The sequence below is a fragment of the Staurois parvus genome, unplaced genomic scaffold (genome assembly GCF_062004578.1).
Source record: "Staurois parvus isolate SC_StPar_1 unplaced genomic scaffold, SC_StPar_1.0 ptg001257l, whole genome shotgun sequence".
In the NCBI taxonomy this organism is placed as follows: Eukaryota; Metazoa; Chordata; class Amphibia; order Anura; family Ranidae; genus Staurois; species Staurois parvus.
The window spans coordinates 210,442-330,738 of record NW_028319053.1 but is presented as its reverse complement, the minus strand read 5'-3'; the positions used below and the strand labels follow the sequence as shown (position 1 = coordinate 330,738).

The 120,297-nt window shown below is 47.0% G+C and overlaps 1 protein-coding gene across 1 annotated transcript; it reads right to left on the bottom strand.

The window, feature by feature from the left end:
- Positions 1-10,521: 10,521 nt before the first annotated feature.
- On the bottom strand, positions 10,522-119,556 carry LOC149437762 (uncharacterized). The gene is made up of 19 exons (XM_089660652.1): positions 119,451-119,556; positions 117,605-117,693; positions 110,586-110,743; positions 109,275-109,516; positions 103,056-103,190; positions 101,090-101,147; positions 94,273-94,441; positions 91,851-92,011; positions 89,806-89,851; positions 86,689-86,822; positions 83,683-83,803; positions 77,849-77,985; positions 75,122-75,273; positions 72,417-72,579; positions 61,944-62,021; positions 54,943-55,819; positions 20,942-21,125; positions 15,580-15,743; positions 10,522-10,810 (listed from the first exon to the last, which is right to left on the bottom strand). The coding sequence occupies exons 1-19, from the start codon at positions 119,554-119,556 to the stop codon at positions 10,646-10,648; spliced, it is 3,339 nt and encodes a 1,112-aa protein (XP_089516778.1). The 3' UTR covers positions 10,522-10,645.
- Positions 119,557-120,297: the final 741 nt, after the last annotated feature.

Sequence of the window (120,297 nt, the reverse complement as noted above, 5' to 3'; positions counted from 1 at the left end):
ACATTTGGATTTTTCGTTCGTGTTTTATGAAGATTCCTTGGACATAAACATCCGAGTCATCTCCTGTTTCCGCTCATGTGTGATAGCGCTTGATAGATTTTTTTCGTACGACCGTCATACCATCGCAGAGAAAATCGGTCGTTCGTATGCATTTTTCACTGTTGTTCAAATGGATTTTTTCGTTCACAATATCGTTATCGGTTAAAACATCCTGCTAATCAATGAAGAGAAAATCGTTCGATCAGCGGTTCTACAAACTTTTTCGGACGATTTTCTTATCGTGTGTACGGGATATTACTCTCTCCCTCTGCCTACACCCCCCCCTTCCCCCCACCCACCCACAAACACACACACCTTCTCTTCCTATGCTTCCCACTAATGCCCCGTACACACGATAAGAAAATTGTAAAAAAAATTTTGTGGAACCGTTGTTCCTGACCCGCCACTAGTGTGGACCCTGTCTTAGTGTATATGACCAGTACCTGACAAATATACAACCAGCATATGACCAGTACAAGACTAGTATAATACCGGTATATGGCCATTATATTACCTGTATACAACCAGTACATTGACCAGTATACAACCAGTACATTGACCATTATACAACCAGTACATTGACCATTATACAACCAGTACATTGACCAGTATACAACCAGTACATTGACCATTATACAACCAGTACATTGACCATTATACAACCAGCATATGACCAGTACAAGACTAGTATAATACCGGTATATGGCCATTATATTACCTGTATACAACCAGTACATTGACCAGTATACAACCAGTACATTGACCAGTATACAACCAGTACATTGACCAGTATACAACCAGTACATTGACCAGTATACAACCAGTACAATATAGGTATACGGCCATTATATTACCTGTATACAACCAGTACATTGACCAGTCTATCATTGGGTGAATGAGCTGAGGGAGGGGCTATGGTTGTCAGTCTGATATACTAAACTAGCTGACATTTTATTAGTGCATGTTATTGGGTGAATAGGAAGGGGGCGGAGCTATGGTTGTCAGTCTGATGTATTATTTATTGGTTATTTATTACAGCTACTTATATAGCGTCGTCAATTTACGCAGCGCTTTACATATATATTGTACATTCACATCAGTCCCTACCCCTCAAGGGGTGTACAATCTAAGGTCCCTAACTCACATTCATACATACACATACTAGGGACAATTTAGACAGGATCCTATTAACCTACCAGCATGTCTTTGGAGTGTGGGAGGAAACCCACACAGGCACAGGAAGAACATGCAAACTCCAGGCAGGTAGTGCCATGGTTAGGATTCAAACCAGTGACCCTAGTACTGCCAGGCGGAAGTGCTAACCATTTAGCTGCCCACGTAACAAAGATGTAACTTTGTTGACATTATACTAGTGCGGGTGTCGGCAACCCGCGGCTCCAGAGCCGCATGCGGCTCTTTTTCATCTTTGCTGCGGCTCCGGAGCACACTGCCCACCAGGTGACAGGCAATAGGGTTTCAGTGGTCGGCAAGCCGCGGATCGCAAGCCACATGCGGCTCTTCTGTGTGCCGGGCGCCCGCTCCCCTCCCTCCTCTCGGGCGGCCGCCTCAAAAGTCAGGACTCTTTTAATCTGGCCCGCGGAGCGTGGAACATTAGCTGTCAGGATGTAGGCGGGGCAGCCAGGATGTAGGCGGGGCAGCGTGACGAACTCCTCTCACAGTCCGCCCTGAAGACCGGAACACAGCGCGGGAACACAGCGAGAGGAACGAGCGGAGCAAAGGTAAGTGAATTGAGACAATATGGGGAATTAATTACTATAGGGGGGATGAATTACTATGGGGGATGAATTATTATATGGAGGATTAATTACTATGGGGGATGAATTACTATGGAGGATGAATTACTATATGGGGGATGAATTACTATGGAGGATGAATTACTATATGGGGGATGAATTACTATGGAGGATGAATTACTATATGGAGGATGAATTACTATGGGGGATGAATTACTATGGAGGATGAATTACTATATGGGGGATGAATTACTATATGGGGGATGAATTACTATGGGGGATGAATTACTATGGGGGATGAATTACTATGGGGGATGAATTACTATGGGGGATGAATTACTATATGGGGGATGAATTACTATGGGGGATGAATTACTATAGGGGGGATGAATTACTATATGGGGGATGAATTACTATATGGAGGATGAATTACTATAGGGGGGATGAATTACTATGGGGGATGAATTACTATAGGGGGGATGAATTACTATATGGGGGATGAATTACTATGGGGGATGAATTACTATATGGGGGATGAAGCTAACTGCACGATCCTGTATATAGCATTAAGGTAAGAAACAATATATGCAGTGTCGGATTTGTTTTAAATGTTGCAATGGTTTTGCGGCTCCCAGTCTTTTTTTTCCCTTCGGAAACGGGTCCAAGTGGCTCTTTATGTCTTAAAAGTTGCAGACCCCTGTACTAGTGTATGGAACTGGGTGGATGGGAAGGGGCGGGGCTATAGTTGTCAGTCTGATGTAACAAAGAAGTAACTTTGTTGACATTATTCCAGTGTATGGCATTGGGTAGATAGGAAGGGGGTGGGGCTATGGTTGTCAGTCTGATGTAACAAATAAGTAACTTTGTTGACATTGTATTAGTGGATGTCATTGGGTGAATGGGAAGGGGGGGGGGGCTATGGTTGTCAGTCTGATGTAACAAAGAAGTAACTTTGTTGATATTATTCCAGTGTATGGCATTGGGTAGATGGGAAGGGGGAGGGGCTATGGTTGTCAGTCTGATGTAACAGAGTAGTAACGTTGCTGACATTGGATCAATGTGACTCATAGCAATCTTCTCCCATCACCGAGCACAACAATAAAAACAGAGAGGATCCTGTGTACTTATAAAACTGTCTCCATTATTACTCATCGGCCGGCTTATAGCTACAGATAAATAAGGGGGTATTTGTAAAAAAATTCCCTCTTGCTCAGCTATAATTAGAAATGAGGCTGGCCTTCTACAGCAGTTATTCCATAGTGACAGTGTGGTCAAAGTACGATCAGTGTATAGAGAAAAGATTAGCTCTATAGGTTGCCATACACCCTACAGTCTGATTGCACAATCCTTCTACAATCTCATTTACATTTACCGAAATTATGGAATATGAAGAAAAATCTATACTTCCCAATTACTTTCTATCCAGCTGTACAGTTGCTTAAGTAAGGGGTGCAGAGGAAGAAGAGAGTAAGGGGGGTGAAGAGGGAGGGAGAGTAAGGATGAGGTGAAGAGGGCAGGAGAGTAAGGATGGGGTGTGCAGAGGGAAGAATGGGGGGTGCAGAGGGAGAGATAGTAAGGATGGGGTGTGCAGAGGGAGAGATAGTAAGGATGGGGTGTGCAGAGGGAGGGAGAGTAAGGATTAGGTATGCAGAGGGTGGGAGAGTAAGGATGGGGTGTGCAGAGGGCAGGAGAGTAAGGATGGGGTGTGCAGAGGGAAGAATGAGGGGTGCAGGGGGAGGAAGAGTAAGGATGGGGCGTGCAGAGGGGAAAAATGAGTGGTACAGAGGGAGGGAGAGTAAGGATGGGGTGTGCAGAGGGCAGGAGAGTAAGGATGGGGTGTGCAAAGGGAAGAATGAGGGGTGCGGAGGGAGAAAGAGTAAGGATGGGGGGTGCAGAGGGAGGAAGAGTAAGGATTGGTGTGCAGAGGGAAAAAGAGTAAGGATGGGGTGTGCAGAGGGAAGAATGAGGGGTGCAGTGGGGGGGAGAGTAAGAATGGGGTGTGCAGAGGGAGGAAGAGTAAGGATGGGGTGTGCAGAGGGAAGAATGAGGGGTGCAGTGGGGGGGAGAGCAAGAATGGAGTGTGCAGAGGGAGGAAGAGTAAGGATGGGGTGTGCAGAGGGAGGGAGAGTAAGGATGGGGTGTGCAGAGGGAGGAAGAGTAAGGATGGGGTGTGCAGAGGGAGGGAGAGTAAGGATGGGGTGTGCAGAGGGAAGAATGAGGAAGAATGAGGGGTGCAGAGGGAGGTAGAGTAAGGATGGGGTGTGCAGAGGGAGGAAGAGTAAGGATGGGGTGTGCAGAGGGAGGGAGAGTAAGGATGGGGTGTGCAGAGGGAGGGAGAGTAAGGATGGGGGGTGCAGAGGGAGGAAGAGTAAGGATGGGGTGTGCAGAGGGAGGGAGAGTAAGGATGGGGTGTGCAGAGGGAAGAATGAGGGGTGCAGTGGGGGGGAGAGTAAGGGGAGCAGAAGGACAAATGTAGAGAGAGTAAAAGTGCCCATAAACATAAAGAATCTAACAGATCCCTCTGTCCATGCTATACAGTGCAGAGAGCTGAATCTCCAGCTCTCTGCACAACAGCGGCTGCATTTGATTGGACAATTTTCCGCCCAGCTCCTTTGACTTTTCAATCAAAATCAGGAGGGATGGTGGCGACAATGCTATCCACTGGTCAAATTTTGGCTGGTTCATCAGGAACTGTCCACAATTCATATAGTGCATAGCCACCATAAAGGGGGCATAGATAAAGTAAGGAGAGGCGGAGAGGAAGAGTAAAAGGGGGGGGGGGGGCTGGGGGGCAGAGGGAGTGAGAGTAAAAGGGATGGGCAGACGGAGGGACACAGGGATAGATGGCATAGATAGTTAGAGCTTCTGGACTCTTCATGGAAATCATTCTACTTTGCTAAACAAAGTTAGACTGCGCATGCAAAATGTAACACAAATGAAAAGCTAGAGTCTCCATAAACCTAGGACACCTCCCCTCCCACATCTGTATATGAGACCATTTTTTTCTTTAAAGAGGCCCTGTCACCGACCTAAACAATTGCTGACAAAATCATGAAAAAATCAAGTATTTAAAATGTTAACTTGCAGTGCTTTTATGATTTTTTTTTTTTAATGTGTAATTACTGTCTGTGCTGGTCTAGCTCCTCCACCCCTCCCCTCACCTCTACATGTAACCTTTTATGTAGCTACCAGGGGAGGGGTGAATGAGAATACTATAGTGAGACTGAGCCCTGAGTCTGCTGGGGCTGCTGACATCATGTCCAAGTCCTTTAAAATCTTTGAAATAAAGTCTGCATATCACCATTTCTGTCCACAGTTGGGAATTTGTCCGAAAGAACTCTAGAGATTTGTTCTTCCTTAGAATCCACAAAACCAGCAAACCCGTTCTGCTGAAGCTGCAGTTTAGCTGGCTCCAACTATTGCCAGAGATCAGCTCGCTCTTATTTGACACTCCGCTTCTGCCTGTCCTCCTGCCTCCTCCTGCATCTGCCCATCTTCCATTCATAGTCCATGTACAGTTGTGTTCAAAATAATAGCAGTCAGACATCACTAACCGGATCAATCACTGTTTTTGGTAGAAATGATATTTCTACATGGCAAATAATTTCCTAGCAGGTGTAGTAGAGTAATAGAAATCCAACAGACCCAACAGTCATGACATGCATGCTGCTGATTCTGTGTCATTGAATCACTCATTGAAAGGGGCGTGTTCAAAATAATAGCAGTGTGGAGTTCTATTAGTGAGGTCAGTCATTCTTTGAAAAACAGGTGGCAATTATTGCCCTTATTTAAGGAAGGAAGGCAGCAAATGTTGTACATGCCGGTTACAGTGCATTTCTCTCGTTCCAGACATTGTTCAGAAGAACAGCGTACCTTGATTAAAAAGTTGATTGGAGAGGGGAAAACATATAAAGAAGTGCAGAAAATGATCGGCTGCTCAGCTAAAATGATGGCAAATGCTTTAAAATGGCAACCAAAACCTGAAAGACGTGGAAGAAAGCGAAAAACTACCATTGGAATGGATAGAAGAATAGCCAAAATGGCGCGGACTCAGCCAACAATCAGCTCCAGGAAGATGAAAGAAGGTGTGACGTTCCCTGTGAGGACTGTTACAATTAGAAGACGCCGATGTGAAGCCAAGCTATCTGCAAGAAGCCCCCGCAAAGTCCCACTGTTGGAAAAAGACATGTGCTGAAGAGGTTACAATCTGCCAAAGAGCACATTGACCGGCCTAAAAAGAAATGGCGCAACATTTTGTGGACTGATGAAAGTAAGATTGTTCTTTTTGGGTCTAGTGGGCGGAGACAGTTTGTCAGACGACCCCCAAACACTGAATTCAAGCCACAGTACACTGTGAAGACAGTGAAGCATGGTGGTGCAAGCATCATGATATGGGGATGTTTCTCATACTACGGTGTTGGGCCTATTTATCGCATACCAGGGATCATGGAATACATCAGAATACTTGAAGAGGTCATGCTGCCTTATGCTGAAGAGGAAATGCCCTTGAAATGGGTGTTCCAACAAGACAACGACCCCAAACACACCAGTAAACGTGCAACATCTTGGTTCCAGACCAACAAGATGGACGTTATGGAGTGGCCAGCCCAATCCCCGGATCTTCATCCAATAGAAAACTTGTGGGGTGACATCAAAAATGCCGTTTCTGAGGCAAAACCAAGAAATAGAGAAGAACTGTGGAATGTGGTCCAATCATCCTGGGCTGGAATACCTGATCACAGGGGCCAGAAGTTGGGGGACTCCATGCAACACAGATGTACAGCAGTTCTCAGAAACAGTGCGACTACAACCAAATATTCATGAAGTCATTCAAAGGAAAGCAAAATCTTCAAACATTTCTCAGTTTATATAGTGAATGTTTGAGTTTGTAAAGAAGAATACAAACGCTGCGATTTTTTTGAACCGTCTAATATTCACTTTTCTTCCATTTTTTTAGAGGAACAACACAAATTTGATGTATTTTTCTTCATGTTGTGATTTGGAATAGAATGTGTCGTGTTCCCAATGCATTTGTGTGGATGGAAATAAAAGCTATTAGAAGGATTTTCAGCTTTATTCACTTTTTTCAACACACTGCTATTATTTTGAACACAACTGTATGTAGGGAAGATACAGTATAGTACAGCTTCTGTGAGTGGAGGAGTGGGGCAGAAAAGGGCGGGTATAGTAGGCACATATGACGGGTCCCGTCATATCGCCGCTGTACTGTGGCTGGAGTAGGGGGGAATTGGTGGACAAAAGATTTCAACTAAAGCAGCATCCAGCAGCACAAGGGACACATCACATTGACTGTAAGTAATGTCCCTAGTGCTGATTTTTTTTTCTCACCTAAACTTAAGCTTTACACCGCGGTCACACCAAACCCGACTTTGAAATCGTGTGACTTACAGTACAGTCGCACAATTTCAAAGTCAGGTGACACGCCTATTTCAGACGTGTAGGCAAAGCGCACCAAAAGTAGTGCGTGTACAAATTTATTTCCAGAGCCATAGGGTCACCCCCCCCCGTCCGATTTGGGCTGTTTTTACACTGTCTGCCCTTTTGCTTAGTAAATGTAAGTTATTGGGGCTTTTTCCCCCCTTCATGACCAGGACATTTTTTTGCTATACAGCATGTGCTGCTTGTCATGTTTCACATGACTGTCATATTGACTGTCATATTCCTTTAAGTGTTTCTATATTTTGTCTCTGCTCCTCCCTTTACTTTGGTTTAGTTAATGCTGTATAGATAGCCCTCCCCCGTCCCAGTAATGCATTTCAGCAAGCCTCATGTCTCATGAAGCAGAGCACATTATGATCTTTTGACCTATCAGATGTTCATTGTTGTAAGATTCAATCAGTTTATGGAATAAACTTCACAAGCTCTACAAGATTTCATCTAGATTGAGTCACTCACTGTGGTATCCAACTGAGATTGGAGTTATCGCTATCTCATCACAACTGTAAGTTACAGAGATCATACAATTTGCCCTGTCAGCGAAACGGGAAGCAACATGTTATGTCGCTGTTTTGACTGTGATTTATGACTGTACATGCTATAAATACTTTGTTTTTTGTCTTTTCTTATAAAAATAAAGTATTTTTGGAAAAAAAATTACAGAGATCACACATTCAATGCTTACATTGGAGAGACAGAACACTGCTTTAACTGGCAATTGCTCAGTCATGCAACATTGTACCCAAATGAAACTCATATACCTCTTTTCATGGAAATAGAGCTTTCATCTGGTGGTATTTCATCACCACTGGGTTTTTAAATCTTTATTATATAAATGAAAGAAATTATATTTTTACCTTTGTTATAAAACATATCTGATAAAAAAATTGAAAAAATCGAATTTATTCATAAATTTAGGCCAAAATGTTTTCCGCTACATGTCTTTGGGTCTAAAAAATCCCACTAAGTGTATAAAATTATTGGTTGGTGTGAAAATTATAGCATCTACAAAAGATGGTATAAATACTGGAATTTACGCAGCTATAGACACTATACTTGTAATGGTGGTGATCAGCGACTTATAGTGTGACTGTGAAAGTGTGGCGGACAATCTGGTGCTAACAGACAATGGGGTTGATTTACTAAAGGTAAACTGCAAGTGCAGTTGCTTTAGATCCGAGAAGGAGCTCTGAAATGATTAGGGTTAGCTGTGTGCCTAGCAAGTGTAATGTGTGGTGCTTTTACTCTAAGATCTGGCTGCTTTTTCTCCCTGCTTTTCAGGGGGAAGAACCGTCCAAATTGCTCTTATGTTTACACAGAACTCTGGGTTGTGATTTGACACAACTGATCAGTATGTTTCACACAAAATCATTGGCTGAAATCTGCTGACAAACTCGTGCTCTGTCCAATCACGCATGCGCATCCAAAACCCGGAAGCCAGGGCGCAACATATGTGATGGTTGCCTAGCCTGGCTGTATACCTGAGTAACTCAGCGACTTATAGTGTGACTGTGAAAGTGTGGCGGCCAATCTGGTGCTAACAGACAATGGGGTTGATTTATTAAAGGTAAATATACTGTGCACTGCAAGTGCAGTTGCTTTAGATCCGAGAAGGAGCTCTGAAATGATTAGGGTTAGCTGTGTGCCTAGCAAGTGTAATGTGTGGTGCTTTTACTCAAAGATCTGGCTGCTTTTTCTCCCTGCTTTTCAGGGGGGAAGAACCGTCCAAATTGCTCTTATGTTTACACAGAACTCTGGGTTGTGATTTGACACAACTGATCAGTATGTTTCACACAAAATCATTGGCTGAAATCTGCTGACAAACTCGTGCTCTGTCCAATCACGCATGCGCATCCAAAACCCGGAAGCCAGGGCGCAACATACGGGATGGTTGCCTAGCCTGGCTGTATACCTGAGTAACTCTTGCACCTCCAACAACAATGTCCACACGTCTTAAAGTTATACTGCATGAAATATGGAAGTCAATAAAAATGACACAACTAAATAACAATGTGATGGCCGCCAGGGGCATATTTACCACAAGGCAAACAAGGCATTTGCCTAGGGCGGCATTTTTAGGGGGGCAGCACTGACCCCTGGAAGAAGGGACATATGCAGCATGGGGACCAGATGGGATCCGAGAGAGGCTGTGGTCTGCTTGATGGTATATGCGACTGTCATTCCTGGGGATGTCCAGAGCTGTGAAGGTGAGTGTCTTTCTCTCTGACCCCCTCTGGAGGTGGGGGTGGGTGGGTGTTAGTGGAAGGCTCTTTCGGGTCCCTGGGGGGGGGGGCTGGGGCAGGAGTGTTGTTGGTCACTGTCAGGCTCTCTCCAAGGGGGAGGGGGGGATTGTCTGGTGTTAGTCGGTGTCAGGCTCTCTCTCTGCCAGGGAGGGGGGGGGGGCATCCGATTTTTGTGTTGCCTAGGGCAGCACAAAACCTAAATACACCTCTGATGGCCGCAGCAAACACTGACTTGTGTTCCCACAACAGCTATTATAGAAATGTGATATTAAGCGCTGCACTGCCTCAAATATTGGTGTCATCTCTTAAATAAAAATGTAACATCTATATTAACTTCAATGCTTAAAAAGTAAAATGCAAAATCGTCAATATAAATATGTCACTGGTGATCCTAGGTGAAAACACCATCTTCCCATTCTCCACTGTGCTGACTAAACGCTCACCCAGGGGCGGACTGACCATTTGGATACTTGGGCACTGCCTGAGGGCCCGGGGTCAGTAGGGGGCCCCATGAGATGCCCCTGGTACATTTTTCATAGGCTTTTTTTAGTTTGGGCAAGGACACAGGGGCCCCATGATCCCCTATTGCCCGGGGGCCCCATGAGTTGTCAGTCCGCCCCTGTGCTCACCTTAATGATTTGACCTGCAATACATGTAGTGTCATGTATGTGTCATTCTGCCATGTGCGATGCCTCCTCTGTGTTTCTAGCAAGATCTCATACTCCTCCTGTGCATTAGGGTGCTTGTTTCATCCTGGGTGCTCTCTTAGTCTAAAAGGGACTTGTACCCAATTATCCTGTTACATGCCCATTCTTTCATATAGGTTTACGCCACTTGCAATTAAAAACCGCAACTTCCGGTCCGCGATCCCACAAGGCACCCCCCTACACGTTGCGTCATTGGTCACGTGACTTCATCAGGGAAAAAACATTTGCGCTCAGAACCTTTTTCCCTGATGAAGTCACGTGATCTATGCCTAGCCTGGCAAGCAGTTAATACCCCCCAATTATTCCCTCAGGCACAAAATATTCTGTATTAAAAATTTGATTCATTTATTGATCTTGTTCTATTTTTTTTTAAATACTTTATTTTGAAAAATTTTCCAAAGTTATTTACAATCTTACAACCAAGAGTATACGCAGTTAACATAGATCATTGACCAGCCATCATTTCCGGTATGGCTGTGGTTTCGCTGGTGTTAGGTTGGGTCTGGTCCGGTGAAGTTCGGTTTATTGGTGGTAATACAGCGATCTGGGACATTCTCCTGCTGGCCGGTGGGGTGGGGGTCTGCGACTCTCCGCTCTCCTCACTCCTCCCCTGCAGAGCAAACATGAGTGTTTATCACTGTCTGGAGCATGGGCTGTGCATTGATATACCAACATATACCAAAGTGCTGTACAAGGAACACTGAACCATTCACATCAGTCTCTGCACCGAAGGAGCTTACACTCCCCTCCACAGTCACACACTGTTATTAATATTATACAGTTACATAGCTCTGACATATTCCATAGTGCTGTACAGAGGATATTAAGCCAATTACATCAGTCTCTGCACCAGAGGAGCTTACACTCCAATGTCCCCTCCCCCACAGTCACACACTATTATTATTATACATTTATATACTGTAGCTCTGACATATACCGCAGCGCTGTACAGAGAACACTGAGCCAGTCACATCAGTCTTTGCACCAGAGGAGCTTACACTCTAATGTCCCCTCCCCCACAGTCACATCAGTCTCTGCACCAGAGGAGCTTACACTCTAATGTCCCCTCCCCCACAGTCACATCAGTCTCTGTACCAGAGGAGCTTACACTCTAATGTCCCCTCCACAGTTACACACTATTATTGTTATATATATACAGTAGCTCCCAGAAGTGAGTCCACCCCTCCCCCACCTATATATATACAGTATCTCTCAGAAGTGAGTACACCCCTCCCCCACATATATATATATATATATATATATATATATATATGTAGCACTGCCCCTTGGGACAAGCTGGAATATATTATGGGTCCTGCGCTCAATAGATCCAACCCTAAGCAAACCCAATCCCTCTGGCACAACTGGTAATGAATAGCAAATACCCCGCCAAGAAATTTGCTGACACAGGGTTAAATGAAACAAGAACAATTTTATGGAGAATGAAATGCAGTGCAGAGGGGTGGGGTTCCCCTTTCAACTTCAAAACTTACTTTTCTTCTTTTATGCAATGCAGTCAAATTTGGTCTGCCACTAGAGGGCTTCACAGCCAAGAGTCTCCGGATGGCAGAGTTGCACTTTAAGCAGAATACAACTGATATCAAACAAATAAACTTACTTATACTCTATCAATGAAATGTATTACCCACACCGGTGTATGATTCTGCTTCTGAGGGGCGTTAGCCAAAAATCACCTCAGAGTCAGAACAGAATGCAATAAAGAGGTACCTCTAATAAGGCTACTAAGCCAGATTCCCCCACTCTAGTCCTTGTAACGGTGGAGCTCTAGTTGGTGCACGTTTAGTCCTTACAATGAAGTAAATAGCAGCTGAAGGCTTCTTTGGAGTTTCAGCTGGTGTGGGTTACATCCAATTTTACTAGGTTTCTGGGCTGAGAGGGTCCAACCTCAGTGTCTAAACGCAACACAAAGCACCCCAAGACCAAGGGGCAGTCGCAGAATGCAATCTCCCAGTATGTGTCAGTCCCCGGGGCAGACAGTCTCAATTACACTGGTGGTGAGGGGCAAAGCAGGCAGGAGGATCTGTGGCTTGCACAGGGCCCCGGATGGGTGAGATCCCAGCAGTGGGGTGCGGATGTCCCAGTCTATATGCAAAGTGTAAATGGTGTGTCTTACTCTCTCCAGGGGGACAGCTCACCAGACTCTGAACACAAAGCAGGGTCCCTCTATCCGCGCTGGGTGCTGTAGTGCCTCCTCCTCTGCTTGGACGGGCTCCACATGTCCCTGTCTTTTCTCCAGCCTCGTGTCTCTCTGTTCTCCCCTTCACTTCCTGCTTCCTCCCCCTCCCAGCGTTCTTTGCTGTGTAGTGGATGAGTCATGAACTTGGCAGAATGCCCAGGTTTCACAAATAGGAGAGAGAGAGAGAGAAAGGACTGACTGCTGAACATGTGATTCCTTCTGAATCCTCTTGTACAAGGAGCCTGCTACATATATATATACAGTATCTCTCAGAAGTGAGTACACCCCTCCCCCACATATATATATACAGTATCTCCCAGAAGTGAGTACACCCCTTCCCCTACCTATATATATATACAGTATCTCCCAGAAGTGAGTACACCCCTCCCCCATATATATATATATATATATATACAGTATCTTTCGGAAGTGAGTACACCCCTCCCCCACCTATATATATACAGTATCTCCCAGAAGTGAGTACACCCCTTCCCCTACCTATATATATATACAGTGGGGATCGAAAGTTTGGGCACCCCAGCTAAAAAATTGTATTAATGTGCATAAAGAAGCCAAGGAAAGATGGAAAAATCTCCAAAGGCATCAAATTACAGATTAGACATTCTTATAATATGTCAACAAAAGTTAGATTTTATTTCCATCATTTACACTTTCAAAATAACAGAAAACAAAAAAATGGGGTCTGCAAAAGTTTGGGCACCGTGCAGAATTTATAGCATGCACTGCCCCCTTTGCCAAGCTGAGACCTGCCAGTGTCATGGATTGTTCTCAATCATCGTCTGGGAAGACCAGGTGATGTCAATCTCAAAGGTTTTAAATGCCCAGACTCATCTGACCTTGCCCCAACAATCAGCACCATGGGTTCTTCTAAGCAGTTGTCTAGAAAACTGAAACTGAAAATAGTTGACGCTCACAAAGCTAGAGAAGGCTATAAGAAGATAGCAAAGCGTTTTCAGATGTCAATATCCTCTGTTTGGAATGTAATTAAGAAATGACAGTCATCAGGAACAGTGGCAGTTAAAGCAAGATCTGGAAGACCAAGAAAAATATCAGACAGAACAGCTTGCAGGATTGTGAGAAAAACAATTCAAAACCCACGTTTGACTGCACGATCCCTCCAGAAAGATCTGGCAGACACTGGAGTTGTGGTCACTATTCCACTATAAAGAGATACTTGTACAAATATGGTCTTCATGGAAGAGTCATCAGAAGAAAACCTCTTCTACGTCCTCACCACAAAAATCATCGTTTGAACTTTGCAAATTAACATATAGACAAGCCTGATGCATTTTGGAAACAAGTTCTGTGGACTGATGAGGTTAAAATTGAACTTTTTGGCCGGAATGAGCAAAGGTAAGTTTAGAGAAGAAGGGGCACAGAATTTAATGAAAAGAACCTCTGTCCAACTGTTAAGCATGGGGTTGGATCAATCATGCTTTGGGGTTGTGTTGCAGCCAGTGGCACAGGGAACATCTCATGAGTAGAAGGAAAAATGGATTCAATAAAATTTCAGCAAATTTTGGATGGTAACTTGATGCCATCTGTGAAAAAGCTGAAGTTAAAGAGAGGATGGCTTCTACAAATGGATAATGATCCTAAACACACCTCGAAATCCACGGGGGATTACATCAAGAGGTGTAAACTGAAGGTTTTGCCATGGCCTTCACAATCTCCTGACCTCAACATAATTGAAAATCTATGGATAGACCTTAAAAGAGCAGTGCGTGACAGACAGCCCAGAAATCTCAAAGAACTGGAAGACTTTTGTAAGGAAGAATGGGCAAAGATACCTCAAACAAGAACTGAAAGACTCTTGGCTGGCTACAAAAAGTGTTTACAAGCTGTGATACTTGCCAAAGGGGGCAGTACAAGATATTAACTCTGCAGGGGCAAAAACTTTTGCAGACGCCATTTTTTTGTTTTCTGTTATTTTGAAAGTGTAAATGATGGAAATAAAATCTAACTTTTGTTGACATATTATAAGAATGTCTAATCTGTAATTTGATGCCTTTTGGAGATTTTTCCATCTTTCCTTGGCTTCTTTATGCACATTAATACAAATTTTTGGCTGGGGTGCCCAAACTTTCCATCCCCACTGTATACATATCTCTCAGAAGTGAGTACACCCCTCCCCTACCTATATATATATATACAGTATCTCCCAGAAGTTAGTCCACCCCTCACATTTGTGTAAATATTTGATTCTATCTTTTCATGTGACAACACTGAAGAAATGACACTTTGGTACAATGTGACGTAGTCAGTGTACAGATTGTATAACGTGGAAATTTTCTGTCCCCTCAAAATAACTCAACACACCGCCATTAATGTCTAAACCGCTGGCAACAAACGTGAGTCCACCCCTGAGTGACAAGGTCCAAATTGGGCCCAAAGTGTCAATATTTTGTATGGCCGCCATTATTTTCCAGCACTGCCTTAACCCTCTAGGGCATGGAGGTCACCAGAGCTTCACAGGTTGTCACTGGAGTCCTCTTCCACTCCTCCATGACGACATCACGGAGCTGGTGGATGTTAGAGACCTTGCGCTCCTCCACCTTCCGTCTGAGGATGCCCCACAGATGCTCAATAGGATTTAGGTCTGGAGACATGCTTGGCCAGTCCATCACCTTCACCCTCAGCTTCTTTAGCCAGGCAGTGGTGGTCTTGGAGGTGTTTGGGGTCGTTATGTTGGAATACTGCTCTGCGGCCCAGTCTCCGAAGGGAGGGGATCATGCTCTGCTTCAGTATGTCACAGTACATGTTGGCATTCATGGTTCCCTCAATAAACTGTAGCCCCCCAGTGCCGGCAGCACTCATGCAGCCCCAGACCATGACACCCCCCACCACCATGCTTGACTGTAGGCAAGATACACTTGTCTTTGTACTCCTCCCCTGGTTGCCGCCACACACACTTGACACCATCTGAACCCAATCAGTTGATCTTGGTGTCATCAGACCACAGGACATGGTTCCAGTAATCCATGTCCTTAGTCTGCTTGTCTTCAGCAAACTGTTTGCAGACTTTCTTGGTCATCATCTTTAGAAGAGGAGGAGATACTGTATATAGCTCTGACATATTCTGTAGTGCTGTACAGAGAATCATCTACCATGGGCACACCATTATTCCCATCATACTACACACGGGCTCAGATATCTCATACCTTTACAGTGATGCCGTGAGTGATGCTGAAGCTGAAGGTCAGTACAGATGGAGGTCTTTTCTCTGGGGGGTGCTGGACGGGGGGAAGGTGGAAGGTTCTCAGTGGCATCTCCTCTACCTCGAACAATGCCAAACGTTTCCGGAGCATCTGCTGCACGCGCAGCACTGGGGACAGAGACAGTTCAATATGGTGATGCAAAGATGCAAAGACAATTTTCATTGCAGTGATACTGAAAGTTTTTTTTTTCTTTAAAAGAGCTAAAATGAAATACAAACGTGCATTGGGATTAGTGGGTCAATAAATTATTTGTTGGTATTCATATTAAAATGGACCTAGCAGTAACTTTACCCATTTTTTTTCATAAACCTCCAACGTTTATCATTCATGAGCCATCCTTGAGCTCAATTCTGTGGCTTTGCCCAGGCTGAGATGATGTCATTTCACTATATCCGCTCTCCCAGGACCCTGCATTCACTATATCTGGTCTCCCAGGACCCTGCATTCACTATATCTGGTCTCCCAGGACCCTGCATTCTCTATATCTGGTCTCCCCGGACCCTGCATTCTCTATATCTGGTCTCCCTGGACCCTGCATTCACTATATCTGGTCTCCCCGGACCCTGCATTCACTATATCTGGTCTCCCAGGACCCTGCATTCACTATATCTGGTCTCCCAGGACCCTGCATTCTCTATATCTGGTCTCCCCGGACCCTGCATTCTCTATATCTGGTCTCCCTGGACCCTGCATTCACTATATCTGGTCTCCCTGGACCCTGCATTCACTATATCCGCTCTCCCCGGACCCTGCATTCACTATATCCGCTCTCCCCGGACCCTGCATTCACTATATCTGGTCTCCGGGACCCCGCATTCACTATATCCGCTATCCCCAGACCCTGCATTCACTATATCCGCTCTCCCCGGACCCTGCATTCACTATATCTGCTCTCCCCGGACCCTGCATTCACTATATCCGCTATCCCCAGACCCTGCATTCACTATATCCGCTCTCCCAGGACCCTGCATTCACTATATCCGCTCTCCCCGGACCCTGCATTCACTATATCCGGTCTCCCCGGACCCTGCATTCACTATATCCGCTCTCCCCCGACCCTACATTCACTATATCCGGTCTCCCCCGACCCCGCATTCACTATATCCGCTCTCCCCGGACCCTGCATTCACTATATCTGGTCTCCGGGACCCCGCATTCACTATATCCGCTATCCCCAGACCCTGCATTCACTATATCCGCTCTCCCCGGACCCTGCATTCACTATATCTGCTCTCCCCGGACCCTGCATTCACTATATCCGCTATCCCCAGACCCTGCATTCACTATATCCGCTCTCCCAGGACCCTGCATTCACTATATCCGCTCTCCCCGGACCCTGCATTCACTATATCCGGTCTCCCCGGACCCTGCATTCACTATATCCGCTCTCCCCCGACCCTACATTCACTATATCCGGTCTCCCCCGACCCTGCATTCACTATATCCGGTCTCCCCGGACCCTGCATTCACTATATCTGGTCTCCCCCGACCCTGCATTTACAAAAAAACTAAAAGTTTTTTTTTCTTTAAAAGAGCTAAAATGAAATACAAACGTGCATTGGGATTAGTGGGTCAATAAATTATTTGTTGATATTCATATTAAAATGGACCTAGCAGTAACTTTACCCATTTTTTTTCATAAACCTCCAACTTTTATCATTCAGAAGCCATCCTTGAGCTCAATTCAGTGGCTTTGCCCAGGCTGAGATGATGTCATCAGCTGCAGCCAGGTGAAAGCATTTCCTTCCCCCCCCCAGTGATCAAACTGCAACATTTGTAGTAAGTCACAAGGTGAGAGGATGCAGCAGGGGCTGATCTGTGTCAGACATTTGTGAACGCAGCCAAGAACTGCACAGGCATCTGGGTTTAAATGATTGTCTGATCTCTGAGCCAGCAGCATCGGTAGATGCAGAACCTAGATGATGACTGAACAAAGATGGTGCTGTCCTTCTAGAAAGAAAAGCAGGTGAAGGCATTGTCAGAGGGAGCATTGATCTCTATGAGAAGCCACAAATACCTGAGAGTGCTACACTGACACAATGCTTAGTAGACTGCACCTAACAGGAAGAATGGTGACAGGTCCACTTTTACGTAACTTTCCCTTATTCATACTTTGTATATGTGTCATATTGGTTGAAGATTGATGAAGACTCTGCCCTTTCTGTGTTTTGTGGTGATTGTACTTCTCCAGCACTGTTCCTTGTATCTCTGTGCAGGTCTATGGACAAACCATTTATAATAAGCCATGTGGATGTTAAAAGTGTTACTAAACCCCAGACCCTGCATTCCCTCTATTCGGTCTCCCTGGGCCCTGCATTCCTTCTATCCGGTCTCCCTGGACCCTGCATTCACTATATCCGGTCTCCCTGGGCCCTGCATTCCCTCTATCCGGTCTCCCTGGACCCTGCATTCCCTCTATCCAGTCTCCCTGGACCCTGCATTCACTATATCCACTCTCCCCGGACCCCGCATTCACTATATCCGCTCTCCCTGGACCCTGCATTCACTATATCCGCTCTCCCCGGACCCTGCATTCACTATATCCGCTCTCCTCAGACCCGGCATTCACTATATCCGCTCTCCCCGGACCCTGCATTCACTATATCCGCTCTCCCCGGACCCTGCATTCCCTCTATCCGGTCTCCCTGGACCCTGCATTCACTATATCCACTCTCCCCGGACCCCGCATTCACTATATCCGCTCTCCTCGGACCCTGCATTCACTATATCCGCTCTCCCCGGACCCCGCATTCACTATATCCGCTCTCCCCAGACCCCGCATTCACTATATCCGCTCTCCCCGGACCCCGCATTCACTATATCCGCTCTCCCCAGACCCCGCATTCACTATATCCGGTCTCCTCGGACCCTACATTCACTATATCCGCTCTCCGTAGATCCCGCATTCACTATATCCGCTCTCCCCAGACCCCGCATTCACTATATCCGCTCTCCCCAGACCCCGCATTCACTATATCCGGTCTCCTCGGACCCCGCATTCACTATATCCGCTCTCCCCGGACCCCGCATTCACTATATCTGCTCTCCCCAGACCCCGCATTCACTATATCCGGTCTCCTCGGACCCCGCATTCACTATATCCGCTCTCCCCAGACCCCGCATTCACTATATCCGGTCTCCCCGGACCCTGCATTCACTATATCCGCTCTCCCCAGACCCCGCATTCACTATATCCGGTCTCCTCGGACCCTGCATTCACTATATCCGCTCTCCCCGGACCCCGCATTCACTATATCCGGTCTCCCCAGACCCCGCATTCACAATATCCGCTCTCCCCAGACCCCGCATTCATTATATCTGCTCTCCCCGGACCCTGCATTCACTATATCTGCTCTCCCGGGACCCTGCATTCACTATATCTGCTCTCCCCGGACCCCGCATTCACTATATCCGCTCTCCCCAGACCCCGCATTCACTATATCCGGTCTCCTCGGACCCTGCATTCACTATATCCGCTCTCCCCGGACCCCGCATTCACTATATCCGGTCTCCCCAGACCCCGCATTCACAATATCCGCTCTCCCCAGACCCCGCATTCATTATATCTGCTCTCCCCGGACCCTGCATTCACTATATCTGCTCTCCCGGGACCCTGCATTCACTATATCTGCTCTCCCCGGACCCTGCATTCACTATATCCGCTCTCCCTGGACCCTGCATTCACTATATCTGGTCTCCCCAGACCCTGCATTCACTATATCCGCTCTCCCCGGACCCTGCATTCACTATATCCGCTCTCCCTGGACCCTGCATTCACTATATCTGGTCTCCCCAGACCCTGCATTCACTATATCCGCTCTCCCTGGACCCTGCATTCACTATATCTGGTCTCCCCAGACCCTGCATTCACTATATCTGCTCTCCCTGGACCCTGCATTCACTATATCTGCTCTCCCTGGACCCTGCATTCACTATATCTGCTCTCCCTGGACCCTGCATTCACTATATCTGGTCTCCCCAGACCCTGCATTCACTATATCTGCTCTCCCCGGACCCTGCATTCACTATATCTGCTCTCCCACAGTACACAGAACATAGAAATGTTATTATTTTAGTAAATATAATCTGCTAAATACCTTTTCCCATCAGCAGTATATAGCAGAATTGTGACTTCTATAAGTAATCAGGAAAGCACTGATTAATCTTGTAGGAGGAGATTTTATTCTCCTCTGACCGTCCTAAGAGGTGGCATGACCCCTTACCCTCTGTCTGGGCAGCGCTGATTGGCCCTGTGCCCCCTCCAAAACAAAATTTAAAAAAAAACCCCTAACAACACCAAACTGAGCAAGTGCGGACTTGCCACTGCTGCTCTGTACCATGGCAGATGGACTGGGGACAGTAGAAGAAGGGGAGGATCAGAGAAGACAGGATCAAACAACCTTTTTACACAATTCAGAGGATTAACCCCTTAGGCTCCACAGTGAGTATAACAAGCATGCTTTACTGCATCTACAGACTGATTGTACTGTTGTGGGTTTAGTAACACTTTAAAGCTGATCTTCAGGCAGATATAAATGATAAAACACATTCATTCAGATCTTTTCAGTTTCTTTACAATCTCTCATACAGCAGAGTTCAAACTGGAAGAGGGAGAAGCAGGACTGGGAGCCAATCAGGTGTGCGTCATACAAATATGCTGCAAAGAACATGTTGACAGGAAGAGAGAGAAGAGTGAGCAGAGCAATGACCTTACAAGTCTGCTTTTGCTTCTCTCAGTGACCAGTTACCAAGCTGGGGGTGGAGGAAGGACCACCCCTGTCATGGATCGGGGTATAGAAGGTACAAGAACTAGGTACGCCAAGCTATCCACAGGTATTGTTGTCTGTTATGCCTCCTTGGAAATTGATCAGCATGCTGGCAATTTATCACAAGAACCCAAAGTTCCCTAATCTGGACACAACTGAAAACAGCACATATATCCCACCATTCCCAGTAGAATCCAACAGTCCATGCCTACAGTACAATCCTTGTTTGGGGGAGGAGAGATGAGGCAGGAGATAGAAAAAAGCTGTGAAAAAAGTGATCACAATCTGCAATACCACCAGCTGTCACTAGAGGGAGAAGAGCAGACAGAAGAATGAGCAGAGAGATAACCTTATCAATCTGCTTTTACTCTTTCACTGTCCAATTACTAGGCTAGGGGAGGAGAGAGGACCACCCCTGTCATGTCGCTATCGCGGTCCATGTGATTGGAAACTGACCAGCATGCTGGCAATTTATCACAGGAACCCAAGGTTCCTCAATCTGGATACAACTGAAAACAACACACACATGCTAAACTTACTCGGCACTTTCTTTGCGCTCTCCGATGAGCGGATCAGCCATGTTTTTCGGAATCCGGCCCAGAATGGCAGCAAGGAGTCACACAGCGAGTCGCGGAGCTGGTCGAAAATGGAGACAGTGGGCAGGTCAGCGTGAACAGCAGCCTCTGTGTTTTTCAGCGCCACCTCCAGGATTTCGGGGGGAACCTAGACAAATGAAGGAAATTCTGTCTCTGTTTTGCAGAAAAGCATTGCAGAATGAAAATGATCTAAAAAAATAGTTTTTTAAGGTTTAATTAAAAGATAAAACTTTTTTTTTTGCGTTTTTATGGAGTGGAGAGGGATTAGAACACCTTTCAGCTTTTTATTGTTGTCTCTGACCCGGATAGGGAAATTCGCCACCTATTAGTCCTCTTTGCCGTTACCGTTGAGAGTGAAAGTGAAAGAAAATCCCCAAATATCTGGTTGTCTCCAGAATAGGAATAGAGGGGAAACCATCCAATGGGGACACTAGTTCTGGTGACAACCAGGGATTCCCTCACTTTGTGGAGGGATTTCTACTTTGGTGTCAGTGGGAGGAATGGTGCCCCATCATTGGTGTCAGTGGGAGGAATAGTACCTACATTTTTGGTATCAGTGGGAGAAATGGTGCCCCATTGTTGGTGTCAGTGGAAGGAATTATGTCCCACCATTGGTATCTGTGGAAGGAGCAGTGCCAAATGTTGATATCAGGGCAAGAAATTGTGCCTTATCATTGGTGTCCATTGGAGGAATGGTGCCCCATTGTTGGTGTCAGTGGAAGGAATTAGGTCCCATCATTGGTGTCTGTGGGAGGAGCAGTGCCAAATGTTGATATCAGGGCAAGAAATTGTGCCTTATCCCCAAATATCTGGTTGTCCCCAGAATAGGAATAGAGGGGAAACCATCCAATGGGGACACTAGTTCTGGTGACAACCAGGGATTCCCTCACTTTTTGGGGGGATTTCCACTTTGGTGTCAGTGGGAGGAATGGTGCCCCATTGTTGGTGTCAGTGGAAGGAATTATGTCCCACCATTGGTATCTGTGGAAGGAGCAGTGCCAAATGTTGATATCAGGGCAAGAAATTGTGCCTTATCATTGGTGTTCATTGGAGGAATGATGCCCCATTGTTGGTGTCAGTGGAAGGAATTATGTTCCATCATTGGTGTCTGTGGGAGAAACAGTGCCAATTGTTGATATCAGAGGAAGAAATTGTGCCTTATCATTGGTGTTTGTTGGAGGAATGGTGCCCCATTGTTGGTGTCAATGGAAGGAATTAGGTCCCATCATTGGTGTCTGTGGGAGGAACAGTGCCAAATGTTGATATCAGGGCAAGAAATTGTGCCTTATCCCCAAATATCTGGTTGTCCCCAGAATTGGAATAGAGGGGAAACCGTCCAATGGGGATACTAGTTCTGGTGATAACCAGGGATTCCCTCACTTTTTGGAGGGATTTCCACTTTGGTGTCAGTGGGAGGAATGGTGCCCCATCATTGTTGTCAGCAGGAGGAATAGTACCTACATTTTTGGTATCAGTGGGAGGAATGGTGCCCCATTGTTGGTGTCAGTGGAAGGAATTATGTTCCGTCATTGGTGTCTGTGGGAGGAACAGTGCCAAATGTTGATATCAGGGCAAGAAATTGTGCCTTATCATTGGTGTCCATTGGAGGAATGGTGCCTCATTGGTGTCAGTGGAAGGAATTATGTCCCACCATTGGTGTCTGTGGAAGGAGCAGTGCCAAATGTTGATATCAGGGCAAGAAATTGTGCCTTATCATTGGTGTCCATTGGAGGAATGGTGCCTCATTGGTGTCAGTGGAAGGAATTATGTCCCACCATTGGTGTCTGTGGAAGGAGCAGTGCCAAATGTTGATATCAGGGCAAGAAATTGTGCCTTATCATTGGTGTCCATTGGAGGAATGGTGACCCATTGTTGGTGTCAGTGGAAGGAATTATGCTCCATCATTGGTGTCTGTGGGAGAAACAGTGCCAATTGTTGATATCGGGTGAAGAAATTGTGCCTTATCATTGGTGTCCATTGGAGGAATGGTGCCCCATTGTTGGTGTCAATGGAAGGAAGTAGGTCCCATCATTGGTGTCTCTGGGAGGAGCAGTGCCAATTGTTGATATCGGGGGAAGAAATTGTGCCTTATCCCCAAATATCTGGTTGTCCCCAGAATAAGAATAGAGGGTAAACCGTCCAATGGGGACACTAGTTCTGGTGACAACCAGGGATTCCCTTACTTTTTGGAGGGATTTCCACTTTGGTGTCAGTGGGAGGAATGGTGCCCCATCATTGTTGTCAGCAGGAGGAATAGTACCTACATTTTTGGTATCAGTGGGAGGAATGGTGCCCCATTGTTGGTGTCAGTGGAAGGAATTATGTTCCGTCATTGGTGTCTGTGGGAGGAACAGTGCCAAATGTTGATATCAGGGCAAGAAATTGTGCCTTATCATTGGTGTCTATTGGAGGAATGGTGCCCATTTGTTGGTGTCAGTGGAAGGAATTATGTTCCATCATTGGTGTCTGTGGGAGGAACAGTGCCAATTGTTGATATCAGGGCAAGAAATTGTGCCTTATCATTGGTGTCCATTGGAGGAATGGTGCCCCATTGTTGGTGTCAGTGGAAGGAATTAGGTCCCATCATTGGTGTCTGTGGGAGGAGCAGTGCCAATTGTTGATATCGGGGGAAGAAATTGTGCCTTATCATTGGTGTCCATTGGAGGAATGGTGCCCCATTGTTGGTGTCAATGGAAGGAAGTAGGTCCCATCATTGGTGTCTGTGGGAGGAACAGTGCCAATTGTTGATATCAGGGCAAGAAATTATGCCTTATCCCCAAATATCTGGTTGTCCCCAGAATAGGAATAGAGGGGAAACCGTCCAATGGGGACACTAGTTCTGGTAATAACCAGGGATTCCCTCACTTTTTGGAGGGATTTCCACTTTGGTGTCAGTTGGAGGAATGGTGCCCCATCATTGTTATCAGCAGGAGGAATAGTACCTACATTTTTGGTATCAGTGGGAGGAATGGTGCTCCATTGTTGGTGTCAGTGGAAGGAATTATGTTCCGTCATTGGTGTCTGTGGGAGGAACAGTGCCAATTGTTGATATCAGGGGTAGAAATTGTGCCTTATCATTGGTGTCCATTGGAGGAATGGTGCCCCTTTGTTGGTGTCAGTGGAAGGAATTATGTTCCATCATTGGTGTCTGTGGAAGGAGCAGTGCCAAATGTTGATAGGGGAAGAAATTGTGCCTTATTATTGTTGTCCATTGGAGGAATGATGCCCCATTGTTGGTGTCAGTGGAAGGAATTATGTTCCATCATTGGTGTCTGTGGGAGGAACAGTGCCAATTGTTGATATCAGGGGTAGAAATTGTGCCTTATCATTGGTGTCCATTGGAGGAATGGTGCCTCATTGGTGTTAGTGGAAGGAATTATGTCCCACCATTGGTGTCTGTGGAAGGAGCAGTGCCAAATGTTGATATCGGGGGAAGAAATTGTGCCTTATCATTGGTGTCCGTTGGAGGAATGGTGCTCCATTGTTGGTGTCAATGGAAGGAAGTAGGTCCCATCATTGGTGTCTGTGGGAGGAACAATGCCAAATGTTGATATCAGGGCAAGAAATTGTGCCTTATCCCCAAATATCTGGTTGTCCCCAGAATAGGAATAGAGAGGAAACCGTCCAATGGGGACACTAGTTCTGGTGACAACCAGGGATTCCCTCACTTTTTGGAGGGATTTCCACTTTGGTGTCAGTGGGAGGAATGGTGCCCCATCATTGTTGTCAGCAGGAGGAATAGTTCCTACATTTTTGGTATCAGTGGGAGGAATGGCGCCCCATTGTTGGTGTCAGTGGAAGGAATTATGTCCCACCATTGGTGTCTGTGGGAGGAGCAGTGCCAATTGTTGATATCAGGGGAAGTAATTGTGCCTTATCATTGGTGTCCATGGGGGGAATGGTACCCATTTGTTGGTGTCAGTGGAAGGAATTAGGTCCCATCATTGGTGTCTGTGGGAGGAACAATGCCAAATGTTGATATCAGGGCAAGAAATTGTGCCTTATCCCCAAATATCTGGTTGTCCCCAGAATAGGAATAGAGAGGAAACCGTCCAATGGGGACACTAGTTCTGGTGACAACCAGGGATTCCCTCACTTTTTGGAGGGATTTCCACTTTGGTGTCAGTGGGAGGAATGGTGCCCCATCATTGTTGTCAGCAGGAGGAATAGTTCCTACATTTTTGGTATCAGTGGGAGGAATGGCGCCCCATTGTTGGTGTCAGTGGAAGGAATTATGTCCCACCATTGGTGTCTGTGGGAGGAGCAGTGCCAATTGTTGATATCAGCGGAAGTAATTGTGCCTTATCATTGGTGTCCATGGGGGGAATGGTACCCATTTGTTGGTGTCAGTGGAAGGAATTAGGTCCCATCATTGGTGTCTGTGGGAGGAACAGTGCCAATTGTTGATGTCAGGTGAAAAAATTGTGCCTCATCATTGGTGTCCGTGGGAGGAATGGTGCCCCATTGTTGGTGTCAGTCTGAGAATAGTGCCTTGTTTTGGGGGTGCAATAGTGCCCCAAGGGCCGGATAAAAACAAGCAATTCAGAGACCACTGCTTTAGAGGCCACAGTCAGGTTTAAGTATCTGTTATTCTCCTAGTAACGCACAGATTGTGTCTTAGACCTCATGCACACTGGACGTTATAAAAAGCCAGTAGCGCTACCTGCAGAATGCCGCGGTAAAAAGAGTGACTTTTGTTGCAGTTTTTAGCATCAAAGCATTAGCATATTTCAGCGTTTAGCGTTTTTAAGCAAAACTATACTCCCACAAAAGCTTGAGGCTCAAAAACGCTCATATACGCCGGATAGCCGCATTTTGCAGCATTAGAGTGTACAGCTGGGAAACTCCTCTTCATAACCAGTAGTTCTGGGGGGGGGGGGTTTTCCAGCCTGAAAAAAAATGCTGATAAAAGCCTATGGGGTTTAGTTACTAAAACTAGCGAGTGTAAAATAATCAGCAAAATAATCAGTTTTCAATCTTCATTGCCAAAGCTTAATTGAACATCCTGAGGTTAAATGCTGATTTGCTACCATCAGGGGCGTATCTGCCACGAGGCAAACAAGGCATTTGCCTAGGGCGGCAGTTAACAGGGGGCGGCACGCCCCCAGGCAGAAGGGACACTGTGTGTGTTAGCGGCAGGGTGAGGGTACAGCCAAGCCGACACACAAGGAGGGTCACCCGGGCCAAGGGACCAGCTACAGAGGAGAGCGGAGTGGTGGGCGCTCGGAGCGTGTGAGGGCTAAGGCCCTCTGTCAGTGTGTGCGGGATGTGCAGGATGGCCAGAAGAAGAAGAGGATGAGGTCAGGGTGGAGTAGCCCCCCGCTCTTTTGGAGATGGGACACAGGTGCCCCTCCTGGAGTGATCCTGACACAATCTGGAGGAGCCCCTGCTGGACAGGTAAGAGCTTGGAGGACTGGTGCTTCCCCACTCCTGTCTCACTGTTCCCCCGACACACTGCCCCCCACCTGTCCCACTTCCCTCCCCCGTCCCATTGCCCACCATCTGTCACACTGCCTCCTGTCACACTGCCCCCACCTCTCACCCTGCCCCATACCTGTTCCACTTCCCCCCCCACATTGTCCCACTACCCCCCATCTTTCCCCACTGCCCCTCACCTGTCCCTCTGCGCTCCTCCTGTCCCGCTGCCCCGATCCTGTCCCGTGCCCCCTTTCACGCTGCTCCCAACCTGTCCCTCTGCCTCCCCACCCATCACGCTGCCCCCCATCATGCTGCTCTCCCCCCCACCTGTCCCGATGGCCTACTCCTGTCCTGATATCCCCCGTCATGCTGCCCCCCTCCTGTCCCGCTGCCCCCTTCCTGTTCTGCGGCCCCCCATCACGCTGCCTCCCTCCTGTCCTGCAACCCCCCCATGTCACACTTCCCTCCATCATGCTCCTGTCCTGAAAGGTAGATCTTAAAAGCAATGGGGGGGGGGACAAATTTAGCTTGGGGGGTCCCCAATTTTAGTCTTGCCTAGGGCAGCACAAAACCAAAATACACTACTGGCTACCAGATTCTGAGTGAATCAAACGTAGTAAATCTCCCTCTATGTGTGCATATGGACACATAGGATAACATGATGGGGAGTTTGCTGGCTGTATTAAAAAAAATGCCTGACGCCCAAAACAGCAGCTGCAAAAATGCCCAGTTTGCATGGGGCCTTAAAGTAGGACTATAGGCAAAATTTTTTTTTTTTTCATTTTGGATAGAGTAAGGGAAGGTTATAATTCTTGTCATATTTTTTTTTTTCGTCATCTGTGTCCCAATGTGAAGATTTACCTTCACTTCCTGTCCCAAGGCCAAGCAGAAATCCCTACAAATTAAGGGAATTCCTTGGGGATCACCAGAACTAGTGCTCCCATTGGAAGATTTCCCCTCTATTACTTTTCTGGGGACAACTCAAAATTTGAGATTTTCTTTTACTTTCACTTTCAATGATAACGGTAATCAGGAATCTCCCTAACGGGACACAGACAGCAATAAAAACCTGACAGGGGATCTAATCCCTCTCTGCTCTGTCCCAAAAAAAAAAAAAGTTTTGCCTTTAGTTATACATTAACCACTTGCCCTCCTGAAGATTTCCCCTCCTTCCTGACCAGGCCTTTTTTTGCATTACCGTGCTGCTTTACTTTACTGACAATTGCGCGGTCATGCAACGCTGCACCCAAATGAAATTTACATCCTTTTTTCCCCCACGAATTGAGCTTTCTTTTGGTGGTATTTGATCGCCTGGGTGTTTTGTTTTTTTTGCACTAGAATAAAAAAAGTTTGATAATTTTGAGAAAAAAACAATATTTTTGACTTTTTGCTATTAAACACATCCAGTAAAAAAAATTTTAAAAATCAAATTTCAGCATAAATTTAGGCCAAAAAGTTATTCTGCTCCGTGTCTTTGCTAAAAAAAAATCCCAATATGTGTAAATTATTTGGTTTACGTGAAAGTTATAGCGTTTACAAATGGCGGTATAGATACTGGGATTTTTTTTTCTACTAGTAATGGCGGCGATCAGCGACCTATAGCGGGACTGCGGCGGGCATTCTGACACTGGGGGGGACTGACTTAGTGTCCCTGACATCCCCAGTGACACCAATACAGTGATCAGTGATAAAAAAAAGCACTGACACTGTACTAATGGCACTGGGCAGGAAGGGGTTAACATGAGGGGCGATCAAAGGGTTAACTGTGTGCTGGGAGTGTTTTACTAGGGGGCGGTGTCTGTGTGCTTCACTGTAAGCACACTGCTTTGGATGGCTGAGTTGTGCATAGCCATCCAAAGCAGTGTGCCCAAGCGGTTAGTAAACAAAACAGTTCTCCTCCCCATCAGAGATCCTCGGTAATCACTGGGTGCTGCTGACTGACAGTTGCAGCTCATGTGCGCCCCCTACCCGGAAATGCAAAATCACACATATATATACACATGATTTTGCACACCCATGCCTCCCTGCAGCAGTATTTCTGCTGTAGGGCAGTCGGGAAGCAGTTAAAGAGATTCTAAAGGCTTAATTAAAAAAAACAAACAACCATATCTATACTTATCTGCTCTGTGTAATGGTTTTGCACAGAGCAGCCCAGATCCTCCTCTTCTCAGGTCCCCCGCAGGTACTCCCGGCTCCTCCCTCCTGTTGGGTGCCCCCAGAGCAAGAAGCTTCCTATGGGGGCACCCGCTGCTCCGTGTGTCCATTCACACAAGGAGCTACGGCTCAGCCCCACCCTATTTGTCTTCTCATTGGCTCACATGCATTGTTTGACAGCAGCAGGAGTCAATGGCTCACGCTGCTGTCTCAACCAATGAGAAGAGGGAGTCTTGGGATAGCCGAGACTCCAGTGCACATCGCTGGATCAAGAGGGGGCTTATGTGAGTATGGGGGGGCTGGGGTTTGTACTGCACACCAAGTTTTTTACCTTCCTGCATAGAATGCAGGAAGGTAAAATACCTTCAGCCTTTACAACCACTTTAAGATTACCCTGTCAGGAGCGCTAACCCTGGGGGCATGCCATGCTTCGGGGAATGTTAGCTGCCTGGCTTTTAGGGTGACCCTCTATAGCTTCCATATTTTCTGAATCACTGACCAATTGTAATTATTTAGATGAGGAAAGACAGAAGTCCTTATCTGTCTTCTTGTTCCAGGTCAGCTACTCAAAGTACTTAAGCCAGAGTGTCAGAATAACAGCCAGGAATATAGCATTTTCAGAAATGGCAGCCTCTGCATCTCCTTACCTTCCATAGGATTTACCCCCCTTCCTGGCCAGACCATATTTTGCGATACGGCGCTGTATTACCTTAACTGACCATTGCGCGGTCATGCAACGCTGTGCATTAATAACATTTGTGTCATTTTTCCCCACTAATAGAACTTTCTTTCAGTGGTATTTGATCACTTGTGCGATTTTTTTTATTTTTTTGCGCTATAAACAAAAAAAGACCGACAATTTTGAAAAAATATATATTTTTGACTTTTTTCTATAAAAAATATCTAATAAAAAATTTTAAAAATCAAATTTCTTCATAAATGTAGGTCAAAATGTATTCTGCTCCATGTCTTTGCTAAAAAAAATCCCAATACGTGTAAATTAATGGGTTTACGTGAAAGTTATAGTGTTTACAAATGGCGGTATAGATACTGGGATTTTTTTTTAATTTTTACTACTAATGGTGGCGATCAGCGACTTATAGCAGGACTGCGGCGGACATTCTGACACTGGGGGGAACTGACTTGGTGTCACTGACATCCCTCACTATAATCACACTGTTTTTGGTGACTGTGCTGTGCATAGCTTGCTCTGCTGTCCCATCCACCTGCTGTCAGCCTGCCTGCTATCAACCTTCTCTGCTGTCCCATCCACCTGCTTCCAGCTTGCTCTGATGTTCCATCCACCTGCTGCCAGCCTGCCTGCTGCCAGCCTGCTCTGATGTTCCATCCACCTGCTGCCAGCCTGCCTGCTGCCAGCCTGCTCTGATGTTCCATCCACCTGCTGCCAGCTTGCTCTGATGTTCCATCCACTTGCTGCCAGCCTGCCTGCTGCCAGCCTGCTCTGGTGTTCCATCCACCTGCTGCCAGCCTGCCTGCTACCAGCCTGCTCTGATGTTCCATTCACGTGCTGCCAGCCTGCCTGCTGCCAGCCTGCTCTGAGGTTCCATCCACCTGCTGCCAGCCTGCTCTGATGTTCCATCCACCTGCTGCCAGCCTGCTCTGATGTTCCATCCACTTGCTGCCAGCCTGCCTGCTACCAGTCTGCTCTGATGTTCCATCCACCTGCTGCCAGCCTGCCTGCTACCAGCCTGCTCTGATGTTCCATCCACTTGCTGCCAGCCTGCCTGCTACCAGTCTGCTCTGATGTTCCATCCACCTGCTGCCAGCCTGCCTGCTACCAGCCTGCTCTGCCGTGACATCTACCTACAGCCAGCTGCTCTATTCCTGTTGTCCATCCAGCAAGGCGTCAGCTACTTCCACCCAGACTACAGCACTGGTCAGGCACTCATACGCCACCATGCTCTCGTGGTTGTTGTTCCACGTTCAGTGGCCCCTGAGCTGGAGCGGTACGAGAGGCCTTCATCTGCACGTCAGGTTCACCAACGAGGTACGTGACAAGTAGTATCACTTTAGGTACTCACTATTTGCCATGGTACCACTCACCAGACTACTACTGTTAGCCCCCCACCTTGCGGGCGCTCACTCCTCCAGGGTCTGTTCCTCCCATACATTCTAACATATATGGCATGAAGCTGCACACCACTTCTGTTAAGTTCAAATCAAATTTTTTTTCGTTCCAGCACACTTCCAGACACTCTGTCCTCCTCAGTCTGACGTGTTTCGCCCTCTACTGGGCATAATCATAGAGCCCCTGCAGTTGTCTTAGTAGGGGGCGAAATGCGTCGGAGAGGACTGAGTTTCTGGAAATGTTTTGGAACAAAAAAATGTGATTTTAGCTTTACAGAAGTGGAGAAAAGGTGTGCAGATTTACATTATATACGTTGGAGTATATGGGAGGAAGAGCCCTGGAGGAGTGAGCACCTGTATGCTGGGACGGTAACAGTGGCAGTCTTGTGAGCAGTACCATGGCAAATAGTAAGTACCTAAAGTGATACTGCTTCTCCAAAAAAGGCAACACAAGTGTTTTATAGCCCCAAAATCTTTTCATGGGCTACCCAACCGTAGACATGACCAAAGGAGAGTGCTGGACTTCTTCATCTTGGAACTCCTGCTTGGTGATCCTGCCATCTACCAACCAATGAGATCACCTCCTGAGATTGTGGATGGAAGAAGTAGATGGGGCGAATGTCAGGTTTACAAAAATCAAGACCCCTGCTCAGTGTGGATCTGGGATCCAGGGCCCCTCTGGGTGCACAAGAGAGGGCTTTTCAAAGTGACCAAGATGGTGTCAGGCATGCTAGGTGCTCACTGACTGATTGGCTTTATCAAGGCAAGGCTTTCTGGGACCTAATGCAAAATGTTCAAATGTTCTCATTTCTGCATTAAGCTGAGACAGGCCACATGACCACAAGATGGGAAGATTTATCACTGAGGCTAAGGGGCTTTGAGATGTTTGCTAATCTTCAGATTGGGGAGGCCATTTCTAGACCTGCTACAGTGATCTTGAAAACGCCCGGTGGGAGTGGCGAAACGCGTCGACGCACTTCCGGTCCAGTATCTGAACGTCCTGCGCAACGTCTGGTGAGTGGAGCGCACGCCGAGTGGTGCGTTCCAGCGGCCATATTGGGATCTGTATTATACACTGTCATCCTCTGCAAAGTTGAGCTGTGAGGTCTCTGAAATCTATTGGTGGAAATTTAAGGTCTTTTCCCTTTTGATGGAGGATAATAAAACATGCTTTTATTCTATTTGGAAAATCTGAGTGGTTTGATATACATTTCTAAGGGTTGGTGATAGTTTGGCAATATTACACTATATGATATTTGTTCTTTGACACAATGCTGGAGCTGGTTTGAAGGTCCTGATTGAGAGGGGAGTGGAAGGATAACGCTGGCTCTGTACGGTGAAATGTTGGTCCGGAGGTTATAGAGGGGGTGTAGGATCCCTGAAATTCCAAAAAAGGCTTACTACTCACCATTATCTGGTGAGTGCGGTTTACTCTCCCCTCCTTTAGGCGCACCCTGAAAACCCATCTCTTCAGGGAAGCCTACCCCACCCCCTGCTAACTTGCCGACCTCCTCCACTCTTCCTACCACTCCATCCCCCACAGCTATCTCCTCCTGTACCACCATCCCCTCCCTCCTAGATTGTAAGCTCCAAAGAGCAGGGCCCTCAATCCCCTCATGTTTTGCATTGTATTGGTATTGTTCTGTCACATGTTCTGTCCCCCTTTGTAATGTACAGCGCTGAGCCAACTATTGGCGCTTTATAAATACTGTATAATAATAATGTTGGTTTGCACTGGTGGAAGGTGGAAGCATATCTGCACAGAAGATTTTTTTCTCTTTTTTGTCTTTTTTTCTTTTTTCTATACACTGTGAAGGCTGGGAAAAGGATTTGTGGACTTTTTAAATTCCTTTATATATAATTTTTATGCACTAAAGTGCTTTTGGCACATTCACATTTTGTTATTATCATTGTATATACATTTTTAAAGAGTGTCACACGTATGGGTCATTTTCCTCACATTTATGTATTTAGTGTGATTTAAGTGATTGGTATAGGTATTATTTGCGCTGGTTAATTTTGTTTTTGACAGTTTTCTTTGAGACTTGCTATCCTCTGGTGGTAAAAATCAGCACATGCAAAATAAGTTTCATTCTGGTTGGAAAATCTAAGGGGCAGGGGTGGACTGACCATTTGGAAACTCGGGCACTGCCCGAGGGCCCAGGGTCAGTAGGGGGCCCCATGAGATGCCCCTGGTACCTTTTTCATAGGTTTTTTTAAGTTTGGGCAAGGACACAGGGGCCCCATGATCCCCTATTGCCCGGGGGCCCCATGAGTTGTCAGTCCGCCCCTGCTAAGGGGATATATAGAAATATTGTTGTACGAATGTCACAAGCATTTGTCCAGCCCTCGTGAATCCTCGCTGTATTTTGCTTAAAAGAGAATTATGGGAATATTTTTTATTTTAAAATCATACGAACCAGGGCCATCATAATAATATCATGGGCCCCTGGGCAAAGTAATGCACCGGGGGCCCCTACCAACCTGCCCTAATTTACACACCTACTCTCAAGAATTAAAGTATAAGTATTTGATAGATTTAAACATACTGTGTATTTATTAGTACTTTCAATAAAATTGATTTTAAACAATAGGAAAACATGCCATACCTCAAAGACTAATCAACACAGTAACAACAGTATGGGGAAGGGGGTGGAAGAAGGGCATAGTGCATAGGACGGGCAGCACAGGGGCTAAATGGTTAGCACTTCCACCTGCCAGTACTAGGGTCATTGGTTCAAATCCCAATCATGGCACCACCTGCCTGGAGTTTGCATGTTCTCCCTGTGCCTGTGTGGGTTTCCTCTGGGTACTCTGGTTTCACTCCAAAGACAAGCTGTGAGGTTAATTGGTTCCTCTCTAAATTTGTCTCTAGTATGTGTATGTATGAATGTGATTTAGGGACCTTAGAGTGTACACCCCTTGAGGGTTAGGGACTGATGTGAATATACAATATATATGTAAAGCACTGCGTAAAATTGATGGCGCTATATAAGGTTGTCGGTTCAAATCCCAACCACAGCACCACCTGCCTGGAATTTGCATGTTCTCCCTGTGCCTGTGTGGGTTTCCTCTGGGTACTCTGGTTTCCTCCCACACTCCAAAGACATGCTGGGAAGTTAACTGGTTCCTCTCTATACTGACTAGAGATGAGCGAAGAAATGAAAAATTCGATTCGACTGATTCGGCGAATTCGTGGACAATATTCGATTCGAGTCGAATAAATTCGCTGTGAATTTAACTTAAAAAAGGGTGTTTCTAGGCTTCAGAGAGACTTAATATTAGTGCAGAACACTGTACCTTTAATTTAAATGCCCTTGGAGTCTGCTGGGGAAGAGAAATAATACTGTCAGTCAGTATGACATGCAGATGAGTGCCGTCGATCTTAGAATCACCGCACACTTCACTCATTTGGGCAGTCACGGGGCCAAAACCAGAGTGTGGAGCCACAGTGTGGCGGTGGAGGCAGCAGCAATGGGAGGCCATACAGCACCCTATGACAAAAATGGAAACCACCAGCAGTGTGAGGAGACCTGAAAGTGGCACATGGCAGAGTGTGGCGATAGAGACAGCAGCAATGGGAGGCCGTACAGGGACCCATGACACACTCTGGACCTGGCAGCAGCATGAGGAGGCGGTACAGGGGCCCATGACAGATTACGGGCCTGGCAGCAGCATGAGGAGTCGGTACAGGGGCCCATGGCAGATTACGGGCCTGGCAGCAGCAATGGGAGGCCGTACAGGGACCCATGACACACTCTGGACCTGGCAGCAGCATGGGGAGGCGGTACAGGGGCCCATGACAGATTACGGGCCTGGCAGCAGCATGAGGAGTCGGTACGGGGGCCCATGACACACTCTGGACCTGGCAGCAGCATGAGGAGGCGGTACAGGGGCGCATGACAGATTACGAGCCTGGCAGCAGCAACTTGGACAGGAGGACGTTCAGCTTCTGCACCGTCGGGTGCGTGCTCGCAAACTGTTGTCTCTTGGAAACGGATTCCAAGAAAGACTGCTGACGGAATCCGTGAAGAGGAGTAGCAGGAGAAGGAGCATCTGAACGAGCGGAATATGCCAACAAGCGACAACAGTGGCCCATGACAGATTACGGGCCTGGCAGCAGCATGAGGAGTCGGTACGGGGGCCCATGGCAGATTACGGGCCTGGCAGCAGCTATGGGAGGCCCGTAATCTGCCAGCACCCTATGACAAAAAATGGAACCCACCAGCAGTGTGAGGAGACCTGAAAGTGGCACATGGCAGAGTGTGGCGATGGAGACAGCAGCAATGGGAGGCCGTACAGGGACCCATGAGAGACTCTGGACCTGGCAGCAGCATGAGGAGGCGGTATAGGGGCCCATGGCAGATTAGGGGCCTGGCAGCAGCTATGGGAGGCCCGTAATCTGCCAGCACCCTATGACAAAAAATGGAACACACCAGCAGTGTGAGGAGACCTGAAAGTGGCACATGGCAGAGTGTGGCGATGGAGGCAGCAGCAATGGGAGGCCGTACAGGGACCCATGAGAGACTCTGGACTTGGCAGCAGCATGAGGAGGCGGTATAGGGGCCCATGGCAGATTAGGGGCCTGGCAGCAGCTATGGGAGGCCCGTAATCTGCCAGCACCCTATGACAAAAAATGGAACACACCAGCAGTGTGAGGAGACCTGAAAGTGGCACATGTTTGGGGCATGATTCATGGCGGATTTAGTCAGTTGTGTCAGGAACTGGTGGTTTGAAATCCAGACTAATCCACGCCTGATTCATTTTCACAAACGTCAGTCTCTCCACACTTTGGGTGGACAGTCGTGTCCTCCGCGGAGTTGCAATACCTCCTGCCGCACTAAACACGCGCTCCGATGCCACGCTACTGGCCGGGCATGACAGCCTTTCAAGGGCAAATTCAGCTAGTTGGGGCCAAAGGTCAAGTTTCGTTGCCCAGTAGTCAAGGGGATTGTCTACCTCGGTTGGCAGGGTGCTGTCCAAGTAGGCCTAAGCCTGTTGTTTGAGGTCCTGCTCCAGGTCCACCTGATGCTGCTGCTGCTGCTGCGGCTGGTTAGTAGTTTCCTCACTGCGCTGGTGAAGAAAGCTACTCATCATCGACTGCAGACTGAGGCAGCCGCTGCTGGTGGAGCTGCCACTGCTCCTACCACCCCACCCCTCCCCTGCTGCCATGGCAGCGGAACACGAGCGCACAGGGCCCACAGTGTCTGAGGATGGACGTTGGCGCAGACAGGCAGAGACCAGCTGACTACATAGGTGTTTTTTATAGTACGTTATTTTGGCCTCCCTCTCAGCAGGTGTGAAAAAGGCCACCATTTTTGAACGGTAGCGAGGGTCCAACAAGGTGGACAGCCAAAAGTCATCCCTCTGTCTGATGGTTATTATTCGGCTGTCGCTACGCAAGCAACCGAGCATGCTATGGGCCATTTGTGCCAAGGAATGCGAGGGACTCCCTGCCTCCATCTCCACAGCATACTGCCACGGTGCGTCTAGGTCCTCTGTCTCCTCTTCCTCCTCCTCTACCAGATGCTCCTGCTCCTCCACTCCTGTCCGCTGAGTGGAAAAACCACCCATTTCACTCAATAATTCCTGAGCACCAATGTCCTCCTCTACCTCCTCCTCTTCTTCCAGTCCTGCCCCCACAGGGGCCATGTGGCGTTGAGATCTGTGCGCCACGTCTACCGCACCCTGACCAGCCATTGTTAACAGCATTTGTTCCAGGACGTGCAACAGAGGAATGACGTCGTTCATCCCATAGTCCTGCCGACTCACGAATAGCGTGGCCTCCTCAAAGGGCCTGAGCAAGCGCAGGTGTCACGCATGAGCTGCCAATGGCTGACATCTAAGTTACACAGGGAGTACCTTTATCTGCTTTTAACATCAGGAAATCTGTGATGGCCTTTTGCTGTTCGTAAAGGCGGTCTAACATATGTAGGGTTGAATTCCACCTTGTTGCAACGTCACAGCATGAGGAGTCGGTATAGGGGCCCATGGCAGATTAGGGGCCTGGCAGCAGTTATGGGAGGCCCATAATCTGCCAGCACCCTATGACAAAAAATGGAACACACCAGCAGTGTGAGGAGACCTGAAAGTGGCACATGGCAGAGTGTGGCGATGGAGACAGCAGCAATGGGAGGCCGTACAGGGACCCATGAGAGACTCTGGACCTGGCAGCAGCATGAGGAGGCGGTATATAGGGGCCTACGGCAGATTAGGGGCCTGGCAGCAGCTATAGGAGGCCCGTAATCTGCCAGCACCCTATGTCAAAAAATTCAACACACCAGCAGTGTGTGAGGAGACCTGAAAGTGGCACATGGCAGAGTGTGGCGATGGAGACAGCAGCAATGGGAGGCCGTACAGGGACCCATGACAGACTCTGGACTTGGCAGCAGCATGAGGAGGCGGTATATAGGGGCTTATGGCAGATTAGGGGCCTGGCAGCAGCTATAGGAGGCCCGTAATCTGCCAGCACCCTATGTCAAAAAATTCAACACACCAGCAGTGTGAGGAGACCTGAAAGTGGCACATGGCAGAGTGTGGCGATGGAGACAGCAGCAATGGGAGGCCGTACAGGGACCCATGACAGACTCTGAACTTGGCAGCAGCATGAGGAGGCGTTATATAGGGGCCCATGGCAGATTAGGGGCCTGGCAGCAGCTATGTGAGGCCCGTAATCTGCCTGCACCCTATGTCAAAAAATTTAACACACCAGCAGTGTGAAGAGACCTGAAAGTGGCACATGGCAGCAGAGTGTGGCGATGGAGACAGCAGCAATGGGAGGCCGTACAGGGACCATGACAGACTCTGGACTTGGCAGCAGCATGAGGAGGCGGTATATAGGGGCCCATGGCAGATTAGGGGCCTGGCAGCAGCTATGTGAGGCCCGTTATCTTGCAGCACCCTATGTCAAAAAATTTAACACACCAGCAGTGTGAAGAGACCTGAAAGTGGCACATGGCAGCAGAGTGTGGCGATGGAGACAGCAGCAATGGGAGGCCGTACAGGGACCCATGAGAGACTCTGGACCTGGCAGCAGCAGGAGGAGGCGGTATATAGGGGCCCATGGCAGATTAGGGGCCTGGCAGCAGCTATGTGAGGCCCGTAATCTGCCTGCACCCTATGTCAAAAAATTTAACACACCAGCAGTGTGAAGAGACCTGAAAGTGGCACATGGCAGCAGAGTGTGGCGATGGAGACAGCAGCAATGGGAGGCCGTACAGGGACCCATGACAGACTCTGAACTTGGCAGCAGCATGAGGAGGCGGTATATAGGGGCCCATGGCAGATTAGGGGCCTGGCAGCAGCTATAGGAGGCCCGTAATCTGCCAGCACCCTATGTCAAAAAATTTAACACACCAGCAGTGTGAAGAGACCTGAAAGTGGCACATGGCAGCAGAGTGTGGCGATGGAGACAGCAGCAATGGGAGGCCGTACAGGGACCATGACAGACTCTGGACTTGGCAGCAGCATGAGGAGGCGGTATATAGGGGCCCATGGCAGATTAGGGGCCTGGCAGCAGCTATGTGAGGCCCGTTATCTTGCAGCACCCTATGTCAAAAAATTTAACACACCAGCAGTGTGAAGAGACCTGAAAGTGGCACATGGCAGCAGAGTGTGGCGATGGAGACAGCAGCAATGGGAGGCCGTACAGGGACCCATGAGAGACTCTGGACCTGGCAGCAGCAGGAGGAGGCGGTATATAGGGGCCCATGGCAGATTAGGGGCCTGGCAGCAGCTATGTGAGGCCCGTAATCTGCCTGCACCCTATGTCAAAAAATTTAACACACCAGCAGTGTGAAGAGACCTGAAAGTGGCACATGGCAGCAGAGTGTGGCGATGGAGACAGCAGCAATGGGAGGCCGTACAGGGACCATGACAGACTCTGGACTTGGCAGCAGCATGAGGAGGCGGTATATAGGGGCCCATGGCAGATTAGGGGCCTGGCAGCAGCTATGTGAGGCCCGTTATCTTGCAGCACCCTATGTCAAAAAATTTAACACACCAGCAGTGTGAAGAGACCTGAAAGTGGCACATGGCAGCAGAGTGTGGCGATGGAGACAGCAGCAATGGGAGGCCGTACAGGGACCCATGAGAGACTCTGGACCTGGCAGCAGCATGAGGAGGCGGTATATTGGGGCCCATGGCAGATTAGGGGCCTGGCAGCAGCTATGTGAGGCCCGTTATCTTGCAGCACCCTATGTCAAAAAATTTTACACACCAGCAGTGTGAAGAGACCTGAAAGTGGCACATGGCAGCAGAGTGTGGCGATGGAGACAGCAGCAATGGGAGGCCGTACAGGGACCCATGAGAGACTCTGGACCTGGCAGCAGCAGGAGGAGGTGGTATATAGGGGCCCATGGCAGATTAGGGGCCTGGCAGCAGCTATGTGAGGCCCGTTATCTTGCAGCACCCTATGTCAAAAAATTTAACACACCAGCAGTGTGAAGAGACCTGAAAGTGGCACATGGCAGCAGAGTGTGGCGATGGAGACAGCAGCAATGGGAGGCCGTACAGGGACCCATGACAGACTCTGAACTTGGCAGCAGCATGAGGAGGCGTTATATAGGGGCCCATGGCAGATTAGGGGCCTGGCAGCAGCTATGTGAGGCCCGTAATCTGCCTGCACCCTATGTCAAAAAATTTAACACACCAGCAGTGTGAAGAGACCTGAAAGTGGCACATGGCAGCAGAGTGTGGCGATGGAGACAGCAGCAATGGGAGGCCGTACAGGGACCATGACAGACTCTGGACTTGGCAGCAGCATGAGGAGGCGGTATATAGGGGCCCATGGCAGATTAGGGGCCTGGCAGCAGCTATGTGAGGCCCGTTATCTTGCAGCACCCTATGTCAAAAAATTTAACACACCAGCAGTGTGAAGAGACCTGAAAGTGGCACATGGCAGCAGAGTGTGGCGATGGAGACAGCAGCAATGGGAGGCCGTACAGGGACCCATGAGAGACTCTGGACCTGGCAGCAGCAGGAGGAGGCGGTATATAGGGGCCCATGGCAGATTAGGGGCCTGGCAGCAGCTATGTGAGGCCCGTAATCTGCCTGCACCCTATGTCAAAAAATTTAACACACCAGCAGTGTGAAGAGACCTGAAAGTGGCACATGGCAGCAGAGTGTGGCGATGGAGACAGCAGCAATGGGAGGCCGTACAGGGACCCATGAGAGACTCTGGACCTGGCAGCAGCAGGAGGAGGCGGTATATAGGGGCCCATGGCAGATTAGGGGCCTGGCAGCAGCTATGTGAGGCCCGTAATCTGCCTGCACCCTATGTCAAAAAATTTAACACACCAGCAGTGTGAAGAGACCTGAAAGTGGCACATGGCAGCAGAGTGTGGCGATGGAGACAGCAGCAATGGGAGGCCGTACAGGGACCATGACAGACTCTGGACTTGGCAGCAGCATGAGGAGGCGGTATATAGGGGCCCATGGCAGATTAGGGGCCTGGCAGCAGCTATGTGAGGCCCGTTATCTTGCAGCACCCTATGTCAAAAAATTTAACACACCAGCAGTGTGAAGAGACCTGAAAGTGGCACATGGCAGCAGAGTGTGGCGATGGAGACAGCAGCAATGGGAGGCCGTACAGGGACCCATGACAGACTCTGAACTTGGCAGCAGCATGAGGAGGCGTTATATAGGGGCCCATGGCAGATTAGGGGCCTGGCAGCAGCTATGTGAGGCCCGTAATCTGCCTGCACCCTATGTCAAAAAATTTAACACACCAGCAGTGTGAAGAGACCTGAAAGTGGCACATGGCAGCAGAGTGTGGCGATGGAGACAGCAGCAATGGGAGGCCGTACAGGGACCATGACAGACTCTGGACTTGGCAGCAGCATGAGGAGGCGGTATATAGGGGCCCATGGCAGATTAGGGGCCTGGCAGCAGCTATGTGAGGCCCGTTATCTTGCAGCACCCTATGTCAAAAAATTTAACACACCAGCAGTGTGAAGAGACCTGAAAGTGGCACATGGCAGCAGAGTGTGGCGATGGAGACAGCAGCAATGGGAGGCCGTACAGGGACCCATGAGAGACTCTGGACCTGGCAGCAGCAGGAGGAGGTGGTATATAGGGGCCCATGGCAGATTAGGGGCCTGGCAGCAGCTATGTGAGGCCCGTAATCTGCCTGCACCCTATGTCAAAAAATTTTAACACACCAGCAGTGTGAAGAGGACCTGAAAGTGGCACATGGCAGCAGAGTGTGGCGATGGAGACAGCAGCAATGGGAGGCCGTACAGGGACCCATGAGAGGACTCTGGACCTGGCAGCAGCAGGAGGAGGCGGTATATAGGGGCCCATGGCAGATTAGGGGGCCTGGCAGCAGCTATGTGAGGCCCGTAATCTGCCTGCACCCTATGTCAAAAAATTTAACACACCAGCAGTGTGAAGAGACCTGAAAGTGGCACATGGCAGCAGAGTGTGGCGATGGAGACAGCAGCAATGGGAGGCCGTACAGGGACCCATGAGAGACTCTGGACCTGGCAGCAGCAGGAGGAGGCGGTATATAGGGGCCCATGGCAGATTAGGGGCCTGGCAGCAGCTATGTGAGGCCCGTTATCTTGCAGCACCCTATGTCAAAAAATTTAACACACCAGCAGTGTGAAGAGACCTGAAAGTGGCACATGGCAGCAGAGTGTGGCGATGGAGACAGCAGCAATGGGAGGCCGTACAGGGACCCATGAAGAGACTCTGGACCTGGCAGCAGCATGAGGAGGCGGTATATTGGGGCCCATGGCAGATTAGGGGCCTGGCAGCAGCTATGTGAGGCCCGTTATCTTGCAGCACCCTATGTCAAAAAATTTTACACACCAGCAGTGTGAAGAGACCTGAAAGTGGCACATGGCAGCAGAGTGTGGCGATGGAGACAGCAGCAATGGGAGGCCGTACAGGGACCCATGAGAGACTCTGGACCTGGCAGCAGCAGGAGGAGGTGGTATATAGGGGGCCCATGGCAGATTAGGGGCCTGGCAGCAGCTATGTGAGGCCCGTTATCTTGCAGCACCCTATGTCAAAAAATTTAACACACCAGCAGTGTGAAGAGACCTGAAAGTGGCACATGGCAGCAGAGTGTGGCGATGGAGACAGCAGCAATGGGAGGCCGTACAGGGACCCATGACAGACTCTGAACTTGGCAGCAGCATGAGGAGGCGTTATATAGGGGCCCATGGCAGATTAGGGGCCTGGCAGCAGCTATGTGAGGCCCGTAATCTGCCTGCACCCTATGTCAAAAAATTTAACACACCAGCAGTGTGAAGAGACCTGAAAGTGGCACATGGCAGCAGAGTGTGGCGATGGAGACAGCAGCAATGGGAGGCCGTACAGGGACCATGACAGACTCTGGACTTGGCAGCAGCATGAGGAGGCGGTATATAGGGGCCCATGGCAGATTAGGGGCCTGGCAGCAGCTATGTGAGGCCCGTTATCTTGCAGCACCCTATGTCAAAAAATTTAACACACCAGCAGTGTGAAGAGACCTGAAAGTGGCACATGGCAGCAGAGTGTGGCGATGGAGACAGCAGCAATGGGAGGCCGTACAGGGACCCATGAGAGACTCTGGACCTGGCAGCAGCAGGAGGAGGCGGTATATAGGGGCCCATGGCAGATTAGGGGCCTGGCAGCAGCTATGTGAGGCCCGTAATCTGCCTGCACCCTATGTCAAAAAATTTAACACACCAGCAGTGTGAAGAGACCTGAAAGTGGCACATGGCAGCAGAGTGTGGCGATGGAGACAGCAGCAATGGGAGGCCGTACAGGGACCCATGAGAGACTCTGGACCTGGCAGCAGCAGGAGGAGGCGGTATATAGGGGCCCATGGCAGATTAGGGGCCTGGCAGCAGCTATGTGAGGCCCGTAATCTGCCTGCACCCTATGTCAAAAAATTTAACACACCAGCAGTGTGAAGAGACCTGAAAGTGGCACATGGCAGCAGAGTGTGGCGATGGAGACAGCAGCAATGGGAGGCCGTACAGGACCATGACAGACTCTGGACTTGGCAGCAGCATGAGGAGGCGGTATATAGGGGCCCATGGCAGATTAGGGGCCCTGGCAGCAGCTATGTGAGGCCCGTTATCTTGCAGCACCCTATGTCAAAAAATTTAACACACCAGCAGTGTGAAGAGACCTGAAAGTGGCACATGGCAGCAGAGTGTGGCGATGGAGACAGCAGCAATGGGAGGCCGTACAGGGACCCATGACAGACTCTGAACTTGGCAGCAGCATGAGGAGGCGTTATATAGGGGCCCATGGCAGATTAGGGGCCTGGCAGCAGCTATGTGAGGCCCGTAATCTGCCTGCACCCTATGTCAAAAAATTTAACACACCAGCAGTGTGAAGAGACTGAAAGTGGCACATGGCAGCAGAGTGTGGCGATGGAGACAGCAGCAATGGGAGGCCGTACAGGGACCATGACAGACTCTGGACTTGGCAGCAGCATGAGGAGGCGGTTATAGGGGCCCATGGCAGGATTAGGGGCCTGGCAGCAGCTATGTGAGGCCCGTTATCTTGCAGCACCCTATGTCAAAAAATTTAACACACCAGCAGTGTGAAGAGACCTGAAAGTGGCACATGGCAGCAGAGTGTGGCGATGGAGACAGCAGCAATGGAGGCCGTACAGGGACCCATGAGAGACTCTGGACCTGGCAGCAGCAGGAGGAGGCGGTATATAGGGCCATGGCAGATTAGGGGCCTGGCAGCAGCTATGTGAAGGCCCGTAATCTGCCTGCACCCTATGTCAAAAAAATTTAACACACCAGCAGTGTGAAGAGACCTGAAAGTGGCACATGGCAGCAGAGTGTGGCGATGGAGACAGCAGCAATGGGAGGCCGTACAGGGACCCATGAGAGACTCTGGACCTGGCAGCAGCAGGAGGAGGTGGTATATAGGGGGCCCATGGCAGATTAGGGGGCCTGGCAGCAGCTATGTGAGGCCCGTAATCTGCCTGCACCCTATGTCAAAAAATTTAACACACCAGCAGTGTGAAGAGACCTGAAAGTGGCACATGGCAGCAGAGTGTGGCGATGGAGACAGCAGCAATGGGAGGCCGTACAGGGACCCATGAGAGACTCTGGACCCTGGCAGCAGCAGGAGGAGGCGGTATATAGGGGCCTATGGCAGATTAGGGGCCTGGCAGCAGCTATAGGAGGCCCGTAATCTGCCAGCACCCTATGTCAAAAAATTCAACACACCAGCAGTGTGAGGAGACCTGAAAGTGGCACATGTTTGAGGCATGATTCATGGCGGATTTAGTCAGTTGTGTCAGGAACTGGTGGTTTGAAATCCAGACTAATCCACGCCTGATTCATTTTCACAAACGTGAGTCTCTCCACACCTTTGGGTGGACAGTCGTGTCCTCCGCGGAGTTACAATACCTCCTGCCGCACTAAACACGCGCTCCGATGCCACGCTACTGGCCGGGCATGACAGCCTTTCAAGGGCAAATTCAGCTAGTTGGGGCCAAAGGTCAAGTTTCGTTGCCCAGTAGTCAAGGGGAATTGTCTACCTCGGTTGGCAGGGTGCTGTCCAAGTAGGCCCAAGCCTGTTGTTTGAGCTCCTGCTCCAGGTCCACCTGATGCTGCTGCTGCTGCTGCGGCTGGTTAGTAGTTTCCTCACTGCGCTGGTGAAGAAAGCTACTCATCATCGACTGCAGACTGAGGCAGCCGCTGCTGGTGGAGCTGCCACTGCTCCTACCACCCCACCCCTCCCCTGCTGCCATGCCAGCGGAACGCGAGCGCACAGGGCCCACAGTGTCTGAGGATGGACGTTGGCGCACAAAGGCAGAGACCAACTGACTACATAGGTGGTTTTTATAGTACGTAATTTTGGCCTCCCTCTCAGCAGGTGTGAAAAAGGCCACCATTTTGGACCGGTAGCGAGGGTCCAACAAGGTGGACAGCCAAAAGTCATCCCTCTGTCTGATGGTTATTATTCGGCTGTCGCTACGCAAGCAACCGAGCAGCTATGGGCCATTTGTGCCAAGGAATGCGAGGGACTCCCTGCCTCCATCTCCACAGCATACTGCCACGGTGCGTCTGGGTCCTCTGTCTCCTCCTCCTCCTCCTCCTCTACCAGATGCTCCTGCTCCTCCACTCCTGTCCGCTGAGTGGAAAAACCACCCATTTCACTCAATAATTCCTGAGCACAAATGTCCTCCTCTACCTCCTCCTCTTCTTCCTGTCCTGCCCCCACAGGGGTCATGTGGCGTTGAGATCTGTGCGCCACGTCTACCGCACCCTGACCAGCCATTGTTAACAGCATTTGTTCCAGGACGTGCAACAGAGGAATGACGTCGTTCATCCCATAGTCCTGCCGACTCACGAATAGCGTGGCCTCCTCAAAGGGCCTGAGCAAGCGGCAGGTGTCACGCATGAGCTGCCAATGGCTGACATCTAAGTTACACAGGGGAGTACCTTTATCCGCTTGTAACATCAGGAAATCGGTGATGGCCTTTCGCTGCTCGTAAAGGCGGTCTAACATGTGTAGGGTTGAATTCCACCTTGTTGCAACGTCGCAGATCAGGCGATGCTGTGGAATTCCGTTCTGCCGCTGCAGCTCAATGAGGGTGTTCTTTGCGGTGTAGGAATGGCTGAAATGCATGCACAGTTTACGTGACATTTTAAGGATGTCTTGCAGTGGGATGGTGGATTTTAGGAACCGCTTGACAACCAGATTGAACACGTGAGCCATGCATGGCGCATGGCACAACCTTCCTTGACGCAGAGCAGACACCATGTTCTTTCCGTTGTCAGTCAACATGGTTCCGATTTTTAGTTTGCGCGGAGACAGCCATCTGTCGATTTCTCTGTTCATTACACTCAGCAGTTCCTCCCCTGTGTGACTACGTTCGCCAAGGCATACCAGGTGCAGCACAGCGTGACACCGTTGCGCCCTGCACATGTGATATGCCGGTCGGGTAATGGGACTTGGCACGGGGGTGGCGGCTGAGGACACGGCGGAAAAGAGGTGGTAGAGGCGGACATGCTTGCTGACCAAGGACGTGCAAACGTGGAGGCAAAAGCGTCGTGACCTGTCCAAGTTGCTGGTGCGGCTGTGCCGGCACCACGTTCACCCAGTGGGCCGTAAATGACATGTACTGTCCCTGACCGTAGTTACAGCTCCACACGTCGGCGCTGCCGTGCACTTTGGCAGAGACCGACATGCTCAAAGACTGGCCCACCATCTCTTCTACATGTGAATGCAGGGCTGGCACTGCCTTTTGGGCAAAGAAATGACGGCTTGGCACTCTCCACCGCGGCGCGGCACAAGCCATCATTTCTCGGAAAGGTGCTGAGTCCACCAGTTGGAAAGGGAGGGACTGCAGCACCAGCAACTTGGACAGGAGGACGTTCAGCTTTTGCACCGTCGGGTGCGTGCTCGCAAACTGTTGTCTCTTGGATACGGATTCCAAGAAAGACTGTTGACGGAATCCGAGAAGAGGAGTAGCAGGAGAAGGAGCATCTGAACGAGCGGAAGATGCCAATGAGCGACAACTCCCCTCAGCAGAGGTGTTGGAGCCTTGACTGGCTGATAGAGGGCGATTGACGACGTCGGGTGACGGAGCAAGTAACGGAGCGGGTGATGGAGCGGGGCTGGGGCAGGCAGAACCGCCGTATGTTTATCACGGTTTTCCCAGGCCACCGAATGGTGACGCTGCATATGCTGACGCAACGCTGTAGTCCCAACATGGCCCCCTGGCCACGCTTGCATTTCTGGCCACATAGTCGACATACGGCTACGTTTACTTCCTCGGGCGGCTTGAGGAAAAATTGCCACACCACCGAGTAGGAAACTTTGCCCCCGCTACTCTTCACTGGCTGACTGCTACTTCCTCCGTGCGCACCGGCACCACTACTGGCCGTGGTGGTAGGCTGCAGTGGAGCTGGTGCTCTACTCCGTGGACGTTTGGCTCCACTGACACTGATGCGACCCTGCTGCTGTCTCCTGGGCAACCCACCGACTGTTTTGCTCGCTGCCAAGCTGCCACCCTCTTCTCCTGATGATGCGGAAGAAATTGCCTGATGACGACGAGGCTGCCAAGTGCGATCAACCTCCTCATCATCAAGTAGGGTCTCCGCCTCACTACTAGCCCCCTCGGCTGCGTCTGGGTCAGGAGACAGACCTGTCTCTAGACCGGCTACCGAGCCACTCTCCTCGCCAGTACTTGTTCGCTTGGCTGCTGAAAAGGCCGATGTCTCCCCCCGTTCCTGACCGCCCTCTGTTAGCTCTTCCTCACTGTACAGTGGGGCTGAGCCCACAGCATGCGATACTTCGCTTGGTGAGGGAACAGCAAAGGACAGGGGCAGGTAGAGGACACGTGATTTCAGTGGGCTTGGTCCCGGGCCATGCCAACTAACGGTTGTGTCTGACGTACCCACCGACCGTTGGCTGTAGGTGTCAGAGGTGACCTGGGAAGAGGAAGACGACCGAGCCAACCAATCAATGACGGCAGGGTTGTCGGTGGAGACACGACCGCTGGATGACACCGGGAGCACTGGCCTCTGGCTGCGAATACTGCTGCCTCGACCCCTTCCTCTGCTGCCACGTCTGCTCGCTCCTAAAACATTGCCTCCTCTGCCACTCCTCTGCATGTTGTCTGACATACTATTTAATTCAACGATTAGGTGTCCCTGAGTAACAATCTCTGGCACTCAGTAACAATTCTGTCTGTCCCTGAGTATGAATTCTGTGGCCCTGAGTAACAATTGTGTGTCTGTGCAAGTAACAATTCTGTGTCTGTGCAAGTAACAATTTTTGTGTCTGTGAGAGTAACAATTCCTCTGGCACTCAGTAACAATTCTGTCTGTCCCTGAGTAACAATTCTCTGGCACTCAGTAACAATTCTGTCTGTCCCTGAGTAACAATTCTGTCTGTCCCTGAGTATGAATTCTGTGGCCCTGAGTAAGAATTCTCTGGCACTCAGTAACAATTCTGTCTGTCCCTGAGTATGAATTCTGTGGCCCTGAGTAACAATTGTGTGTCTGTGCAAGTAACAATTCTGTGTCTGTGCAAGTAACAATTTTGTGTCTGTGAGAGTAACAATTCTCTGGCACTCAGTAACAATTCTGTCTGTCCCTGAGTAACAATTCTCTGGCACTCAGTAACAATTTCTGTCTGTCCCTGAGTATGAATTCCTGTGGCCCTGAGTAACAATTCTGTCTCTGTGCGAGTAACAATTCTGTGTCTGTGCAAGTAACAATTTTGTGTCTGTGAGAGTAACAATTCTCTGGCACTCAGTAACAATTCTGTCTGTCCCTGAGTAACAATTCTCTGGCACTCAGTAACAATTCTGTCTGTCCCTGAGTAACAATTCTCTGGCACTCAGTAACAATTCTGTCTGTCCCTGAGTAACAATTCTCTGGCACTCAGTAACAATTGTGTGTCTGTGCAAGTAACAATTCTGTGTCTGTGCAAGTAACAATTTTGTGTCTGTGAGAGTAACAATTCTCTGGCACTCAGTAACAATTCTGTCTGTCCCTGAGTAACAATTCTCTGGCACTCAGTAACAATTCTGTCTGTCCCTGAGTATGAATTCTGTGGCCCTGAGTAACAATTCTGTCTCTGTGCGAGTAACAATTCTGTGTCTGTGCAAGTAACAATTTTGTGTCCTGTGAGAGTAACAATTCTCTGGCACTCAGTAACAATTCTGTCTGTCCCTGAGTAACAATTCTCTGGCACTCAGTAACAATTCTGTCTGTCCCTGAGTAACAATTCTCTGGCACTCAGTAACAATTCTGTCTGTCCCTGAGTAACAATTCTCTGGCACTCAGTAACAATTGTGTGTCTGTGCAAGTAACAATTCTGTGTCTGTGCAAGTAACAATTTTGTGTCTGTGAGAGTAACAATTCTCTGGCACTCAGTAACAATTCTGTCTGTCCCTGAGTAACAATTCTCTGGCACTCAGTAACAATTCTGTCTGTCCCTGAGTATGAATTCTGTGGCCCTGAGTAACAATTCTGTCTCTGTGCGAGTAACAATTCTGTGTCTGTGCAAGTAACAATTTTGTGTCTGTGAGAGTAACAATTCTCTGGCACTCAGTAACAATTCTGTCTGTCCCTGAGTAACAATTCTCTGGCACTCAGTAACAATTCTGTCTGTCCCTGAGTAACAATTCTCTGGCACTCAGTAACAATTCTGTCTGTCCCTGAGTAACAATTCTCTGGCACTCAGTAACAATTGTGTGTCTGTGCAAGTAACAATTCTGTGTCTGTGCAAGTAACAATTTTGTGTCTGTGAGAGTAACAATTCTCTGGCACTCAGTAACAATTCTGTCTGTCCCTGAGTAACAATTCTCTGGCACTCAGTAACAATTCTGTCTGTCCCTGAGTATGAATTCTGTGGCCCTGAGTAACAATTCTGTCTCTGTGCGAGTAACAATTCTGTGTCTGTGCAAGTAACAATTTTGTGTCTGTGAGAGTAACAATTCTCTGGCACTCAGTAACAATTCTGTCTGTCCCTGAGTAACAATTCTATGGCACTCAGTAACAATTCTGTCTTCCCTGAGTAACAATTCTCTGGCACTCAGTAACAATTCTGTCTGTCCCTGAGTATGAATTCTGTGGCCCTGAGTAACAATTCTGTCTCTGTGCGAGTAACAATTCTGTGTCTGTGCAAGTAACAATTTTGTGTCTGTGAGAGTAACAATTCTCTGGCACTCAGTAACAATTCTGTCTGTCCCTGAGTAACAATTCTCTGGCACTCAGTAACAATTCTGTCTGTCCCTGAGTAACAATTCTCTGGCACTCAGTAACAATTGTGTGTCTGTGCAAGTAACAATTCTGTGTCTGTGCAAGTAACAATTTTGTGTCTGTGAGAGTAACAATTCTCTGGCACTCAGTAACAATTCTGTCTGTCCCTGAGTAACAATTCTCTGGCACTCAGTAACAATTCTGTCTGTCCCTGAGTATGAATTCTGTGGCCCTGAGTAACAATTCTGTCTCTGTGCGAGTAACAATTCTGTGTCTGTGCAAGTAACAATTTTGTGTCTGTGAGAGTAACAATTCTCTGGCACTCAGTAACAATTCTGTCTGTCCCTGAGTAACAATTCTCTGGCACTCAGTAACAATTCTGTCTGTCCCTGAGTAACAATTCTCTGGCACTCAGTAACAATTCTGTCTGTCCCTGAGTAACAATTCTCTGGCACTCAGTAACAATTGTGTGTCTGTGCAAGTAACAATTCTGTGTCTGTGCAAGTAACAATTTTGTGTCTGTGAGAGTAACAATTCTCTGGCACTCAGTAACAATTCTGTCTGTCCCTGAGTAACAATTCTCTGGCACTCAGTAACAATTCTGTCTGTCCCTGAGTATGAATTCTGTGGCCCTGAGTAACAATTGTGTGTCTGTGCAAGTAACAATTCTGTGTCTGTGCAAGTAACAATTTTGTGTCTGTGAGAGTAACAATTCTCTGGCACTCAGTAACAATTCTGTCTGTCCCTGAGTAACAATTCTCTGGCACTCAGTAACAATTCTGTCTGTCCCTGAGTAACAATTCTGTCTGTCCCTGAGTATGAATTCTGTGGACCTGAGTAAGAATTCTCTGGCACTCAGTAACAATTCTGTCTGTCCCTGAGTATGAATTCTGTGGCCCTGAGTAACAATTGTGTGTCTGTGCAAGTAACAATTCTGTGTCTGTGCAAGTAACAATTTTGTGTCTGTGAGAGTAACAATTCTCTGGCACTCAGTAACAATTCTGTCTGTCCCTGAGTAACAATTCTCTGGCACTCAGTAACAATTCTGTCTGTCCCTGAGTAACAATTCTCTGGCACTCAGTAACAATTCTGTCTGTCCCTGAGTAACAATTCTGTCTGTCCCTGAGAATGAATTCTGTGGCCCTGAGTAAGAATTCTCTGGCACTCAGTAACAATTCTGTCTGTCCCTGAGTAACAATTCTCTGGCACTCAGTAACAATTCTGTCTGTCCCTGAGTAAAAATTCTGTGGCCCTAATAACGTTTCTGTGGCCCTAAGTAACAATTCTCTGGCACTGAGTAACAATTCTGTCTGTCCCTGAGTATGAATTCTGTGGCCCTAACTAGCGTTTCTTTGTCCCTAAAGAACGATTCTGTGGCCCTCATTAACAAGTCTGTGTCCCTGAGTAATGGTTCTCTGTCCCTAAGTAACTTCTCTCTGTCCCCAAGTATTGTTTCTGTGGCCCTAACTCTGTCCCTGTCCCTAGTACAGAGCGGTCTGCCTCTGTTCAATGACTGCAGGCAAATGAAGATTTCCAAAATGGCCGCTATATATACCTCGACCATTACACAGTGCTGGCTGGCTGGCTGCTGATTGGCTGATGCGATCACATGTCGTTGAGGAATGCATTATGGGGCAGCGCGCCTTGTCTGCGCGCCTTCCCCGACATCCCCGCTCCGTCGCCGCACATGTCAGCCGCCATTTTCGGAAAAATTTCGATTCGCGCGTCCGAATTAGGCTGTTTTTCGGATTCGGCACGAATCGAAATTTTTCCGAAATTCGACTCGAATTCCACTTCGGATACTTCGATTCGCTCATCTCTAATACTGACCCTAGTATGTGTATGTATGAATGTGAGTTAGGGACCTTAGATTGAGGGTTAGGGACTGATGTTAATGTACAATATCTATGTAAAACGCTGCATAAATTGAGGGTGCTATGTAAGTACCTGAAATAAATAGTACAGGGCAGGGGCAGACTGACAACTCATGGGGCCCCTGGGCAATAGGGGATCATGGGGCCCCTGTGTCCTTGTCCAAACTCAAAAAAGCCTATGAAAAAGGTACCAGGGGCATCTCATGGGGCCCCCTACTGACCCTGGGCCCTCAGGCAGTGCCTGAGTTTCCAAATGGTCAGTCTGCCCCTGGTACAGGGGGATTCAGGAGGACACAATATTAGGATCAGGAGGGCACTGTACAGGTTCTGGGACACTGCCCAGGCCATCCTTGGACAGCTTGGTAAAAAGCATGACTGTGCCAGCAAATCCAGGACAGTTGGCAAGTATGATCTCAAGCAAGATTATCATGGGGCCCCTGGGCAGTGCCCGTGGTTTAAGACAGCCCCGATACTAACCTAGGTGGATGAAGCATCGATCTAATGCTGCCTCTGCTGGCACCATCAAAAACTGATATTGTGCTTTTTTACACTTTTTAGGTGAATGAGTAGGGGTACTATATACCCCATACTCATTCACATGGGCAGAGGGGGAGGCAGGATCTGGGGGGCCCCTTGTTAAGCACCCCCCGCCCGCAGACCCCCACAACCACTGCCCAGGGTTGTGAGGAAGAGACCTTTGTCCCCATCAATATGGGGACAAGGTGCTTTGGAGGAGGAGCCACTCTACCCCAAATACCCTAAAGCACCCCCCCATATTAAGGGCATGTGGCCTGGTATGGTTCCCCCCCCACCTGCCGGACCGCACGCTCGGATAAGGGTCTGCTATGGATAGGGGGGACACCAAGCCGTTTTTTTTTTTTTTAATTCTAACCGTTCTGAATATTTGGAATTCGTTAGATAATGGATAAACAGAATTAAACTAAATTAATTCCGAAACAAATCCATGATTCAAAACTAGTACATAACAAATTTATACAATTGGAATTTTTCTGTTCTACAAATGTCTAAGCCAAACGAACTTTGGCTGTACTTCTCTTTTAATATGTTGATTTCCAATGAACGTCAGCTCCATCTAGTGGCCATAATATACATATTTTCCTGAAATAATCAGACAAATATTATGGTCACTAGAAGAGGCTTACGATCATACAAAATCAATGTATTAAACAAAATACATCCGCAATTCGTGAAGGATGGGCGAATGATTGAGAAATTCATCCAATGAATTTTTTCTACACAGACCCTTTAGTGTGGGGTAATAGATGTTTTCAATGTTTTCATTGTCTCATGTAATACCCGTGTAGCGCACCCTCAAAGGAGCTGCTGGTGAATTTAGTCCTGTTTCCTCCTTAGAGCACACACAGCCAGGCAAACAGCATTTTCCTCACTCTTCCACTGGTCCCAAAGAACAGTCTAAGGCAGGGGTGGACTGACCATTTGGAAACTCGGGCACTGCCCGAGGGCCCGGGGTCAATAGGGGGCCCCATGAGATGCCCCTGCTACCTTTTTTCATAGTCTTTTTTGAGTTTGAGCAAGGACACAGGGGCCCCATGATCCCCTATTGCCCGGGGGCCCCATGAGTTGTCAGTCCGCCCCTGGTCTAAGGGGTTTCTTTTTGAGTTTTTATTGGGAACAATGAACTTTGATAGGGAGAGGGAGCATGGGATACCCCGATAAACTTTAGAACTGAACAACTTGGGGACTCCTCAACTTCTGGCTACACTGTGCAAAAAAGAAAGAGGATCTCAATTCTGATAGTCACTACTCTTCAGCACTGGGGTCATTTACTCACTTGATCATCGGTTACCTCCTGCTGATATCCACCAGGCTCTTCTTAGTTAGGGAGATGTGGACTCACACCACCATAGGACAGCTGGACTCTTTCCCACCAATTTCCTCCTTTCTCTCTCCTGTGAGCTTCTCCAAACCCAAGCTGATCCCCAGACTTGAGCTTGCAGATAGGTCCACCACCTAAGCCTAGCTGGGACCTTGGTGTCTTCCTGATGGCTTCCTCCCAGACTTCTGCCCCAGGAGAACCTCCTCCTGCAGAACTGGACCCATGAACATTGTACACCGATGACTATGGGCTCTCTCACCACCTACTGTGCACACCTCTCCAGACATTGACTAGAGTTCCATAAATATTCAGGCTGCATGCCCTGCTCTTCCTCCCACCATGATTTTAGAATCCTCTAGAAGACAGGGGGAAGTAAACAATCAACCCCTGCTCGTCTGATTACAGGGGAGCCAAACAAAATGTATCTAGCAGCCTACACTACACTGGGAGGGTGCCACACCTGAACATTTCAAAATGTATAGAGAGAAGCATTACAGAAGGCAGGCCTGGACTGTCCATAGAGCACACTGGGCTTTTACTCAGTGGGCCGATGCCACCGAGCTGCACGCAGGGGCGGACTGACCATTTGGAAACTCGGGCACTGCTCAAGGGCCCGGGGTCAGTAGGGGGCCCCATGAGATGCCCCTGGTACCTTTTTTCATAGGCTTTTTTGAGTTTGGTTAAGGACACAGGGGCCCCATGATCCCCTATTGCCCGGGGGCCCCATGAGTTGTCAGTATGCCCCTGGCTGCATGTCTGCGGACCTTCACTTCAGGAGGCTGCCTGTATTAGAGAACAAGTCGAGCTCCACTCCTGCCGGGAGCAGCCACAACTCTCACAATCGGCTCTGCTCTGAATGGCTCAGCTATTTCCGCCTCAGTCCAGTCAGGAGCATGAGTGAGCCCCGTGTGGCGCCCGCACAGATTTGCCCTGGCTTCTCCCCTTACCCTGTGTGTTCTGCCCAGTAGAGAAACCCCCTCCAGCAAGGAGCAGCTACAGCTTCATCTCCATGGACACATGGCAAGTACACGGCACCATTGCAGAGGTGTGTGATTAGGTCCAGGGGCAGACTGACAACTCACGGGGCCCCCGGGCAATAGGGGATCATGGGGCCCCTGTGTCCTTGCCCAAACTCAAAAAAACCTATGAAAAAGGTACCAGGGGCATCTCATGGGGCCCCCTGCTGACCCCGGGCCCTCGGGCAGTGCCTGAGTTTCCAAATGGTCAGTCTGCCCCTGATTAGGTCTACCCTCTGCAAAATGAGGGGGGAGATCATGTGTGTATGCGCATGGAGCCACACTACAACCCCCCAGTCATGTTTCCATCCTTTCCTTTTCTGCTGGTGTTCCACTTTCCGTGCCATGCATCTGCCTTCACCCCCCCCCCCCCCCCCATTTAGGTCTTCTGCAGGGTCTGTAGACTTCTGGCACGGTCTATGCAAGGGGGGGGGGGGGGTTGTGATTGCTAGGGACACTGTAATGTAAAGGGGCACTCCGTTTTATATCACAGTGCCCCTTTACATTACAGTGCGGAAGACCAACTCAGTGAATATTCTGTCACCAACTACCCCAGTGAATGCCCACCTCCCCCCCTTCTCATGGTCCCTGGAAAAATTGGCTGCTCTAAAATGCCCAGGTCTATTTTTTGTCCCAGTCCGGACCTGACAGAAAGTATAATTATAAATTCAAAGGGGCGGTCCTCACAGAATTTATATTTCAGAGTTTGGTAGATGCCGATGTCCCAGGAGGACAGGAGCAGGGATGGGAATTGTGGCAGAGAGATCTCACTGTTGGAGTCTCCAAGACACATAAAAATCTAGGGGATGACGTCACAAAGCCCACCAATCTAATACCACTTAGAGCCACCTACCTGCAGGACAGAGTTTCTCTCTTGTAGGAGAAATCTTTCCCTGACCACCTGCACTTTCCTTCTTAGCAGGCCACGATCTGGCATGGCATGGTGGGCATTCTTATACTTTTGTATCTCCAAGCAACAAAGTAAGTTATTCTCAATGAGTGGAAGTCCCTCTTCAGGACCATGCGTCTGGAGATACCTCAAGAAATGTAGCACTTCAGGAGTTGGCCAGCCCTCGGCGGCAAGCTGAAGAGCCCGGTTGAAGGCACTTATATCCTCCACGGTTGGCTGCATCTGTGCCTGGTGGCCAATGTTGTTCTTCCGACTATGAAGACGCTTCAGGACCATCTTGCTGGTGAGAACTTGGAGAATGGGCTCCAGTCTTGCCCATCCTTCATCTCCTGGCTGTTCCACGCCATAGTCTTTTAACCGGCCAAGCACCTCATTCCAGAAGTTATGGAAGGATGGATCCAAGAGCGAGCTGAGAAAAAATGTTACTTCTTTTATGGACAAATTGCTAATCCTGCCCTTGGGGAGCTCATGGGTTAAACGTTTCTTTAGTCCTTGCAGGTGTGGGAAATGAAGAAAATCCAGTTCTAGAACCTTCTGTACCAATCCTACCACTTTTCTGTCACTTTTGTCACTCTGCAGAGCATGAAGTACCTCCAGAGCCTTCAAGGTCTGGGGATCCTCTGTTTCTTGTACGACTTTCCTGTACACCTTGTACACAGTTCTGTTCTGTAGTATCTCTATCAGGGTATCAGGCTCCGACAGCAGCTGGCCAGGATACTCGGGGAAGACCTTGGCCACCCTCAGAGAGTCTTTCCGTCTCCTGACCTTCTTCTTTGTATCTTCAGAGTTTCCTGCCAATTGTTGGCCTTCTTTACCTGCCCTGCATGAATTAGAAAGGGCATATGTTAATGTATTATATTGTTATATTATATTAGAGGTTTGAATATATTATCCAAAAGTATTTATTTCATTATGTTCTGTTTCATATGCTGCTTTATGCATTGAAATGCCTTCTTAGACCCAGTCTGTCTGGACGATATGATCACTTGCTGACTTGGCACCATCCACAGGCAGTTTAACTCTTCAGATACAGAAGTTGAATCAAATGCAGCTTTTCTTAACCGCATGCCACCCAGCCACTGTACATATACGGTGGCAGGGCGGCACTCACAGGCAAAACCACGTTTTAAAACGTGTGTTTTGTAAACAAATAGGGGGCGCGCGCGAGGCGCGCTGCCGCCCTATTTGTCCTGTGGATCACCGCCGCAGATGTCAGTTGCCGGTTCACAGCCGCTCATTAGCGGCTATGTCCCGGCGATCGGCGGTAAACGGTGACAGAGAGCTGTGCTGTCTCTCACCTCTCTGTCAGCTCGAGGATTGAGCTGATCGAGAAAGAATAGTTTCACTTTCTCGATCAGCCTTGTCCCGCCCAGTACACACCCCCGTTCCCTAGTAAAACACTCCCCCTCACTCCTATAACCCTTCCCTGCTAAATAAAGTTAACCCCTTCCTCCCCAGTGCCATTAGTACAGTGTCAGTTTTTTTTTTTTTGCACTGATCACTGTATTAGTGTTTTTGGGGATGTCAGTGACCCCAAGTCAGTACCCCCCAATGTCAGAATGTCCGTCGCAGTCCCGCAGTCCTGCTATAAGTCGCTGGTTGCTGCCATAAGTCCCTGATCGCCGCCATAATTCGCTGATCGCCGCCATTATTAGTATAAAAAAAACCCTAAAAATCCCAGTATCTTTCCCGCCATTTGTAAACGCTATAACTTTCACGTAAACCAATTAATTTAAACGTATTGGGTTTTTTTTTTTAGCAAAGACATGTCGCAGAATGCATTTTGGCTGAAATTTATGACTAAATTTGATTTTTGCATTTTTTTTTTACTGGACATGTTTTATAGCAAAAAGTCCAAAATATTGTTTTTTTTCCTCAAAATTGTCAGCCTTTTTTTTTTTATAGCGCAAAAAATAAAAACCGCATAGGCAAACAAATACCACCGAAAGAAAGCTCAATTTGTGGGGAAAAAAAGGATGTAAATTTCATTTATGTACCGTATTGCATGACCGCGCAATTGTCCGTTAAACTAGCGCAGCGCTGTATAGCAAAAAAATTGCAGTATTTATACCATAGTTTGTAGACGCTACAACTTCCACACAAAGCAATCAATATACACTTATTGGGATTTTTTTTACCAAAAACATGGAGCAGAATACATTTTGGCCTAAATTTATAACCAAGTTTGAGTTTACTAAATATTTTTTATAGCTGAAAATAAAAAATATTGTTTTTCTTCAAAATTTTTGGCGTTTTTTTGTTTATAGCGTGAAAAATAAAAAGCGCACAGGTGATCAAATTACACCGTAAGAAAGCTCTATTTGTGTGAAAAAAAGGACGTAAATTTCGTTTGGGTGCAGCATTGCATGACCGCGCAATTATCAGTTGAATTAGTGCAGCGCCGAGTAGCAAAAAGAGGCGTGGTCATTAAGGGGGGTAAATCCTCTGGAGGTCAAGTGGTTAAGCTAATTGCAGTGTAGATTATGTTTTTTCAGTCTTTTGAAGTGTAAGAAGACAATGACTTTAGCATGCGTAATCACTGCAAATAACTAACACTGACTGAGCCCTAAGAAATTTAAAAAGGTTTGGTCCCCTTGGTTAAATATACAAGCCGCAATACCATCAGACTAAGAGACATATCTGTATGTGATGCTATGCAGCTATGCGCTATAGGGGTATTACGACCAATCCATTGCACTCGGATTGATTGAACTACATACCAAGTGTTGCTGGAAATCTAGGACATATATTCTGTGCTCTGTATGGCAGTACTATATTGAGTGGGCGGCACAGTGGCTTAGTGGTTAGCACTTCTGCCTTGCATTAATTGGGTCATGGGTTCAGTTCCCAACCATGGCGCCTCCTGCATGGAGTTTGCATTTTCTCCCTGTGTTCGCGTGGGTTTCCTCCGGGTACCCCAGTTTCCTCCCACACTCCAAAGACATGCTGGTAGATAACTTGGCTCCTGTCTAAATTGTCCTAGTTTCATCCCTGGCCATGTGGGATCTCCTACATGGTGGGGGTTGGGGAAAGACCTGGCAACCTACCCTGTAAAAATAAATGCTAAGAGAATTCATGGAAAAAGTCGCTTACGAGTGACAGTCCATGCAATCGCCGAGGGTCGGATACGACTGAATGGATAGATAGACTCTATTGAGTGGAGTTCATTTACTTTTTGCTCTTCTCTCTTTATTTTAGTTTGGTACATTGTATACTTTTATAACCTTTGTGTTTGCAAAAAAAACAAAACAAATTTACCTTTAGAAACAAACACTGACTGAGGGAACATGGAAGAAACAGCTAGGCCTGAACGAACTAGCAATAAACAGGAGGGGAGGAAATCATAAAGGTAACAAGCCAACACATTTTGGAAGCTACGTTTCCACTTCATAAAGGCATCAAGTGCTGGTGTGAAAAATGTAATGGACTCAGATGGGTTAAATGATTCAGCTCAGAAGTTGGCTGCTTAACCACCTGGCTGTTGAAGCCCTGACACAGGGGCAATGTTGTAGCACCCAAAACACATTGGCAGGGGCGGACTGACAACTCATGGGGCCCCCGGGCAATAGGGGATCATGGGGCCCCGTGTCCTTGCCCAAACTCAAAAAAGCCTATGAAAAAGGTACCAGGGGCATCTCATGGGGCCCCCTACTGACCCCGGGCCCTCGGGCAGTGCCCGAGTTTCCAAATGGTCAGTCCGCCCCTGCACATTGGCTTGTTACCACTCGACTAAGGCTGGCCATACATTATACAATTTTCTTGAGATTTTTGGTTTAGATTTACCAAAAACCATATAATAGGAGGTCAAACCTAACAACACTTTCAATTGTATCCAATCAGGCGAGCCCTTGCACTACACAGTTGAAGGTAAATCTAAAGGAAATTGGGCAGAAAATTGTATAGTGTATGGCCAGCCTTATATGATGAGGCAAATACTTTTGGACTCCCAAACCTGTGTTTTGATGCTCAGCTTTTTTTCACAGCTGTGGCAGCTTTTAGGCTCCTTGGTGCCAGAAAGTTGCCTAGCTTGAGTCACAATGCCCTTCAGTATGGAATTATCTTCACACCCAGAACCAGATCCAGCATCTTGCCCTGTTACTGGGACAGAAAGTGTTGAGCATTATCTTCCATACAAAAAGTAATGGCAAATCCAATATTTTGGAGTTGTTGTGGGAACAGGATGAGAGAGGAAATCTTCAATGGGGACATCTGTTTTGGTGACATCTGTCTCAAAGGTGGTTTACCTTCACTTTGGAGAGATTTCCTCTGATCTCCTGTTGTTTCCCAAGACAGGAGGTAGAAGAAAATTTCCTCAGTGGCACACATACAGTAAAACCATTCCTCTGTTTATCCAGGCAAAAAAGTTTTGTTTAAACGCCCTGTGGGTGGGGCGAAAAGCGTTGACGTATTTCCGGTCGGTTCCCCGAACGTTCAACGTCATTTCCGGTGAGTGGAACGCACGCCGAGGGATGTGTTCCAGGCGGTCATTTTTTTGACGAGCAAAGAAAGTTCGTAAGAAAGTTTGTTTGTTATGGAGGCTGTCACCCTGCTGTATACAAGGCTGTGAGTTCCTAGGAGCTGTGGAAATTCGTATTTGTTACTCGAAAATTCGTATGATGTCCTTAAATAAATGCTGGTTTTTATCCTTTGAAATGTGAGTGGTTTGGCATGAATTAATTATAAAAGGGGCATAACAGTATCACACTATTAGTTTTTTTTGCTCCCTTTTGGAACTTGGTGGTGTGGCGAGGAGATGATTGAAGAATCATCCATAGGTTTGAGGTGGAAAATAGAGGAGTCCTCAAAGGGGGTCCAGGAGCCCTAAATAATCCTGAAAGGTGTTTTACTCACCAATATCTGGTGAGTGCGGTTTATGTTGGTTTTTGGCACTGGTGGATGGTGGAAGAATTATTTGAAGCACTGAAGTTTATTATATTTTTTAAGAAAGTTTTTTTAGATCACTGGACTTTTATATATATATTTTTTTAGATTTTTGTGTCACGGTATTGTGGTCACTTATTTTCATCACTGGACTTTGAAAATTATTTTATATTTATTTATTAATTGTGTTTTGCGCTGGTTTATATTGGAAAAAAAGTTTTGTTACTTTCTCTTTAGAAAAAAAAACATTATTTTAAAAAACATTATTTTAAAATATTACAAGTGCTATTATTATTATTATTATTATTATTATTATTAATAATAAACAATAATGTAAATAATAATAATAACAATAATAGTAATAAAAATATTTAGAAAAATAATAATAATAATAATATTTTTTTATTATTATTTAAAAAATAAATTATTATTATTATTATTTAATTATTATAATTTTAATAACCGAATATAATTATTATTATTTACACATTATTACATTATTATTATTAAAAAAATATTTTTATTATTATTATTATTTTAATTACTTATTTAAAGTGTTACTAAATCCATGACCCTGCATTCACCATATCTTGTCTCCCCGGACCCTGCATTCACTATATCCACTCTCCCCGGACCCCGCATTCACTATATCCGCTCTCCTCGGACCCTGCATTCACTATACCCGATCTCTCCGGACCCTGCATTCACTATATCTGGTCTCCCTGGACCCTGCATTCACTATATCCGCTCTCCCTGGACCCTGCATTCACTATATCTGGTCTCCCCGGACCCTGCATTCACTATATCCACTCTCCCCGGACCCTGCATTCACTATATCCACTCTCCCCGGACCCAGCATTCACTATATCCGCTCTCCCCGGACCCAGCATTCACTATATCCGCTCTCCCCAGACCCTGCATTCACTATATCTGCTCTCCCCGGACCCAGCATTCACTATATCCGCTCTCCCCGAACCCGGCATTCACTATATCCGGTCTCCCCGGACCCTGCATTCACTATATCCGGTCTCCCAGGACCCTGCATTCACTATATCCGCTCTCCCCGGACCCTGCATTCACTATATCCGGTCTCCCCGGACCCTGCATTCACTATATCCGGTCTCCCCGGACCCTGCATTCACTATATCCGGTCTCCCAGGACCCTGCATTGACTATATCCGGTCTCCCCGGACCCTGCATCCACTATACCTGGTCTCCCCGGACCCTGCATTCCCTATATCCAGTCTCCCCGGACCCTGCATTCACTATATCCGCTCTCCCCGGACCCTGCATTCACTATATCCGCTCTCCCCGGACCCTGCATTCACTATATCTGGTCTCCCCGGACCCTGCATTCACTATATCCGGTCTCCCTGGACCCTGCATTCACTATATCTGGTCTCCCCGGACCCCGCATTCACTATATCTGGTCTCCCACAGTACACACAACATGGAAAATGCAATTATTTTAGTAAATATAAACTGCTAAATACCTTTTCTCTCAGCAGTATATAGTAGTCTTGTGACTTCTATCAGTGTCCTGCTGAGCACTGGTTAAAGCTTGTAGGAGATGTAATTCTCCTCTGTCTGTCCTATGAGGCTGCATGACCCCTGGCCCTCTGTCTGGACAACATGCACTCACCCCCCCCCAAAAAAAAACCTTTCTAGCAATACACACCAAACTGAGCATGTGCAGAGTGCCTCCTAGGGCTCTGTATTATCACCAGATGGATTAGGGAAAGTGGAAGAAGGGGAGGCTCAGAGAAAGCAGGATCATACAGCCTTTTTACACAATGCAGAGGATTAACCCCTTAGGCTCCACGGTGAGTATAACAAGAATGCTTTACTACATCTACAGACTGATTTTACTGCTGTGGGTTTAGAAACACTTTAATTATTATATTTTAATTCACTTACAAAAAAAATGTATTCCTTCTCGCAACTGTACCTTCATCTTGTTTTCCAGCATTTCTACTGTTACAGCAAAGAATCCTTTCTTATCAAATATTGTTAATACAATGATTATAGAACATCAGTTAGAGGTGGAGGGGTTTCATGGTCACCTTTTCTGTCCAGCCTTCGGTGATGGGTTTTCTAAGCTCTCTGTCTCTTGGGGCTTGACAGAAACTGGTGCACAGCATCTAGAATACAAGACAGCAGAAATAATTGTATGCCAAGTGGTAAAATCTTGGATCTTCTGAATGTTCCACCCTCTTCTTACTTTTCACACACTGTCACCTCTTGATCAGTTGGCTGATATTTATTTTTCCACCCAGGAGATGTAGCCATTCAATCCATATATACAGTTGCAAGAAAAAGTATGTGAACCCCTTGGGATTACGTGGAGTTTTGCATGAATTGGGCATAAAATGTGCTCTGAATGGCATCTAAGTCACAACAATAGAAGAACACAGTCTGCTGAACATAATACTACACAAACATTAGATGTTGCCATGGTTTAATTGCACATAACATGTTAACATTCACAGTGCAGGGAGGAAAAAGTATGTGAAGCCCTAGCTTAATGACTTCTCCCAGAGATAATTGGAGCCAGGAGTGAGCCAACTTTGACTCCAATCAGTGTGATGATATTGGATGTGTTGCTGACAGCTGTCCTGCCCTTAAAAAACACACACCTGTTTTGGGTTTACTGGTTTCAAGAAGCACTGTCTGATGTGAACCATGCCTCGCAGAAAAGAGCTCTCAGAAGACCTACGATCAAGAATAGTTGACTTGCATGAAGCTGGAAAGGATTACAAAAGTATCTCCAAAAGCCTTGATGTTCATGTGTCCACGGTAAGACAGACTGTCTACAAATGGAGAAAGTTTAGCACTGTTGCTACTCTCCCTAGGCGTGGTCGTCCTGTAAAAATGACTGCAAGAGCACAGCGCAGAATGCTGCATGAGGTAAAGAGGAATCCCAGAGTGTCAGCTAAAGACCTACAGAAATCTCTGGCACATACTAACATTTTTGTTGACACATCTACAATAAGGAAAACATTAAACAAGAAAGGAGTACATGGGAGGACACCACGGAGGAAGCCATTGCTGTCCAAAAAGAAGATTGCAGCACGTTTGAAGTTTGCAAAAGAGCACCTGGATGTTCCACAGCACTACTGGCAAAATATTCTGTGGACAGATGAAACCAAGATTGAGTTGTTTGGGAAGAACACACAACACTATGTGTGGAGAAAAAAAGGCACAGCACACCAACATCAACACCTCATCCCCACTGTGAAACATGGCGGAGGGAGCATCATGGTTTGGGGCTGCTTTGCTGCCTCAGGGCCTGGATGGATTGTTGTCATTGATGGGAAAATGAATTCCAGAGTTTATCAAGACATTTTGCAGGAAAACGTACGACCATCTGTCCGCCAACTGAAGCTCTGCAGAGGATGGGTGAGGCAACAGGACAATGACCCAAAGCATACAAGTAATTCAACAAAACAATGGCTGCAACAGCACAGAATACGCCTTCTGGAGTGGCCCAGTCAGAGTCCTGACCTCAACCCGATTGAAATGCTGTGGCATGACCTTAAGAGAGCGATTCACACCAGACATCCCAAGAATATTGCTACACTGAAACAGTTTTGTGAAGAGGAGTGGTCCAAAATGACTCCAGATCGTTGTGCAGGTCTGATCTGCAACTACAGGAAACGTTTGGTTGAGGTTATTGCTGCCAAAGGAGGGTCAACCAGTTATTAAGTCCAAAGGTTCACATACTTTTTCCTCCCTGCACTGTGAATGTTTACATGTTATGTGCAATTAAACCATGGCAACATCTAATGTTTGTGTAGTATTATGTTCAGCAGAAAGTGTTCTTCTATTGTTGTGACTTAGATGACGTTCAGAGCACATTTTATGCCCAATTCATGCAAAACTCCACGTAATCCCAAGGGGTTCACATACTTTTTCTTGCAACTGTACATACAGGGGCGTATTTACCACAAGCCAAACAAGGCACTTGCCTAGGGCGGCATTTTTCAGGGGGCAGCGCCTCCCCCCAGAAGAAGGGATGAAAGAAGGGACACGCGTGCCATGGGAACCAGGTGGGATCTGAGAGAGGCTGCGGGCTGCTTGATGGTGTATGTAGAGCTCGACTCTCGTTCCCGGAGATGAGCTGTGAAGATGAGCGTCTCTCTATTGCCAGGGGGAAGTTGGGGTAGTGGAATGTTCTCCCAGGTGGGGGGCAGGGGGGTTGTTGGTCAATGTCAGGCTCTCTCTGCTGGAGGGGGTGGGGGGGTGTTGGTTGGTGTCTATGGGGGCAAACGATTTTTGTGTTACCTAGGGCAGCACAAAACCTAAATACACTACTGTATATATATATATATATATATATATACACACAGTGGTGTCCCAAGGCAGGTGGGGGGGGTACACGTCGCACCAGGTGACACCGACCGCACGGGGTGACACCGGACCCACTCCACGAAAAGGTAAGTTGTAAAGCAAGCCGACGATCCCCGCAGGATGGATCCGTCCTTAGGGTTGGTGTCACCTGGTGCGGTAACACTTGGTGACACCCCCTCCGACGATCCCCGCAGAATGGATCGGATCTGCGGATTGAGCATAATGGATCGGACTTTGATCCATTATGCTCAATCTGCAGATCCGGACCATCCTGTGGGGATCGTCGGCTTTCTTAACAACTTATTTTTTTGTGGAGCGGGTCCGGTGTCACCCCATTCGGTAGGTGTCACCTGGTGCGTAGTGCCGCACCTGATCCGAACCATCCTGCGGGGATCGTCGGCATGCAACCTATACAGGGTGACACCGGACCCGCTCCACGAAAAGGTAAGTTGTAAAGAAAGCTGACGATCCCCACAGGATGGTTCGGATCAGGTGCGGCACTCCGCATAATGGTTCGGACTCCGATCCAGGGGCGGACTGACAACTCATGGGGCCCCGTGTCCTTACCCACACTCAAAACACACCCAAAAAAGCCTATAAAAAAAGGTACCAGGGGCATTTCATGGGGCCCCCTACCGACCTCGGGCCCTCGGGCAGTGCCCGAGTGCTCGAATGGTCAGTCTGCCCCTGCTCCGATCCATTATGCTCAATCCGCAGATCCGATCAATTCTGCGGGGATTGTCAGAGGGGGTGTCACCAAGTGTTATTGCACCGGGTGACACCAACCCTAGAGATTTCCCCTGAGTATATGGAAAGCTGAACTCCAGGCACAATAGAAATCATTTAAATAGGTTATTTAACAGCTGCAAATGATAGAAACCCATTTTGTGTGTGCCAAATGTCATTGAAAACCCAGATATTGCCTTCTAAAAGCAGCAGGGACATCGTCAAAGTTCTGTACAGTACATAGCCTGGCCAGAACTGTGGGAGGGGCCCAACAGGCCCTACCCAGTACAGGCTGCCTGCAGAAAACTATAGAAGGGGGTGGAGACAAGACTTGTCACTCTTCACAAAGAAGGAGAGCAGCAGCGAGCGGTCTTTATTACAGGAAGTCTCACACTGGATTACTGCCCAGACCTGGATACACAAAGCTCACCGAGAGCCAAGCAGACCAATGATGACACGTGGATTCAGACACAATTTGCATGTAATTGGGACATAGCAGGGATTCCTCGAGTCTCGTGATTATTATTACTGATTGTTTCCCGGGTTCTCCTGACCGTCATCTTGGTTAGAAGGAGGACTGACTCCTAGCTGGGACACCCTGGCTCTGTGTGTTTGTAAACAAAGCCATTCATCACCAATTATCAACAAAGCCATGTGACTGTCATGATAGTGCAGGCATGGAGATCACAGGTTCCGTTAGGGTTTGTGTTTTTGGCACAAGAAAAGGTTCAGGGTGGGTTCAAGGGGCCTTTCTGACCCTCATGAGACATTTAAAGCTCATACCACACTAAACACACAAAACTATACAATTCCTGGCGATCCTGCCATGAAGGTCCTTCCTATAGAGTGACAATGCTGTGTCCCCGTCTCCCAATTGCTCTAATGTGTTGTCACTCTGCCACATGTGCCCATGGTACAGACTATAAGCAGCTTTACCAGCACACATTGCACAGGCATGGGCCACCATTGCCACCATCAGGAAGTCAGTCCAGAGCAACGATGTGCAGCTGGGGCTAGATTGAGTATTGATGAGTTCACTGAGTTATGTTCACCCCTGCTGTGCCCATTATGAGGAGTTCCCACCATCCTTGTGCTGAGTTCCTGGGTCTGCACCCCTGCTGTGCCCATTATGAGGTGTTCTCACCATTCCTGTGCTGAGTTCCCGGGTCTGTACACCCGCTGTGCTTATTATGAGGTGTTCCCACCATTCCTGTGCTGAGTTCCCGGGTCTGCACCCCTGCTGTGCCCATTATGAGAGGTTCCCACCATTCCTGTGCTGAGTTCCCGGGTCTGTACACATGCTGTGCCTATTATGAGGGGTTCCCACCATCCCTGTGCTGAGTTCCCGGGTCTGTACACATGCTGTGCCCATAATGACGGGTTCCCACCATCCCTGTGCTGAGTTCCCCGGTCTGTACACCTGATGTGCCCATTATGAGGGGTTCCCACCATCCCTGTGCTGAGTTCCCCGGTCTGTACACCTGCTGTGCCCATTATGAGGGATTCCCACCATCCCTGTGCTGAGTTCCAGGGTCTGTACACCCGCTGTGCCCATTATGAGGGGTTCCCAACATTCTTGTGCTAAGTTCCCAGGTCTGCACACCTGCTGTGCCCATTATGAGGGGATCCCACCATCCCTGTGCCAAGTTCCCCGGTCTGTACACGTGCTGTGAACGTTATGAGGGATTCCTCTCACCTCTGCACTGAGTTCCAGGGTCTGTACACCCGCTGTGCCCATTATGAGGGATTCCCACCATCCCTGTGCCAAGTTCCCCGGTCTGTACACCTGCTGTGAACGTTATGAGGGATTCCTCTCACCTCTGCACTGAGTTCCCAGGTCTGAACACCTGCTGTGCCTATTATGAGGGTTACCACCATCCCTGTGCTGAGTTCCAGGGTCTGTACACCTGCTGTGTTCCTTAAGAGGGGTTCTCACTATTCCTGCTGGATTTTTAATTTATTTTATCTTATGTTTAAACTATTTATTTTTTAAATTTTTTCACGAGTACAAAAGCGTAAAATATATACAGTATCAAAAAAGATAGAAAATGGTCAGACCAGGGGCGGACTGACAACTCATGGGGCCCCCGGGCAATAGGGGATCATGGGGCCCCTGTGTCCTTGCCCAAACTCAACAAAGCCTATGAAAAAGGTACCAGGGGCATCTCATGGGGCCCCCTACTTACCCCGGGCCCTCGGGCAGTGCCTGAGTTTCCAAATGGTCAGTCCGCCCCTGGGTCAGACATATCCATCTCTTCACAAATACCCAGACAGAGGGTACAATATGGAGAATGGAACAGGAGGGACCAGAACTCATAAAGGTAACAAAGCCAGAAGCTACCTTGGGGTTGGAGTCCCGAAAAGATCTAGTAAAGCAGGGAAGGTCTCAGCCCACCAGTCTCCACTTGTGGAGGAACTGATACCTCAACGTGCTTTGAACCCCTTGGTACCTGTATGCAATCACAGGCTGGAATGGATGGAGATATCACACAGGACAGGAAGAAGTGGGACACGATTGCCACCTTACCCCCAGGTGACCCTCTTCCCCGGGTGGGGTCTGGACATCACTGCGTTCCTTGGTGCCGTGCAGTTCTGGGTGGAGGGCGGTGTATGCTTTGGGCACAGCTGGGCTCTGCAGCTCCAGTAACAAACTCGGGTCTCAGCTGACATCTCAGGTATCCCCGGGAGGAATGGAGTCTTACATCAGAATATAAACAGCTCCGTGTCTGCTGTCTGTGCCGGTTGTTAGGGAGGATTTTCTGCACTGTTAACTTCCTAAACCGACCCTTAAAGTCTATGGAAAAATCTCATATCATCTGTAACGTGTAGCACCACCGAAGGAGCTGCTGGACTTTAGCACTTTAAAGTCCTTGCCTCCAAGAACAGGCCAGCTTAGGTTCTCTAAGCCCAGGTTCAGGATCCCAAGAGAACAAAACCATCTTCATTCTGGCTTCCTCCCTCACGATATGGGCATTGGGAAGAAAAGACTGGATCCTTCCACACTAACATCCTTGCCAGCACAGCCTTGGTGGCAACGACCTTTTTGGAAGGTCCTTGCCTCCAAGGACAGGCCAGCTTAGGTTCTCTAAGCCCAGGTTCAGGATCCCAAGAGAACAAAACCATCTTCATTCTGGCTTCCTCCCTCAAGATATGGGCATTGGGAAGAAAAGACTGGATCCCTCCACACTAACATCCTTGCCAGCACAGCCTTGGTGGCAAGGACCTTTCTTGAAGGTCCTTGCCTCCAAGGACAGGCCAGCTTAGGTTCTCTAAGCCCAGGTTCAGGATCCCAAGAGAACAAAACCATCTTCATTCTGGCTTCCTCCCTCAAGCAATGGGCATTGGGAATAAAAGACTGGATCCTTCCACACTAACATCCTTGCCAGCACAGCCTTGGTGGCAAAGACCTTTCTGGAAGGTCCTTGCCTCCAAGGACAGGCCAGATGTCCAATGACAGGCCAGCTTAGATTCTGTAGGCTCAGGTCCCCAAGAGAACAAACCCTTCTTTACTCTGGCTTTGTTCCTCAAGCAATGGGCTTTGGGAGGAAAAGAATAAATTATTCCACACTAACATTCTTACCAAGCAAAACCTTGGAGGCAAGGACCTTTCTGGAAGGTCCTTGCCTCCAAGGACAGGCCAGCTTAGGTTCTCTAAGCCCAGGTTCAGGATCCCAAGAGAACAAAACCATCTTCATTCTGGCTTCCTCCCGCAAGCAATGGGCATTGGGAAGAAAAGACTGGATCCTTCCACACTAACATCCTTGCCAGCACAGCCTTGGTGGCAAGGACTTTTCTGGAAGGTCCTTGCCTCCAAGGACAGGCCAGCTTAGGTTCTCTAAGCCCAGGTTCAGGATCCCAAGAGAACAAAACCGTCTTCATTCTGGCTTCCTCCCTCAAGCATTGGGCATTGGAAAGAAAAGACTGGATCCTTTTACACTAACATCCTTGCCAGCAAACTCGTGGTGGCAAGGACCTTTCTGGAAGGTCCCTGCTTCCAAGGACAGGCCAGCTTAGGTTCTCTAAGCCCAGGTTCATGATCCCAAGAGAACAAAACCATCTTCATTCTGGCTTCCTCCCTAAAGCATTGGGCATTGGGAAGAAAAGACTATATCCTTCCACACTAACATCCTTGCCAGCACAGCCTTGGTGGCAAGGACCTGTCTGGAAGGTCCTTGCCTCCAAGGACAGGCCAGCTTAGATTCTGTAGGCCCAGGTTCAGGTCCCCAAGAGAATAAACCCTTCTTTACTCTGGCTTCCTTCCTCAAGCAATGGGCCTTGGGAGGAAAAGACTGGATTATTCCACACTAACATTCTTACCAAGCAAAGCCTTGGAGGCAAGCAGCTTTCTAGAAGGACCTTACCCCCAAGGACAGGCTAACTGTTCAAGGACAGGCCAGCTTAGATTCTGTAGGCCCAGGTTCAGGTCCCCAAGAGAATAAACCCTTCTTTACTCTGGCTTCCTTCCTCAAGCAATGGGCCTTGGGAGGAAAAGACTGGATTATTCCACACTAACATTCTTACCAAGCAAAGCCTTGGAGGCAAGCAGCTTTCTAGAAGGACCTTACCCCCAAGGACAGGCTAACTGTTCAAGGACAGGCCAGTTTAGATTCTGTAGGCACAGGTTTAGGCCCCCAAGAGTATAAATCCTTCTTCACTTGGCTTCATCCCTCAGATAATGGGCCTGGGAGACCCTTCCACACTAACATCCTTGCCAGGCAAAGTCCTGGAGGCAAAGATCTTTCTAGAAGGACCTTGCCCCCAAGGACAGGCTAACTGTTCAAGGACAGGTCACCTTAGATTCTGTAGGCCCAGGTTCAGGCCGCCAAAAGTACAAACCCTTCTTCACTCTGGCTTCCACCTCCAGACAAGTGCACAGGAGGCAGAGGTTGGACCCTAACACATTTATATCCTCACTGGGCAAAACCTTGAAGCCAAAGAACCTTTCTAGAAGGTCCTTGCTTCCAAAACAGACCAGCTGTACAAGGACAGGCCACCTTAGATTGTGTAGGCCCAGGTTAGAGCCTTCAAAAGAACAATCCCCTCTTTTTCAGGCTTATTCCCCCATGCAGAGGGGAGGCAAAGACTGGGCCCTTCCATACTTACACCCCCACCAAGCAAAGCCTTGGAGGCAAGGACCTTTCTAGGAGGTCACCCCAAATATTTATCCTCTTCTCTGTCCACATCCTTGGCATAAACCCATCAGTGATTGGCCAGGGCAGAATAAATATTCATAACCCGATATATTGTAGCATCTCTTGACCCACTGGAGAACACCCAACAGCAATGAGCAGAAGCACTCTATCTTCTTGATTTTAGGAGAAACCCAATGAACACAGATAACACAAACAAAGCTCAAGCTGGCTACCGTCTAGCTGCAAGTACTAAATTTAGATTGGGGACACTTCATGTTAAGGTAAAGTCCCTGCAGATGTTAATGCCAGTCCAAGAGCTGTTTACAACCTTTTTGAATCAGCAGCTGCCAAACACAATCTGTGGTGATCCTGCCATGAAGGTCCTGAAGGGTCAGACATCTGGTGTTCCCCAGTTTGGCCACTAGATGCCCCCATCACCAATTAATGAACCTGGGCTGTTAGGCTCCATGTACACGGGACACTTCTGAACGATGGAAACTGACTGCTGGAAAACGTAGGTTAAACAACGTCTGTTTAGCCGCATTTGCATAACACGTTTATGTGCATTTGCGTTTAGAAGTGTTTTTTAAAGATAAGCACAGGAGAACCTCCCAAATGCCCAGAATGCACTAAAAGGTGGTAAATTATTAACTATTTCAGACTGTGTCAGAGAAATACAGAGAGTAGAAGCAGAGACAGCAGTATGTGTTGAGATTAGCTTAGGTGTGAGTTGCTCATTAACATTTATTTTGTTTCCAAGGGTGGGAAAGGTGTCTGGTGGAGGGGGTCATTAAGGTCACCTGGCAGGGGGTCTACATGAGGAATTTGAGGTGTGAATGGTCATTAACATATCTTTTGTTTCCAAGGGTGGGAAGGTGTCTGGTGGGGGGAGTCATTAAGGTCACCTGGCAGGGGGTCTTCATGAGGAATCTGAGGTGTGAATGGTCATTAACATATCTTTTGTTTCCAAGGGTGGGAGAGGTCTGAGGTGTGAATTGGTCATTACAATGTGTGACGAGCTTGGTTAGGAACATCCTGTGTTCAGTGTTTTGTCCATTTGAGTACCTTTAAAACGTTTTGTTTAGTTTATGTATCATAAAGTGAAAGAAAATCTACCAAATGGGACATGAATGCCACAAAAAAAAAAAACTGACCGATCTTACTCTATCCAAAAAAAAAAGTTTTGCCTTCAGCTCTACTTTAAGATATTAAAGTGGCGTTCCACCCAAAAGTGGCAGCTCTGCTGTTCTGCCTCCCCCCCCCCTCCGCTGCCTCATTTGGCACCTTTTGAAAGGATGGGGGAGCAGGTGCCTGGTTTTGACAGGTACTCGCTCCCACGTCCAGCTCAGTTTGCTGTGGCCAATTGAGCCGGAAGTTCAGCATCCCCCTGCAGCCCTCTGGGACACTTCACAGGTCCCAGAGGACTGCAGCCGATTGACAAAGATCAGCGAGCTTCGCACATGCGTAGTAGGAAATGGTGGTGAAGCCACAAGGTTTCACTGCTGGTCTCCCTTAGTCAAGATGGCAGCGCCAGTACCCGGCAGCCGATTGAAGAATCGGCTCAGGGTGAGGATACCGTTCAATGCCTAGACAGGGAAATGCCCTACAACTGAAAGTCAGCAGCCACAGTATTTGTAGCTGATGACTTTTAACTTTTTTTCTTGGGAGGTGATGGGTGCAGGAACTCCACTTTAAGGACTCAAGATTTTGGACCTTTTATCCTTTCCTCAGAAAGCTTAAAACTTTGATAATGTAAAGCTGAAGTTTAATCTGCTTCTATTTGACTTTCCCTAGTTCCCCCTTCCCTCAATTAACATGCTAACGATATTTAAAAACAAAAATATTTTCTGTTTTTGTATACATACCTTATTTTAGCCACATGGATATCATCATTGGATCTCTGTGCTTCTCTGTGCAATGCAGGCAGATAATGGCTGGTGGGAGGGGCCAGCAGAGTGCTGTACACAGGTTCCTGAAAATATCACAGCACCGTCTCTTCTCTTCTCCCAGTGAGCCAATGAGAAGAGGGAGGGTTTGTTGGCAGAGCCGCTGCTCTGTGTGTGAAAGGACAGGCAGAGCAGCAGCTCAGGAGCGAGCCTGCCTGGGTCCCCCATAGCAAACTCCTTGCTCTGTAGGCACTCAGCAGGAGGAAGGGGCCAGGAGTGCCAGTGGGGGACCCCAGCAGAGGAGGCTCAGGGCTGCTCTGTGCAAAACCATTACACAGAGCAGGTAAGTATGACATGTTTTTTTTTTTTTCTTTACTTTCCTTTAATACCACTTTAAGTGTCATGGGGAGGAATCATTCTGTACCATTGCATGCATACTTACTTCAGGAATGTGGCGATGTCATAGCTCAGGAACCGCAGCCAGGGGTCACACAGTGCCGTCAGCACCAGACGGTACATCGACCAAAAATCTGACGACTGGATCTGCTCCGGGGTCACATGTGTCCGGGCCGGTGCCGCACCTGACCGCCCTCCAGGGCCACAACCTGGAAGATATAAAGAGGTTAAAGTGCACTCATCAAATTAAAATAAAGACGATACCAGGAAAGAAGGAGGTAAAATAACCTCTTCTACTTCCCGCGCTGCCCAACGTGTGAGGAATCATCCCCCAATGTCTGCTGGGAAACCAACTCTTCCAGGAGTGTGGATACCCCACATGGAAGAAAAATATATTTTAAATATATTTTTAAAATATTCTTCCCAGATATATTGACATGTATTTGAAATACTACAATTTTAACCGTATTCAATATATTGCAAAATATTTTTCAGTATATTTATATATATATATATATATATATATATATATATATATATATATATATATATATATATACACTGTATGTTGAAATGCATTTTTTTTATATATTTCAAAATATCTGAAAAATATTTTTAAAAATATATTTTTTTAAATATATTCTGCAGATTTTTTTGTAACATATAAAAAAGTAATTTTAACATATATTTTTACATATATTTGTAAATGCATTCCAAAAATTTATTTTTAAAGACATACAGTATATTTGAAAATGTAATTAAAATTTTTTTTCATATATATAAAAAATGCATTTCAACATACAGTATATATATACACAGTTGTGTTCAAAATAATAGCAGTCAGACATCACTAACCGGATCAATCACTGTTTTTGGTAGAAATGATATTTCTACATGGCAAATAATTTCCTAGCAGGTGTAGTAGAGTAATAGAAATCCAACAGACCCAACAGTCATGACATGCAGGCTGCTGATTCTGTGTCATTGAATCACTCATTGAAAGGGGCGTGTTCAAAATAATAGCAGTGTGGAGTTCTATTAGTGAGGTCATTCATTCTTTGAAAAACAGGTGGCAATTATTGCCCTTATTTAAGGAAGGAAGGCAGCAAATGTTGGACATGCTGGTTACAGTGCATTTCTTTCTGAAATTCTGAGGAAAATGGGTCGTTCCAGACATTGTTCAGAAGAACAGCGTACCTTGAATAAAAAGTTGATTGGAGAGGGGAAAACATATAAAGAAGTGCAGAAAATGATCGGCTGCTCAGCTAAAATGATGGCAAATGCTTTAAAATGGCAACCAAAACCTGAAAGACAAGGAAGAAAGCGAAAAACTACCATTGGAATGGATAGAAGAATAGCCAAAATGGGGCGGACTCAGCCAACAATCAGCTCCAGGAAGATGAAAGAAGGTGTGACGTTCCCTGTGAGGACTGTTACAATTAGAAGACGCCTATGTGAAGCCAAGCTATCTGCAAGAAGTCCCCGCAAAGTCCCACTGTTGGGAAAAAGACGTGCTGAAGAGGTTACAATCTGCCAAAGAGCACATTGACTGGCCTAAAGAGAAATGGCGCAACATTTTGTGGGCTGATGGAAGTAAGATTGTTCTTTTTGGGTCTAGTGGGCGGAGACAGTTTGTCAGACGACCCCCAAACACTGAATTCAAGCCACAGTACACTGTGAAGACAGTGAAGCATGGTGGTGCAAGCATCATGATATGGGGATGTTTCTCATACTACGGTGTTGGGCCTATTTATCGCATACCAGGGATCATGGATCAGTTTGAATACATCAGAATACTTGAAGAGGTCATGCTGCCTTATGCTGAAGAGGAAATGCCCTTGAAATGGGTGTTCCAACAAGACAACGACCCCAAACACACCAGTAAACGTGCAACATCTTGGTTCCAGACCAACAAGATGGACGTTATGGAGTGGCCCGCCCAATCCCCGGATCTTCATCCAATAGAAAACTTGTGGGGTGACATCAAAAATGCCGTTTCTGAGGCAAAACCAAGAAATAGAGAAGAACTGTGGAATGTGGTCCAATCATCCTGGGCTGGAATACCTGATCACAGGGGCCAGAAGTTGGGGGACTCCATGCAACACAGATGTACAGCAGTTCTCAGAAACAGTGCGACTACAACCAAATATTCATGAAGTCATTCAAAGGAAAGCAAAATCTTCAAACATTTCTCAGTTTATATAGTGAATGTTTGAGTTTGTAAAGAAGAATACAAACACGGCCATTTTTTTGAACCGTCTAATATTCACTTTTCTTCCAATTTTTTTAGAGGAACAACACAAATTTGATGTATTTTTCTTCATGTTTTGATTTGGAATAGAATGTGTCGTGTTCCCAATGCATTTGTGTGGATGGAAATAAAAGCTATTAGAAGGATTTTCAGCTTTATTCACTTTTTTCAACACACTGCTGTTATTTTGAACACAACTGTATGTTGAAATGCATTTTTTATATATGAAAAAATGTTTTAAATTACATTTTCAAATATACTGTATGTCTTTAAAAATACATTTTTGGAATGCATTTACAAATATATGTTAAAATTACTTTTTTATATGGTGTTCAGGTGGACGGCCTGGGTGGGGTGGTAAAACCAGTTCAAACATAGCCTCAAGGGTGAAATTTTAAATTTCCCACATTTCGGCTTTAACAAAATAAAAGATGCATAAAGTAGTGACGATTGTTACAATGTTGTCAGCTGTACACTGTAGTATGCGGACAGACACACACCTGCCGTATCATCCTGATGCACATACACCTCCATGTTGTACCCGGGTGCTCTATGCAGTTCTCCGTCATCCCATTGGTCTGGTCTGATGTCTCCATATTCGCTGAGCTCCTGCCAGAGGAGGAAGATCTGAATGTACTGCGGGGGCTCAAACCTGCCGGTACGAGAGACAAAAACTAAAAGCAATTAAAAAGCAGAGCGCTGTGTGCACAGGTATAATAGGAGGACAACTTCAGGGCTGTGCACCCATCATGGGGCTCATTCCATGTTACTGACAACATTCCCCCAGTAAATCATACATTGGGAGGACTAAATATCCCAGCATACCCTCCCCACTTATCTCTCCCCAGTACAGATCTCCCCCCACCATGAAATACACCCACCAGACCAGGCAGTTCAGAGTGAGCTGAGAGAATGGAAGTCCTCCCTTGGCTGTGGCATGTTACCGGAGCCAAGAAGGAGCTAAACAGAGCCTCCCTCTCTGAACCGCTACTGCCTGTCTGCAAGACCATGGATAAGGGGGTACCACCTGTCCTCCTGTATGGGGCCCAGGACAGCAGAGGGGCCCAAGCAGCTGGGTGAATCAGATGTGGGTAGGGAGGGTGATCGGCATGGCAGGGGGGGCAGTTACTGGAACCGATCCCCTGTATGGCTCTCCCTGCAGCAGCTGAAAGCCGGCTTCTTCTCCTCTCCCTCCCTCTGGCTTTTAGCTGCTGCAGGGAGAGCCATACAGGGGATCGGTTCCAGAACTTTTCCCTCCACCGCACCCATCACCCTCCCTGTGCACCATACATCTTCCTCTGCTGCCCAGGCCCTCTGTGTGCACCCACTCCCGCCGTGCTGCCAGCTTCCCTGCTTTCCTGTCTGTACCCTGCTCTCCTTCCCACCGGCATCTGCAAGCACACAATAGGATCCTTCAGGTTGGAGAGAGAAGAAAAGGTCCAGTAAATATGTTACATTTACTATCTCCTTCATTTTCTGAATGAACACAATGAGTGACTGATACCGATCACTCACTGTTTTCATTCATAACTGAAGCATAGTAAACTGTGTTTTTTTGGAGGGTGGAGACCCTGACAGATTGGCTGCATGGGGCCCCATGGTGTCTAACAGCAGCCCTGCCTTTCTGTTAGTTATGACAAGTGGCAGTAATGCCCGGAAAAGGTCATCCAGCCCCCAGGGCAAAGATGCCAAACTGCGCCCCCTCCCCCCCCTTGCCCCATTCATGATTTGCAAGTTGATGGGATCCTATGCTCAGCAGTCACTTGCTTGTCAAAATCACTGTGCAGCTCAGTTTTAACACTGGGCACATGCTTGTATTGATGACTCTCCACTCCTGGATCTCTCCCGGAAACGTCTGCACTTGGCAGTGCAGGCTGTGCTATCTTTCCCCCACCTCCTTCCTGATAGTACAGCTCCTGTGTGTCTGTGAACACCACCGCCTGCTTGTTACTTGTTAATACAGGAACACTGCACTGGCAGGAAGGAGGAGGGGGAGTGAGAACACAGCCTGCACTGTGTCCCGGCTCTCTCCTTCTCTCCTCACTGTTCTAAGCACTGGGCTGACAGGAGTAGCAAGGCCAATGTCACTACTCCTGTCAGCCTCGTAACAGAAGGAAAGCGCCCCCATTCCTACAGGAAATTATTGCATCCAAGGGAGCCGCAACTCCTGCCCACCCAGGGGCGGACTGACAACTCATGGGGCCCCCGGGCAATAGGGGTTAATGGGGCCCCTGTGTCCTTGCCCAAACTCAAAAAAGCCTATGAAAAAAGTACCAGGGGCATCTCATGGGGCCCCCTACTGACCTTGGGCCCTCGGGCAGTGCCCGAGTTTCTAAATGGTCAGTCCGCCCCTGTGCCCACCCCTGGTCCCTGTGCTGGGTGGCAGAAACTGCAGTGCTTCAGGTACCACTCAGTATCAATGCTAGCAGTGGGGGCTGCATATATTCTGGAGGGGGGTTTGGACCCCCCTATCCCCCACCTTATCTAAGCCCCTGCTGCCTTCTGTGCTCAAGCCATGCTCTCCAGGCCTGCCAGGGGTCTCCATATGGTTACAAGATTTTCAAAATAAAATTGGGGGATACCCTACTGACCATGCTCACTCTTAATCACATGCAGAAATCCCGCCTTCATTTGTAGCCACACCCACACAAATCATACCAACTCACCTTCATTTAAACACATAATCAATAAATCGGGAGGCTGATGCTGAATTAAAATGTTGCCTGTTTCACAGCATGATGTCTATACATACGTTTGGACCAGGGGCGGACTGACCATTTGGAAACTCGGGTACTGCCCGAGGGCCCAGGGTCAGTAGGGGGCCCCATGAGATGCCCCTGGTACCTTTTTCATAGACTTTTTTGAGTTTGGGCAAGGACACAGGGGCCCCATGATCCCCTATTGCCCGGGGGCCCCATGAGTTGTCAGTCCACCCCTGGTCTAGTCTCATTTCCAGGCTTTTCTCCCATCCCCAGCAGTGTAATCATTGCGCTGTGCATGCACCCCACCAATAGGGTGCTGCTGTAGCCAGTTGCACATGCATGGTATTGGAAGTGGGCCAGTCTTCCCCTTCTACAAAATGGGAAGATATCCTGTCCTGATTGCCATGCATGCGCAACTATCTACAGCAATGCCATTTTGCGGAGTCACCTGCGCAGTGCATCAACTACACCACCAGGGCCATTCAACTGGCACCTGCACAGCACTCGCCATGTTTTTGGTGTCACCTTCTCAGGTAATAGATGAAGGGCCCTCCAGCTGCATTGTCATTGTTCAAAACTGGGACCATCCTGTCCAATAGAGATTCGCTGGACACCTTCTGGGAACAGAGCGCCCCCTGCTGGCCAGATACAGATGACGTAATCTTAAAGAGACAGACACCATTCAGGGTGAGGGCGGCAGAGAGCATTTCCAGCAAGGACACATTGCTATTTTTTATGACATTACAATATTACATATTTGAAGTTCCATGTTACCTTGGTGGTGTTTTATATCTAGATTCATAAATTGTTCCTTTAGGGACTTTTAGGAGGGCCGGAGTGGTCAGTAAGAGTAGAAAATGTCCCATCGTCAGTAGGAGTAAGAAAAATGACATAGTGCCTGTAGTAAGTGGAAGGAGGAATAGTGCCCCATCATTGGTATCAGTGGGAGGAATAGTGCCCCATCATTGGTATCAGTGGGAGGAATAGTGCCCCATCATTGGTATCAGTGGGAGGAATAGTGCCCCATCATTGGTGTCAGGGGGAGGAATAGTGCCCCATCATTGGTATCAGTGGGAGGAATAGTGCCCCATCATTGGTATCAGTGGGAGGAATAGTGCGCCATCATTGGTGTCAGTGGGAGGAATAGTGTCCCATCATTGGTATCAGTGGGAGGAATAGTGCCCCATCATTGGTGTCAGTGGGAGTAATAGTGTGCCATCATTGGTGTCAGGGGGAGGATTAGTGCTCCATCATTGGTATCAGTGGGAGGAATAGTGCCCCATCATTGGTATCAGTGGGAGGAATAGTGCCCCATCGTTGGTGTCAGTGGGAGGAATTGTGCCCCATCATTGGTGTCAGTGGGAGGAATAGTGCCCCATCATTGGTATCAGTGGGAGGAATAGTGCCCTATCATTGGTATCAGTGGGAGGAATAGTGCCCCATCATTGGTATCAGTGGGAGGAATAGTGCCCCATCATTGGTGCAAGTGGGAGTAATAGTGCGCCATCATTGGTGTCAGGGGGAGGATTAGTGCTCCATCATTGGTATCAGTGGGAGGAATAGTGCCCCATCATTGGTATCAGTGGGAGGAATAGTGCCCCATCGTTGGTGTCAGTGGGAGGAATTGTGCCCCATCATTGGTGTCAGTGGGAGGAATAGTGCCCCATCATTGGTATCAGTGGGAGGAATAGTGCCCCATCATTGGTATCAGTGGGAGGAATAGTGCCCCATCATTGGTGTCAGTGGGAGGAATTGTGCCCCATCATTGGTGTCAGTGGGAGGAATAGTGCCCCATCATTGGTATCAGTGGGAGGAATAGTGCCCCATCGTTGGTGTCAGTGGGAGGAATTGTGCCCCATCATTGGTGTCAGTGGGAGGAATAGTGCCCCATCATTGGTATCAGTGGGAGGAATAGTGCCCTATCATTGGTATCAGTGGGAGGAATAGTGCCCCATCATTGGTATCAGTGGGAGGAATAGTGCCCCATCATTGGTATCAGTGGGAGGAATAGTGCCCCATCATTGGTGCAAGTGGGAGTAATAGTGCGCCATCATTGGTGTCAGGGGGAGGATTAGTGCTCCATCATTGGTATCAGTGGGAGGAATAGTGCCCCATCATTGGTATCAGTGGGAGGAATAGTGCCCCATCGTTGGTGTCAGTGGGAGGAATTGTGCCCCATCATTGGTGTCAGTGGGAGGAATAGTGCCCCATCATTGGTATCAGTGGGAGGAATAGTGCCCCATCATTGGTATCAGTGGGAGGAATAGTGCCCCATCATTGGTGTCAGTGGGAGGAATTGTGCCCCATCATTGGTGTCAGTGGGAGGAATAGTGCCCCATCATTGGTATCAGTGGGAGGAATAGTGCCCTATCATTGGTATCAGTGGGAGGAATAGTGCCCCATCATTGGTATCAGTGGGAGGAATAGTGCCCCATCATTGGTGTCAGTGAGAGGAATAGTGCCCCATCATTGGTATCAGTGGGAGGAATAGTGCCCCATCATTGGTATCAGTGGGAGGAATAGTGCCCCATCATTGGTGCAAGTGGGAGTAATAGTGCGCCATCATTGGTGTCAGGGGGAGGATTAGTGCTCCATCATTGGTATCAGTGGGAGGAATAGTGCCCCATCATTGGTATCAGTGGGAGGAATAGTGCCCCATCGTTGGTGTCAGTGGGAGGAATTGTGCCCCATCATTGGTGTCAGTGGGAGGAATAGTGCCCCATCATTGGTATCAGTGGGAGGAATAGTGCCCCATCATTGGTATCAGTGGGAGGAATAGTGCCCCATCATTGGTGTCAGTGAGAGGAATAGTGCCCCATCATTGGTATCAGTGGGAGGAATAGTGCCCCATCATTGGTGTCAGGGGGAGGAATAGTGCCCCATCAATGGTGTCAGGGGGAGGATTAGTGCCCCATCATTGGTGTCAGGGGGAGGATTAGTGCCCCATCATTGGTGTCAGGGGGAGGATTAGTGCCCCATCATTGGTGTCAGTGAGAGGAATAGTGTCCCATCATTGGTGTCAGTGAGAGGAATAGTGTCCCATCATTGGTGTCAGTGAGAGGAATAGTGCCCCATCATTGGTGTCAGGGGGAGGATTAGTGCTCCATCATTGGTATCAGTGGGAGGAATAGTGCCCCATCATTGGTATCAGTGGGAGGAATAGTGCCCCATCATTGGTATCAGTGGGAGGAATAGTGCCCCATCATTGGTGTCAGTGGGAGTAATAGTGTCCCATCATTGGTGTCAGGGGGAGGATTAGTGCTCCATCATTGGTATCAGTGGGAGGAATAGTGCCCCATCATTGGTATCAGTGGGAGGAATAGTGTCCCATCATTGGTGTCAGTGGGAGGAATAGTGCCCCATCATTGGTATCAGTAGAAGGAATAGTGTCCCATCATTGGTATCAGTGGTAGGAATAGTGCCCCATCATTGGTGTCAGTGGGAGGAATAGTGCTCCATCATTTGTGTCATTGGGAGGAATAGTGCCCCATCATTGGTATCAGTGGGAGGAATAGTGCCCCATCATTGGTATCAGTGGGAGGAATAGTGCCCTATCATTGGTATCAGTGGGAGGAATAGTGCCCCATCATTGGTGTCAGTGGGAGGAATAGTGCTCCATCATTGGTATCAGTGGGAGGAATAGTGCCCCATCATTGGTATCAGTGGGAGGAATAGTACCCCATCATTGGTGTCAGTGGGAGGAATAGTGCTCCATCATTGGTATCAGCGGAAGGAATAGTGTCCCATCATTGGAATTAGTTGGAGGAATAGTACCCCATCATTGGTGTCAGTGGGAGGAATAGTGCTCCATCATTGGTATCAGAGGAAGGAATAGTGTCCCATCATTGGAATTAGTTGGAGGAATAGTACCTAATTGTTTATATCAGTGGGAGGAATTGTGCCCCATCATTGGTGTCAGTGGAAGGAAAAATGCCCCAGAGTTGGAGCCAGTGGAAAAAAATGGTTCCTCCTTGTTGGTATCAGTGGGAGGAATAGTACCCCGAGGGCCGGATAGAGGCAAGCAAAGTGTCACAGTTTGGAGACCACTGTTCTAGAGCAAGCAGTGCGCCAACTTTGCTAAATATCTGCTGAGATAAGATCAGTTAGTCAGTTCTAGGTTCTGCTGTTTTTAATAAGTCTGAGATATCTTGCAGTAAATGAGGTACAATCAATGTGCAGGACCACTATGCAGCAAGCAAAACCTGAATGAGAAATGGAAAGTCACTGCCTTATACAGTATACAGATATAATGACAATTTTTACATGGAGATCCCTCTCTGCTAGGATGTTCCACGCCTTGACTACTCTTACTGCAAAGAATCCCTTCCCTAAACGTAACCAACATCTGCTTGTCCTTTTTAAAGTCCTTAGAATAAATCATTTACCTACCAAATCTTTATATTGACTCTGGATACATTTCTATATATTACTTCTGTTAGATTTTAATTGCTACCGCTGTCACCGTTGTGGTCACTACAACAGGAAATGAAGGGAATGCTGCCCAATGGGGACACAGAGCTTTTAAATCCTGGATGATCCCTCAGAAATCCATACAGTGTATACACAGTATATCCAAGGACTTATATTTTTGCCTGTGCTTGCTTTTGTCTGTATCTTGCGGAACCAGGGGCGGACTGACAACTCATGGGGCCCCCGGGCAATAGGGGATCATGGGGCCCTGTGTCCTTGCCCAAACTCAAAAAACCCTATGAAAAAGGTACCAGGGGCATCTCATAGGGCCCCCTACTGACCCCGGGCCCTCGGGCAGTGCCAGAGTTTCCAAATGGTCAGTCCACCCCTGTGGGGAACTACTTCTCCCACTTGTGTAAGGCACTATTCTTCACACTGACACCAATGATGGGGCATAATTCCTCCCAATGACACCAACAATATGGTATAATACCTCCTACTGACAGCAATGGTGGAACATTATTTCTCTCAGTGACACCAATGATGGAGCATAATTCCTCTCAGTGACATAAACGATGGTGCACTATTCTTCCCACTGACACCAAAAATGGGGCAAAACGCCTCCCACTGATACTAACGATGGGGCATGATTCCTCCCACTGACACCCATGATGGAGCACTATTCCTCCCACTGATACCAATGATGGGGCACTATTCCTCCCACTGACACCCATGATGGAGCACTATTCCTCCCACTGATACCAATGATGGGGCACTATTCCTCCCAATGACACCAATGATGGAGAACTATTCCTCCCACTGACACCAACGATAAATCCTCCCACTCAATGAGGCACTATTCCTCCCACTGACAACAACAATGGTTCCCTCTTGGTCTCACTGCCACCAATCATGGGGCAAAATTCCTCCCACTCACACCAACGATGGGGACCTATTCCTCCCACTGCCGCCAATGATGGGGCAAAAGTCCTCCCACTGACAACAACAATAGAGCCCTTTTCCTCCTAATAATAGCAATGTTGGGTCATTTATATTCCCATTGGCCACAGTCCAGCCCCCCCTAAAGTCTGAAGTACAGCAAACAGCCCCTTTGTTCATAAAGATTGTGTCAGTGGGGATAGAAAATGACCCAATGGTGTCTCATGTTCTACTCCTACTAGGCACAGTCTGGTCCTCTAAAGTATGAAGGACGGCAATCAGACCCTTTGTTTAGAAAGATAGAATTCCTGGTGTAGGAATTGGCTAGACTGATAGAGAGAAAGCCCTTCCGAAGTGTGTGAGGTCACCTCTTAGACCAGCCTTTGTCAGCCTTTTTTTTTAACCCCAAAGAACCCTTGAAATAATTTTGAGGTCTCAAGGAACCCCTGCCACCATTGGTGGTCATTATGAAGATTCTCCGTACATTGGTGGCCAGTGGGAAGTTCCTCCTACAGTGGTGGTCAAAATGCCACCCTTGCTGTCAGCTAAAAAGATCATTGGTGTCATGCTACTGGATCTGCTAGGGGTTGTTGGACCTGGAACTATGCAGACACCATCATATGGGAGGCCAATCAACCACAGCTCAAGGATCTCCCAGCAACTGCTGGAGGAACCCAAACATTCCATAAGGCCCTGGTTCAGACTGTCTGTCAACAGAACAAATGCCCCCATTAGAAGATTTCCCCTCTATTCCTGTTCTTCTGGTGACAAATCAATTCAGGATTTCAACTCATGTTCTGTCTTACACAATACACAAAGAGGTGATACACAAAGAGGGTGACTTTCCCCCAGCGAGGCACAGACAGCAGTAAATACCTAACAGGGGTTCTCACCCTTCCACCCTCCATGCGAAACTGGAGAAAAAAGGTTTTGTCTTTGGATACATGAAGATGTGAATTCCATCTGAGAAGGTAGAAGGACTCCTATTACACAGGAGGTAGAGAACTCACTTTTTCTTGTCCTCTCCTCCCTGGTACAGTGTCACAGATTTCTGAAGGAAGGATTGATGCTGCATTTTCTGGGATCTCCATTGTTGTGGCCTTCAGATTCTTCCTCCTCTCCACTCTGTGCCTGAAAGAAATGGGATTGTTAAGTGTTCAGCATTATTAGGAGACCTAAAAATTGAACCTTCCTTATTCCAGACCCCCTTAATTTCTTAACTTTTTTGCTGAGTAAGCCACAAAGAACATACACGCTCAGCAGTCCAGAGGTGCTCTGTAGGGATCTGCTTTGTGCTCCTGACACTTGGCCCCCCTGATACCTGATCCCCTCTATACATGTTCCTCTGGTACTTTTCTATAGAACATATTCCCCCTGATAACTGATTGCCCTGATTACTACTCCCTGCTGATATCTGATAACCTGTTCTCCCTTACACCTAGCCCCCCTATACCTGGTCCCTCACAACTTTCCTATGTAACCTGGTCTTCCTGATACCTACTTCCCCTGCTACATGATCCCCGCGGATATCGGTCAACCTGTCCCACTGATACCTGGTCCTCCCCTGCTATCTGTTAACCTGGTCCCCATCACATCCCATAACCTGGTCCTCCTGATGCCGCAAACTCCTCCTGCATTACCAAACAATTTAATACATCCCCAAAGACAGATGGATACTTACAAACGTATAAAACCCCATCAGGCATATAACATGAATACTTCAGCCATGGGCGGTGTTCCCCGTCATTGAAACATCTGATTTGAAAGCTAATACATTTCAGGAGACAAGCCCCCTTTATCAGAGCTTAACCAAGTACCATGTCACCATTAATATAATCAAGGATCAAAGGAAGCTCTCCTCCCATCCAGCGTACCAGTGGGTGTTGCCTGATGGTGAACTGCCCACTGGATCGCTGGATGGGAGGGCTGCCTTTGATCCTTGATTATAATAATGGTGACATGGTACTTGGTTGGTTCAGCTCTGAAGAAGGAGGCCTGTCTCTCAAAACTCGTTAGCTTTCCAATCAGTCCACTAACGTGGTACACTGCCCATGGCTGAAGAATCCATGCTATATGCCTGATGTTTTGATGTGTTTGTAAGTATCCATTTGTCTTTGGGGATCCATTAAATTGCTTGGTGGTAATGCAAAAGGAGTTTTCGCCCTCTTGTGTATGTTTTTTGCAGTTGATTGAAGATTTCCTGATCTGTGGAGGGCTGCACCTGGGGAAGCATTACACACCTAAAAACATTGAGGGGTACCTTGTATTGAGCTCTGAAGTGCTTTTGAAGATTCACTGGTTCTCCTAATACCTGGTCCCCACTGCTATCTGAAAACCTGGTCCTCATTACCATCCCATACCCTGGTCCTCCTGATACCTGGTCCTCCCCTGCTATCTGATAACCTGGACCCAACTACCATCCCATACCCTGGTCCTCCTGATACCTGGTCCCCATTGCTATCTGATAACCTGGTCCTCACTACCATTCCATAACCCACTCCTCTCCTGCTATCTGATAACCTGGTTCTTACTACCATTCAAAAACCTGGTCCTCCTGATAACTGGTTCCCACTGCTATCTTAAAACCTGGTCCTGACTACTATCCCATAACCTGGTCCTCCTGATACCTGGTCCTCCCCTGCTATCTGATAACCTGGTCCCCACTACCATCTCGTACCCTGGTCCTCCTGATACCTGGTCCTCCCCTGCCATCTGATAACCTGGTTCTCCTGATACCGGGCCCCCACTGCTATCTGAAACCTGGTTTTCACTACCATCCCATAAGCTGGTCTTCCTGATACCTGGTCCTCCCCTGCTATCTGATAACCTGGTCCCCACTACCATCTCATACCCTGGTCCTCCTGATACCTGGTCCTCCCCTGCTATCTGATAACCTGGACCCAACTACCATCCCATAACCTGGTCCTCCTGATACCTGGTCCTCCCCTGCTATCTGATAACCTGGACCCAACTACCATCCCATAACCTGGTCCTCCTGATACCTGGTCCCCACTGCTATCTGATAACCTGGTCCTCACTACCATTCCATAACCCACTCCTCTCCTGCTATCCGATAACCTGGTTCTTACTACCATTCAAAAACCTGGTCCTCCTTATAACTGGTTCCCACTGCTATCTTAAAACCTGGTCCTGACTACTATCCCATAACCTGGTCCTCCCGATACCTGGCCCTCCCCTGCTATCTGATAACCTGGACCCGACTACCATCCCATAACCTGGTCCTCTTGATACCTGGTCCTCCCCTGCTATCTGATAACCTGGTCCCTACTACCATCCCAAAACCTGGTCCTCTTGATACCTGGTCCTCCCCTGCTATCTGATAACCTGGTCCATACTACCATCCCAAAACCTGGTCCTCCTGATACCAGGTCCTCCCCCGCTATCCAATAACTTGGTCATCACTACCATCCCATAACCTGGTCCTCTTGAAACCTGGTCCCCACTGCTCTTTGACAACTTGGTCTCCCTATTATGTGATCCTCTACTCTATCTGATAATCATCCCCCATTAGCCTAGCCTTTTAAACAAATTCATCAGGCTACTTTTAACTGCTTTGCTGAAGAAAAAGCTTGTATTTACAGAGCAGAATAGCCAAAGCTCAAAGTACAGGCACAGCTGAATGATCAGAGAAGTGAAATGTCTCCACACTACCTCTGTCTTCCTATTCTGTATGGTTCCATACAGGTCTTCAGTTACAGAGAGACAGTCTGAAAGCAAGCAACCCCTGCTGTGTTTTCTCTATTGAACCAGTAATGCTCTGTGTCCTGGGTCCACTATTAGATGTACTGAATACTTATTTGAATTTTTATTATTTTAACAAATATGAATGTTTGCTGTATATCAAATTCACTGCTTTTTAAATACAGCTCTAATTTATTTTCAGCTGAGCTTCTAATAAAAGCTTTCGGCATCTGGGTACAGATTTTCACATTCTTCTTTCTGCGGGGAGTTTGGGGATTCTGTACAGGACTATCAGTAGGAACATCTGGGGATACCTGAGTCTCCTCTGCTGGTGGATGAGGAATCGTGGCATCCAATAGGCTCGAAGACGTCTCAGTGCATCATACTGGGCCCTACGCAGAGCCTGATAGGAGGGGCCCCAGTCCTGCTGGGACAGCCGTATCTGCTCCTGCAAATCAGAGTCACAATGTGTTATTTATGGGTTTCCTTCTCTGACACACAAAAAAAACATTATAAATAAAGTAACCCACATGGAAGGGAATTATTCAAAACATCAACTCATCCCTTTAAAGTTGAACTTTTATCTGCAGTCTTGGACAGTTGTACCGGGTCCTCTCCTGGACTGAAACGGCTTATTGTGATTTCACTGCACAATGTGAGCTTCTCGCCTCATTTCCTGACTGGAGGGCATCCAGCATCATCCAGCCCAGGGGTGGACTGACAACTCATGGGGCCCCCGGGCAATAGGGGATCATGGGGCCCTTGTGTCCTTGCCCAAACTCACAAAAGCATATGAAAAAGGTACCAGGGGCATCTCATGGGGCCCCCTACTGACCCCAGGCCCTCAGGCAGTGCCCGAGTTTCCAAATGGTCAGTCTGCCCCTAATCCAGGCTTTTCCTCACCAGCCTGATTGTCATTTCATTCATTGGATTTCAGTTCTTTCAATCATGGAGGCTCAGCATCACATGTGGGCATTACCATGCAAATACAGCCTGCCTAGGAAAGGCCACTCTCCAGAATGACATACTTGCATAACTCCACCCACTGTATTGTGAAGTTTTCAGGAAGCTATGTATAGCACTCTGCTTGCCCCTCCCACCAGCCAAGATCTGCCTGCAATGCATAAAGAAGCACAGAGACCCAGCAATGATGTCATTGTAATGAAAATTAAAACATTTAAACATTTTAATGGAAGGGGGGGGGGGTAGATCCAGGGAAGGCAAAACATATTTCATCTGTGTACTTGAAGTTCTGCAACCACTTCCAGTCCGGACACTTTCCCCCCCTTCCAGTCCGGACACTTTCACCCCCTTCCAGTCCGGACACTTTCCCCCCCTTCCAGTCCGGACACTTTCCCCCCTTCCAGTCTGGACACTTTCCCCCCCTTCCAGTCCGGACACTTTCACCCCCTTCCTGCCCAGGCCAATTTTCAGTTTTCAGCACTATCACACTTTGAATGACAATTGCGCGGTCATGCAACACTGTACCCATATGAGTTTTTTAGCATTTTTTTGAGACAGATAAAGCTTTATTTTGGTGGTATTTATTCATCACTGGGATTTTTATTTTTTGCTATATAAATGAAAAAGTCCAAACATTTTGAAAAAAAGAAGTGTTTTTCCTATAAAATTTTGCAAATAAATAATCTTTCTTCATAAATCTTGGCCAAAATGTATTGTTATCTTTTTAGTTAAAAAAATAACCCAAATTAGTTTATAACCAAAAATTATAATTTTTCTAAATTTTGTTTTACATTTTTATTTTATTTTTTTATATTATTATTTATGGTTTTTTTTTACATACTGTCACCCTAGCAGTACAGTGTCACCATGGTGATGCTGTATTACTTGTGGGGGGTGATGAAGATTTTTTTTTCTTTTTTCACACGGCTGTTGTGAATAGCCCTGTACCATGTGATCTCTGTGATCATTCACAGATTTCACAAGTAGTAAGCAATGATGTCAGAAGTGACATCTTGCTTACTATTATTTTATTTTATTTCAGGTACTTATATATCGCCGTCAATTTACACAGCACTTTACATATATATTGTACATTCACATCAGTCCCTAACCCTCATGGGGAGTACAATCTAATGTCCCTAACTAACATTCATACATACACATACTAGGGCCAATTTAGACAGGAACCAATTAACCTACCAGCATGTATTTGGAGGGTGGGAGGAAACCGGAGTACCCGGAGGAAACCCACGCAGGCACAGGGAGAACATGCAAACTCCAGGCAGGTGGTGCCAAGCCTGGGATTCGAACCAACGACCCTAGTACTGCCAGGCTTACTATTATTCATGTGATCACTGATTGGCCAATCAGTGATCACATGAATCAGGACCTCACACAGAGGTCCCGTACAGCGTTTCGCCCGTGCCACGCGCCCCCAGGGAGCGCGCACAGGCCATTTATAAATGAACACCCGCTCCTGCACTGCTCCCGTCCGGCCGTTCATGTACATGGGCCGGACGTGAAGTGGTTAAATTAGGTTTGCACTTTAATGTGATAATGTCATTTCAAAAGTCATTTTCCATTATTTAAAATCACCTTCCATTAAAATAATTCCTGGTGGTCCTGTCATGAAGGCCCTTGTTCTGGAACACCCTGTTATAGAGTGACAACATCCTGTCCCTGTCTCCTAATTGTACTCTTGCGTTGTCAGCCTGTCACAAATACCGCGCTATGTCCACTAGGTGGAGCTGATAATAATAGGAAATAAACATATGAGGCAAGTTATGATACATTTTTATGTTTTTATGACAGCTGTACAGATGCTTGAGACAATTTTTTTTTCATAAAGAGACTCTATGGGGGGAATTTACTAAAACTGGAGCAGAATTTGGTGGAGCTGTGCATGGCAGCCAATCAACTTCTAACTTCAGCTCGTTCAGGTAAGCTTTGATAATAAAACCTGGAAGCTGATTGGTTTCTATGCAGAACTGCACCAGATTTTGCACTCTCCAGTTTTAGTAAATCCTCCTCTAAGCGGTTTTGCAATTATTTACCTGATATGTCTGAGTACATTAGAAAGAAATGATGGATCCTTCTAGAAGTGCAGAAGCGTTGTACCTATTTAAGCAAATATGGGATTCCCACTATAATCACCATCAGGGGATGCCTGTAATTTGACCTCAAGTTCTGAGCAGGCTCCCAGTAAAGGCAGTGAGCTCATCAGAAGAGCAGGAGGCTGGGAATTGTGGGAAAACCCTGTCTATGAGTCTATTACAGGAGCAGGGGCTGAGACCTGGGGGGAAACCCTGTCTACAAACTACTTCCATGGTTACAAGGACAAAAGAATTAATATTTTTTGATGGTTACAGGAAATCATAAATGAAAAAGGACATTTAAAAAAAAATCAATTATTAGCAAAATTCAACTTCTATATCACAATTTGGAGAGAAAAAAATCATCAGACTTACCTGGCAGGCTAAGCTCAGGTAGGTGCGATACTTGTTCTGGATGGACCTTCCAGGGAGAAGAGACATGCAGTCAGCAGTTGTCAGTACAATCCCCCGTGTTCTCTGTATGTGGCTCTTGCTCATGATCTGTAACCCTCAGTGCAGGTACATTTGCAGCCAACAATAAGGAATACTCTTGTGTTTTTAAGGTAGCATATGGGCCATTATTGGAGCACATATTCATGGTATTGACAGAAGTATTGGGGCACCTGCCATTACACACGCATGAACTTTAATGGCCCCCCAGTCTTAGTCCATAGGGTTCAATATGGAGTTGGCCCCGCCCTTTGCAGCTATAACAGCTTCAACTCTTCTGGGAAGGCCGTCCACAAGGTTTAGGAGGGTGTCTATGGGAAGGTTGGACCATTCTTCCAGAAGCACATTTGTCAGGTCAGGCACTGATGTCGGGGGAGGAGGCCTGGCTCGCAGTCTCCGCTCTAATTCATCCCAAAGGTGTTCTATGGGGTTGAGGTCAGGACTCTGTGCAGGCCAGTCAAGTTCCTCCACCCCAAACTGGCTCCTCCATGTCTTTATGGACCTTGCTTTGTGCACTGGTGGGCAGTCATGTTGGAATAAGAAGGGGCCATCCCCAAACTCTTCCCACAAAGTTGAAAGCATGAAATTGTCCAAAATGTCTTGGTATGCTGACGCCTTAAGAGTTCCCTTCACTGGAACTAGGGGGCCAAGCCCAACCCCTGAAAAACAACCCCACACCATAATCCTCCCTCCTCCAAACTTTACACTTGGCACAATGCAGTCAGGCAAGTACCATTCTCCTGGCCACCGCCAAACCCAGACACATCCATCAGATTGCCAGACAGAGAAGCGTGATTGGTCACTCCAGAAAACACGTCTCCATTGCTCTAGAGTCCAGTGGTGGCGTGCTTTACACCACGGCATCTGACGCTTTGCATTGCACTTGGTGATGGAAGGCTTGGATGCAGCTGCTCGGCCATGGAAACCCATTCCATGAAGCTCTCTACACACTGTTGTTGGGCTCATCTGAAGGCCACATGAAGTTTGGAGGTCTTTAGCTATTGACTCTGCAGATAGTTGGCGACTTCTCTGCACTGTGCGCTTCAGCATGCGCTGACCCCGCCCTGTCATGTGACGTGGCCTACCACTTGGTGGCTGAGTGGCTGTTGCTCCCAGTTGCTTCCACTTTGTTATAATCCCACTAACAGTTGAGCGTGGAATATTTAGTAGCCAGGAAATGTCACGGATGGACTTATTGCCCAGGTGGCCACCTATCACGGGACCACGCTTGGAGTCACAATATATAACCGAGATGCTAAATATTTCACATTCCCACCAGGCATTAACCCCTTCATGTACACCCCCTATGGAGCAAAGAATATTTTACATTTCAGCCATGAATCTGTTTATTCAGCAATAACTTAAAGAAGAATTCCGGGTATGGATGTTATTACATTGTTACATTGTTTCAGATTGGATCAATGGATAGTCTCTATGTATATACAATACCTGTGGGATCCCTCTAGAAGCTGGAAATCACTGTATAGACACTGCTACTCTGGTGATGGATGGTCTTATTGCACAGGTGACAACCTATCACGGGACCACGCTTGGAGTCACTGAGCTCCTGAGAGCGACCCATTCTTTCACCAATGTTTATAGAAGCAATCTTCATGCCTAGGGGCTTGATTGTATACACCTGTGTCCATGGAGGGGATTGGAACACCTGAATCACATGATTTGGAGGGTGGGATCCTTTGGCAATATAGTTTGTGTATATATATATATATAATCTTGGATTGTTCAGCAGTCCCTGCCATGATTTCCAGGTCTCCTTCTGTCCACCTAACTTTGGGTGTTACAGCACACCAAGGACAAAGCAGGTGGACAGAACCAGGAGCCATCAGAAGCCCTAAAACATACAGGAGATTATCAGCTGGATTAACTCTTCAATGTACACCAACCAATGGCATGCCAGTTTTGGGAGGCATTATAATGCAGTACTTCATCCCTGCGTGTCCTGGTCATACCTGAACAGATGGACACATCGGTGTCTGGCCTCCTCAGGGCTCTGACTGACCTCCAGGTCTACAGACTCTTCTTTAAACTGTTCACAGTCCATCCAAAAGTGGAGCAGGTGGAATCCCAGCGTCCCTTGGAGGAAGTCCATGAAACTTGCCATCCCATCTCGCTGGAAACAGAAACAGATCAGCCACACATGACATTCCTCTACTTGAAAGGGGTTTCTTTCCCTCTAGACTCATCCAATGTACTACTTAAAGTAGAACTAAAGACAAAACTTGAGTAAGGGAGTAAGGCAGGGTTATAACTCCTGTCAGGTTTTTTGCCTTCTGTGTCCCATTGGGAAGATTTTGCTTCACTTCCTGTTCCAAAACAGGAAGTGAGGTAATCCCTGGTTGTCACCAGATATAGTGTCCCCATTGAAAGATTTCCCCCTTTATTCCTATTCTGGCGACAACCCAACATTTTATTTTCATTTTCACTGATAACGGTCACAGGGCATATAGACAGGGTGAATCTCCCTAACAGCTGCACAGACAGCAGTAAAAGCCTGACCGAGGTTCTAATCCTGCTCCACACTATCCAAAACTAAGGAAAAAGTTTTGCCTTTAGTTATACTTTAAGTCATTAGTGACAGAGGGTAAAACAAATGTTAATGCCTGAACACAATTTTGCAACTTTGACTTGTGTTAGTAAAACTGTACACATCATCACAACTACTTTGTGTATCTTGGTGGATTATACCTTTTTTTTTTTTTTTTCAGGAACAAATTGGGCTTTCTTTTGTTGGTAAATGGTAAGGGATATCTCCTGATTTTTAAGTCATTAAGCTAGGGCCTCACATACTTTTTCCTCCCCGCACTGTGAATGTTTACATGTTATGTGCAATTAAACCATGGCAACATCTAATGTTTGTGTAGTATTATGTTCAGCAGACTGTGTTCTTCTATTGTTGTGACTTAGATGACGTTGAGAGCACATTTTATGCCCAATTCATGCAAAACTCCACGTAATCCCAAGGGGTTCACATACTTTTTCTTGCAACTGTAACATTGTTTATAAACATTGATCAGACAAGAGATAGAGAGATACAAAGTAACATTGTTTATAAACATCTATCATACAGAAGATAGAGAGATACAAAGTAACATTGTTTATAAACATTGATCAGGCGGGAGATAGATACAAAGTAACATTGTTTATAAACATCGATCAGACGGGAGATGGAGAGATACAAAGTAACATTGTTTATAAACATCGATCAGACGGGAGATGGAGAGATACAAAGTATCATTGTTTATAAACATTGATCAGACGGGATATGGAGAGATAAAAAGTAACATTGTTTATAAACATCAATCAGACAGGAGATAGATACAAAGTAACATTGTTTATAAACATCGATCAGACGAGAGATAGAGAGATACAAAGTAACATTGTTTATAAACATTGATCAGACGAGAGATAGAGAGATACAAAGTAACATTGTTTATAAACATTGATCAGACGGGAGATAGAGAGATACAAAGTAACATTGTTTATAAACATTGATCAGACGGGAGAGAGAGAGATACAAAGTAACATTGTTTATAAACATTGATCAGACGGGAGAGAGAGAGATACAAAGTAACATTGTTTATAAACATTGATCAGACGGGAGATAGAGAGATACAAAGTAACACTGTTTATAAACATTGATCAGACGGGAGATAGAGAGATACAAAGTAACACTGTTTATAAACATTGATCAGACGGGAGATAGTGAGATACAAAGTAACATTGTTTATAAACATCGATCAGACAGGAGATAGAGAGATACAGAGTAACATTTTTTATAAACATTGATCAGATGGGGATAGAGAGATACAAAGTAACATTGTTTATAAACATTAATCACACCGGAGAGCTGAACTATGATCTCCAAAACCTCTCCTTTTTCTCCTCACTTCTGTTTGGAAGTACAAGTTAGTAGTCATGTGTACTGCTTTATGCACAATACAAATCCCATAGTCCATTTTAGGACTGAACAAGAGAGGGTAATTTCCTACATACAGGGGGCCATGGAGAGTGAATGTAGCCACCCTCTAAAAAGAAGTCAGATCACAGCAGCTGAAAAAAGGAATTTGCAGATTTGGAGGAGACTGAGAGCAATAGAAGGGACTTTTCTAAGTCAGGAGCACCCTGGAATAGAATTTTTTTTAATTTAGTGTCACTTTAAAGCAACCTGTCCAGAAAAAAAGTAGCCTGTCAAGCAATATCTATTACATGATATAATACGACTTTGAGGTTACTTTGACATGCCTTAAGTGCCACTGCAGCAAACTGGATAGGAGAACTATATAATGACTGGCCAGTGGTGAGTCCACCATTACTGTCATGTGACAGCGGCCTCTGAGGAATCACACGAAATTCTCGTATTGACGCACTCACGGAGCTCAGAGCCGCCTCCTTCAGCTGCTGCAGGGAGGACAGAGGGAGATTGTTCTGCCGCAGAAAGTTCTCTTCCTCCTGGGAGATGGTGTAAATGTCTTCTGGGTCCATCCAGTCCCCACCCCAGTCACTCCCGGCCCATGCCGATCCCCCATGCTCTGCTTGTGTCCTGTACAATGGAAATCAGAGTCATTGTTATATTTTATATAGTCCTGAACAGGTATCAGAGGGGTGCTTGAAGCAGTATAAAACCCCAAACCAAAAATCTAATATATTGCAGCATACCAATTATTAGATGTGGTGGCTGCATTAGTTTTCTTTTCCCTCTGTTTTCACCTGCAGATCTGGCCAGTAAAACACTTCCTGTATTAGAGCGTCACCTTTCCTTGGACTTATTTGTGGTTTAGCATTCTTTATGCTAACTTTCTCTTTTGCTACAATGGATGTTTCTTGAACTACAACCAACTCCCAACAAAATCAGAACTTTTCACCTTAAAGTGGAGAGCCACCCAAAAGGGACGTCATGCTTTAAGAATTTGGGGAGCAAGGGGGGGAGCAGGTACCCGATTTTGACAGGTAACCCGTCCCACTTCCGCTGCGATCACCTAGTCAACTGGAAGCGGAAGTTGTCCTCCCTCCCTGTAGTCTTCTGGGACACATGACAGGTCCCAGAAGACTATGGGACCATCCACAAGGTGCAGCGCTACTCGCACAGTGGGAAGCCGCAAGTTGTCACAGCCGGGTGCCCACACTGAAGATGCCGGGGAGAGAGGACGGTCGGTGAAATGGGCTGCAGGGGTGGACACCGCTGGATTGAGGGACAGGTGAGTGGATGTTTTTTAAAAGTCAGCAGCTACAATTTCATTTTTTCACATTTTGACTGGAGCTCCACTTAAAGGTTCACACCAACAGGAGCGACCAAGCACAGGCGCGTTTCTACGTGCCGCATAGAATTCAATGGGCTGGCCTATGTTGGAGAAACGCGTAAAAGAAGTCCTACACTCTTTTCCAAAAATGCACCGCACTGAACTGTCAAGCTTATTCAAATGCATGGGGGTGCCAGTGGGGGTGCTAATGGGTGTCAGTGGGGGTGCTAATGGGGTGTCAGTGGGGGTGCCAATGGGGTGTCAGTGGGGGTGCCAGTGGGGGTGCCAATGAGGGTGTCAGTGGGGGTGCCAATGGGGGTGTCAGTGGGGGTGCCAGTGGGGGTGCCAATGAGGGTGTCAGTGGGGGTGCCAGTGGGGGTGCCAATGGGGATGTCAGTGGGGGTGCCAGTGGGGTGCCATTACCAATTAATGGCATCGCCGTGCATCTGCTAAATTGCAGTACATTTCTCTGCCTGTTGGCACAGTCCACATATTTGCGCATAGTCCTGACATGCAGTAATGTGAACCTAGTCTAAAGTGAACCTTCACCCTAAACTCAATCTTCTCATGCCCTGCCTCCTCCCCCCTCTCTCTCTTTACATTGGATCCACTTATTAATTTTATATTTTCAAACATTTATTGTATTGCTCCCACCCACCCCCTGAATTCTGCTCATGCTCAGATGTGCCACAGGACTTCGGGTCCCAACTGGTTTCCCCATACACCTGTGCATGTGCAGGGTTTCCATGCACATGCACATTTTAGGGTAGTAAGGAAGTCTGAAGTCATTGTGTGCACATGGGAAATATCCTACAGTTGTGTAGATGTGCCAAGGGGCTCTGCCAGGAACCAACGGCTGGGCAGAGCCCATCTGTATGTCTGCAGATGGCACAGGAGGGGGGGCGGAGCTATGGAAAACAGGGTGCAAGAAAATGTTTTATACTCACAAGCCAATTGAGCATGTAAATTAAATGCATGTAGATGCACAAATTCCAATGATCCACTCTCCAATTGGAGACAGGATGACAATACCATTTGACGAGTTTCGGGGGGCTAACCCCTTTTCTTCAAGTCATAGCTATGGCTTGAAGAAAGGGTGTTAGCCTCTGAAACTTGTCAGCTGCCATTGCCATCCTTTCTCCTGTTGGAGTTGGAGAGAGGATCTTCGGAATTTTTGCTTTGTGCAACTACGTGCCTTTAGCTCACTTGGCTTGTGAGCAGGGGTGGACTGACCAGTTGGAAACTCGGGCACTGCCTGAGGGCCCGGGGTCAGTAGGGGGCCCCATGAGATGCCCCTGGTACCTTTTTCATAGGCTTTTTTTACTTTGGGCAAGGACACAGGGGCCCCATGATCCCCTATTGCCTGGGGGCCCCATGAGTTGTCAGTCCGCCCCTGCTTGTGAGCATAATATGTTTTCCTATACCCTTGAATAAAGTGTTGAAGATAATGCACTAGGCAAAGCCCTCTCTGTTTGCGTTTTGTGCAGTGTTGGATTTCCCCGATCTTAGGAGGGCTGCACTGCCATCTCTTTCCAGTCCGGGTTGCTTCATGTCTTTGAGACTTATGGTTCACATGATGGGCGTCTCTACCATTTATAGAGCTGGAGTGTCAGGTTTGAAAATCCTGCTAAGGAAAACGTGCCGAAGCTCCTCTTTAAGACCCCACCCACATGGAAGAAAAATATATTTGAAATATATTTTAACAATATTCTTCCCAAATATATTGGCATATATTTGAAATACTACAATTTTGGCCATATTCAATATATTTCAATAAATATATATATATAGATATAGATATATATATACCTTGTATGTTGAAATGCGTTTTTATTACAAAATATATGAAAAATATTTTTAAAATACATTTTCAAATATACTGGATGTCTTAAAAAAAACAGATCTACATTTTTGGAATGCATTTACAAACATATGTAACAATATATGTTAAAATTGCTTTTTTATATTTTAAAATAAATCTGAAGAACATATTCTTAAAAATATATATTTTTTTAAATATATTCTTCTGATTTTTTTTAACATAATATATATTTTTTTCATTTTTTTATCGTTTTATCCCTCCCCCTACCTATATACCACCCATTCCCCCCCCCCCCCCCCATCCAATCCCTGACCCCTTCTGCTATGCATTTTCCTGTTCATTTCTGGAGATCGTAATCCCTATAAAGGAAGAATAAAATATGTTTCGATATTATTCTATGTTAATCCCCCATAGCCTCTAAGGCAGTGGTTCTCAACCTTCCTAATGCCACGACCCTTTAATACATTTCCTCATGTTGTGGTGACCCCCAACCATAACATTATTTACCCAGTAATTATAATTCATGAAGTGTCGTTTTACCTCCAATACTGCTGCTTTCAACACAGTAGCTGCTTTCAACACAGTAGCTGCTTTCAACACAGTAGCTGCTTTCACCACAGTAGTTGCTTTCTACACAGTAGCTGCTCTTTACACATTGGAAATATGTGTTTTCTGATGGTCTTAGGCGACCCCTGTGAAAGGGTCATTGGACCCCCAAAGGGGTCGCGACCCACAGGTTGAGAACAACTGCTCTAAGGTTAGCCTTGACTTTTTGAATTCCTCCCATTTGTTCCATCTTGTAGGGTGACCAGGGGCGGACTGACAACTCATGGGGCCCCCGGGCAATAAGGGATCATAGGGCCCCTGTGTCCTTGCCCACACCCAAACCACACCCAAAAAAGCCTATAAAAGGTACCAGGGGCATCTCATGGGGCCCCCTACTGACCCAAGGCCCTCTGGCAGTGCCCGAGTGCTCAAATGGTCAGTCCACCCCTGCTGGTGACTCTCCATCTTATCTTCATTCAAATGATAAAGTTCCTCCAATTTACATATTTGATCCACCCTATCCACTCAGTCTTTTATTTTCGGCACCTCCTGTCTCCTCAATACTTGGGTATCAGTCCATTTGCTGCATTCAAATAGTACAATAAACCAGATTCTTTGTATTTTTTAATTGAAAGATTATTATTATTATTATATAGTGTTTATATAGCGCCAATAGGTTTGCTCAGCGCTGTACAATAAAGTGGGGGGACAGTACATGAGACAATACAGTAACAATACAATACACTAGGGGTTCGAGGGCCCTGCTCTTTCGACTTAGTACTTTAACATAATATATGTTAAAATGACTTTTTTATATGTAAAAAAAAATTCTAAGAATATATTTTAAAAAAATATATTTTTAAAAATATATTCTTCAGATATTTTTTAACATATAAAAAAAAAGGCATTTTAACATATATTGTTACATATGTTTGTAAATGCATTTCAAAAATGTAGATTTGTTTTTTTAAAGACATACAGTATATTTGACAATGTATTTTTAAAAACATTTTTCATATATTTTGTAATAAAAATGCATTACAACATACAGTATATATATATATATATATATATATATATATATATATATATATATATATATAATATAAATATATATATATGTAATTTATTGAAATATATTGGATATGGCCAAAATTTTAGTATTTCAAATATATGTCAATATATTTAGGGAAGGATATTTTTAAAATATATTTCAAATATATTTCTCTTCCATATGGGCATACCCACTAGTGTAGCATAACTACTTGCATATTGTGCAGTTTTTTTGTGCCTGCATGAAATGTGTTACGATTGTTGCACTTGTGTCGCCATTTATTGGCACATGAGAAGTGCGTTCTTGTGCGGGCAAACACACGCAAGAACACATGGTACTGAAAGCACAGAAAAGTACATGTGCATTTTTGCCACGTTTTTACATGAAGTACAACATGCGCATGTATGTGAAGCCCAGTAACCTGCTACGCTGGTGTGAATGGGGCCTGAAATGGAACACAACATTTTTTCTTGGTTTTGAACAAAGAAAGGGATGGGCTAAGGATCCGGAACCCCTATCAGGGTCTTACAGCCCTCTATTGGGAGGTTTGCCTTCACTTCCTGTTTTAGTTGCATCAGGACCAGGGGCGGACTGACCATTTGGAAACTTGGGCACTGCCCGAGGGCCTGGGGTCAGTAGGGGGCTACATGAGATGCCCCTGGTACCTTTTTCATAGGCTTGTTTGAGTTTGGGCAAGGACACAGGGGCCCCCATGATCCCCTATTGCCTGGGGGGGCCCCATGAGTTGTCAGTCCGCCCCTGATCAGGACAGAAAGAGAGAATAAAATCTCCACTATGACCGCAGATGGCAGTATAACCCCGCCAGAGGCTCCAACCCTCCCCAAGATAGCCAGAAAAAAAAAAAGATATTTTAGTTACACATAAATGTTTCTACAGCAGGCATCATATATGGATTGCGCACAGCCTATGGTGCTATGGAGGGGCCCCATAGAGCTCAAAGGGAGCCAAAAGTGTTTCCAAATATCCAGTCCAGGTCAACTTTAAAAACTTGTTAGGATATTAGTAAACCTTGATGCAGGTTCTCACCAGCTTCTGTCCTCTAGACCCCGAGACCGGTCCAACATTTGCAGAAATTTTCCAGAATCAGTGCTATGTGGAAGTTTCTGCCTTTACTGTAAGTAGGTGTTCTGTAGTCCTGCCCTAGGGTGACAACGCTGCTCCTCCATAGATACAATACAGTGAGCGTTGTCACCCTTGGACATGAAGTGTGTTACTGGCAGGATCACCAGATAATACCTAATGAAGCCCCCACATCTGACACTTGGTTCACATCTGTGCGGGTGGTGCCACTGCAAGACCCGCACAAATACTTGCAGCCGCACCACCCACACAGAGGAATGGGGGACCCGCACAAATACCTGCATCCGCACCACCCACACAGAGGAATGGGGGACCCGCACAAATACCTGCAGCTGCACCCCCTACACAGGGGAATGCGGGACCTGCACACATACCTGCAGCCGCACCACCCACACAGAGGAATGCGGGACCCACACAAATACCTGCAGCTGCATCACCTACACACGGGAATGCGGGACCCGCACAAATACCTGCAGCCGCACCACCCACACAGAGGAATGTGGGACCCCCACAAATACCTGCAGCCGCACCACCCACACACAGGAATGCGGGACCCGCACAAATACCTGCAGCCGCACCACCCACACATGGGAATGAGGGACCCGCACAAATACCTGCAGCCGCACCACCCACACAGAGGAATGGGGGACCCGCACAAATACCTGCAGCCGCACCACCCACACAGAAGAATGGGGGACCCGCACAAATACCTGCAGCCGCACCACCCACACAGAGGAATGGGGGACCCGCACAAATACCTGCAGCCGCACCACTCACACAGCGGAATGGGGGACCCGCACAAATACCTGCAGCCGCACCACCCACACACAGGAATGGGGGACCCGCAAAAATACCTGCAGCCGCACCACCCACACACAGGAATGCGGGATCCGCACAAATACCTGCAGCTGCACCACCTACACAAGGGAATGCGGGACCCGTACAAATACCTGCAGCCGCACCACCCACACAGAGGAATGCGGGACCCGCGGGCGGGTGCCATTAATTCTAATGGCACGTCGCCCGCACTGGAAATCGCAACCATACTGGGAACCTCGGTTCCCATGTGGGCTGCAATTTCCCAAGTAGTGCAGGGACTTCTTCCCTGCGTGTCCCGGGGCACGGGAGTCCATGCAAATGAATGGCCTCTCATGCCCATGCAAATCGCGGCCTGCACGGCCCCACAGATGTGACCCGGGGGTAAGGACTGGTAATCTGCAATATATTTTAGTTCTTGGGTTTAGATACACTTTATTGCTCCAACCAGGAAAAAACAGATTGTTAATGCAATCCATTGTTCCTGCAGATTGCTCCTGCGGGTTTTCCTATCCGGAGTTACCCTTTATTGCCCCTCCTGGGTCTGCACCAGCCCAGTGTATTCAGTCTTGGGACACCTCAGATGCTGTGGGATGACTTATTGGACATTACCTAGAGCTGTAAGGCTCTGTCTGGCTCTGCGGGGGCGGAGTCATCTGTGTATCCATATCTGCAAGAACAAATGAAAGAGTATTATTAATAACTCTGGAGCTGAGGCCTGCCCCCGAGTGACCAGCACATAATAAATATGAAATATTCACTGACAAAGTTTCTTTTCAAAACGATATCATTCTAACTGAAGATCTGCAAGGCCCAGCCTGAGAAGACAGCAAGAAGGGGGAGGTGTCAAGGCTCTGACTCAGCTGTGTGTGTAATCTGAGCTACTCAGGATGTTTTCAGCAAAGCAGCTAAAATGAGTCCAGTGTGGAAAGCAGCTGAGCACTCCACTGTTTCCTTTTTTACTGAAAGCAGCTGAGCGCTCCACTGTTTCCCCTTTCACTGAATGAAATGTCAAAAACCAAAAACGGCTGCTGTAAAAACGTCCCATGTGCCTTGGGACTTAGTAGGTTAAAACACCACAAACCAGCATTTTTGGACTTTTTTTGACTAAAAAAACCCACTAAAAATGCTAAAAAAATGCAAATGCAGAAAAACGTGGGAAAATTTCGCTAAACATGGCAAAACGCTAATACAAAAATGCTAAAAAAAGCTGAAAAACTCCAGTTTTTAACTTGACTTTACACAGCTAATGTTACCAGCGTTATCAAACCGTCCAATGTGTATGGAGCCTGCCTGAAAGTCTGCAAGGCCCAGGCTGAGAAAGCAGTGAGAAGGGGAAGGTGTCACGCCGCCGATTCAGCTGTGTGTGTAATCTGAGCTACTGATTTCTGTCAACAACATGTTTTCAGCAAAGCAGTTAAAGTTAGCCCGGTGTGTAAAGCAGCCAAAGGCTCCCCCGTCTGGACATGAAGCCATAAATATGGGAAAATCTGCTTATCCAATTATTCATATTTGCCAGAAGTTATTATTATTATTTTTTATTCCTGAATGTGATCAGTGAAGAAAATACAAACTCAACACCAGGGGTAGACTGACAACTCATGGGGCCCCCGGGCAATAGGGGATCATGGGGCCCCTGTGTCCTTGCCCAAACTCAAAAAAGCCTATGAAAAAGGTACCAGGGGCATCTCATGGGGCCCCCTACTGACCCCGGGCCCTCGGGCACTGCCCGAGTTTCCAAATGGTCAGTCCGCCCTGCTCAACACTCGGCTGTCCCTTTAAGCCCTGGTTCACACCGCCGCGATTTCAGGTGCGATTTGGGAATTGAAATCGCGCCTGAAATTGGATCTAAGGAATGTGAATGTGAATGTCTAAACATACGCCCGATTTTGAAATTGTGCGACTTCACTGTAAGTCTCATGATTTCAAAATCGGCTTTGATGTGACCGGGGGGCTAAGAGCGGTTTTTTGTTTGTCACCGGTCACACTGCTGCAATTTAAAATCACGCAATTTGTGTGCAATTTCAGGTGTGATTTCTGAAGACTGTAGTGCCCGGTCATACCGATGCGATTTGTTAATTGAAATCGCACCTGAAATTGCATCCAATGGATGTGAATGTCAGCGTCCTAACATGTGCGATTTGCTGCGGCGCGATTTCTAAAGTAGTTCTCACGTGACTTTTTCTGCAGTTTTGTTGCGATTTCGCATACATAGAATATAATGGAAACCGCACTGCAAATCGCAAGAAATCCTTGAGAATCTTCACAAGCAGCAATAAAGTCTTCACACAAATCACGCGATTTTAAATTGCAGCGGTGTGACCGGCGACTGCTACTTGTGAAGATTTTCAACGATTTCTTCCGATTTGCAGTGCGATTTCAACAGGCATATCAAAGTACCAAGAAACGACCGTCTCCTGATCCACAATGCTTGACCGATGACGTGAGAAGAACCCTTCAAAGCCCAATAGGCTTACGCGTTTCGAGGGGAGACCCCCCCCCTCAGAGCCTCAGTACGTCGTAATGCACCAAATGATCGGAAATGGGCCCTAAATACAGAAATCTAAAGATCACTCACCGCCAGTCCTGCTGTGATGGAAGGATGTGTAGAAGTCACTCTCTGCGATTGGACGGTCTAATGGTTGGTACAGCCTGATGATGGCGTCTCCATATTGCTCCAGGAGGGACAAGCTATACGGATCTGACTCGTATCCTGAACAACAGACACATTCATACACAGGGGATCAATATTGTTTACTTAGGAAGGAAGTCTGTCCGTCTATTGATCTATCTGTTTGTCTGTGTGTCTCTATCTATCTATCTATCTATCTATCTATCATTATCTATCTATCTATCTATCTATCTATCTATCTATTATCTATCTATCTATCTATCTATCTATCTATCTATTATCTATCTATCTATCTATCTATCTATCTATCTATCTATCTATCTATCTATCTATTATCTATCTATCTATCTATCTATCTATCTATTATCTATCTATCTATCTATCTATCTATCTATCTATCTATCTATCTATTATCTATCTATCTATCTATCTATCTATCTATCTATCTATCTATTATCTATCTATCTATCTATCTATCTATCTATCTATCTATCTATCTATTATCTATCTATCTATCTATCTATCTATCTATCTATCTATCTATCTATTATCTATCTATCTATCTATCTATCTATCTATCTATCTATCTATCTATCTATCTATTATCTATCTATCTATCTATCTATTATCTATCTATCTATCTATCTATCTATCTATCTATCTATCTATCTATCTATCTATCTCTCTATCTATCTATCTATCTATCTATCTATCTATCTATCTATCTATCTATCTATCTATCTATCTATCTATTATCTATTATCTATCTATCTATTATCTATTATCTATCTATCTATCTATCTATCTATCTATCTATCTATCTATCTATCTATCTATCTATTATCTATCTATTATCTATTATCTATCTCTCTATCTATCTATCTATCTATCTATCTATCTATCTATCTATCTATCTATCTATCTATTATCTATCTATCTATCTATCTATCTATCTATCTATCTATCTATTTTCTATCTATCTATCTATCTATCTATTATCTATCTATCTATCTATCTATCTATCTATTTTCTATCTATCTATCTATCTATCTATCTATTATCTATCTATCTATCTATCTATCTATCTATCTATCTATCTATCTATCTATTATCTGTCTGTCTGTCTGTCTGTCTGTCTGTCTATCTGTCTCTATCGATCTGTCTGTCTCTGTCTGTCTGTCTATCTATCTGTCTTTCAGTCTGTCTATATCTATCTTTCTGTGTCTGTCTGTCTGTCAATCCATCCATCGGTCTGTTTATCTATCTGTCTGTCTCTGCGTGTGTGCGTGTCTATAGTATGTACATTATTTCTATTTCCCATACAATGTATACATATTCTGAGTCCTAGCACATTATAGCAGACTATCTGTATGGCTCCCAGGAGAATCCTTCACACATTCACAGTACATTTGTACCTGTATATATCATTCCACCCAATAGAATAGTATGAGCCGAATATACTATAAATAACAACCTGAAGCTGTAATGTTGTCATATCAGGAATTGTATCCCCGGCTCGGCATTCTTCAGCAATTTTTTTTTTATCCTACCATATTATATCAGGCTGTCGTTATGGACTCACTGGGGAATCCTTCCCACATATATGATGATGATATGTAAACACCTGTATATATCATTCCACCTAATACAGAACAATATGAGCTGAATATAGATAATGCTTTGCAGCTATAATGCTGTCATATCAGGAATTGTATCCCCGGCTCGGCATTCTGCTGGAAATTTCTACTACTGTTACTTTATACATACTGTTTTTTTTTCGTTGTTAACCACTCAAGGACCGCCCTCCTACAATCAACTGCGGACAGGTGGCTCGTCCAAGAAAACGGATGTCACTGCCTGGTTCCTTATATATGGTAGATGAATGCGCCACCCCCAGGCGACACCCCCTGTGATTGTACACAGCGGGAATCTGTCATCAAGGCCAGGAGCTGCTGATTGGCTGTGTCCAATCACAGCCCAGAGCCCTTTGTTGACAACGCAACATGGAGCTCTGTACAGAGGGAACGATCTCTCTGTTTCTTCCCCCTGCAAAGCCAGGATGAGAAACAAAGAGATGTCCTAGTAAAAACAATATGCATTGTTAGACACACATTTAACCCCTTGATTGCCCTAGATGTTAATCCCTCCCCAGCCAATGTCATTCTTACAATAAGGCTCCGTTCACACCTAGGCAGTTTGCTTTTTGTCCGTTTTGCAGTGCTTTTCGCAGTTTGTTTTGCGTTTTTCTACACGTGTTTTTGACGCGTTTGTTCACCTCTTTTTTTTTTCAAGTAGATTTTTTTTTTTCTGCTGGGCAGAATAAAACTGCAGAATGCAAAATGTGGCAAAAACACACTACAATGCATTTCAGCAGAAATCTATTGTAGCAAAAACGCTGCTTTTAAAAAAATCCCCGCCATTTCCAAAAATGCAGCGGCTTAAAATAGCCTGAATGTGAAGGTGTCCCATAGGAAACCATGTTACATGGACTGTAGTGCGTTTCTGCATAAAGCACTAAAAAACGCATTGGTGTGAACGGAGCCTGAGGGCCCATTCACATAGATTGAATGTAGTTTGAACCTCATCCAATCCACATGAAATGTGAAAAACCATTGCTTCCTATGGTGCCTGTTCACAATGGAAAAGAGTCCTGTCCGATTTCTGAGCAGTGCAGTCCGGTTCAGGTGCTGAATACAGGCTATTGACTTCTATGGGAACCATTTCTAAACCGTACATTTGTAAACAGTTTAATCCTGACCTAATCCTGTCCTGAACCTGATCTAATCCTGTCCTGAACCTGATGTAGCCTGACATGAACCTGACCTAATCCTGTCCTGAATCTGATGTAAATCTGTCCCGAACCTGATATAAATCTGTCCTGAACCTGATGTAAACCTGTCCTGAACCTGATCTAATCCTATCCTGAACCTGCCCTAATCCTGTCCTGAACCTGATGTAAACCTGACATGAACCTGACCTAATCCTGTCCTGAACCTGATGTAAACCTGTCTTGAACCTGACCTAATCCTGTCCTGAACCTAATGTAAACCTGTCTTGAACCTGATCTAATCCTGTCCTGAACCTGACCTAATCTGTCCTGAACCTAATGTAAACCTGACATGAACCTGACCTAATCCTGTCCTGAACCTGATCTAATCCTGTCCTGAACCTGACCTAATCCTGTCCTGAACCTGACCTAATCCTGTCCTGAACCTGATGTAAACCTGTCCTGAACCTGACCTAATCCTGTCTTGAACCTGATGTAAACCTGTCTGAACCTGATCTAATCCTGTCCTGAACCTGACCTAATCCTGTCCTGAACCTGATGTAAACCTGTCCTGAACCTGATCTAATCCTGTCCTGAACCTGATGTAAACCTGTCCTGTACCTGACCTAATCCTGTCCTGAACCCGATGTAAACCTGTCCTGAACCGCTGAACAACTTCTGTATCAATTAGTTGTGAAACCTAAACTTCAATCCGCACCTCACATGTGTGAATCAGCTCTGACAGTGCATATTATTTGCACTAGTCACTGTTTTAGTGTCGCTGGTGATGTTAGTGGCAGTCAGTCAGTTCCCCTCAGCGTCCGTCAGTGTCAGATTGCCCGCCGCACTGTTATTATTATTACACTTATTGAGATTTTATTTACCAAAGACATTTAGCACAATGCATTTTGGCCAAAATTTATGAAAAAAATAGATTTTAATTTTTTATTTTATTGGGTATGTTTTATAGCAGAAAGGACAAAATATTGTTTTGTGTTTTTTGCAAAGTTTTCAGTCTTTTTTCAGTTATATCGCAAAAAATAAAATAAAACAGTGGTGATTAAATAGTACCAAAATAAAGTGCTATTTGTGTGAAAAAATGATATAAATTTCATTTACGTACGGTCTTGCATGACTGCGCAATTACCAGTTAAAGTAGCGCAGTGGCCTGGTCATAAAGAGGGTAAAATCTTCCGGAGCTGAAGTGGTTAAGAAAACACTCTTTTTGAAGAAATCTGTCATTCTGTTACAACTAGATCCACATTTGCAGTGCTCTTACAGGAAAGAATCCCTTCAAGCAGCTGGGAGTTAAACCTCTTTTCATTGGGAGTGTTCTGCCCCACTTTCATGTCATTTTTCTATGTTGTATTGAACTGCATTAGGTTAATATTGTTCTCTAGTATGCTGATATCTAGTGGCAGTTTTGGGGCACTGCAACCTGTTTACTATGTGATTTTTGGTATCTTCCTCTGTCCTCCCCTCCTGTTTAGTGCTAGTTAGTTTAGTCCTAGCTAAATCCTCTCCACTTCTTTAATGTTTCTCCAGAGAGTGTTAGTTCTTAGACAACAGGCTTAGGATAGTTATTTTCTTCTTACGCTTCCAGAGACTGAAAAACAACCCCTGTACTGCAGATATTTAAAGTAAAATTGCATTGGATTCCACATCTGTCTTATTGAAGAGATAAGCTGCCTGTGGACAGTGCCAAACATGGCCGGATCTAGGGGGTGCTGTGATGGGTTATGCTCTCCCAGATTTTAGTTGTGCCCCCTCCCAAAGCCAAAACTATCTGTGTGGGGAGGAGGAGCTCTTCTGCTTGTGTCTGGGCTGAGTGCTGTGCAGTGATGGGAGAAGGAGCTCTGCTGAGTGCCCTTCCCACAGTGACCTCTGTACTTTGCCCTGCCGGTTGTTTCCCGTCTTCAGCTCTGCTGTCCCCTATCCTCAGCTCTGTTGACCCCTATACACTGCCCTGCTGACCTCTGTACACTGCCCTGCTGACCCCTATACACTGCCCTGCTGACCCCTCTACATTGCCCTGCTGACACCTGTGCTCTGCCCTGTTGACCCCTATACACTGCCCACTAACCCCTGTACACTACCCTGCTGACCTCTGTGCTCTGTCCTGTTGTCCCCTATCCTCAGCTCTGTTGACCCCTATACACTGCCGCGCTGACCCCTATACACTGCCCTGCTGACCCCTGTACACTGCCCTGCTGACCCCTGTACACTGCCCCGCTGACTCCTGTACACTGCCCTGCTGACCCCTGCCCTTCAGCGGGGCAGTGTACAAGGGTCAGCGGGGCAGTGTATAGGGGTCAGCAGGGCAGTGTACAGGGGGTACACTGCCCTGCTGACCCCTATACACTGCCCCGCTGACCCCTGTACACTGCCCCGCTGACCCCTGTGCTCTGCCCCGCTGAACCCTATACACTGCACTGCTGACCCCTATATACTGCCCCGCTGACCCCTATACAATGCCTCGCTGACCCCTGTACACTGCCCTGCTGACCAATGTACACTGCCCTGCTGACCCCTATACACAGCCCTGCTGACCCCTATACACTGCCCTGCTGACCCCTGTACACTGCCCTGCTGACCCCTGTACACTGCCCTGCTGACCCCTGTACACTACCCTGCTGACCCCTGTACACTACACTGCTGACCCCTGTACACTACCCTGCTGACCCCTGTACACTGCCCTGCTGACCCCTGTACACTACCCTGCTGACCCCTGTACACTACTCTGCTGACCCCTGTACACTACCCTGCTGACCCCTGTACACTGCCCTGCTGACCCCTGTACACTACCCTGCTGACCCCTGTACACTACTCTGCTGACCCCTGTACACTACCCTGCTGACCCCTGTACACTGCCCTGATGACCCCTGTACACTACTCTGCTGACCCCTGTACACTGCCCTGCTGACCCATGTACACTGCCCTGCTGACCCCTGTACACTACCCTGCTGACCCCTGTACACTACCCTGCTGACCCCTGTACACTACCCTGCTGACCCATGTACACTGCCCTGCTGACCCATGTACACTGCCCCGCTGACCCCTGTACACTACCCTGCTGACCCCTCTACACTGCCCTGCTGACCCCTGTACACTGCCCTGCTGACCCCTCTACACTGCCCTGCTGACCCCTGTACACTGCCCTGCTCCCATTCTCTGCCCCCCTGACATTTTGTTTTGCGCTCCCACATTAGACAGGCTAGATCTGGCCCTGGTGCCAGCAGCAGGTGACCATACTGTCCAAGCAGACTAAGTCTAAGGAGGGAACCTCTACATGGCTGTTGGAAGTGACACCTGTCTGTTGCATTGCTTGGAATAACTATCCAATCACCAGTAATAACATTTTCTATCCCCATAGGAGGGTTCCGGGAGTTCGGAGTCACCTGGAGCAGCGGGGCAGCTGTGAACGCGGGTGGGGGAGGGCTGCAAGGGCTCCAATGGTTTGTCTGGTAGGATGCCGGGGGCGCTGAGCAACAGAGGAGCCGCTGAAGACTTGCCGGAGGACAGGGCGGCACTTGCAGTCTGGCGGCTGTAGCCTCGGATGCCGTAACGGCTGACTGGCTGGGGGTCTTCCAGAGGGCGGAGCAGCAGTTTCACCAGTTTATATTCCAGATAGAGCGGAGACCTGACAGAGTAACAGCAGAAGTCAGTCCTAGTTCATGAGATGGTCCAGTTAGACACCATTCAAGCAGTCACACACAATTCAACTTGGCAAACAAACCTCTCATTGGCTACTATCACACACCGCCATTTCTCAAAGCAGGCCTATGGTGCCACATTTACCAACATTTTGAAAAAAAAATAAAAAGTAAATATATATTTGCAAACTAGAATGTTCAAACGTCTTCCGCTAAAGAGCAACCTATCCAGTGAAAATATATGTACAAAAAAAAAAAAAAAGAGAACATTATTAGGCTATTTCCTTATTTCCTGGGCTGGTCGAATGTTTTTCATTGAGTTAAAAAAGATAAATACCACATTTAGTCAGTAGATGGTGCTAAGCATCATAATAAATTCCTATGATACTTAGCGCCATTTAGTGGCCAAATGAAATACCTGTGACCTGCATAGGAAATAGCCCATTAACATTGTTTTTTTTTTTTTATTCACGCACATCAAATGTACATTCATCTCCACCCATTTATATATTTCAGGTACTTATATACTTCAATTTACGCAGCGCTTTACATATATATTGTACATTCACATCAGTCCCTAACCCTCAAGGGGTGTACAATCTAAGGTCCCTAACTCACATTCATACATACTAGGGCCAATTTTAGACAGGACCTACCGGCATGTCTTTGGAGAGTGGGAGGAAACTGGAGTACCCGGAGGAAACCCACGCAGGCACAGAGAGAACATGGAAACTCCAGGCAGGAGCCAACCACAACCTCCAAAGTGAAAGGAAATCCCCTCTAAAAGAACTGTCATTGCCTCTCCCATCATCAACTGTAAAAATCTAAGTACATTCCTCAATAGCTACAAAGCAGGGGTGGACTGACCATTTGGAAACTCAGGCACTGCCCGAGGGCCCGGGGTCAGTAGGGGGCCCCATGAGATGCCCCTGGTACCTTTTTCATAGGATTTTTGAGTTTGGGCAAGGACACAGGGGCCCCATGATCCCCTATTGCCCGGGGGGCCCCATGAGTTGTCAGTCCACCCCTGATATTGGGTCTGGTATTCCCACTTACTTTCTGAACAGCGAGAGTCTCTCTTGTCTCAGCCAGAACAGGGTGTGCTCACGCTGCGCGTCGCTGGCCCCGTACTCCCAGGCCTTCTCCTGCGGGGCCACATCCAGCTCCTGAACGTTTCCTGTCAGTCGGTCATAGTACAACCTCACGGGGAAAGCCTGGAGGACACATATTATTCTGTAGTTATAATTCTGTTTGGTCAGTCTTATGCTTCACACACCCCATGGTAATTTTGTTCAGCAAGTCTTGTGATTCACACACACCTCACCCCCTGTAATTCTGTGCAGCCAGTCTTGTCATTCACAAACCGTACCCCACTAGAATGCTGTTGAGACAGCATTGTCCTTCTCCTCAGTTTGTGTTGTGATTCACACACCCTAACTGTTATTCTGTTCAGCCAGTCTTGCGATTCACACACCCCTCCTACCAGGGGCGGACTGACAACTCATGGGGCCCCCGGGCAGTAGGGGATCATGGGGCCCCTGTGTCCTTGCCCAAACTAAAAAAAGCCTATGAAAAAGGTACCAGGGGCATCTCATGGGGCCCCCTACTGACCCCGGGCCCTCGGGCAATGCCCGAGTTTCCAAATGGTCAGTCCGCCCCTGCCTCCTACTGTAATTCTGTTCAGCCTGTCTTGTGATCTACACACCCCACCTCACTGTAATTCTGTTTAGCCTGTCAAGTGATTCACACTCCCCACCCTACTTTAATTCTGTTTAGCCAGTCTTGCCATTCCCATACCTACCCAGCTATAATGCTGTTCAGACAGCCTTGTTATTCTCTTCAGTTTATATTGTGTATCACACACCCCACTGTTATTCTGTTCAGCCAGTCTTGCGACTCACACACCCTTCCTACTGTAATTCTCTTCAGCCTGTCTTGTGATTCACACACCCCATCCCACTGTAATTCTGTTCAGCCAGTCAAGTGATTCACACACTCCACCCCATGCTAATCCTGTTCAGCAAGTCTTATGATTCACACACTCCACTGTAATTCTGTTCAGTCAGTTTTGTGATTCACACACCCCATTCTACTGTAATTCTTTTAAGCCAGGCTTATGATTCAAACACCCCAACATGATTCTGTGCATCCAGTTTTGTGATTCCCACATCCCACCATAATTTTGTTCAGCCAGTTTTGCCATTCACACTACCACCCCACCACTTTGTCCAATCAGTGCATGCTTTGCATTTATTTTCTGTGCGTCCGACCTCCTGTGTTCACGGCGCAGCAGGCCAGCCTCTCGGTACGGTATCCGGAAGCTAGTGGAGATCACCAGAGTAGCAGTGTCTATACAGTGATTTCCAGCTTCCAGAGGGATCCCACAGGTATTGTATATACATAGAGACTATACATTGATCCAATCTGAAACAATGTAACAATGTAATAACATCCATACCTGGAATACTCCTTTACGTTATTGCTGAATAAACAGATTCATGGCTGAAATGTAAAATATTCTTTGCACCCTAGGGGGTGTACATGAAGGGGTTAATGCCTGGTGGGAATGTGAAATATTTAGCATTCCAGTTATATATTGTGACTCCAAGCGTGGTCCCGTGATAGGTGACCACCTGGGCAATAAGTCCATCCGTGACATTTCCTGGCTACTAAATATTCCACGCTCAACTGTTAGTGGGATTATAACAAAGTGGAAGCAACTGGGAACAACAGCCACTCAGCCACCAAGTGGTAGGCCACGTCACATGACAGGGCGGGGTCAGCGCATGCTGAAGCACACAGTGCGCAGAAGTCGCCGACTGTCTGCAGAGTCAATAGCTAAAGACCTCCAAACTTGGTGTGGCCTTCAGATGAGCCCAACAACAGTGTGTAGAGAGCTTCATGGAATGGGTTTCCATGGCCGAGCAGCTGCATCCAAGCCTTACATCACCAAGTGCAATGCAAAGCGTCGGATGCCGTGGTGTAAAGCACGCCGCCACTGGACTCTAGAGCAGGGGAGACATGTTCTCTGAAGTGACCAATCACTCTTCTCTGTCTGGCAATCCGATGGACATGTCTGGGTTTGGCGGTGGCCAGGAGAACAGTACTTGCCTGACTGCATTGTGCCAAGTGTAAAGTTTGGTGGAGGGGGATTATGGTGTGGGGTTGTTTTTCAGGGGTTGGGCTTGGCCCCCTAGTTCCAGTAAAGAGAACTCCTAAGGCGTCAGCATACCAAGACATTGTGGACAATTTCATGCTCCCAACTTTGTGGGAAGAGTTTGGGGATGGCCCCTTCCTGTTCCAACATGACTGCCCACCAGTGCACAAAGCAAGGTCCATAAAGACATGGAGGAGCCAGTTTGGGGTGGAGGAACTCGACTGGCCTGCACAGAGTCCTGACCTCAACCCCATAGAACCCCTTTGGGATGAATTAGAGCGGAGACTGCGAGCCAGGCCTCCTCCCCCGACATCAGTGCCTGACCTGACAAATGTGCTTCTGGAAGAATGGTCCAACCTTCCCATAGACACCCTCCTAAACCTTGTGGACGGCCTTCCCAGAAGAGTTGAAGCTGTTATAGCTGCAAAGGGCGGGGCCGACTCAATATTGAACCCTACGGACTAAGACTGGGAGGCCATTAAAAATCATGTGCGTAGAAAGGCCGGCGGCCCAATACTTTTGGCAATATAATGTATGTATACAATGTTACCAATCTGTGTTGAGTATAGTGGAGGGTCGGCTCTCCCAGTTTTAGGGTGCAGTTGATGATATGTACACATTATCGGGTGTGACGGCGGGGAGGCGGGGTCACATTGTTTGTGGTCAGATGCCCGTGTTGCTATGGTTCGTTATCTTGATCGGTCTGATTGTGTTGATTTATGTAAGCCGTACATAGGAGTCCTTTGTTGGGTCATGTGCGGAGTATCTGTTTATTGTACGCCAATCACTTAGGATTTCACAAGCGGCAGTCAAGTGTGTAATATTAGATGCATCCTTTAATCCTCAGGACTAAGGCTGCCCCTAGATTACATTTTTTTTTTTGTTCGGCACGCAGGCAGAATGAAAAAAAAACGATTGGGTTTCTCCATCCACACATGTCAGGTGGATGGAGGAATCCTCCCCTCTGTACCACTGTATACTGACAACCGGACTCCTCCATTATCAGAATATAGTGATCAGCGACTGCGGCCACTTGCAGGCGGGGGCAAAATGTCAAATGTGACATTCACTCAAGGGTTAAAGTTTTACTGTTCAGTGGGTAATGGTGTTCTGTGCTGTGCCGTCCCTTTGCATGAGTCAATTTCTTCTGAGGAGATATCTGCAGGGGAAGGTGGGACCTTGTGGTTCTCTGGGGAGTCGAAGGGCGTGTCACGGTTGCCCGGTCGCCAACCTCAACATGCGACAATCGCACGACCGTGACCAACAATATGTCACGCCCGCGGCGACAGACCCCAGATCTTCTCACCAAACTCGTGACCGAAGGACAGGCCGATCTAAAACCGCGATGTGACGTGCGTAACAACGCCAAACTCAGCTGCGCCCTGCACAACGATTGTCCAGCTAATGGAACGCAATCGATGCATCGGCAACCTGAATGCGCGTGTTACTGGGTCGGGTTAATTACTCAACTAACCCTCTACTGCCACCACCACTTTTTGTACAGAGAAAGGGGAAACTCTCTTTATCAAATATACACTGTAATGGTTTAAAAGTCACCTGTCCAATACGGTCACCGCAGGCCGATTGGGCAGAGGATTAAACAAACACAGTAGCATCTCTTCAAAGGCAGGAATTCGTGAATTGCAAGTAAGCGCTTAGAAACAGTTTAACACTTTCAGAAAGAAAGATTTATTACTAAAAGAGTCAAACAGGTGCAATAAAAATATTTACAAAGAAGATGTAACTAGATATATATATTTATATATAAAAACAGCATATCACAGCCAAGAGATAACGGAGAAGTTAAAAGCTTGTTACTTGCCATGTTAAGCCTTGGGGTAGCAGATCCAAGTTGCAGAGCGAAGGGTCTTTGATCTCCTGCTGTTACGATGTTGAAATTGGGAGATGTGTTTAGCTTCGCTCAGGCCTACAGCCTGTGTTTTTTAAAGTCCCCCAACAAGGGGGGTGGCTCTGAGTAACTGGCCAATACCTGTTTAGGGAGGGATGTCGGGCGGACTCTGAATTAGAACCAACATCTCTCATAATCCATGATATGAAACAGGGGAAAACCAGATCTGTTAAAAATGTTATCTTGTTTGTGCTTCTGGGGAATGCCTTGAACTCTTGAGAAGGTTCTGCTATCTTTCCCCGAGGTGTGAAATCACACAAGTCCCTTGGACAGAGAGTCTGCTGTCTCTATGGGGGGGCTTTGTAGCGCTGGGCCCTCTGCTGCTCCAGCCTGCCAGCAACCTTTAACACTTACACATCTGTCCCTGTGCCTCTCAGGAAGAGAGGGGATAGGAAATAAAGGATTGAGGAATACTTCTGATAAAAAAGGGGAACTCCGCATCCAACTCTGATGAGCAAGTTTGCTACAGGGCAGACTGACCATTCGAGCACTCGGGCACTGCTCCTGGTACCTTTTATAGGCTTTTTTGGGTGTGTTTTGAGTGTGGGCAAGGACACAGGGGCCCCATGATCGCCCATTGCCCAGGGGCCCCATGAGTTGTCAGTCCGCCCCTGGACCATACACATGGAATGTAGATGCTATACCAATAATGGGGCTACCCCTTAATGACCTGGTGCCCAACCTGCTGCTCTTTGGTATAAGACGGACGACCCTTGGACCTCAGCAATCTGTAGTGGGAACCATTAATTAGGGTAATAGCATTGATCCCTATGAGTCTCATGTAACATTTCCACAGTTTCATTTTGTCTCCTGCAGCATATCCTCAGCCAACAATGTAGCATGTCCACACTCTCTGACCCTCATTCCATTTATTAGGTCTGCAATCTCTAACCACCTCACAAGCATTACAAATATTGAACATTATAAGCGGCACTTTGGTGATGTCAGGGACCACATTTGTGGCCCTCTTTAGTTGACAACCACTGCCTTAATGGGATCCTCCTATGAGAGGCTTTAGCTTTTAATAACCACCTTACGGGAAGCTATCACAGGTATCTGTACCAAAGCCATAGCTCTGAAAAATGTGGGGAACGGAGAATGCCATGTTTGTTCTGGTTGTGGCACTATAACGTGCCTCTAAGAACTTTATGTACAAGTGATTTAATTTAGTAAAAGAAGTTTTGGTTAAGTAACATCTCCTGGTCTGGTTTATGTGAAGAGAGAGTGTTCAGGTTAACTGTTTGGGTGGTGAAGAGTATAAAGAAGTGCATGTGACGCACCGTGCCGAGTGGCTGGGCCCCTATCTCATGGTCCACTGTGGAACAGAACCCTCCTATAGACTTGGCCTGGAATGATAGTGTGCAAAGATTCGTAAAATATGTGCGTTGGCTCCCCCTTTTGTCTTCGGGCCTAACATGTCAAAGTGTAATGTGTGAGAAGAGCTGATGGAGGGAAATCCAAGCTCAACACGATTCCCCTCAAAACTACTCTGTAGTCAGTGCTAGGACAGGTGTCACTGGCAGGTGAAAGGAGACTATCCTTCCATATTTCCAGATGAAGTAGTATGGCCACTAGCCATTAGAGCAGGGGTTCTCAACCTGTGGCTCGCGACCCCTTTGGAGGTCGAACAACCCTTTCACAGGCGTCACCTAAGACCATCGGAAAACACATATTTCCAATGTGTAAGAGCAGCTACTGTGTAGAAAGCAGCTACTCTGTTAAAAGCAGCTACTGTGTAGAAAGCAGCAGTATTGGAGGTAAAACGACACTTCATGAATTATAATTACTGGGTAAATAATTTTATGGTTGGAGGCAGGGGCGGACTGACCATTTGGAAACTCAGGCACTGCCCGAGGGCCCGGGGTCAGTGGGGGGCCCCATGAGATGCTCCAGGTACCTTTTTCATAGGCTTTTTTGAGTTTGGGCAAGGACACAGGGGCCCCATGATCTCCTTTTGCCCCCTGGTTGGGGGTCACCACAACATGAGGAACTGTATTAAAGGGTCACGGCATTAGGAAGGTTGAGAACCACTGCATTAGAGGGTGATGAACCCACGTAAGTGACACTACAAAACATTGGAAAGTGGTCCCCTCTTGCCAACAGGCTGATCAACAAAGGTTTTCCAACATGATTTCCAACAGGTTTTCCAATGGAAATAGCCATAGATTAATCAAAATTCGTCCAGTCTCTGAATTTCGATCCATCTATGACCAGCTTAAGTACCATGTGACATAAGGATGGCAGTTGTATGCGGATTGGTATCTTCAGGGTGGCTTGCCATACACATGAACACAACCATGCAACACATTTCTTGTAATAGATCTGCCATAATGAGTGCTGACCATCGTAGGACGTCATTATGGCATGTAGAGACATTCAACAGTAAACATTTAGGTTTGGGTTGCCCAGAGGAAGAAGCACCACCAGATACCTTCAGCTAATGTCAGGGAAAATCAGACAAGTATTACTAATAACTAATCTATTTCCTCTGATATCAATTGGTCAGGAGGTAGGGGAGGAGATGTCTGCTGTTTCCACAGACATGAGAGGCTGCCCAATCCAGGACCAGTTGGGTAATGACCAAACAGCTTAAAGGATAACTTCACTTTAAGCAAAACCCCTGAGGAGGTAAATGCATACCACTTTCCCTAGTCTCATGTTCTCCAGTGTACAGCTCTGCACAGTCTTTGCAATAAAATATCTGGGATGGGTCCTCTAACTAGTGCACATGAACTTGGAGGCCATAGTCATTCCAATGGATAGTCCACATACTGATGGCTGAGCGCCGCCATGACTATGGACCAGGCAAAGGAATGAAGGGGGCCGCAGCATGTCTGTGCACTAGGAAAGGGACATGGCCAAAACATCTTGGAGTTCGAGCTGGGCCCTACAATAAAGACACAATAAGGTAGGGGGAGGGGTTTATTTAAAGGACCTATAAATGTCCTGTAAGTCTCCAAAGATAACCAAAATTTGTCTAACCATCTCCAGGTAAATGTTGACACTCACAGGTAGGGCGAGAAAGACGTTGAAATACTCCAAAAAAAGGTCTTCATAGACAAGAGTTTCTTCTAGATCTCCCGATTGGATCTCTGGAGCTGGTAAAAAACAGAGAGTGAAACATGTCAGACCAGAGAAATATATACACATTGGATAAATCTGGCCATACACCAGCTGGATTTTCCTTAGATCTGACCAATGCTGATGAACAACAGCGATGGAGTAGGTGTAACGTAGTGCAGGGGCCTCACAGATTAGATATAAATTGTATGGTTTGCTTAGATCGGCCTTTACACCATATAGTGGCAAGAAAATTCAAAGGAGCAGGATGGAAAATGAACAAACTTCTAACAGAGAATGTGGTTTTTGTTCATGAAATTGCATTCATTCCAAAATTGAATGTTAAAAGCAAACAAAATGTTAAAGTACTTTTGAACTACATTCGTCAAGTCATCGACAGGGGCGGACTGACCATTTGGAAACTCGGGCACTGCTCGAGGGCCCGGGGTCAGTAGGGGGCCCCATGAGATGCCCCTGGTACCTTTTTCATAGGCTTTTTTAAGTTTGGGCAAGGACACAGGGGCCCCATGATCCCCTATTGCCCGGGGGCCCCATGAGTTGTCAGTCCGCCCCTGGTCATCGATTTATATATTTAGAATCTTCTTAGGTATATTCATTCATTCGAATTCATAATTTTATTTAGTAAGATGGATGAGTGGCAGCCTGGGTGACAGTCAGAAGGTTAGATTTGGGTCAGGGCTGAGAGGCTCTGCATATCAGCTCTCTTATATCTCCCCCTGATCCAGAGACTTGGAGAAGTCTATAGAACTCAGTGGGCAAGGGTGAGGAGGAGCTGCACTCTTAAGGGATTCTGAACAATCCCCAAGCAGGAGGCTTGGCATGGGGTCAGGACAGCTCTTAAAGAGTGACTGAGCCTGCTCATAAAGAGGAGAGTTCAAGTGGAAGATGTGAGAGTGGAGTGTGGAATCTGGGAGGGTGCCCAGGGAAGGGCCAGCCTCCAGGAAGGAATAGGACAGAGGGAAAGCTGGACCTCGTCTGCCGTCAGAGAGAGGACCATCTGTACAGCTAAGGAAGGAGCCATCCCAGCAGAAGGCCTGAAGGTGGCTACCAACCTGCAGCTTGCAGAAGAGGGACAGTGAGTACTTCTACACCCCCCTGGACCAGAGTAGGGGAGAGGACATTTGGGTGAGAAACCTAACTAGCTCCCAACTGATCTGTTCTTCAAAGTTGCAGGCTCTAGATCCCCTTGTCCAGGGATTCCTCCAGACAGCTGGATAGAGGAGAACTTTCCAGGGTTTGAGGTGGTACAGTAGGAGAGACTGGAGAGCTCTCCAAGAAGAGAAACCCTTCTGTAGACTTGTACATAGTTTCAGGAGGTTGTCCTCCATTTAAAAGTTCCTTGGGCATCCCATATACCCCTTACCCCATCCAAATTCAATACCCCTAATAAAGTTACAAAAAAACAAGCTCAATGATTGTTTACTGTCTCCTGTGTGCAAGATCTGAAGGAAATGCGTGTTGCTTGGCTGAGCAGGACTATAGCGGGACCCAAAATGTCAGCAACTCCTAAGGGGGTGGTGCTACATATGGGTCCCTGAGATATAAGAATTCTTGGAGCTAAGTCTGAATAGAAACATACAGTATATACCAGGGGCGGACTGACAACTCATGGGGCCCCCGGGCAATAGGGGATCATGGGGCCCCTGTGTCCTTGCCCAAACTCAAAAAAGCCTATGAAAAAGGTACCAGGGGCATCTCACGGGGCCCCCTACTGACCCCGGGCAATCGGGCAGTGCCCGAGTTTACAAATGGTCAGTCCGCCCCTGGTATATACCAAAAAAATGTTCTTCCATAGAAAGTGACAGTTGCCCTTTAACTGTGAACAGATCTTTCTGCACCCATTTCCGGCTCAGCAGAGCAGACAATAAATCCCAAATCATTGTTATTACTGTGCGTTACACGGAAACAATAAATCCCAAATCATCATTATTACAGCAGGTGACATGGAGATATTTTCCTGTTTGCCCTGCTGGGGAAAGCATAGCTATCAATAACCGACAATGAATAGGCTAGACAAGTGCGGGCAGGCCGCCGGGCCGGAGATCATACAGATTATCCGATAGCGCTCCCTTCTAGGGAATGTTCTCCGGAAGCACAGTACACCTTAGAAACATTACAAAGAAAATGGGAATTTTAATGCACCAATAACATAGAAATATGTACAATAAAAATTGTTTTTTTTATAGCGATTGCAAGCAAGTGGGGAGAGCTGGCAGACCCCCATTGCTTTTAGAGGGGCTGCCTCCTGCAGCTGATCACGGGAACCCCCGCTGGAGTTCTCACATCTAATCACAGTGTGGATGCATTCGCAGGTGGGAACCCACCCTTAAAGTCATATAAGAATGTAAAAAAACAAGTTAATTTTGCTGACCACAGCAGCCATAGCAGGATATTCATTTTAAACCTTCGGTTCTGTTTCTCATCTATACCATTACATTATGGCAGAATCTGTTTCCATTGATTTAATCCTGATTCTTCCAGTGGGATGAGGAGAACTCAATGCATTTCCCTGATTCAAAGGATCTGCTTTATCATGAGGAGCCAACCATGCCACCCACCAAATGGCAGCCTACCACAGGTGAGCACAGGAGTAATACAGGGGTTCCCAGATCATCGAGGCT

Excerpts from the sequence above, each read along its gene's own strand:
- LOC149437762 (XM_089660652.1), bottom strand. The coding sequence starts at position 119,556 with ATGATTTGGGATTTATTGTCTGCTCTGCTGAGCCGGAAATGGGTGCAG. Across the intron at positions 89,852-91,850 it reads CGATGTGTCCATCTGTTCAG|GTCCATCCAGAACAAGTATC; the intron begins GTATGACCAGGA and ends TCTCCCTGGAAG. Across the intron at positions 10,811-15,579 it reads CTCACGGCATCACTGTAAAG|GGGAGGAGTGAGGAGAGCGG; the intron begins GTATGAGATATC and ends TTTGCTCTGCAG.